The following is a 112,132-nucleotide window of genomic DNA, read 5'->3' as shown; positions in this document are numbered from 1 at the left end:
AAATATTGAAATTTACAAATCATAATCTTTAATAATCTCCACTTTCTATTTATTCCGCATCTTTGGCACCTACTTCCCCCGCGATGTAGTATTTCTGCGGAGGAATTTGCATTGAAATGAATAGTGGAATTTTTTCCTTGCTTGCAGATATTACAATCAAATTGTGGTGAATGGGTTGTGGTTGCGACGGGTTCTGAATGAGATTGTGCACTTCCCAAAACGGTGAAGATGGCAAAGAAAATGACGAAAACTGCGAAGAGTTTCTTTTTGATTTCTTCTGATTTTTCTTTTTCTAACTCACTTCGAAGACACGATTCGAGGAACTGATATCTATTCACTGGAATCAGTTGGCTTTTATACTCGTTTCATCTTATTTCTTAACCATTGATCAAACAATATGATCATTATGATATCATGTTAAATCACGTATTTATAAAAAATTATATACATTCTCACTGAAAATATTCTGCAATCCATCGAATATTTGCATGATCCAAATTTACAAGCAGAAACGGCTGCACATACTTCCTGATTTATTCTAAAACCATGTTCTGTTCATTCGTCGCATTTTTTCGCTTCTTTTTATCATCGTCATTTTATCTTCACGTTGCTTGAATTTTTTTTTCAAATTGCAGTCAACACAAAGCAAAAGTATCCATTTTGGTTTTATGCTTTAAATTAGTAGACAATTCAGGTGGAATTCAGTATAATTTCAACAGAACCCTCAACGCGTGAATGATTTCTAAAAAAGAAAGGATACTAAAAAACACGAGCTTATTTTTCAAGCATTTTCTCTTTAAATTTAGTGTCCAATAGTTCCTCCGTCAATGGAAATTGATCAATTAGGATAAACCATATTTTTGTGCAAAAAATTTATTTATTCTTTAAATAGTCAATAAATAATGACTTCATAATCCGAAACAATCGAATTGTGTGAATGTGATGAAATTAAAATAATTAACGCAGATTTTCAATAATTTGTTTCCTTGGTTCCCAGTGTGGGTTATGCGACAAAAACGTCGGCGTCATTCTGTATGTTTGAAGCTTTCGTCAGTTTACCCACTGACACTGAACAGGCAAAAAAATCCGTGCATTCCAAAATCGCTTTCATGACATTTTGTGCCTATCTGTTTTTCTACCTTTTCAACGCAATCTATTTCGTTATAATTTCTTTTTTCATCGTGTTCAACTTTTGATTAACGTCGAACATCGATTCAAATATTCGCGATTTGAATGAAACAAACACGATTATGCCAATGTTTTTTATTAGTCAATTACATCTAAAATTCAAATTGTAAGAATTTATCTGAAATTACTTTAACAATAGAGGTGAAAAATTGTGTTCATCTGAGTTGGGAAGATTTGTGGAGCAATATCGAATTCTCAAGCTATTGGATATGTGTTCATACTTTAAAAGAATATTTTCCACAGAAATCCGTGTTTTATTTATTGAATGCCGACAAATGGTGTACGAATCGTGTGTCAGATTTTAGTGGCGGTTTCTTAACCTGTTCCCGTCTGATTTTGTGCCTTGGTTCAGGTGCTGGTGTGATGTGCGCTTTTCCAGATTCCACACTTGATAGCCCGAACATCAATAAACAAACGACGAACAAAAATATCAATTTCATTTTTTCCTTTCACTCCACGATCGGTCGGAATCTGATATGAAACTGAATTGCTGTTTCAACATTTCAAGCCATTTTATAACGAAACCGGCCGTGATGTCGTGCCAATCATTTGAAATTCAACGCAAGAAATTTTTATAGATTTTAATAGACAATAAATTTTAGTTTTAAAAAATGCATGCCTCACGACTTCAATTTCTTTCGCTCATTCTTTTTTCATTTCAATGCCACTAAAAGTCTATTCGAATCGAACGGAAAACAGAAAAATAAATACAAATGCTTGAAAAAAAAATCGAGAAAAGAATAAAAAAATGTCCAGACTAATGAAAAATGCGATGGAAAAAACGGCATTCAATTGAATTCAATTTGGTCGTATAATTGTTGGCTTTCAAAAATCGCACGATGGGGAAAAAAGATATGTGAAATTGTTTGGGTACACCGCATTGGCCAATTCAAAATGTAAAAAGCCATAAAAGTACTAGAACCAATTACAATGTGAGTTTTTTTTTAAATTAAAATAAAATGTATTTGCAATGAAGTGGATGGACGAGAGAGTCGAGAGTCTGCGGTCAGCATGGAATGAAGCGTTTTAAGCTTATACCCGACACAATTTAAATAGCAACGACCAATGCCATTTATATTGGCCGTTGAGATTCATTTTTGCAAACGATTTAAATTTAATTTCGGTTCATTTGGCATCCGAATGCGAGAGAGATAGCCAGCCAAAAGGGAAATAAGAAAAATTGGATGCACACCAAAAAAAGGCATTAAATACAAATAGCTGTATGTAAATCGTATAGTTCCTGAATGAAATTTCACTAGTGCAATTTCTGTATTGGCTGTTCTTTTTATGTGTGCGTAAACGTAAACAAAAAAAATCTTAAACAAATTGCGGATTGGATGTGTGCGTGTGCAGTCGATTCCGTTTTATCGATTTTGGTGAGGGGGTCTGTGTTCACTTCAAAGAAAGTGAGCTGTCGTTAAATGGCCTTTTCGATTCACTTTTATGGCCGATTCAATGATTTAGCAAACGAAAAGGGTCACTTCGTACTTTGATTTAAATAGTGGCCAGGGGGCGACCCACTGTCGTTTTTTTCGGTCAATTTTAATCCAATTTGAATCAAATTGTAAATCTATTATTCTTGTTGCGATGACATGCGCTCGTTTTTTTTACAACAGAACCAACCAGCTGAATGGCAACAACGAATCAATTTCACTCGATGACATCATTGAATGTTCGCTCCCTTGCCTTTTGACTTTCGTTTTCATTGTTGTCGGTACTTTTATGTTCATTGCTTTGGATAAACACAAATTTCCAAGCTATAAAATCCACATCAAAAGCGTTGTATTTTTTGAGCAACTTAAGGACACGATTGTTGCTCGAGAAAAAAGAGACCAAACTGCCATAAAAATCAACATCGTAAAATGTTATGGTGTATTGCGTCGCATTACAAATGCATTTAGCTTGGCCACTGGCCATTTTAAAGAGTTTCCATTTAATCAAAGACGTTTTAGTGTCATGATAATGATGATTGATCATAGTTTATGACCATCGATACCATTTAACCGAACCATTGTTTGGCTAATCGCTATGATTAGATCAGAAAATTGGAATTCCTTTCTCTTGACCAACTTTTGATTCAATTTGGCTATTATCCGAAATTGAAAACTATTTCCAAATGACGTTATGGCTCTTCATGAATTGGCATCATGACTGATTTGGAATCTGTGTCAAGTTTATAGATTGACAGAGATTCAATTGGATAGTTTGCACGTAGAAAAAATCAGTTTGACATAGAATGAAACGCAAAAGACTAAACGATCTTATAACTCAAAAGTTGCAATGTTTTTTTCTCCTTTTAAAAAAAGCAAGAGATGAGGAGATTTAGTTATCAAGCATAAAGTCATTTTGAATTTAGCAGCAAACTGAACAAAAATCAGCGCTGATTCTTTACTGTAATTCATCCTTCAATTAAAGGATTAAACAGCATTTCGCATGGCGATGAATGTGTTTTAAATTAAATGAAGCCATCATTCATTAGAAAGCAGTGAAATTGTGGGGGAACAACAAAGCGATAGAAAAATCAAAACTCTTGTAAGAGTTTCAATTCAACAGAGCCATTGAATTCTTTACTACTATTGGACAATTGCTATATCTTTATTACCATACACATTAATCCACCAAATTGAACAATTTCATTAATTCTTAATGGAATAGACGATTTTAAAAGACGATCCATTATGTCAAACCATTGAATTTCCCTTGTTCGGCTACATTATCCACGTTGGTTGATGTTATTGTTTATTTTTTGACGCTTTCGAATAATTTCGTTGTTATTATATTTTATTTGCATGAAAACGATTGTATTCCTCTGAGCGGAATTCATGTTCGATGGCCAGAACATTGGCGTCTTTACACATTGTTGATTTTGATTTCGTTTTTAAGGGATAAGTTCATAATTCGTCCAGAGACAAATACATTTTGTTGTCAAGTTGAGAAACAGAATTGTGAATGGAAGTCAGCATCACATTATGGTGTTTAAGCAACATGTTTAAACTGAACGGCGTCTCAGCAGTGGTGCAATAATGAGTCGAAAAAACATGCACTTCCTTTTGTTGTGACCGCATGATGTCTCTTTTCAGCTCTGAATTTCATGTGTTTAACGTTGACTTCCAAGTCTCAGAGGAGAAGAGAAGGTTTTCTCCACATAAAAATCATAGAATTTGCAGTGCAAAATAAGGCAATCAACTTTAGAATAGTATTTTTAGAAATAATATTTCAAGATTTAGATAATCGATTGATAAAAACGTCATATTCGATTGATATTGAAGCGTTATCGAAGTTAGTAGTGAAACTGACAGTGAAAATTTTCATTGACTACCCTATTGAATACTCAAATTATCATTTCGATCAATATAATTTGAACTTTAAATTGTTATCAATGAAGAAGTTCGCTTCAGCTTCGTTAATTAAGCGGTGTAGATTGTTTGTCTTTTGCATCCTGCGCTTCCAATTTTTTGAGCACGTCACGAAATCCGAAAATGTTATGAATTGATGGATTTACTGCGAATGTGATTAATATTCCAATCAAGTTTATTATTGAAACCATCGTGATATCGTGCCAATCGAATGAATTTTTCCTTCGCTCATTCCATGTTAAAAGTCCTTGTGTCCAACTAAAAGTTTATTCGAATCGAACGGAAAACAAAACAATAAATAATGTTTGATGGAAAATCGAAAAAAGAATAAAAAATGGTCAGACTAATGAAAAATGCGATGAATACGGTTTTGATGATTAATCAGATTGAATTGAATCAGGTTGTGTATAATCGTTGGCTTTCAAAAATCGAAGGTAGCACGATGAAGAAAAAGGTGTGCGAAATGGTTTGGGTTGCGGCGGCATTGGCTAATTCAAAATAAATTCAATGATATTTTGACGAAAAACCACCAACATCAAATGAAAATAAATCGCTTGAGCTCAATTGCAAACGCAAAGGATATATGTTTTGTCATTTGTGAGAACTGTTTTAGCTTATTAAAGGTAATTATGAGTAAAATCTCAATCAACAAACAAAGCAAATCCAAAACAAAAACATGTGATGTTCGTTTTGAATGGACTGACTCTTTGAACTCAAAAAACAAAGAATGCCAAAATGTGCCGCTTCACAAAAGGAAGCGAAAAAAAAAACTGAAAGAAGATTTTCGGAACGGCAAGTGGTCTCACATGTTTTGCGAAACATGACTAAGTGACTGTGTCCAGTGGTTGCAGCGCTACATTCATGTAACAATGTTCATCTTGTTTCAAATGGCCGATGAAAAAGCAGACGAAGAGAAATAAATGCTCAAGAAAATTTATTGTCTAAAAGTGTGTCCTGTGGCGACATTTCGGTCATTTTCGTCGGAATTGAGACTCGTCTGAATGAATGGCAAAGAATGGTTCCCTTTTACAAAACCAAGCAGGATCCGCACTGGTGAACTCAAACCGAAAATATTGCAAGAGATTTCTTTTTTCTGCTCAGACTCGTCAAATGGAAACGTTTTCGAAGAATGTTAACCTATCTTTTTCATCTGTTAGCTCGATTGATGACGGAATCATATGTTTGAACACTCATTTTCTAGCGAAAAAAATATGTTTCTGTCGTCTAGAAAACCATAACGTTGAGTTATTGACCACGCAAGTGTTTCGTGATGACGAACACCACTTGATTCTTTTTCAAAAACCACATACTTTGGTAAGATTGCGTCGGCGCATGGACAACATCAAGTAAATGGATTTTCGTGGTAAACATTCAGGAAATTAGAAAAAAAAAAAACAATCTTTAGCTAATATGAATTCGAAATCATTCGAATATGTACTAACAAATTCAGGCAATCCTAATTAATGCATTTTTGTTGTCTAACTTCAATTGGTTTCGGCTATATTTCATAGCTATAAAGAAGAAATCGCACACCATTTTCAATTCAAATTTATTTCATTGCCAAACGGAACATCCAACATTTGAATATAGATTGTTTGTAGTCAGATCTGGATCATTCGTCAACAAACAAAACATCGTGCTGTACTGTCTTCGGGCTGCATATCGATGTTCGGCATTTGTTGCGGCGTTACTACGTTCAACAACCGCCATCACTTAGATACATCCAGGTATTCATCATAAAAATCACCTGCGGGATGTGATGCAGCGTGATAAATCTAAATAAACAACAACAATTTTATAAAATGTGTCTTGTTTTTCAGTATTGAAATTCACTTACTTGACAGATAACTAATTACAAGAAAACGAACAAAACCTTGGGATTCATTTTGCTGTTGTAGCGTCACTTGCAACTGATAAAATTACTCTGAAACCAAGCAGAACAGCGAATTCCTTTTATAGGCGACCGATCGAATTCTAGAAAGAGCAGTGCGAAATAATACAATCAACTTGAATCAACATTCGAAGAAATAATATTTCTAGTTGAAGCTAATAGATGGAAAGGTCACATTTGATTGATAATAATCAAGGGGTCAGTTCAGTTTTATTGATTTGCAATGCGGTATAGATTGTTTCTTCAAAACTACAGTTTACATTTTAGCGGAATGTTGTTTTCGAGGAATCGTCTTCAAATTCACGCCAATTTTTGTTCCTCTAAAAATAAGCAAAAGTGTTGAAATTAACAAATCGTCGCAAATGCAATTTACAAGCAAAATATAACGAATGTGATTTGGTGTCATGTCAAATGTGCCTTCTTTTGCGTCTTTTCCATATGTTGTAATTTTTTTCTCACTGTTTTTTTGGTGCACGCCTTATTTATGACTCACAAAATCTAACAATACTTTTTTTTGCCTGCGCCAACGAAAGGAATCGGTAGCGAATGGGTAAAAGGAGGAATCCCGAAAAAAAAAGATTTGATTCGTACAAAGGCACATGTTTCAAAAAGAAGGAAGCAAAGATAACAAACCATCATAAAAATAGCAACTCAATGGAAAAAGGTTTAAAAAACGAGAATTGCATCCAGCATCGAGCAGCACAGTTGCATTGTTTCAAAAAATGAACTTGCTTTTTGTTCCTCAATCCTTTCACCTAAAAAAGTGACAAAGCAATTGAGGAAAAAGTGTCGTTTTTTTGTTCGCATTTTACGATCGGGAAGTGAAAGAGTTGGAATGGCACTGCACTGCACTTTTTTTTTATTGTAGCGAAAAAGAAATCGTGTCATAAACTGCTCTAGAAAAAAAAACGAGGTGATATTTTTTCGGTCTTTTGTTCATTTTTTGGAGTTGCACAACGAAAGGGTTTTACTGGTTTATTATCTGTTCACTCCTTTGCGTTGCGACACTTTCCACTTTCGCTTCGCATGCAACGTTTTTTAAGGTTCTTCTTTGTGTGACCAACAACACCACAATATTATAACGACCGACTTTTTTTTACTGGAAAGGGAAAAAAGTTGTGGCTTATCTCTTGGCCATGGTAGATAGTAACAAACCCTTTTTTTCGCTTCAATTTTAACAATTGGTGTTTGTGGTGCAATTAAAAAAAATGTGACCGAGAAAAAAGTGTTTTCTCAAGATGGAATTTGTTTATTGGAGTTTTTTTTCTATGGAACTCTATCTTCGATGCACTTTTTTCGAATCCACAATATATTTTATGATTTTTTTCTCAAATTCATTCACTTTTTTATACGACCGATATCGTAAAAGAGAGTGAAAATTTAGGAGAAGAAAAAAAATGTCAAACAATTGCGATTTTTTTTCCTGAAAAAAAAAATGGAATGAGTGGCGTGAGCGAAGCCTTTATCCCATATTTTCTATTCTCTAAATTTCGGATTGCACATCCATGTGGCAAAGTAATTAAACTACTAAGCTCAGAAAAAAATCTCTATTATTTCGGCCTGTGAGCCATGTTTGTTTTATGTTTCATGCCCAAAGTTCGGTGACAATTAATCGAAGGCAGTAAAAATTCGAAGAAAAAAAAGGTTAAAAACTCAGTGTGTCGGTTGTGTTGAAACAGAGATAAAGGCAGCGATTTTCATTGCAAGAGATAAAAATGAATTGAGAATCGTGTCTACCGTAAATCGAATGGAAAAATGGCACCAAACGATGCGACTGTCGTTGGAAAAGATAGATGCGCTTTGTGGATGGAAACAAATGTTAACCAAAATCCAGTCGATTATGTGCTCGCGCGCTATTTGCGTTTGATCCTATTCAGCTTCGGTCATTTGGCGATAGAAAGTCAAGCCCATTTTGTCGATGCCGAATCTTCTATGTGATCCAAGTGTGTGCATTGCATGCACACAAAATGGACAAAACAATGTGATCATCATCGGCACCGTCGTCAAATCATTTGTTTTCGCTTATCACACCTGCATCGCACAGTGGTCGCAATTTTCGGTTTTACACCCATTAAACAATATCCATGTATGTGAACGTGTATTGTGTATTAAATTCGGTACTGGTTCCATGCTTGTGTGTACGTTGTGCATCAAAATGGACAAAGCCTCCGAATGTAGAAACAATGGTCGAACCGAATGAAAAATCAAAGGTAACAAACGCTTTGCTAATGCGCATTTATCTACACGGAGAAATAATTGCTGGAACTGCAGGCAGCAGGGGAAAAGCGTTATTTGTCTAAATTGAGACAATTGATGCTCCGTTCTCGACAACATGTAACACAGCCGCATCTCGCAGACACTGTTTGTCTTCGCAAAATGAACAACTTCGGCACTCATTTGTCGCATCGATGCAAAGACAACAGTAACCTATCGAAACAGCAAGCAATCGGTTGTGTTCACCATGTTCCTTTCATTCAAATCTATTCCATATACACACAAAAAGGGAGACGACGCTTTGTTCAACTTTGCAACACTTGTACGGTATCACCATCGAATAAGACGTCAAATGTGTAACAAATATAGACAATGTCTGAAGAAAAATAAGATGTTTCATTTTATCAGTTCAGTTGAATCTGGTTTCTCTTCCTTCTTTATTTCCATGATCCTTTTGCCATATGACGAATACAAGAGACGCTCACAAAAAAGAGAAACGACTTGAAAAAAAAACAACAACAACAAAAAAGACCATCATATCGGCCATTATCTTTTGATAAAGCGGCAATTTATTTGCTTTTATTTCTCAATTCCCCATTATTATGTTGTACTGTTTGACCATTTTTTGTTTGTTTCTGAATTCTTTTTCTCTTTGCAAATTCGTTTTGAATGGATAACCGAAGAGCGACAAAAATCTGTCTTTGTTTTTCGAAAAGTCAGAAAAAAAACGAGAACAATATCTAATGCCGTTTTTTTTGGTATTCTGTTAATTTGCTATGGTCAGTTTGACGCTTGCTTGGAACAACGAAACAGACTTGCATAACAGCAAGCATCGATCTCGTTGAGTTTGAGGGAGTGAGATGGCCAATGGAAGTATTTAATTACAATTGTTCTCTTTTTTTGTCATTGTTGGTTTTTCTGCATCGAATGGGATTGCATTTTGAATTTGATGCGTTTCCTTGGGATTGGTAAAATGTGTCATTTTGACATGTTGGTCTTGTTTTTTCAGTCTATAAACCATCATCGTGATGTAAGAACCTTTAAGTAGAATGATTTCAAATGAAAACGATTGTGAACATACCACAACACCCAAAATTTGGCCATGAATCGATTTGACACGGTACTTAGTGTCCGCAGTGTGCAGAATGAATCCATTTGCCAGCCATTTTTCGATATTCTCAACACTTTTCGATGTGGTATTTTTCGATCTTTGATACAATGTCGTGCAAATATGGGCCATTTCAGCTTTTATAGAGCTGTGCACCGGAAAGTTTAATTTTATCAGTTTTGTTGCCATTGTTACAAAAGTGTAGCGTAAGACAATCATTGGCCTGAAATGACATGTCATTTCAATTGTGCACAAAAGGCTCATTGAATGTAGCAAAACCAACATGAGCACAAGGTTTTGCGTTGAAATTATTACAACTGCAAATGGATAATCCAACATAAGCTGCGACTTAAATGCAATTTGCAACAGTTCCATTGGTGCCAGGAGCTGAATGAGCGCCTCGAAAAGGATACAAATTGATCCAAATTTCATTTTTTTTTGTTTTTCTTTCCATATTTTCTAATACTAATGTATCATATCATTTAATGAAAAACTAAAACATATTCATCAATGAAGAATATTTCGAACAGATAAAAAAATAAATAAATTGTGCAAATAGTTCGAAATTTGAGCGCAACAAAGCAAATCAAATGTTCTATTCAAAGAAAGAATTTTTCCCAATGGCAAAATGTGTGCGCCTGAAAAAAAGTGCCACCGATTTCCGAGCACCATTGTTTGTTAACTGAAGCTGCTGCATTCAGCATTTTATGTAATATTTCCTGATTGCAAAAAAAAAGGTTTCAAAAAAAAGTTGCCAATCCAATTTCGATGCATTTTCTGTGAATTTGTTTCATCGTCATCTTTTTCGTCTGTTGCATCATAAAATTGCAAGCAGAACAATGTTGTAGCTTGAGGTGATATTAATAACGATTGCCAGTATTTCTGGTTGCGAGGCCATTTCAGCAGCACAAATGATTAAATCAATCAGTTTTGTAATAGAATTTACGAGATGGGATAATCTATACGTTCAGCAGTTTGCAAACATTTGAAATCAAACAAAAAAAAAACAACGAGCGAAAAAAGTGGCGATCGCGCAATTCAGTTGTGCACAAGCTTATTGTTTGGAAAACAGAGGAAAAAAAGCAGAGAAGAATCAACGACAATCATATCGATCTGGATTGCACATCATCTTTTTTTTTTGGTTGGTGTGTGTGTGTGTGTGCGTATTGATGCATGAGGCATACATGCATGAAAATGACGAATATAAAAAAGGTCATGTTGTTACTTCCTGTGCACACTGTTATACAATGCAAATAATTCGAGTTTGTGTCCTCACAACGTGATTTCCCTTTCCCGATGCTATTTATAATAAAATGTAATATTCCGTTATGCCCTAGAGTGCTGCTGCTGCTGATGCTGCCGCCGCCGTCACTCACAAAGAGATTGAGTGAATAATATCGTTTATCGTTTTTATACTCTTGCTGTCGAATCAAAATCGATTGCCGCAGCACTGAAACCAAATGAGTGATTGTGTAGTGGGAAGCTCAATAAAACAGTCGAATGACAATCGACGAAAACTGGTGGAAATCGCTGGAAAAAAAAACGGCGGTAGCAGCAGTAGCAACAGCAATGATATCGAATGCGATCGGTGCATATAAAAGGCAGAAGTGCACACACACACACGACAACCAGCGAGCACACATAATATGATTTACAACATAAATAACCGGCCATCAATGTGGCCGAACAACGACCTAACCGTTTGCCTCACAGTATATTCGGTTGTTGTTGTTTGCCCGTTTCGATATTAACTATGTTTTTTTCTCTGTTTCATTTTCATCCCTCGAAAAAAAAATCACCGTAATCATTATTATCTTCAATCTATGCTGGACCACTGACAGTTTCCTCAGTCTCTCACATATTGCGGACGAGAACGCGACGACACCAGCAAAAACGAAGCACTCACTGAATAAAACAAGCGCTAACGTTGTACCATTGCAAATATTTTATTATTTTCAATTCGACTCTGTGTGGATTTCGAATTGAATGAGACGACAATGTTGCAAACTAGACAATTGCACAGTTTATGCACATGGAGATCGATTAGTTTGGGCACGACAACTTTGCTGTTTTACGTAGTTTCGTTGAAAATAGGGAGAAATTCACACATGTCATACAATACGAAATCATTTCGTCTATTTTTTATTTCGTGTCGACAGACACACAGCAAGCGCTCAACAACCGCCACGGATGCACACACATTTTCGGCCAAATAGTTATTCAATACCCACGATTAAATATCACACACTTCAAACTGTGAACGCAAAAATGGTATCTTTTTCTTTTGTTTGGGTGGAAAAATGCAATTTCTGTGTCGGTTTTTATTTACTTATAGTTGGTGAAATAGCATTTTTTCGAGGGGCATTTACATGACCAAAAAAACGGACTGTTTTGTTTTCATCTTTTTTTTTTGAACAATAGTAGGGAAAACTTTGAATCGGTGCATTTCAAAGGCGGAATTATTCAAATGACTTGAGAATTGAATCGATGGAAAGAATAAATAGGAATGGAATCGCAATTTCTATGGGCAAATTGTGTTTTTCTGCATTGAATGATTCATCAGAAAATACGCACGGAAGGCGGAATGCTCCCACAAAATCTCTAATTCACACTGTTGCTTGTGTTTTTGACCAAAGTGTACGTGATCACAACAAAAAGAACATGTCGGCCACAGCTTCAATAACTTTGTCACGTTTCAAATTGTTTGTCTCATTTTGAATGGATCTTTGGTTTTTTTCAGTTAATCTTTATATAACCGCTGTATCGAATTAGGTTGACGATTCAATCGAAATGCATAATCATCGCTTCTGTCGCTCTTTACTACATCAAATATCACGAAATAGCTTCGACTGTGTATCATATAGTGTTCATCCAATATATATTTACGGAAAATATAGGATTTTGAAATGGTTTCTCAACTCAATGATCGTCAACTTGAATTGAATTTTTGTGTTATATCATTAAAACTAAGGCATCCATACTTTTTTACCATTTCACTTTCACCGAAATTGAACTAGATCAGAATGTGTTTTTGGTTTGAGTTCGGTGCTGTTTCATAGCTATAAAGAAGAAATCGCACACCATTTTCAATTTAAATATTCACATTTATTTCATTGCCAAATAGAACATCCAATATTTGAATATACATAGATTGTTTGTAGTCAGATCTGGATCATTCGTCAACATATTTAGATCGTGCTGTACTGTCTTCAGGCTGCATATCGATGTTCGGCATTTGTTGCGGCGTTACTAGGTTAGTCAAGCATCATCAGTCTGTTTAATCCCAGCAATCTTCATGGGAATCAGCTGTGGGAAGTGATGCAGCGTGATAAACCTAAATAAACAGCAACAATGTTATAAAATGTGTCTTGTTTTTCACGATTGAAATTCACTTACTCGACAGATAACTAATATAACAAAAAAAACGAACAAAACCTTGGGATTCATCTTGCTGTTGTAGCGTCACTTGCATCTGATAAAATTACTCTGAAGCCAAGCAGAACAGCGAAAGCCTTTTATAGTCGACCGATCGGATTCTAGAAAGCGCAGTGCGAAATAATGCAATCAACTTGAATCAACATTCGGAGAAATAATATTTCTAGTTGAAGCTAATAGACGGAAAGGTCACATTTGATTGATAATAATCAAGGCGTCAGTTCAGTTTTATTGATTTGCAAAACTATGAATTTTTGAAATTTAACGCTTTAAAAGCATTTTTGTAGAACTTTCAACAATTGGTGATAATGTTATGATTGGCTTAGAAATATTCACCGACAACCGACCGCCTCTGTTCATGCAAATCTCCCAACATTGGCAGTTAAATACACACATACAAACATAAGATACATTTTTTCTTCAGAAAAGAAACCGGTTTCAGTCATTTTTTGCGTCGTTCAGTAAACGATATTGGCACTAATGCATCCACATTGTTACGATTGATACATGTCCAATATTTACACTTCTTCTGAATCAACGTTAGTTGTTGTGCTGTTCGAAATGCAATCCGATTGCGAACGAGTGTTCGTCAGACTATGAGCTATTGAGAATGTGCCTTTTGTGTTGTTGCGTTTAGTAGTCGTGTCTTTTGTGTTGTATTGGAAATTGTGACGAGTCAACACACAATGGACACGCAGATGTTGTGAAAATGTTTGAAAATCGAAAGCGATTAAGCGTATGTCTCGCTATTATCTAAATTGAAGACCTATTGAAAGGCGAGCATTCAATTATTTCAACAAAGTGACCGTATACAAAAAGTCACAAGTTGAAAATGCGCAAAAATGCAACAATTTCCCCAACAACAAAACCCAAATGCCGATTTGTTGTGAGTAAGTGTGAAAAACAGTAGGTGTTTTATTGCTATTTTGTTTCCGTTCCGCCGATTGTTTGAATTGGTTGAGAATGTGCGATGAACCATTGATTGGTTATAATCGTTGGGTTCGGTATCGTGTGCCCTTGCCCATTCCGTGCCTTTGCCTTTTTGTCTTATTGTTTTCGGTCGAAACAATTCGATTCGTGCTCAATAAATTGATGTATTTCATTTTAATGGGCCTGACTCTATGACTCTTTCTCGCTTTTTATCTCTACATCTCTGTCGGCTGCTCCTCATACGATGTGTGAACAAGATGGATTGGGCCTTGCACAAAATGAACGCACGGACAATTAATTTGTGTGCGGCTATTGTGTGTGCACGAATATGAGCCGCATTTGCGTTCAGCAAAATCACACTGGGTACAAAATAGCGCACGCCAATAAACGCCTGTTCGTCTTCTTATAAATCGCCATGTGGCATCAATAAAAGAAAAATCACCATTGAATACCCCTAATTATAATGATTCGGGAGCGTGTTTTATGATGAACGAATCAAAATGCGTTTGGTTTACGATTGGTCGAAACTGAATGTGTTTCAAGTGTTTTACACAGACGCCAAAAATCCTACTGACGCCAGCAATGTGCTACTTTTATTCACTTTTTTCCTTTCAAATTGAACTAGAACATTGCGCTTTTTCCTTCGACGAAGTAAACATGCCATAAAAAATGATCAACTCAAGAATTCTTGTGTTGAAATTCTTTTTGGCTGTTCAACAATACTGCACACACAGTGGAACATTTGCGTTTGATTCGTTTCCAAAGATTCGAAACATTTAGTGCCAGCCTATCCTTTCGCTTCCGTGAAGTAAAAAAACTCAATCGAATTTTTATTGTACCCCAATAAAAATCGAGGAATTGCAAGAAGAAGAGAGTCAACAGACAGCCACTTCACACGCTATTCAACTGAACAAGCGTCGTAAACTGGATTTTGGTCTCCGTAATGCATTTTCCGCTCTTGTTTAGCGAATAAATCAAGTTATTAATTCGCGGGCTGTCACCACGTCAATTATTTCGGGCGCATTTCGATGCTGTCGACCGCGAATCAGCGCGCGAGAGCGTTGAAAATGCGAAAGAAAACGACAGAGGGTTTCAGTTTGTTGCTGTTTTTTGTTTTCATCTCCTATTTTGTATGCCTCACGCTTTCTGCTCTTTGATCTTTTGTGTGTTTCGAAATGCATTCCATTGATAAATGTGTAGCGCATTCCCTTGGTGTTTAAACAAACCGTTATTTATAATTTTTTTTTTGTGTGTTTCTCTCGTTTTCTCAAACACAATTGTGTTTTAAATCTCAAATTGAAAGCGAAAACGTTCTGGATCGGTAAGTGTGTTATTGTTTCCATTGTGAAAAGTCGTCGTTCACACAACGGAAGACATTTCAATTTTCAAGAAGCCGTAGAAAGAGAGCGAAACAAATGGAATATTTAATCCGTTGCATTGGAACCAAAAGGAAGAAGAACAACGAAGAGGAAGAAAAAATTGTTCGCCTCAAGAGCACATAAAATGGAGATTGTGTGAACAATGGCATTTGCATACGGAGAAAATGGAAAAGGGAAACCGGTTCTTAATTCACAGTCGTGCTCGAATCGGAAAGTGTTTTTTTTTCTCGAGTCGAGTCGAAACGGTGTAACGCAGAAAAAATCTCGCTCTTTTTGTTTTTATTCATATTTTGTTCATTGGGTACTTTGAAAACGCAAATGTTTTGACCAAAGAAAACGATGTACAATCGTCACATTTGATTCAACTGGTTTACTTTTCAATTGAAACTACTTACGGCCGCTTCTCTCTCTCTCTCTCGCTCTCTCTCTTTCTCTCCGCTTCATTCAATCTCGGGTGAGACGATAAAAGGGGCTATTAGACGTGACTTTGGGCCATATTTTGATGAAAGAGATTGGTCTTGTCATGCAAAAGACGATGGTTGTTAAATACCAAGCAAAACGATACAGCAGACAAAGGCGACGACGATGCAGCAGCAACGGAAGTGCCGGTATTTTTGGTTTGACAAATTTGTATAGTCTTGTGGCCACATGGACTCTTCAGTGCAAACAGCCCAACGCTGCTATTCATTTGGCCGGTTTTCAAGTCAAACAAACATTGAATTCATATTTAAATTTAACACGGAACAATCATCAAGTTCGCATACTTTTAACAACTAAGTGAGATTTATGAGCGCGGTTTTTTTTTGCTTCTTTTCTCGCTCAGAATAATTTGCTTATGCGGATGGATTATTTGATATGGTTTTTGTGTGCTCTCCACACATATCCTGTGCGTTCTTTTTTCACTCTTCGGCCTCTAATTTGGTTGACAACTGTTGAGAAGAAAAGAAAAAAAAATAACTAAGACGGTTTACTTTAATCGTTTTCCGCCTTCTCCTCTTGACGCATCGATCTCATTTTTCTTGAGAATTCCAATTTTCCAAACATTTTAGCACAAACAATAGATTAAAAACGGATACTCGATCTTAGCATATGGCCAAAATGGTTGCGATTGCTTAATTTTTTCTTCTTCTCCCTCCGTTTGGCACAATTCAATAAATAGGAAGAAAGAAACGATTCATTGTTCTTATGTGTAATTTGTGTTTTTCTTCAAGAAAATCCGTGTGTATCAGATATCAATGAGGTTTGGAATTTAGATCCGTTCTGAATGATAAAGGTTAATCGATACTCAATCGGCTTTTAGTTAAACGGGCGTTCATGTTTTTTTTTTTGTTGCACAAACAAAGCATTCCTCCTTTCGCTTCATTTGCGCTCTTCCGATCGAATCAACTTCCATATCATGTTCATGTCGGTAGCTGTTAACAGCGTGTCAAAAACAAAACTAATCTCTGACCAGCGATCCGTATGTTGTGTTTTTTTTTCTGCAGGTTTTCCTTTTACATTTGCCATTTTTTACCCATTTTTTTCTCTCTAGATTTTAGTTTGGGTTATTTACTACATAAACTGTCGCTCACATTACAAGCCCGACAAAGAAATTGATTTCGCAAGAGACTCACGTGTGTTATTTGAAGCCAATTCACAACAATTCTCAACTGTCCATTGAATCAAAATCAATTGAAATAAAAAACGCAATGAAAAGAGACGAGACGTTTTTTGTTGTTGCTGCTGCACAGCTCAAGCACATTCGTTTTGCTAAAATGCGTAATACGGTGCAAAGAGGAATATTAGATGGACGCATACGGCATATGGATCCGATCACAATGATTGAATTTGATCCAGCATGTTAGTGAACACCTACAATAAAACTAACGATTGGCCGACCGTTGTTGTTGTTTTTGTTGCTTTTTTTGTGTCGAACAGATTTAATGACAAAAAATTGGATCAATTAGAAATGAATGAATGAATTAAATCGTTTTAAATAGAAAAGAAAAGCGTACAAGAACGGTGCGGAAACGAAAATTACAGAGAACGCAATGAAACACCGTAAATTAATACCAAATCGTATGACATCGAAAAATAATCCTATTTGACAAGTCGGCGCTCATAATCTAAAGCGAATCTAAAGCGCATTGCCAATGCGATGTTAATGCCGGTTGGGGCAATTGTGTGACCAGTTTGATAATCAGCTCGGATTTATCGAATCAATAAAATGAAATGTGTGTATTCAATGGACAAAAAAAATCGGTGCTTTATGGATCCGATTGAGAATGTGTGTGTGCGTTTCAATTCAGAGCGTTCGGTCGAATATCAAATGACCACTTGGGCCGAAATTTTGAATGAAATACCTTTTCACTCTTGAAATTCCGTTTTTGTTCGGGTACTTCAAAATGCGATAAACTGCAAAAGCAAAAAAGGCCATTCACAGTACTGATCCACAGTGATGGCAGCAAAAAAAGGACGACGTCAAGATTTCGCCTCTACATTTAATCAAATAAATTGAGGCATTTTCACGACAATTAAATTGATACCGTTGTCTAGCTACCGAGAGTCTCACGAACTTCACCTTACCCCCAAAGTGTACGATTAATTTCGATGGGTTCTTACCTCTATTTACTTGTTGTCATTTAATGAAATACTAAACTATCTGATGAAAACAGATTCAATGAAAGTTGAGATACAGTTGAAAAAAAAAACCATTTCTAAGGATGCATTTTATCCAGAAAAAAAACAACAACGATGGGATATTTGGTTAACGATTTGGCAAACCTATGGGAGTTTCTTTTTATGGTTATTTCTTTCGTTGTGCCACCGCGCTTTGGTCTGTCTTCAGAAAACACGTACACACACACACACACGAAAATGGTAAATCGGTGAATGAAAAAGGGTTACCCAAACAGATACGATTACCTTATTGGTATATCAAACCCTTTTTTTTTGTAAGTGCGTTACCGTCATATCTAATTTCATATAATAAAATTGAAGTAGTCTATGCTTGGTGGTTTGGGTGCAGAAAATTCCATACCGACTATGTGCTAATGTAGTGTTCTTCACGCTTTTCACATCCGCCTATGATCTCATTAGAGCGGGGAATATGTTTATTTGTTTATCATGTTGTTCCTTACCTGCTTCATACGGTAAGGACGACGATGACGACGAAATGCTATCGAAAAGTGGTATGTGTGTGTACTTTGTGAACCTTGAAATTGGCCATAATTTAGGGTTAAATATGAACAATATTAGGTTTCTCAACCGTAAATCACACGACATTTTTATGGATTTCCCGTGTTGTTGGCGGCGTGTTTTACACACAACATTGAGTGCGCACTGTGCAATATGCGACCGATACCGTTGCTCGGTTTTTTCCATCGGCATCAAGTGAACACAAAACAAATTAAATCCTACTTAAACCAATTTTCAGATTGTAATTTCGGTAATAAATGGCGACTTTGACATCGAATCAAAGAGTTGCGGATTCTTTGAAAGAGGTGAATCTAATTACATTCTTGTGTCATCTGTGTTGTTGTTTTTATCAATCGAATCCAACCATCTGACATTCAAGCGTGGGCTAGCAGTTGCGTGATGCGCGCGGATCGATTCAAAAACAGAAACCCAAGCGAGAGATTCCTTTTGCCATGCGGTGCAAAACCATTTTTATACAACTTAAATGGTGAACCGACGACAAGTCGCTCGGCATGACTTTTTCTCTTTGTTTCTCTTTCTCGTTCAGTAGTTTATCTCTGTACATCGTAGACAATTCTTACGTCATGCTGATCGACCATCCGACAGTTTTTTTTCTCTCTTTGCTGCGCTTTTGTTTACCGTTTTCAATCCATTATTGATATTTAGCCTACACTCAGACCATTGTCGCATGCATCAAACAATATGACAACAGTTTTCTTTGACGCTGTACACGATAATCCGTTGTGATAATTTCTATTCGCTTCTATTTTTGTCTTCATCTAGGATGCGCGCGTGTGTGTGTGTGTGTGTGTGTGTGTGCGATAAATTATGACGATCACAGCAGTCTGGGCTGGAATAAAATTGTGTCAGACCAAAGTAGGAAGAGAAAAAAAGAGAAGTAACTAAGTAATAAAGATAAAACGACAAAGAAAAGAAAATCGAAATGTTATCTTAATTTTGTCGGTCGAAGAATGAAAAGAAAGCCGATTTCTTCCTCCGTTATTGTATTCCGAGACGGTGAAAATCAGGCAAGAAATCTCTTGTTTAGTCAAATTGAGGGTGAAAGTCAATGAAAACACCTTTCGATAATTTTTATCGAATAACATTTAATTGTAAGCACAAGACAATTCCCGCATCGCGTGAACGAATGAAATAAGACCATTATTTAATTCATGGCCACGAATCAAACCGATCAATAGTTTGATTTTTAGCCATTGTTTGCGTGGAGTTGGAAACGTCCCTTTATTGCTGTTAAAAACACATTAAGACCTCCGAAGAAAACCTAAGAACCTTTGAAAAACGAGTTTAACAATGGAATTGTCGCCTTCATTCACGGTGAAAGGATTTTAACAACCTCATCAAATTCAAATCACACAATTTCTCAATGATATCCACTCTCGCTTGAGTTCCATAAATTTTTCGGTTTATTTTTAAGCCATTATCCTTTCTCATTTGAAACTTCATTCAGAAAAGGATTTTATTGCTTGTTTTCATTCAAGCATTTTGTTACTATTTAAAAGACGACAAGTTTTCTACTTTGTAATGCTTTAAGTCATCTGCATTGAGATGAATCAAATTATGCTGGGTTTTCCAGGAATTAAGAGTAATTCAGTTGTTTCGAAAATTGATCAATGTAATTGGTGAGACTCATGGCGTGAGCATTATATACGTTTATTCGAATGGAAATAAAAGAAAAGCAAAAAAATGTTTTGTTTTGTTTTGGCATCTGCTATCAAAACAATGAAATTCCATCCATCTTCATAAAATTCGTTGAACATTTCTCCTTTTCATAAAATATTCTCCGTATTTTCCAAAGCTCCTTTGTGCAATCAATTTCTCCTGCAGCTTTTCACAAAATTCAAATTCGATTTGTCCGTTTGAAGTTCAAAATTAATTTGCCGTCTCCATTGAAATGGAGTTACCTAGTAGTTTTGATTTCAAAACATATTGGGATGCCTGAAAAATGATGCAAAGTGAAAAAAATATTTAAAATTTCAAAAAAAGACTTCGATACTCTTCATTTAGATTTATTAGAAAAATTGCCGAATGCTTATAAGCTGATGGGAAAATAAACAGTTCGATTCCAGTCATATAGAATGCTGCGAATATTATATGCCGTGAAATCGAATTTCACAACGGAGGTAGAAACTCATGAGAAAAAGAAAATCGATAGAAACAATCAGCATTTTAAAAAGTTTTTTATTTTTATTTCAACAAAACTTCACATCAATCTTTGCATAAAACTTCAATTAATTTCCCAACAACCGCCACATTGATGCTATTACCTAATACTCGATATCGTTGTTTGTTTGTCGTTTCTTGTGGAAATGTGAATTTATCTGGAAAACTCATGAGTTTTGCAACCTCAGCTGGTGTAAAATACCTCAATTTCAGGGTTTTCAAATTTGCTAATTTTTCTTCTGGCGATAGAGAGTCACTTTGAATATCGGCAAACACGTCATCTAATTGTTTTCTGCTCACCGGACAGTGAATCGAACCAGTGCCTTCTGCATAATGAGTGTAGGCTTTGGTGAAACACTTTGTATTCGTTGAATTTGAGTATGTGATATCCAAGAGCCGGGCCCGTTTCGAAAGAAGATTGTCTGATAGTAAATACTCTTTGTTATCTTCATCAACACTAGGCAAAACCGATGATATGGTTGGGCATTCAAATTCATCAACTCTATTCGGTAATCGTTCCATAATCGATTCAGTTTTAAATGAAAATAGTTTTCGCCGCGCTAAACAGTAGTATCGGTAACGTGTATTAGGAACACCAATTTCGGTTGGACTCAATAAAAACTCTTGATATTCAAAGCCAGATTGCTTCAAAGCTTCTATGTACAGATCACGTGCCTGCGACGTTTCAAATCCTTTCACATTTTCCATGAGAATAAAGTCGATGGTGGTCAATTCGGGAAGAATACCGCAAATATGCACTAAAGCATTCGAACGTGCATCGTCCACATCTTTCTTATTTCCGACACGAGTAAAGGGTTGACACGGTGGCGACATCAAAATTGTATTCACATTCATTTTCAGAATTTCTTTTGGCGTAAACTTTTGGATATTGTTGTTTAAGACTTTTGTCTCAGGGTGATTATGCTGATAGACGCGATTTGCAGTTGTATTTATGTCAACCGCAGCATGAACTTCACCTGGAATACCGCTGGCTGAAATTTCGAGAGAAGGTGATTAGATTTTGATTGAAGACAGAAATTTTGAATGGAAATTGAAGATAATTATCATTTATGACTATATGCATATATATGGTCTACCAATTTTGATTCAATGAAGTACCTTCCAAAGCGTAGTGCATACCACCAATCCCACTGAACAGTTCCAAAACTCGTAATTTTACGTCCTTTGCCATTGAAGCTCTCTTTACCATCTACCGCAAGTTGAATGTAAACAAAACTCATGTCAAACGTGTACTCTCAAAAGAGTGAGGTTAGGTTTTGACAGTGCGATGTTTCTCTCTCTCTCTCTCTCTCTCTCTCTCTCTCTCTCTCTCTCATATGATTTCTGCGGAGATTGTGCGATGTTTTCAACAAGTTGTTTGAACAGACGAACGTCAACGATATATTATTATTAATACAAAAATAATCCAAAAAAAGGTTCAAACTGTTTGAACAGAAACAAGTGTTGAAAAGGTAATTGGTTCAACATTTGTTCAAATCAAGAGAAAATAAAACGCACCGTTGTTTTTTATTAAATAATTCATTCCAAATTTGTATTTTCTCTATTTTTGGGGTATAACGGGATTCGCTCATCAAAATATTGTATGCGTCTTATGATTAAACATTTATTTTTTTTTATATATAAAAACTTCTAGTTCATCTTTTCAATTTCGATATCCAATGAAAATAAAATTCTATTCCATGGAAAATAAGAAGCCAATTTGCAAAAAAAAAATTGTGATACTCTAATAGTTCGTCTAAATTTTGTTGTCATATGAATTGAAGTACGCGTGTAGTTTGTATAAGTTTTGCATTTGTAAGCCAAGAACAGAAAAATTAAATATGCAAGTTGAGATAAATTAACATAGAAATAAGTGCAATGATCTCTCGCGCGCATTCGTTTACTATTATTATACTGTCTCATTCACATTCTTCATTTATTCATTTTAAAATATACATATAATGATGATAAATTGCGCACCGAATACGCGCCATCCCGGTTTTTTCTCATCTCTTCGAATATATAAATACTTTTGAATGATTTGGGAGGGTTGTTGTAAATGACAACATTCGCGCTTATTCCGATTTTTTTTTCTTCTATATAAATCACTCTGTGTAACGACCGGTGATTAAATATCATTAAATAAATTAAGCATTTTACTACGATTGAGTAAACGTGTATGTGGGTGTGTGTGTGATTTTGCGAATCGTCGACACCGACAAACATCGAATCGTGTCGTAATTCGTGAATCGAACAATAACGACAAAAAAAAATAATAATAAGTTAGAAGTATAGCAGAGCGGTCAACGAGCGCTCGTTCGTTCGTTCGTACGCGAACATGTTCGTTCGTTCGTTCGTAGAATCTACGAACATGTTCGTTCGTTCGTTCGTTCGTTCGTAGGTAAAATTTCATTTTTTTTTTCAAACATAAAATTTTCTTATTTCTTAAAAAAATATAGGAATGATCCTATGTACTCAATAATACTGTAAGCACTATAATACTGTAATTTTCAAGTTGTGAACATTATTTTCGCACAAAAAATTGAACGAATATTTTTTTGAGTTTCCACTTGCACAATTGAATGCATAAAACTAATTAAAAACATCTTCACTCAACAAAAAACATCGCTGAAAATCTTACTTTCACTCATTGTGGTTTGTGTGTCCGCTGGCGAGAATAGAATGATATGATAATTAGCTGGACATGAACGTGGAAGTTGTAAAATGATGAAAGTAAGTACAGAGAGAGAGTGAGAGAGATAAAAATGACAAAGATAGCAAAGTTCATCTCTTTTTGTCATTTATGGTGTGCAATTCAGAGAGACTTGTTGCAGTGATGATTTAAATCACATGGACGTTCAAACAGTGTGTGTTTTACGCACTGTGTTAAATCGCCACGTGCAAAACAGTTATACGTTTAGACAATGTTTTGTTCTGTGATCGTACAACACACACAGTTCGAGCGACAACGTGCTTCATGATATCACAGCAACAAGACGAATCTGAAATGTGCACACCATACTTGGCAAAAAGAGATGAACACTGTCTTTGTCACTTTTTTCTATCTCTCTCTCTCCGTATGCATCACTTTCTTCGTTTCACAACATTTGAAACCAGCATTATTATTGCTTATTGCATTATTATGCATCCAATTGTGCAAGTGGAAACTCAAAAAAATATTCGTTCAATTTTTTGTGCGAAAATAATGTTCACAACTTGAAAATTACAGTATTATAGTGCTTACAGTATTATTGAGTACATAGGATCATTCCTATATTTTTTTAAGAAATAAGAAAATTTTATGTTTGAAAAAAAAATGAAATTTTACCTACGAACGAACGAACGAACAAACGAACATGTTCGCAGATTCTACGAACGAACGAACGAACGAACGAACGAACGAACATGTTCGCATACGAACGAACGAACGAGCGCTCGTTGACCGCTCTGAAGTATAGCTAATTTGTCTAAGTTGGTACAATTGAAAGTTATTCCATTTAACTAAAAAAAATGGTGAATGAAAGAAAAGGGAAAGAATACTAATTGTAAAATAGAATTTTGATTTTGTTTTGCCAAATCGTTTTTCACCCTTTTGATCTCAATCAACCCATTGAAATTTCTCCAAAAAAATAATAAGATTTTTGTTGTTTTGGCATTTGAAACAATAACGGAAAGTAAAAAAAAAAATCTTTTCCAAAATTTCCAATAGTTCTTTTGCTCTCTAATCTGGATTTAAAAAAAAATGAAATGCCTAAATATACAATTGACTAAATTACTACAAAATGTCTAAAGTTAACATGATTCATGAATAAAATTTGTAAGCCTTTCGTCGAATGATCTCGTGACTCATAAATAGTTTATAGGAACACTTTCGAGTTGTTTTTTTTCTTCAATAAGATATTTCTTTTTCCGCTTCAACTTCTTCTTTTTGTTGCATTGAGAATGTTTGTTGTACGTATGTGTGTGTGTGTGTATGTGTCGTTGACATCACCACGTTCGAGCGGCATTTACATATATTCTAATGCGTTGGTTTTTTGTTCCTCGCTTTACAGAGCGAGCCAAGGGTGATTAACGAGCGATTCACGTGTACGGTCACCGTAGTCATATGTCAGCTCCTCACCCTCTTTGATATTTTCCTTGGCAATCAATACCAAATGCGGCCGATTTTTATACGTTACAATCTTTGTCACAAGATTACCATTGCGCGAGTGGTTTACAAGACGACCCAATTTGCCCGTTTCGGCTGTTGCATCAATACTGAAAGATGACACAAAGGGTATTGATTAGATTTTTATTTTGAAAAAATTAAACTTTGTTTCTATTCCCGAAAAAATCAATAAAAAGAGCAAAAGGAAAACAAAAATTCGAAGGAAAAAATTCAATTCCAATCGAATTCGACACTCACCACCACTGTTGTTCTTTGTGTTTAAAATAATACATATAGCACCCAAAGGCCACGTCTTTAGCATAAATCTCCTCACGCCGATCGGCTTCAATTTGGTCAATCAGATCGCCAATATACTCAATGACGAATTCGCCACGTGCAAACGGGCGTCCAGCGCAAATTCCACGACCCTTTTCCTTGAAGTACTTCACAACTAGACCGTCTTCACATTGCTGTTCGATGGCCTTTTCAATATATCTCAAGTGCTCTAATTCAACGACCTTTTTCGTTTTGCGAATGCTACGTCGCACCGGAAAGAAATCAGTCATTTGTTTCGATTGCATTGGTTTTTGCAATGGGGTTGACGATCGTGATATCGGTTTTGGTGTTGCACATTTCACAATTTGCGATACAATTTGGTCAACATTCGACTCAATATTTAATGCAGACATTTCGCAATCAACGTCATTTTTCGATTTGTCAGCCTTTGTATTATCATCGGGTGCGGTAGCGTTGGTAGTTTTTGCTTGAGCATCGGCCACAGCGGTGAGTTTTGTGAAGTAGGATTTGGCGTTATTGACCGTTTGGCTGGAAAACACAACAAAAAATGTTATAAATATAACAAGATTTTCGAACGGGATAAAATCAAGATCAGTTTTTGTTGTTCAATTGAAAATGATTAAATTCAAGTAAAAATTTGTCAAGGAGATAGATTTTTTTCAGGACACTTACCCTTTCTGTTCTAGTTTTCCTCTGGCTCGTTTGACTGTTGGCCGTTTGATTGCATTGGTCCGGGCCAAATTTGGTTGTGGTAAAACTTTTGGGCTGTCTTCATGTGTTGGCGTCGATATAGACGGGCACACAATGCGATGCGGTGTCGTCGGTTTATTGCCATCCGTGGAGCTGAGTTCGAATGATCGGTCGCTAACCACGCCACTATCACAAGAATTGCTATCTGAATCGTGAATTACATCAATTGGCCCATTTTCGTTGGCCCATCGACTTGCACATTTGCGTGGTCGTCGCTTTCGAAGTCTTGGTTTTTCACATTTTGTCTTTTGATCATTGTTTGCCATCGCGTCGTTTGGTGCATGCATATCATTCTGTTCCGCACTGGATTCATCCTCCGACGATTTACTTTGAATATTATTATTATTGGCAGTGTTTAGCACAGAGGAGTTATTGAATACGGTAAATGATGTTGCAAAATTTGGGCATGCATCTAAATGCTTGTTGATGACAATCGATGATGCTTGAATTTGTGATTTGTCAATGTTCAAATGGAGCACGGGCTTTTGTAAAAAGATATTTGTCGGTTGAATACTGATACTGGTAATGTTGCCATTGCTATTTTCGTCGGTGCTGTTGCGATCACCGTTGATCAAGCACAAATTCAAAGCTTCGTCATTTTTCATATCATCCCCGTTCAAGATATTCGCATCGTTTGCGTTGGCATTTAGAGTTGCAAATTCCTGTTCGTCGTCATCACTTTTTGTCAATTCATTATTGTTACCAACGTCGTCGCCACCGTCGCCGCCGCTATCACTCAAATTGTTCAATTGATCTGCGGTGAATGCATCGCATGCATTCTCATCATCGCTACCAAATCGTGGGTACGAGTGTGCTTTGAGTGTGCGTTGAAAGAATTTTGTAATTGCTTGATTATCGAATTGTTTTTGTATTTTGTGCAGTGATTTCCGTAGATTTCGTGTTCGTTCCACAATGGCCAAGTCACTCGTACCATTCGTTGCCATCTTTCGCAATTGTTTGCACTCTTTCTTCCCAATAGCAGTGGTTACCTTAAGTTGACCTTTCGCCGCCGCAGCAGCAGCAGCAGCAGCACCAATTCGTGGTCGTCGCCCTGCAATACAGGAGAATAAGCAAACATTAACATCACACATAAATCAAAATAACTTTCAATTCCGATTTGGTGGTGGCATACGTCATTCAACACAACAGAGATAAATTAAAATGCTGCCAAAGCAGAAAGAGAAGAAAACAATCCAAACGTGCTACGTGAAATGTAATCAACAATAACGTTGTCGGATTGTACGTAATATATTATTGTACTCTACGTGTAGTACCTAACCTAATGTGAGCAAAACTGAAAAAAGTAGGCCATAGAAATGCAATGAGTGAATGAACTCTTTAGTCACCATGGTTAAATATCCGCTCATTCACTTCACTTCAAATTCGACCCGAAAAAAACAACACACGCCGCGCGCACATAGCGCGAAAGAAAGACGCAAACTAACTAACTCTCTTACACACACACATACGGAATCACATAAATTGCATATATCGCTCTGGTGCGCGCGTCCGACCTAGCGCGCACACACAAAACAATCAACAGTACAATTTATAGGCAAATAAATAAAATCGACAAAAAGCTACAAGTATTAGAGAAACGAAGAGGAAAAAAAAGAAGAAAAGTGCTTGGTTCGCCCGATGCTTTGTTTAGGTTGTGAATGCGCTCGCTTATTCGCGCGCATAAACAACACGTAGAGGAAAAGCGAAGGCACGCAGTGATTTTTCTGCGCTAGATGATTTTTACTACTCTCTCTCTCGCTCTCTCTCTCGCTCTCTCTCTTGCTCTCTCGCCCATTCGTGCAATAAAAAAATATGGTTGTTGTTGTGTTTTACTTTTTATATTTGTTATTTTTTTTATTTTTTTTTGTTTTATACAATGTGCGAATGTCGATTGGCTGCTGTTTTGTTTTGCTTTCGACACATTACGACGTTTGCACTAGCTACTCGGTGCGCATATGATATATCATGCTGGTGCTAAAGGTATCAAACTCGCCTATGAAGCTGTGCTGTGTAGTACAGTCATCTATTGATGTGTGCGCAATGGCACATCATAGAAGCATGTAATTATGGCTCTCTCTCTATCCCTCTCTATCTATCTTTTTTGTTTTTGTTTTTTATTTTTCAAAACCGTGTTGTGTATGCATGCATCGAAGCGAGCGCAGAAAAACATCAACAATCGATTTGATCGTACACACCCGTTCGCGCGAGCACAAAATGCTGAACAATGAGCGAAAAAAGGCAAATGGGCGAAAAATCCAAAGCCTAATAGATAAAATGTCGACAGCGTATACAAATCGCAAAGCATGTAAATTGATATGAATTATGAACGCGGATAGGAGAGTCTCGCTCGCGTACGCACACACAAACACATGCTGTGTGATCATATGAATTTTGTTGTTTACATGATCTTATCGTAGATCGTGAGCGCGAACATTTCCGAACCGATCGATTATTATCGCAACTGCACTGTACGCCGTTTATTCAAGACACTAGCCGCATTATAGATAATTGCAAAGCGAAATCAATATCGAATCTCTCTCTTGGATGCATTCACAGAAGACGAATGAAAATAAATGGCAAAAGCTTATTACTGTTGCACTTACAAACGGCCACAAATGCTTGCACATCGCCATTCGTAATGGATTTAATTGCTGGGACGTGATTTTGTTGCGCTCGCACAAAACCAAGTTGAAATGAAAAAGAGAAGACAGAAGAAAAAAAAACTTGAAAAACACTTTTTTTTAACTAGATTTTTCTCTCTTTTGCTGTTTATTTCGACGTCGACATTCAAGTTATAAGCAGTGCCATTAATCAAGCACGGTTCAAAATACACATAATATCATCAATTTCAATGCAAGTCTCCATAAATTTTTCTGAACGCGAAAGAGAGGAAAACACGATAAACGGCATTGAACGATAACTAGAATTTTGGGAGGGAGTTTTCGTAGTTTTAGCCATGCAAACAAATTGACAAAATAGAAAAACGTTTTTTTCTCTTCTTCTTTTCTCTCCCTCACTCTTAAATTACGCTCATTGCACGCACACAAAAAAGCAACAACATTTGTACTCAACAGTGGAATGCTTCTTATACTGATACATGTATTTGGTTGGAACTCGGTTGACCGAAGCGCCATCTAAAGAACCGATCGCGGGTTCGTGATGTCTGTATGTTATACTTCAGTATGACGTTTGATAGAACGGAGAGTTTACTTGATTGTATTGTCATTAGCCTTAGATTATCTAGGTGGTGTTTGCGCTCAATGTCAGTTGTCAAATTCAAAGTGAATAGGAGAGTTGTTTGTACCCGTCGAAAAGGCGGCGGTAGAATTAATAATAATGACGCAAACTGTACAAATAAATAATTGAAAAACAAAGAAAATGAAAACATTCGTATGCTCGATTAGCACGCATCGTATACTGTTTGATATTGATATTAAACTACAAATTGTTTGTACACACAATTTGTTTGCTCGACTGTTGTTATGCGTCGCTGAATTTCCTCAATCGTTTTGTTGTGTCTTTTGTTGTTGTATGTCACAATTTCATGCATAAATTATACACATTAAATTCATTGCATTTGTCTTTTCTCCGGGACAGTTATTTACCAGCACTGTCACATTCGCTGAGCAAATATTAATTCCGAAATTGAATTCAAACATGAAATGTATGATGGTTTTTCAAAAACGATGATTGCGAAAATGATGAATGAACAACTCGATGAAAATTACGGAAAGAGATCATGTGACGCTCAATGCCCATCTCGCTGAAAGATTGAACGATTCACATTTATGGATTTTAATTTTGTAATGCGTTTTTTTGTCATTGTTTCATTTATTACATTATTCAATTCAATTCAACGCCTTAAAAGCAACAACCGCTGCGAGAAAAACAAAAAATTGCCTGTTCACTTAACGAATTTCGATTTTTTTCTTCTCTCCATCGATGCTCTGCTTGCGAAAAAAATAATGAACGGCAACATTGTGATGGGTTTAAAATGCACGCTTTGTCGCCTCCCGAATCAATGGATGAGATTCATAAATCACGAGATAGCATGAATGACGTGACCATCAGATGAGTCATCGTGCACTTTGTTGCAATCACCAGAATGAACAACAGAGCTACCTCATACGTATCATATATCATGATATACGCTTATGTCACGGTACTGATTTTCAGTTTCTATCATTTTATGCGCTCTCTTTACGCCGCCTTATTATAGTGAATTTAGAATATGCATTTTTTGCTAACGTACCACATAAATTGAATTGGTGCGTCCATTATTATGTACACTTTGTGTTGAATGCATTTTGGTATTTGTGTTGTCATTTCTAGGCTAGATATTCCTAGCTTGGCCAAATGAAACTGAAATGCCGACGATTGAAATTTGCACGCATTCGAATCGCAAGATTGGCTAATTTCATGAAGAAAAAATGCCAAAATAATATCAAAGTTCAAACAATTTTTGAAGGGAATGACACATGACATTTGAACAGAACATGCGTACATAAGAGAGCGGTCACTCTCTTTTTTGGCTATAGTCAAAATATTACCAAAAAAAAAACAGAAAGATATATGACGTGGTGCCAAATTAAAATATTATTGTTGTGGTCTACATATAATGCACAAGTGAATACAATTGTGGTGGCAAACAGCGCTGTGTACTTATGTGTGGTTTTCCTGTTTGATATTGTCAATGGAATTGCCGCGCTATGCAAACACAAACTTTTAAATCCAAGGGCTTCAATGAATAAATAATACGTGTTTTAAAATTGCTCATGATAAGATGAACGAAAATAGAAATTAAGGACATACAAGGTCTTTCTGGCTATTTGCGGTATATAGCATGTGAAGTGACATAGAGATGAACAGAAAGAAGAAAAAACGTAGAAAGAATTGATTTTATGTTTGACGAGAGAGCGAGTCCTTAGCGCATCGAAAAGGTTTTAGTTTGTTGGTTTGAAAATTGCGTAACGATTGAGAATTTGGGTCAAAGTAAATAAATTGACAGATAAAATGACAAAAAGTACGCAACAAAGCGAACACAGCAAACGAATCGACCGACCGACCGACCAACCGAACGAACGCAGAATAACAAGAGAAAGACGGAATCACGCAAAAAAAATTTAACAACAACACAACAATCGACCGCGCGTACGAAAAAAAAACTACAACAACAACAACCAAATTCTCTTCGCTATTATTCTGCGTGATTATGAGTGTCTCACTTTGTTCCGAGCGCACATAAGTAGTGTATGTGGTGTTCGAAATCTGCTGGTGTCAATAATGCACTCTTTTTTCTTCTTCTCTTTGATGCAATTGCTACTGCAGTTCGTCGTCATCGTCATCGTCGTCGTCGTCGATTGACCGCTACTGTTGCGACACAACGATGAGACACAGAGCATGCGACGCATTCATTGCAAAAAAAAGTCTCACTTTTCTTCATTCGTCGGTTTTCTAGTCGAGTTATGTCCTTGGCTGTTTTGAGTGTCTTTTTTCAGATTCGCTCGCGCCGAATTTATGCCATTTGTATATATTGAAACTCGTTCTCTCGGTCGCACCATCGCAACCATACATATCTCTCGGTAGATATATACACTTGAATGCTATACGCCACATAACACAATCGATACACTACACACACCGCGCACACACTCCACTTTTCGACTCTCGTCTACAATGTATTCGTATTCACGGCGAGTGCGGTGGTTTTTGCAGTTTAGTAGTAATAATAACAACAAAACAATTGATAATTACTAGCGAACTCATTAGCTGCAACGCGCAGACCTCCAAACAAATTTCAAACTGACTCGATCAAATTCGCATTGGTCATGCATTTCAAACGCGACATGGTCCACCGAACAACTATTTACGGCTTATTATTGAGTGTACATTTTTTTTCCGCTGTTCTGCTGATCAATACAAAAATTGTGTTTGTGATTTGTATACGCACACATGCGATTGCAATCGAACCTAGTAAATCTTATGCGAATGAACGGGTTGGAAAGAAAATTCGCTCAACGAATGATAAAATATGGATTATTTTTTGAATTCGATTAACCATATCGTTATTACATATTGGAGTAAGTATCCAATAAATCGTATGTCTGTTTGACGTGCACACATTTTCGTGCTGATTAAGCAAGTAAATTGCAATGCAGTTGTTTGGTTTCAGTTTCGATGCGATGTTTTGACTAATCCGCTGAGCGTATCATTTCGGTCTAGCTAAAAAAAAGAATGCAAAAACAACGTACATACGCTCATGGCGCGCTTGGCCCGCCACGAAAACGCAACACACGAAATAGAATGACAAATTGGCACCAAGTGGCCGCCGCCGTCGTGCATGTCATCACCGGAATATTTTGTTCGTAGAACGAAAGTCGTAGAAAAAAAAATTGCTTTCATTATTCCCACCTACGATTCCATTAGCACTTTAATTGAATTTTCCGTTGCAATTATCGTGCCACGAGTCAAACCAACCGAGCAACGATGTCAATGAACAAATGAACGAAGATGAAAGAAAAACTTGAACCAATGACATTGGCAGATGCTATTGCCTCAGAAAAATAAATGAAGAAATAAAATCACATAAAATCGATTCCGTTCGATCATGAAATAATCAACGATACATTCATTTTGCGCGATATTCAAATGCAAATCTCTCATTGTGATTAACACTGAGCAGCTAAATAAAACGTGTATCCAAACGCTGTATCGATATACAATGCTCATGAGCAGCAACAAGAGAGTAGAAGAAATAAAAACACTATATCTCCATATTCAAACCCTCCAAATCGTTTGGTAAATTATATTGCGCGTTTTAAAATATGCAAAATAGAGGAGACGACACACTAACAATAAGCAAAATATGAATAAGTTGAAACAGAGAAAACTAACTCCAAAAATCATATAATACATTCTATGTGCACTCTCGCGATGACGAGAAAGGCTCGACAGAATAACTCATTGAACACCCATAAAAAAGCGATTGAAAAACTTGCGATTGATGGATAATAGGGATATTAAAACTGTATATTTTTCAATTGTCAATTGGTTTTTTTTCGTTATTATTGTTGAGAGGGACGGGCTTTTTGCAATATTTTCTGTACGTGAGAATCATTCTACTGACTATTACTGACTTAAACAATAGCACGTTTTTTTTCCTGTTCTTCTCGTTCTTCGACGAAAATTGCCAAACACACATTTTGTAAATTGCACAGAATAAAACTTATAATAATAAATTTGATTATAAATCTACATGAGAAATGAGATGTGTCGCGTATGCTTACCTCGAACCATTTTTTTCTCTCCTCCTTATCTGCTGTTCTTCAGTGTGTAAAACAAAAACTTGAAGCTGCGATTATTGCTAAAAATTTCGGTGTACTGCACTTAGTTACTTTGCTTGTTTTGTTATTTTCCGCCTTCCCACTTTGTTACTGTCGTTATGTGCTTCACCTTGGCACCTTCTGCATATGTTCATCTATCCGTCGTTGGAATCCGTTGTATGTGTTTGTTTATGTTTTCGCTTAGTGTCGACGAGATGTTTGATGTTTGCTTCATTCGATTAGATTTCGTTCATAAATCTTTTTCGTCTATGCGGAGGAAACGAAAACAAATAGGGAAAACTTTTAAAACTTTTTGATTGCAACTTGTAAAAAAATGTTGTTTTTTTTTACTTTCAGTTTTTCAATTGAAATTGAATCGATATTTTTATGACATAATTTCACTATTCAACGGCACCTATATTCACTCCAATGCAAATCTGTTTCAATTCATTAGCATTTCGGTGTTGTGGTAAAATGTCCGTAACGATCTGGGTATATGATTTCCTCTATATCTGCGTTCACTCTCGTCGAACACCAACTAATTAATTTTTATTGATTGACACAAGTGTGATGGAGAGCGCGCAAGAGGAAAAAACAAGACCGCAGAGCTTCGCTTTGCTCCGCTCTGCGTTCTTGAGTTTTTAGTTACTTAATCTATTTTGTTGTTTCACAACAAACTATTTTTTGGCGCACTACATGAAATGTATTTCATCGAAGTAACTTTGAAGTAATATATTTATTTGCAAAATGAATTACAAGATCTTGGTTTTATTCTTTTTTAAAATATACTGCCTTTGGTTATATAATAATATGAGCATAGAATCTAAAATCACTTCAATTCTGTCCAAGACTCAGAAAATATTATACGAAAAATTAATGTAATTTTTAAACAACATTTGATAATAAAAATTTGATTGGCGCTTTAGATATTATGCACTTATTTGTCGTTAGTGCACCTGTTTTAAATTAAATAAAAAATATGAGCATAAAGTTCAAATTCACCATAGTTAGTTTCATCACTCAAAAAGTATTAAGAAAAAAAAATAAGCAGATAAGTAGCTCTACATTTCATGTAGTGCTAAAAAGTGCGAAAAACTAATATTGAATAATAACATTGTTTCTCGTCGGATCGCTTGCGAATGGGTCTCGTTTATTGTGCGACAAATGCACACGGGGTATACGCGCGATGTGTGTACGATATAGATATTTATTTTCTCTTGTTATTTTTAAAAATTGTACCGATCCGATGTTCGGCTGTTGATACACTGCGTTGGCACGGTAAAGAGCGACTACAAAGCGACTTTATTCACTGACATCGGTCGGTCGGTCGATTGTCGTTGTGTGTCGTATCATTCCGATTCGTTTTGTCGATAGTGTACACACAGTGTCTCTCTCTCTCTCTAGCGCGCACACCGCGACATATTACAACCAAAGCGTATGAATTCACGGTTTTGTCGTTGTATTTATTGGCATTGTAACCTCATCGTTTGGCGTACACGCGCGAATATCAACGAATGAACGAAAAGTAAAGAAAAAATAAATCATCATATACAAATTTGAAGCCAGTCAATCGTTCGAACGGCTAAACAAAATATACATGTGCGCTTTGTCTTAGATCTTTGAGAATACGAGTTGATATTTCGCGGAGCAATAAAATATGATGAAGAATGAGCGGGAGTGGAAAAGAGAGAGAGAGAGAGAGAGAGAGAGAGAGAGAGAGAGCGAGAGAAAAGTGAAAAATGTGTGCAACGCATATATGCAACCGTTGTATGCAATGCTATTGAGTTGCAGTTGTTTTACGGTCTTTCTTTTCGCTCGACATTCGTTCGGCCGATTCTGTTTCGGTTTTATCATCGCATTTATTTATTTTCTTCGTTTCGAAAATAATGTTTAAGCACAACATACAGGTATTTTGTTGAGAGCTTGCACGCAACAACACACAGAAGCGCGTACGCAAATTGTTATAAAACAAACAACCAGATGATGGATTCATATTTCTGTTTTTTCTTCTCGGATCTCTTTCGGCTCTGAACATTTCATTGGGTTGTTGAGTGCGTGCACGGATGCAGCGCTCTCAGCGGTTCCACTGCTGGCGTCAATGTGTTTTATTGGAACTCGAATTAGAATCCAAAGCGCGCGATTGCAAATGTGTGTTGGCACAATTTATTATAACTCTCGGGCCCTCACGCTTTGCCAAATCGTAATCGTGCAGAGAGTGAGAGATAATGAGAGCGCGTGAACGAACGAGCGAGTGAACAAACAAGTCGACAAATCATTTGAATGTATTCACGCGTTGTCTTTTCACTCTATCTCTTTGCTCAATCCATTCGCTTTGGCTGAACAAGAATCGTAGCATATATTCTGAATTCAAATACGACACATTTCAAGTGAACAAACAACGAAAGAAGAAAAAAATCCCACACATGATTTTATGGCCGCGCGCGGAGTGTAGCGCACGCTCTTCGAAATACAACTTTTCTCTTTCACTTAATGAAATGTTTTCCAATTTCATGCACCCAATTTACAGCTGATATTCGTCGACTCGATGCGTACACAACGATTCACATGCAGTTCATTTTTGGTTTCCTTGACCTGCAATTTTTCTACACAATTTCCGATGCGATTTTCCTTGCGGAATATTATGAATTTTGGTTTCTGTTGTTGAAAGCAATGAACTCGGTGAAACAGTCCAGCTGAATGAACAACTGCTAACAAAGTAATTATATGTTGCTGTTGCTGTGGTATTCGTTTTAAAAATGGCTTTGTATTCTCACTCACAAAAATACATTAATAATCGTGCCTTACGAAACTGAATGGCGCACACAATACATATTAGATTCTTATTTCTCACTTTGAACAGAACATTCGTTGAAAAAAAAAACTAAAAAAACAAAAAAAAAACAAATGTAAAATATTAATTACCTGATTTTGGATTAAATTCGCTTTTCCCAGTTTTGTTGCAATCTTTTTCATTTCCGATTCAATGCCATTCAGTCACAATTAAAATATTGTTGTTCATCCAACATGCACGCAACTTTTTTTTCTTCTCTTCTCACACACGAGTTCACTTTTCGAACAACAGAAAATTTGGTTGTTTGAATGAGATTTAACTTTTTTCGTCGATGATTTGATTTTTTTTTCTCCTTAAAATTATTTTGATGTGTTGTTAAATGAACACAATCGTTTTTAATTTCTCAATAATTGTTTTGCAAATCGTTTTGTTTGGCGGCACAAAACGCTGCTTCTCAACGCACAATGGTTTTAAGCCACACACAAGCAATTCGATGTATACGACGAATGATAAAAATTGAAAGAAAAAAAAACCTTTACATTACGAATCTCACTCAGTCTCTCACTCTGGCCTGTGTGTATGTCGTGCTGAAGCGAATTCAATATGGCTGCGCATCGGTTTGAAACGCCAACGTCAACGATAGACAAATGCTACGAGGCGGAAGACAGACAAAGAAAGAACGAAAATATTGGCAGCAAGACAGGCGAAGTGGCAAAGCAACAAGCCATTCACAAAGCCGCTCTCTGTGTGACTCTCAATGGAACGAGACAAACGTATTCGCCGCACGGCGAACTGGAGGGAGGCGGGGAGGTACGTTATTAAGCGTCAAATTGCCGAACCATCGTTTTTCGCCATACTAGATTTCAAATCAATTCAATATGAATTTATTTCGTTTATTGCGGAAAAATGAATTTTTATTTATGATTTAAATAAAAAAATGTTTATTGAATGACAATTTTTCTTTTCCATACGATTTTTTTTTAAATGTTTGATTTTCATTCTAATCCAGAAAAATATTGAATATTGATTGATTCATGACCGTTTTTGATGTTCATTAAACTTAGCTAGTATTTGATTCAAATGTAGGTAAAAAGCAAAATGTTAGCACACGTTCCTGGTTTACCTACCTAATTGAAAAGAGATGAGAAATACGTAGAAGAGGATTCATTTGTTGTCAGATGCGGAATAGCCTGTCCATTCAGTGCAACACTCGATCAAAACAAAATCTGAAGGGGAACTCAATCGACTCAAAACTTTAAATAATGTTCAATCACAATCGCACTCAGTGTCTTGCTTTATTCCACAATTGGGAATGCTTTTTAGGGTTTTTTTTGACAAAATACTCGAAATTTGCAAACTTATTCTGAAAATATCTAAATATCCGATTTTTTTTATTTGCTCACCAAATATTTTCCATATGAAAATGTGGCATTTATGTATGAAACACCAAATGTGTGTTTTAACAGCAGCTGAATACATTTGGAATTCTTACTATTTTAGGTACCAAATGATTTAACAAAATGCGTTCGGAATCTGTCAAATTTTCCGAACGCATTTTTCAAAGTCATATTTCACTGATAAACAAGCAACGTTGACAAAGTGAATGAATGCATTGGCGCAAAATATTCCCTGTATTATTCCGGGTGATTACTTTTTCTCTTGTGCTCTGCTATGGTGATTATAATAATGGTATTGTTTGCATGATTTTCTATTGTTATGAGCTCCCTTTTTTTCATTCTTTTAAGCATTCGTTCGTCACGAGGTGGCGTTGGTTTATGACTCTGAATTATATTCAGGGCCAAAAATAGTTTCCAGACATGGAAATAAACTCGCGTTCAATATACTTACCATCGTTGACAAAAAACAGCTCCGTCTCATGATTTGGTGTTACCCAAGTAAAGAAGTTCAAACAACCAAACGAGGTTTTTTTTATTCTCTAAGCATCGAAATGAAAAATTTCATGATTTTATTTCAGAAAACGAAATACATAATAATTATTCTTAACATATTTATGTGTATGAGAGAAAAAATGAAAATTGTGTCATTTCGGTTATCTTTTTCTGATTGATTTAAAAAACTGAAAAAAATTTCACATCTATTTTGTAATAATCATATTCTATGATCGAATCATAATGGTTTTTTGTCCTGTTTTTTTGTTCATTTCTTTACTGTTTCATTTTTATTATGTGATTATGTTCTTATCTTGCTTTTTATTTCTGTCAAATTGTTGTTTGCTTTTGTGTTATGCTCTCGTTTCGAATTCACTGGAATGAATTGAATGAACAAACGAAAACGGACTGTTTATGTTGTTTGTGATGGGACGAAGAAAAAAAAAACGATATAATAATAAGCTGAACTATTCTTGAAAAATGTACTACACAGAATCAATACAGCTATCGTATTTAATATGATGTAATTGTAAGATTAATGAAAAATTGTTGAAATTTGTTGTTTTCGATTCGCTTAAGCACGTTCGCCTCGGATACGACGAGCGAGCTGGATGTCTTTCGGCATGATAGTGACACGTTTGGCGTGGATGGCGCACAAGTTGGTGTCTTCGAACAATCCAACCAAGTAAGCTTCGGAGGCTTCCTGTGATGCGAAAGAAAGGAAAAAAGAAAAAAACAAACGGAATTAGTGAGAATAATACAAAAAATGTCTTCTTTGCTTTGCATTTAGAGAAATTTGTTTCAAAATGAAAAAAAAAAATAACGAAAAATTCGTCCAAGTCTTTTGAATGGATGAGACAAAAAATCAAAATTGAATTGAAGAGAATGAAACGGTATACTCACTTGCAAAGCACCGATGGCGGCCGATTGGAAACGTAAATCGGTCTTGAAGTCCTGAGCGATTTCACGCACCAAACGTTGGAACGGCAATTTGCGGATCAACAATTCGGTGGACTTCTGGTAACGACGGATTTCACGAAGAGCGACGGTACCTGGACGATAACGATGTGGCTTCTTGACACCACCGGTCGATGGGGCGCTCTTACGGGCAGCTTTGGTGGCCAATTGTTTACGTGGAGCCTTTCCTCCAGTAGATTTACGAGCAGTCTGCTTGGTACGGGCCATTGTTTCTTCTTACCTAAATAATGCAAACGAAAGTGAAAATTTTCAGTTTTAGAAAGTGAACAATAATTTAAACAATCGATGCATTGATCTATTGCTAATAATCAAGTCTTTTGAAACAAGAAAGCCTTTTAACCTATTCATTATTATTCTTCTCAACCAAAATATTGTTACGGGTTTTAATTAAAACAATAAACGGCTTGTCCGGACAAGCGAACAGAAAAAAAACTGTTTAGATTTCTTTCGAAAATTCGCATTAAAAACAGCTGAGCTATAGTCAAGCGTCGCCGTTTGGAATGTGATGCCGATGAGTTGCAGGATTGGCGTGAACAACGCAATCTCCACGCATACACACAGCCTAAAGAGAGAACGAGCGAGCTTGGTGACTTACATAAAAAAGCAGCAATCGCTTGCACGCCGCTCTAATATTTGTAAACAAAACGTGAGGAAGTGTCGTTTTTCAATGACCCTGTTGTGTGTGCTACGGAGACGACGTCAACAATGGCGTAACATAAAAGTCTATATGATGCATTGCTGTACCTATATCGATTGCAAGAAAGTTCATCGCACAACGACAAAGAGAGAAAGTCTATCTGCTCATACACCGTTCAAAATATTTAAAATATATCAATTGTAAAACGGCCAAATCATTGGAAATTCCCATTTTTTAACAAAAAAACATTTTTTTTTTTTCTTAAAATTATGCATAAAAATGCAGTGAACACGCAAAAATAATTGAAATGGAAAAATCGGCGAAAATTGATGCAATTAATTTATGCACAAGTGAAAACAACTAAAAATAAAATGGCGTCGATGCGCGCGGAATAAAATGAGTATATGCACGTATATTGCGAGGGAGAGAGAGAAAGAGAGTGAAGAAAATTAAAGGAAAAAGTACAGCCAACACAAACACTGAACGCATTTGTGAAGAGCATCACACGAAAGTGTTGTTGTTGGCCACCGAAGGTAATGCAAACACACTCTCATATATCTATGAATTCAATAAAATGGCTTATCCGAAGACAAACGAAACAACGATGATCCATATCCCCCCTCTCCCCACTACATTCTATTTACTGTTGCTTTTTGCATTCGCGAAACAAACAAAAAAACAATCACGACAAACGTAAATCGTAATTTACAAACGGAATTGAGTGATTAAATTTAAGCTCAAGTACCTTTCACCAAATCACAATCGACGGTATTATCGATGAGTTTGTATTTTTGGAATTTCACAGATATCAAACAACAAAAATAGCTGTACGGTTCTCGCCGTAGTACACGAATGTGTGCTTTACGATTTGTATTCAATTGCAAACTGGAAATCCGATTTCAATGTGAAAATGAATGATTCGGTTTGAGTGGCGCAACATAGCCGATAGAAAGGGATATTGGTATATGGCAATGTGCTATTGAGGTATGCGAACATGAAAGAGACGGCCGATCAAACAGTTTTCGTATGTTTCTCAGTTTATGTGTGAGAAAAATATGTAAGCGGGAAAATGGCACAGCAACAACACTAAAGTGTTTGAAAATGCACAAGCTCTCTACGGACGACAAAATGATTGATAGATGGCGACGCACGATGGAAAAATTGTACAATTCGAATGAATTACAACCGAAAGAAAAAATTGTTTTAGTTCGTAATTACTTGTTGTATGTTAGTTAGACTAAAATATATCGTCAGCATAACAAATGTAAAATGTTGACCGTTTTGAACTAAATTCGCATAAATTGTTTAAAAATTTATCGATACAATTTCGTAATCAGTGGCAATCGATACGGGTGAATGATAAACCGTTTGTTTAATTGTTTTGCATCGAAACATCTGTCTAGATTGTATGGCTACAGCTTGATGACTCCAACACGGTGCGACAACGAATACACACAGAGAGACAATGCGATCTTTGTCGGTCGACTTTTCGGGCTTGTACGTTTGAACGATGACGACTAATCACGTACACACATCGAAGCGATTTGTTTTGTTTCGTTTAGCCCATCCGATTAGAATATGAATGTAGAGTATGTTCTGTGAATGCGACACAACACTGACCGTCCGATCAAATGTACACACATTGGAACGGCATCGCGAGCCTCTCACAATGCGAGCAGAGAGAGAAGAAACAAAACAAACATCCGAACACACAACGAACGTGATCTGTGTAAACGATGTGGAATGGAGGAAAGAAGCCCCAGTAAGATATTAAAAGCAAACCGCATTAACTGCGCATGTGTTGTTCCTCTCGTTTTTTTTCTTTCACGTCGCCTTCGTTACAATATGTATACACTCAATACACAATTATTCGTCGGAACTAATGTAATGGGTACTGTTTCTCCTTCTCATTTGGCGCGCGCGTCTATGCATGTGTGTGTGTGTGCGTACGTGCGTGTGACGTTATTATTTACAGTTTGAGTGTATTGTTTCTCTTATTTTTTCCCGCTGCAAACGAGTGAGCAGTGAGCGAGTAAGTAAGCGGCCACATGAGCGAAATACAACATACCGAGAAAAAAAAGAGATTGATGAACACTTTCTTATGACTGTTTGGGCTTCATACTTTTTTTTTGTGTGTGAGTTGAGAGTTTTTCGTCACCGAATTAAATTAATGACTGCCCGATCGGATTTCCCTATGAACTTTGATGGTTTTATTCCATTTTTAGCGAAATTAATTTCGATTTTGCCATATTTCGAAGGATAAATGGCACGAATTTAGTTTATACTAAAATTGAAATGCGAAAATTTATGATATCCACACGAAACTAAGCACACACAGAGGGAGAGCACAGACAATGTAGTGAATGCAATTGGTTGATATGATATTTCCAATAGCTAAAAATAAAATGGCGTCATTCGTCGTCGCGCGTACAACACAACACGATTGTGAGGAAATAGAAAATAATTTACGATTTTTCGATTTCGAAATTTTCTTATCGATTTTAATTGTTTGACCCAAACAAATTATGAAAATTTTATACAAAATGATGTGAATGAATTTTTGGCGATTTTTTTGGAGTTTTATGCCCGCGATTTATGCGAAATAATTTTCAGAAATTTCCAGAACTTTCTTTCACTTGAGCGAAAAATTAAAAGTAAGCGAAAAAAAATGATTTTTTGTTCAAAGAATCAAGACAAACTTACCTTTTGCTTTTGGTTTCACACACAAGTCACACGGATTAAACGTCTGAACGATTCAGAGAGCACAAATAAACTGACAGACACCGCTAAGAGCGCAATAATAAATATTATAGGATATCGTAGTATGCATAGCAAGTGAGAGTGTCGAATGAGAGTCAGAGTTGGAGAGAGAGAGAGAGGTGGTGAGTTTTGTGTGTGGGGTAAATGTCTCAGCGCCATCTGGTGTATTTGAAAAGCAACTGCCTTTTTCATGAAAAACTGATGAAAACTTTGGACGAATATGGAAAATATGAAAATAAATTCGTTCTTTTTTATCTTTGACTCGATTTTTGTGTGAAATCTATTAAAATCCAGAGATTTTGCTTGAATTTTGAACATTTAACGACTTTTCCATGATTCAAACGAACAGCTGAGACTGACAGTTGAGCCATAACAATTTTTGCCGCCTTATTTGCATTGACCTCATAACATTTTATATAAATAATCTTTCTTTCATATCATTTTATATCCAAATACAGATTTAATTCATCCCATTTCTTGTCTAAAAATGAAATTCATCTTCGTCTGGTGATTGACACAACCGAAAAAATTCATATTTAAAAAAAAAAGCCGTTGCAAATGTCAACAAGAGTGGAAAAAAGTTCATTCCGATACGCATATTAAAAATGAGATCGTCCCACTTCTTTCTTCCTCTTTCATATGCATTTCAATGCCAAAATGCTGAAAGAAAAACATCGAAAACAATCAAATAAAAACGCAAATGATATTCGTCTAAGAAATTTAAGTCGGACGTCGTTAGTTTTATTTATGGTTTATTTAATCAAATGTGTTTTTTTGCTTATCAAATGTAGACAATTATTTTTAGTAATGAAGAGAAAAAAAAGGTTTGCAAAATAATTGAAAACGAATACGTAAAATCCACTGTTATTAATATTGACAGTCCTTAAGCACGTTCGCCTCGGATACGACGAGCGAGCTGGATGTCTTTCGGCATGATGGTGACACGTTTGGCGTGGATGGCGCACAAGTTGGTGTCTTCGAACAATCCAACCAAGTAAGCTTCGGAGGCTTCCTATGATGCGAAAGAAGGGAAAAAAGAGAAAAAAGAAAAAAACAAACGGAATTAGTCAAATGAATACGTAAAATGTCTTCTTTGCTTAGCATTTAGAGAAATTTGTTTCAAAATGAAAAAAAAATAACGAAAAATTCCTTCAAGTCTTTTGAATTGGATGAGGAAAAAAATCAAAATTGAATTGCAGAAAATGAAACGGTATACTCACTTGCAAAGCACCGATGGCGGCCGATTGGAAACGCAAGTCGGTCTTGAAGTCCTGAGCGATTTCACGCACCAAACGTTGGAACGGCAACTTGCGGATCAACAATTCGGTGGACTTCTGGTAACGACGGATTTCACGAAGAGCGACGGTACCTGGACGATAACGATGTGGCTTCTTGACACCACCGGTCGATGGGGCGCTCTTACGGGCAGCTTTGGTGGCCAATTGTTTACGTGGAGCCTTTCCTCCAGTAGATTTACGAGCAGTCTGCTTGGTACGGGCCATTGTCAATTAATGTTTCGTCTAAAGAAAAAAAAACAACAAAAAAAAACGGAACAAATCAATAAATTTTTGATGAATTCATGTTTAATAATTCAAAAATAGATGAGGTAGTATAGTTAAAGAGGGCATTAAAATAATCATATATCACTCATCGTGAGCGTCATTGCATAAACCGGTCTGCTATGTCAATATAAATACACAGAATATCTTTGAAAGTGATAACAAAGTTACTAATGAAATATGGGCAAATATTTTCTTTGCAACCGAAAAAAAAACGTTAAATTACTACTCAAGCTGACAGTCTAATGCGCGCAAAACAAATAAACGAAAACCAAATAAATCGATTGAAGTAAACCGAAGCTATGCTCAATATCCAAGCCAAGCTCTTGAAAATATGTGTAACAATTGGGTGTACGTGTTGAAATAGCGATGCCAAGACGCCCAAGCGAAAGAGGATGGTAAAGAGGAGATCGAAAGTGGAAAATGAACCCTCCAACGGTCACACACGGAGCGATGCACGAACATTTTATTTTTCAATCAACGGTGCTTCTATCAGGCGACACAGCCGTCGCACACGCAGTGCAAATGTGTGCGTGCGTAGCAAAAACATGTACCGACAGGCTTGGGTTGAATGTTTTTTTTTCTCCATGTAAATTACGAAGAAAGAGCAAAAGAAGAACAAGGAATACTAGATGAGTCATTATGACGAAATCCAAACTGTGTGACTTTGAAACTTAAAAAAGGAAAAACAAGTACTTCATTTGGCCAAACACAGGCAAAATATGCAAATGAAAGATATAAACGGCTGATGAATTTCTCAGATTTTTTTCTCTATAGAATATAAATCATAGCTTTTCTTGAAATGTTCCCAAAAAACAGAGTTCAAACTCCACAAATCCGATAACGTACAAATGGCATAGTAATTCATTCTACTACAAGTCCCATATCAATAATTCGTCATTGAAATTCTTGTTAACAGAATATCATGTCGTGGCTTGAGACAGTAATAATAATTATCGAATCAAATCATCGAAAGTTCGTGACACGTACGCTCAGGCTATAAAGAAGCCCGAACCCGTGCACACGCGCATATTTATCTGGTAAATTCGTTGCCCCGACCGCACGCCGCACACAAATGGTGCACTCAAAAAATGTGTGATGTTGTGTCCGGATTAGCGTGACTGTACTTCGGCCAATTCAAGCTGTGTGTGATGAGGTAAAATGTGAAGAAATTTCAATTCGCATTACAAAAAGACTTTACCTCCACTCAACGCATTCAACAATATTCAGAGTGATTGTTATGATTGCCCAGAAGAAAAATATTTATGTACGTGCAGTTGGGTTATTCAATGATAATTTTCCAAAAAAAAAACATTCTTGGAAAGTCATATGAAGAATCGTTTTCATAATAATTGCATTGTGCGCTGGCCCAGATACAGAAAAGCATACAGCTCATATAGAACGAACATTAGAGCGATATCGAGGGAATCAAAATCGTTGGAACAGAATGTAATGTAAAGATGGCAAGAAAAAACAACAAAACGAATGAACGAAGGAAAAAAAACGGCACGAATGTAATTGTGCGAAATGCTCAAAAGTGGAGTGGGGAAGCCTCCAAAACTCATACTACGTAATTAACATTTTCAATTTTTTTTTCTCTTTGATATATCGCGTGCTCAATACAAAACACACGATTGAATACATCAAAGAGCTCATAGCACGTCACACATATATGGCTTGGTCCAACGACAGTATGCAATAAACAAGATGGCGACGGATGCCACAATAGCGTTCAGATGAGCGGAAAAATCTATTTTATTAAAATATGCATTTTTTTTTTCGAAATAATTTCTCACATTTCACTTTGATTCTTTTGGAAAATAATTTTTTCCCTCAATTTTACAACACTTTTGCAAAATGGAAAGAAAAATTCGATGAAAAAAAAAATTGACGAAATTTTCAACGACGCAAAGGGAACTCATTTATTTCACAACACGAAAAATACAAGTTTGCCTCAATTCACTTACCTTTTGGAAAAATGTATTACTGTTTCGCGGGAACCAACGCACACACACGCTTAGCTTGGTCTGTTGTCAACAATAGTGTTTATTTGTTATTTAGGCGGTCGAAGAGACTCACACGAGTTGCTGTGTTTACGCTACGAACTGAGAACACACAATGAGAGAAACTCAACAAAAATACTAGCTTTTTAATGGTATTTGAAAACACATGTTAGGAGAGTGTCGCGAAAGAGAGACAGAGTGAGAGAGAAAACCACACACATTACGCTCATTTGCAACTGTTTTGCTCTCTTGCTTACTGGTACTCCTCCGTCTTCGCATTGCGCGCACACGCACACACAAACTCTCTCCTTCTTTACTCTCGCCACACGGTTAGCATGTATGCTTCTTGCTCTCTCGCTCTCTCGCTCTCTCGCTCTCTCGCTCAATTCTCAACACACAAGTCAAATTGGAATCGGAGAGTCAGTAATTTGGTGAAAAGCAATCCTTTCACCGTACAAACTTTGAATGAAATAACGCCATCTGTTTTATTGAACGGAAAACACAATGCGGTTTCCATATACATGGCCACGTAACGATTTTATCACTTTGAATAACTCGAATTTTTAGTTCTATTCAATGAATAATTTCATATTTTGATTTAATTCAATTTTGAACATTTTTTTTAGCTAAAACGATGTCAAAATTTAAGCATTAAATGTTGATCGTTGGTTGATTTTATATTTTCAGTACTTTGAAGACCTACATTAAATTGAATGGTATTTCTCATTTCAAACGTCAACTGTTTGAAGTTTTCCATGTTGAAATTCCCACATTGACGCCTTTTCAAAGATAAAAGAGAATATTACCTTCATTCATTGGGTTACAGTCACACGAATGTGGGCAAAACTGGGAACAAACAGGGAAATGTCTTGTACTCTTGTATGTAATGTCTTGTCATATTGTTCGTCAATCGTTCAGTGAATTCTTAGTATGTGCTGCGCACTTTCGTACTCATTTTCACTCACCAATTGATCCAGAAATGTCTTCAGCTGCCTTTCCAGATTCACACCTTAAATTTATCAACTTATTCATTTCAACAATTTCAAATCAAATAACACAGAGATTGCTCTGTGAACTCGAGATATATGTAGCGAAAAATAACTTTATTATAATTTTGTTTGAAATTAAATACAATCCGTATTTCATAAGGAAGGGTTGAAAATTGATAAAGCCTTAATTCTAGTACAACATTTCTTTTCTTAAAACAAAAATAGTTTTTCATTTCTAATGTAAAAAAAAATCGTATTTACATAAAAAAAAAAACATCAAAATGAGGCAAATCATTCCAAATTTGGAAGTCACATTAATCGAAACAAAAGATTGGATATTTACAAAAGACTTCCATGAAAAAGAAAGAAAACATATTGAAAATTGCTCATTTTCTACATATTGTCATTAGCTTCTAATCGTCATTGAACTGAATTTATTGTTATTCATCGAATGGATTGTTCCACATTTAGCGTTATCTGTTTTCCTTGAATCAGCAATTTTCAGTCCGCATTTTGTTGGTTTTTTCAATTGCATAACAAAATTAAAATCTATAGTTGCTAATTATAGCGGCAAAGTGTAAACTAATCTCTAGTATTGCAAACAAATCTTTGATTCCGTTATTTAATGTCTATTGACAAAATCAACATAAAATTGTTATAAGGAATGTAAACCTCAAAACAGTAATATTTCGGTTAGGTTCAATGAAAAATGGTTCAAAATGTAAAAAAAGTTACTTTTTTTGTGATGAATGCGGTTAGAAAGTGTTTTTAGGAGAGGCAAAATTGGTTAATTCAATGCAAAAACACAGAAGCGATTTTAAGTTAATTCTAATCGAGAACATTCTCAAGTGACACAAATAACGTAGAGGCAAAAAATTTCAAAAACAGGAAGCATAAAATCACAGAGCTGAGGCCTTGCAAACAAACAAAGTATAAGAAACTTATTGGAAAAATCGGTTTTTAATCTATTGTCTAAAACAAACAAAATGTGTGTGCATTAGCTGATGTGTGCTGAATTATTTAGTAAGTCGAATGTTCGTTTTGAAATTGTTTTCCTTTATTCTTAAATTGAATATAAATCGTATAAATGGTCAATTGGATTAAAAAAATAGTTGTAATAATAAGCAAATGGAATATTTCTTTTTTTTATTATAATAAATTGTTTCATTCGATGTCATTCATCGATGCGAAAAAAGAGTAAATATTAGATGAATGTAGATGTAAATCGATATAAAGCGTGAGTTCTATAAGTTATAATCTAATTCAGTGTGTCAATGAAAATCGGCATAATAAATGTTCTTCTCTTTCTCTTCTTTTTTTCTCGTTTCGCTTAAGCTAAGTATAAATCATTTAATAGCATTATGACTCGCTGTGTTTTTCCATAGTTTTCCTTAAAATCTTAAAAAAAAATGTCTGTCGTTAGCTTCGACTTTTTTTTCCGTCTTATCCAATCAAACTCAATCGGCTATTTGTCTTCCGTAGTTGGGCTCGCCACGGTATAATATTGTCCGGTTCATCGTCACTAGCTTTATGTAAATTATCGGTTGATGCATTAATTGGATTGGTGTTATGGTTATTATTAGTTTGGTTATTTGTGTTATTATGGATGTTTCGAATGTCATCGTTGTTAGTTTTATGATTGCCGTTGCCGTTGCTGTTGATGCTGTTGCTGTTGTTGTTGTGGTTATTGTTATGATAATTTGAATTGTTATGGTTATTGTATGAATGATTCGAGTTGTTATTGCTTAATGTTGAGAAATTGCTATTATCCTTGGTGGCGGAGTGATGTCGGTCCTCCATTGCACTGGTTATAAAGCTAATATTGTCAATTGAAACGGCACGTTGCGCTTGACGCATATGCCATGATTCGGACAGACGAACGGATGGTTCTTCTACTTTCGGTGTGTAAAGCGCAGCTCTGTTTCGCAAACAGTTGTACAATTTGTTTTTTTTTTGTTTGAGTTAAATTTATGCAAGCGCAAAAGCATACCGGATATATAAAAAGAGAGAGAGAGAGAGAGAGAGAGAGACAAACAAGAGAGTTGTTTCCGTTAGTGTCAACATGCACGCCAGGGTCATATTCATATTCATATATTTACAAAAGCAAAGAGAGAGATAAATTTTTTGTTTTCATATATACAAGAAAATGGGCAATTACTTGAGTTTATTTTCGGCTTCTTCGCGACGTGCCAATAAGTCACGCTTCCATTGTGGAATTGCGGACAGGCGTCGATCTTCGGCCTCTTTGATCATTCGATCCTCGAAATCTTTCTTTGCACGTTCAGCCGCTTTCTTTGCTAACATTTGACGCTTCCAGTCGGGTATGATGTTGCCGGCATTGTCTTTGTCCGGAATCTAGAGTGGAACAAGTTTTATCGTGAGATTAGTCATCTGATCGATTTGAAATTAAATTCAATTGGAAGAAAGAGCATTGAAAAAAAGAAGAGATTAAGAGTTTACAAATCCACTCGTCTTGATTGTTCGTACTTTTACCTGTTCGACAAAATGAGTGGCTGTAAATTGTTTGGTAATATCTAAATAAGCCTCTTTGTCGTATGATCCTTCCATTTTTGCCTTTTCCACTTTCATTTTGCGTATGCCATTGATGTCTTTGGACATTTTCAATTCAGCGATCAAGTCCGTTTTTTGCGATAAAAATGCTTCATTGGTTGATGATAAACATTGCATGCTCATGCTCCTTGTTGGTGTGGAATACGTTTTTGCTAACGGCTTATTTTCGGTGCGTCGAAGCTGCGAAAATCACAAATAAACGGGTTATCGATCGATCATCGGCTGCGATCCGAAGAAAGCAAATACAAACCTGTACACTGTTAAGATCCTGTATGGAAATAGCGGAGAGTGGTTGCTGTTGTTTACGTGTGGCTGTATCTTGGGGCGGTGGAGGTGCTGGTATATTGCTAGCCGTGCTGTTGAGTGTGTTTGTTTTGGAGTTTGGCCCGTTTGCATCGCCATTGGTGGTGGTGATTGCGCCGATTGGAGGCGGCAATGGTGGCGGCGGTGGAACCGTTTGATTTGATGCTAGTTCAATTTTCATATAGTCTTCTGTATCTGTCGACCTGTTTATACATTCGAAATTTGATTTTCTATTAATACGTTATCATCACACAGACACACACATTCACTTTGCGAATCATCGTCTTCGAAGAAAGGTGTCGAAAATGCCTGAGTTTTCAATTAAAAGTTCAACGCTTCTTTCTTAACTCATCGTGAAGAGAGTGGAAATAAGAAAGAGAGGAATAAAAAAAGAAATAGTTTTCGCTTCGGCTATAAAATTTGTAACACAACCGTTTATTTCCGGTCTGATAATTTTTCGTTTGCACTGACCTCCTCTCTCATTCGCTCACTTCTTCGTCTCATATACAGCGCGTTGTACGAAGAAAAATGAACATCTCTCATCAACAAGCATTTACTGTTTCTATCAACACAAAAATACCACTCGTTACATCTCTGCTATGTGCGGCTGTGTTCATTTAGTTTCACTGCGCGCGCACTTTTCTTGCAATGTTCAATGGGCGCTTTTCGCACTTATTATCAAATGTAAATAAGTCGAAGTGTTGGAGCGAATGAAAGAATGATCGTAAATTACCAGACCTCAATAGCAAGTCTCTTTTTTTCATTTATTCAATCAAAACTCGAACTATTTTATTTTACGATTCGAGCAAAGCGGAATTTTCTGTTTCACTATTAACCGAAGAAGAATTCCAGATTTTAGTTTCATTCTTTCTCGCAGAAGAAACTTGAAATTTGTGTTGTTTTGAAAGTTCATTGAAAATTGGATCTAAAAACGAAACGAAAACTTATAGAAAGTAACGAGAAAAAAAAACAAAAGACCCCATGAAATCAAATCAAATCACAGCACTTGAATGAACTTGAAAGATTAATTTTCGTTTCAAAAAATCTCTTCAAACAAATATTGAATTTTTTTTTCAATTAAAATTGTGACTTATTTTAATCAAACTAGTAGGCACTCGACACCATTCTTATAAAAGAAAATTCACCAAAGTTTTCAATCATTTCGTTCACTTTTCTCAAAATTAAACCAAACATTAAACTGCTACACTTAAAACTCACCGTGCAGATGAAGCTGATGAGCGCTTATCACTAATGCTTTTAAGATATTCCGATGGTTTAATTAGGTGGTTTGATCCATCCGATGTTCCATTGGGGAAACTGGGCGGCACAAATGGTAAAACCAGTTGTTTGTTCACCAAATTTGGACCGTTGGAACGTGATTGAGCTGTTTGTCCTTGTGCAGTTGCTACTGATACAGACGACGATGCACAATACTGTGCTTGATATGTTTGATATTCGTCGGATGATGAAGCACTACCACCGCCGTTACTGTTCTGATGTTGTACTGACGACGTTGTACCATTGATAAGCCGTGCTTTCTTGTTTGCTGTCGAAATGGATGTGAACATTAAAAACCCACCAACGAAATACACAACGGTGTATCATTTAAAACCAAAAGGCGAGTGAAAAAAAAGCCACAGGAGAAAAAAAAAAGAAGTAGAATAAATCGTAAAACCACAAACGAATGCCAACAAATTAACGAAAATTAACGAATTTTTGCGCAGCAACAGTAGAGAAATCGCTCATTTAAGATCTGATAGACACGCACTTGGCTCAGCAAGAGATAACGACGAAAGCCAACTAATGTGATTGATTTACGGTAGCCGAATGGAAAAACTGAATTGAAAGGGCCGTGGAAAAAAAACGGTAGCTCAAAGGCAAACACGACGGAGCGACGCCGTGAAAAGAGCGAGAGAAACTATTCGCAATCTGAAATGGCTGAGTCGCACGATAGACAGACAGAGAGAAAATTCGCTTCGATGGTTTGTTGGCGAAAAACAAAACATCAATCGACTGAGTGATCGTTTCGTCTCTGTTTCGAATGTGGACTAGAAATGGACTTTCAGCTTTCTTCTTCAATCCAATCGGATGCAATAGCGTGGGTGGCTCGGTTTGCATGTGAGAGGTACACATGCGTGTTTGTATATGTTTATTTGTCTCTCTCGATCTCTCTCTCTCTCCCTATGTGTGTGTGTTCGCAGGTGTATCACGAGAGTTATGTTATGGCTCCTCGAATAAGAGCACACAAAGCGATAGATATGCAATAAGGCCCGTTGTCATGCGTTGCTGCACGCGTTCTGATATCGTTCTGATTCACGCTCATGATGATCGAATGAGATTGCCTTTAAATTTATGGAAATGTTAATACATTTGGCCAATTGATTTAATTAAAACTACCATTTGAATCCGTGTAAACAGCTCGAACGGTGTGAAAGAGGCAAACATCTATTGTGTTTGGTGCTCCGTTTGATGAGATCGATGGAACGAGCAAACAAACAAACAAACAAAAAAAACTCTATATATTCATAATTAAAACACATCTTTCATCCGACCATCACTGCGCTGGAGCGGACACACAATTGAAAAGGAAGGAAGAAACAGCACAGAAAACGCAACACACTAAACTGTCTAGTTATGACAAAAAAATCCACACACTCAACAGCAGCAACAAGAGATAAAGAAAAAAAATGAGAAAAAAAGAAGCTCAAAAGACGAATAATACATGTAATTAATGCAGTAGAGCACATCAAAATTATACTTTTGCAAACATTTTCTTCACTCTTTCTCTTTTCACGCTTGCCATTCCAAACAAAACGAAACGAAACGATAACGATAAAACGAAGTTGAAAGAAAAATAGACGATATTCAATGGCTTTCAACAAGCTTCGTTGCTGCTGTTGCTGCTGCTACTGTAAACAAACAATAAACAACAAATGCGCGCACGTATTTTGTTGATTGAATTACTAATTAATTGAATCACAAAAGCGATACAAATCATTCGATCCATATTTTCAAGAGGTTAAATGAAAACACTCATTATATGTATAAATATATCCGAGTCGAACGTTACTACCGTTCTACGCTGGTTATGCATGCTGCTTTATGACTTCGATTCGTCGCCGTGCATTTTATAAGCTAATAAAGTTGTTGGTATGCTTTTTCATCACTTCAGCATAGACATTACAAAAAATCATCCAGCGAATGAAGAAAAAAAACGGCAGCACAGACGTCGGCCATGCACAACTTATGCAAAATATGATCCTGAGGCAATAAAAATTACGGCTCTGCAGTGATGATAACAATCACAAAAATCAATGTTTTGTGTCGAAGATGAGCATCGCTACAATGGAAATGGAATGTTGATGAATCACCAAAGTTTTTTTTTACTTTGTTCGACGTGACTTGACTGGCTGAATGGATTGAGCTTGATGTAAGCATCTTCATTATTACCTCACTTACTTTTGTTAACGCCATCCCTTCGCTGTGCCAAAGCTAACCAAAGCTTTCTCCACACAGCAATAAATTTTATCAATGGATTTTTCTTGTTCGCACTTGCATTTTTGCATTTCGCGAGACGCAAAGAGCTTTCTCCAGGAATTTTCCATCGGTTGTTCTTTTCGTTTGCTTTATCAGATGCTTTTTCAATCATGAAGCATATAACACTGCTCTTACATTATTCCATTCTGATTGGCCGACGAATTAGTGAGCTGCACCAAATTAGTGGATAATTTTTTTTGTTGTGGATGTGTTTACTCATCTGTTTGAGATATTTTTTTTTCGCCGAAAATCCGACGTGCAATTTCGAAATTGAGTTTTATATAAGTTTATCATATCGCTTAATATTTATTGACACGGAAGCCCAATGTGAGCTGAATTTGTTTTTCCATTTAGTTTCGAGCGTGACTTAGAAGTAAAATGGTGACCATTCGAGCATGTTTGGTGGAAAAAGAAGACGAAACCTGTTTCGATCGCTGTTTTCCAGGTGACCACAAAATCATCCCATGCAACAAGTGTAAATTAGAGTGCATATCAAGTGACATTCGAAGCAATGACTCGAATGAGCCGAGCGATGTGTAATTAAAAGAAACGTCAACGTTCCGATTGCAACCAAACGTATAATTAGGAATTAATTACTATGTCGGTGTGAATTTTCGAGTTTTTTTCTTCTTCTTCTCGGAAATCACGTTATTGGAAGATTGGTAATTTGTAATCGTTTTATATAAAAAAGATTGCTAATGACAAATATTAATATTTATAGAGTCTGATCTTAATGTTTAAATGGCCAACTGATTTTAAATGATGGTTTGGTCTTTTTAATTCCTATTCATGTACTTAATCTAATAACTCACCGGAAATAGTTGACATGGTTCGATTATGATTTCCTCGAACTAATTCAGATGGTCGCAACGTTGGCTCTTCGACCACTTCTAAACCGAAGTCTGATTCAATTTCATCCGAATCATGATCATTGCCATTGACGGAGGAGACAGGAACAGCGCTTTCAGCGGAACCGGCTTGCGAATCAGCCGACATAATTGGAACGGGCATTGCATGATTTGGCTGGCTGGGCGCTCTCAATGGTGGCGGCAACGGTGGTGGTGGTGGACCCACAGCTACTTTTAGAGAATTGGAATTTTATTTATAAAATTTTGGTGCTTGAACACCTTTGATTTCTAATGAAATATACATTTTTTCTAAAGAGAATTGTCATTTCGCTTCAATTATTTTGATCGAAGCGAGAAATTTGTGCGAAGAATTTCGATTTTGACTTTTTTCATCTTAAAATGTGTTTGGTTTTTTAAAAAAAAGCGGTTCGGAAAAATTTTACCAAAAAGTCTATGTTTTTGAAGAGGTAGAGTAATTTAGTTCATTTTGAATAAATACAATTTCCAATAAATCAATGCCAAATGGAGAAAGAGAGGAAGGAAAATGCGAGAGAGACAGAGAGAGAAAAGAAATATCATTGACCTCGCGCTTGATTGATATTTAATGAGAATAGAAAGAAAATGTTGATTTGTTTGCAGTTGTCTTTCGTTGGATTGAGTGACAACTGGAGAAATTTATAGATTTTAGCGTGAAAATATGTACAAGTTTTGCGGGTAATGAAATTATAAACCGGTTCTAATCGGACGCTACTTTGTTTGTTTGTTTTTTTCTCAGTTGCAATGAGTGTTGTCGCTCCAATAGAAGAGGAATTGGCGTGTGGGTTGGAGGGAGAGAGAGAGAGAGAGGAAAATAATTACCTTTCGTCTCATTTGTTGCAACAGGAGCCGAAATGACTCGTTTCAACGGGCGATTATTGTTGTTGCCGTTGTTGCTGTTACTGCAATTAGCATTCGATGGCATTGAACTGTTTGAATTATTATGAGCGTTTGTCGCCGTGGAAATTGTGTTATTGACCGCGATCGAATGCCGCTGTGCCATTTTAATGCGTTCGGCCGTATCTTCAGGCGAACATACACTTTCGTATGTGTCATTCTTCAATTGATTATTGTTGATGATAACATTGTGATTGGGTTTTTGGCTGGCATTATTGTTGCTCACCACCATGTTGTTCAACTGTGTGTCAGTTGGTTTTTTCGAATTATCATACTTGCCTTTGTTTGTGTCGTTCAATTTATTTTTCTTGGTCATCAAGTCGCGATTGTTCTGCTGAAAATGAAGACGAAAAGCGAAAATTGATAATTGAAAAACTCGATTCTGTTGAAAAGCGTCAGAAAATCATTGGAAGAAAATGAAGAAATCAACGAAATGATAATTACATTGGCCGCATATTGGACGACAATATCTGCGCTGTGATTTGAACTAGCGCTGGCCGATCGGCTGTGCGATCCACTGTCACGTGATCGACTGCGTCCTGGTCCGTATTTGGTTTTCGTTGTGGTACGTGCCTCTTCGCGTACTAAATAAATATCTTCGTAATCATGTTGTTCGACCAAATTGTTGTTGACATTATTCGGGGTGATATTGCGTGGTGGCATTTTTTGTTGTAGTTCATCCGATCCCGACGAAACCGAAAGACTTTCATCGCTTCCGCTGCCAGCACCGCTACTACTTGAATGCACCTCCACTTGAACGGTCATTGCGTTCGGCGGATGAATCTTTGAACTGTTCGCCACGACATTTGGTGCACAAACATTGACACTACCACCGTTTGTGCTGTCATTTGAGCTATCTTTGTGACTGCCACCGCTGTCTGAGTCAAACAAATCTTTGACACGATTGTAAATAACCTCTTGCGGATCGTGCAAATAGAATGATTCGCCCGAAACACTTCCGTTTGGACTGGGCGATGTCAATGCACCATTTCGCATTGGATTGATATAAAGGCCATCATTTGGAACACCGTACGTCACTTCCGGCGGTGACGATGAATTTCGCATTGTTGCCGCACCGTAAATGTTTTCGTGCGATTGACGAATGCTGGGCGGATGCAAGTAAAACGGTTCCGTGTCGGAGCTTCCCGTTGACGATTTCGACATGAGCGTATTGTGGGATGATGTGGACATTTTCTTGTGATACGATCCTTTCGATGCCTTTGAGGCGGTTTTTGTGCGTGTGCCATTCACACTATTCATATTCGAATCCATATATTCAGCAGCTGTGCCATGTTGTACGAGAGCGTTCAAACACTATCGAAAGAGAAATGTCAACGAAATTGCATATGAATCATGTGAAAGTTTGAACAAGTTCTTGAAAATGAAAAAAATGTAGATTTATTACCTCAACTTGTTGGTTCTCGGCCGCATCATTAATCGGACTCTTGCCGTATTTGTCAAGCGACAATTTAGCACCGTGACTCAACAACCAACGTACACATGACAAATGACCTCTGGACGCAGCAAAATGTAACGGAGTCGCGCCATCGCCGTCACGTAAATTTAGATCGACACCTTGATCTTCGACCTAGAAAAAAGATGTGAAAAATGCCGTCGGTGAAATTAGAATTGGAATAATAGTCATAGCGACCTTGTGAAGGTTTTGGAATTCTTGAGAATGTTCTCATCACATTTAAATTGATGTTTTGTGAACAAACAGGCATTTCGAATGCAAATTAGCAATGGAATTTGAAAGAAAATGATCTTGAAAAACGTTTGTCGATCATTTGAATAGATTATTTATGACCGATTGAAAATCAAGCATATTTGAGTCTCTAGAGAGACAAACACGAATAAAGGAAGTATGCGGTATCAGATGAAAGTCAAGAACCAGTTCGGTTGGCTTTCGTCGCGTAAAACAGCCTAACAGTACTAACCGTTCGAAGTGAAAAAAACTCGTGATGACAGCATGTGCTGTGCTGTGCTGTGTGTGACACCATTACCGCTTTTCTTTTTATTTCCTTTGTTTTGACATTCTTTCTAATCGTCGAAGATGCTAAAGAATGGGCACACAACACTTTGCAATCGAACGACATAATTATTTGATTTTAACTAGACTATTCACGTATACAACCATTGCATACAAACGACTGCGCATGTACTCGCTCACTCGCACGTACGCTCACTCGCGCCCATTGAGCTCAATAAAAATTGCTTGTCTAAACATTCAACAAAAAAAAAATTGACGACTCTTACCATCCATTTCAAGCAATCCAAGCAGCCCATTTGAGCAGATGCATGAATCGGTGCCATTCCATCACGTGCACGAACATATAGCGAACCGCCAGCCTCAAGTACGAGAAATTTTAATACTTCTAAATGTCCCTCTTGTGCTGCTAGATATACTGGCGTTACATCATTGTCCATTTGGGTGTTTGCACTGCAGAAGAGACAAATAAATTCGGAAAAAGTTTAAAACGATTGGAATAGAAGTTAACATGCATAATTGAATGAATGTTTCTCAAAAATAACGTTGAAAAAACGACGTTTCACATTAAGCAGATGTTTCACTTTCGAATTGAACAGGCGATGAATTCAAGAATCAACATACAAAATCTAACTCGCTCCGCTCGTTCGGCTAATAGAGTTAATAAATTTGATAAATTTTTATCAGATGCTCTGAATCACAAAAAATTTCGAATTTAAAATATTTCTTTTATACAAACACATAGTTCAGCTGTAATGATCATTCACATTCACACTTCATATTCATTTTACACATTTCTTCGTTGGAAAAAAAAAATCATAAACTCGTCGATGGTTCACGGTTTGAATGGTACACTTTTAAACGTATTAAATGTAAATGAGATGAGGTAAAAATATCAAAAGAAGTAATGATGTTAAGCAATAGGTTAGTTATATGTCAAATCTTGACGAAATGTTTTTTAAATGAGCTACTGATGGGTTTGATGAAACGGAGATAATATTCAGAAAATCATCACTTTTCACTGTAATAGTATTTGCATCACACTTTAACCTATAATTAATCGCATTGAAACTATGCATTTAATTATTCAGTGCAAAAGCAATTACACACCGTGGTGATAATTTAACCCAATTTATTTCGGCAAGTATGCGTTCAATTTAAAGTTTAAAATTCCACTGCAAGCGTCGAGAAACTGTATTATGCAATGGATGAATATTCAAATCAGGTGATTCCTAGGGTGATTCTCTATTGCACAAACCTCACACTGACTTGCACATTTGAAGCACTTAAAATATTAATCCATGAAATGTATTTACTCTACCGGTGACCAACGTAGACGAAACTGAACTGGTTTTCGTTTTCCGTTTACAAAATAGAAGCTTTAAAATAAATCGTACGAAGTTGGCAACAAAAACTTAGGTAATAAACCAATTAGCTGATGGTTATCAAACATATCGATGGAGCAGCCAATGATGAATTCAATAATAATTCGTTTTGATATTTCAAAGAAATTGAAAATGAATCGAAACTCGAGAAGAAGCAACAGCTTTTGCCAAGGAAAGTAAACTCGAACAAGGTCTAATCATTATATTAGCCATGCAAATGGATTGAAACGCGTGAAAACAAATTTATGTCGATTCAATTTTATTGGATTTTTATTGACTATTGATATGTTGATATCATCCTGCGTCGTTTCAGTAGAGCATCAGTGATGGTTGTTAAGCCGAATGTTTATATTGTCAAAAGTGTTTATTAAATTTCAATTTTAATTACGAGCAGGTTTAATGCTATTAGCCAAAACGGGTCAAGATTCATAATTTTTCAATCGGAACCATGAAATTTAGATTTTTTTTTCAATGTTGCCGAAGAGGAACTTTTTAATTATTCATTTGATAGCCTCTTCATTTAAAACCCACTTCTAGCAATATTATCCAAAGAAATTGATATTCTGCGGTTTTCTTGTGGTCCCTAGATCTTACCATTTTGTAATTGATGTTCTTTGGAAAGTTCAAATGTTCCGGAATGGAATCAAAGGTAAAACAGACCAGAGCAAAGCGGAGAGTCGAATTGAAAAGTGAAAATTATAAATTCGACGAGTGTGAACGTACTGGCCAATGGAATGGAGGAAGAAAAGTAAAATGTATAGCAATCAGAAGCAAAGTGTTTTGTTTTTTTCCTTAGCCGCGGGTATCATTCAAAAATAAATATGGCCATACAGTAGCGAATCAAAGAAAAAACGCGAGAAAGTTTGGTTTTGTGCGTTGTACTCCAATAGTGTATCACTTGATTTACCAGACAGAATAAACATTATTCGGCCAAACTTGAGCACGCCACTTTTTTTTCTTTCATTTTATTCGAACGAAAGTGAATTTACGGTTAAATGGTTACTATTTATTTTCGGTTCGGTCGAAGTATTTGCTCTCTGCGTACAATTTGATCCAGATATGATGAAATGGTTATTTTTTTGTACATGTAGAGAAATTCAACCAGACGAAATTGTATTCGTTCGAATAACAAACACATTTTGTTGAATTGAAACCGCACAAAAGCGACGCGCGGCTATTTTTGTGACAGCATTGCGGATTTCATGTGACCTTTCGATTTGCATGATTGAAATCAACAATAAGAAATCGCAATTTTGCTTTGATACGAATTGAATTTGAATGGGCCATATGAAAATTAGCTTAAACTCTTATGGTTTTTTATGTGAAGAGCTTCACTTCGATTCGATTTCAAAATGTTTGAAGAAGGAAGTTTTCAATGGAATATCAACTCCTTTTCAATTTGGGGGGAATATTCAACAATGTTGAACATAGACACCAAACATGAGGTTACATTTTCATAATTTGATATTGGCCTTTAAGCTTAACTCGCAAATTCTTACGATCAATGCCCAATTGCCCATGCTTCTGAGCATATATGGATTATTCAGCAAAAAATAATGAATATTCAACACCACACCACTCGTCTTTGTTGCATTGTGCGTTAGATTAGGAGAAGAATAAAAAAAAATGATCTAAGCAATGGAAAATGATGTATGCAGTCAGATTTGTCTGCCTTGGAATTACAATGGCATTTCTTTTGAATGGCTGGCTTTTTCATAACGAGAAGGAAGAGCTTGGAGAAGAAATTTTTCTCATTGACGCAATTGTTTCCCATTATTCAGCATTTTGGTCGTATTTTTACCGTTGCTGATAAAGCGAATCTGGATTCTATACGCATTTATATAATCCCAAATACAGTTTTCTCTCATTTGCTACATTTTGTTATTCTTCTGCATCGGCTGAAGCCGACGATGTGGTTGATTACGTCGATTACGATGCCAACACTTCGGATGCATTCAAAGAACGGTGGAAAATGCGCTTTTTTCTTCGCATAATTTCTGTTTTTTGTATAACTTTTTCCATAATTTTGTGTTAGTTTTTTTTTGCTAAATTTCTGCATGTCGGGCGTCTTACCGACAGACACATAGAAAAACGGTGATACAATAGCGATTGATGGAAGAAAGTAAAACTGCAGCTTGTTTGCTGCCGTTAAAAATCAAATTTATGAGATATAACAAAATGACACAACACACTTGCCATTATTTATGGGTACATATTCTCACAGCGGAACAAAGGCAACGTGAACGGCATAAAGGCATCGTTGCGTTGATTTCCGCAAGTGTCATTCAGTTCGACACAACGGCTCATTTTCGGCGAGGAACAATGTACCCCGCTAGCGAAAATTTTCGACCAAACTCCAATCGAATTACCTTAATTTAATTAGAGTGTGTAATGGAGTGCAGACAATTCGTGATATCCGTTTCAGTGTTCAATTCAATTTATACGCGAATGAGCTGCACGAAAATCATTTCTTTCCGACGTCAAAATTGCCCCAAACGCCAAAATGCCTTTATCATAATTGTAAAAAAAAAAAACGAAAAAGAAAATCGTTTCTTTTTGACTTTTCACGATTCTTTTTGCATTTCTTTCGATGCAGCAGTGCACCACTACAACCACCGTCAATTATAGCGTATTTAATCAAAAACTAGGCAGTGTTCAAGTTTATACGAACACAAAAAAAAACCGGCATTAAAATTGGCATTCCAAAAGGCGAACATAAAAATCACTTCGGATTCCATGTGCATTCATTTTTGAATTTAATTAGATATGCAGAGCGAAAGACGGAAATGCAACGATTTTTTTTCTTCTTTTTGTTGTTAAGTTCAGTGGCTGAACATATGCATTTGTGTGGTCACTTGACCAAGTGAGCAAGTAGTATGTGGAAGGAAGAACGGTACAAACACCATTGTTTCGGTTGAAAAATAGCAATTTTGCCCCAATTAAATGGAAAATGGCATGAAAAAAAAATGCGGCGCTGAACAAATCCATTTTTATTAAAATGTAACAATAGTTTTTTCTCTCTCTCTCTCTCTTTTCATACCACAGCAGCAAGTGCAACAAGAAATAATTGCTATTAAAGCATAGTTTTACCTATTTAATTAATAGTTGATATTCATAATTTTTTGTTTTCTTATAAAGTATGGCAATTTTCTCCGCAGGAGGAAACTCGAGCAAAAAACAAGAAAAAATAACAAAATAACTATTGCTGCGCCTTTTTGCATATTTGTTAGCTGGAAGAATTGAGGCAGTGATTTGCACATACTTAAGCAGACGCTTCAAAATGATAATTAACTACTCGAAATTATGTCTTTGTTATTGGGCCTGTTCGGCGTGGTATTTCAATTTTTATTGGCATGTCAAGGCTTAATAAGTCATTTTGCTAACTCGCACGGAAGTGTCTCTCGCTCCCTCTTTTTCGGTTTGATTTATATATGTGCTGCAGACGATTCAAATTAAGTCACAGGGTGTCTCTAACGCTATCAATTATTTAACATCAAATCCAGTTCGCTACTTTCTTCGGCTCATCCATTTTCACATGCATCTTCAGTGGATTAGCACAATCACGAACATCAATTATCATTTAAATACCCTGTTGTTGCATTTCTCCAAAAACTTACACTCCCATTTGAGCATCGTGTGCATTTTCTACATTTCTCATTCACAATGCCATTTCGAATATAACGAGAAAAATTGAAGCGTTTGCGTCTAAAGCGCATATTTTTCGCGGGGCGTGCATACAGAGCAAAGTGAACTGCCGATCTGATTTTCTTTGTGTGGAATCTACACTGTGGATTAGTGGAAGATTTGTGGAGTACGTGTAATTCAATTCGTGGATTTTGATTCAACTCAAAGTGTTCGAGATTTTCTCTCTGCTTCAAATGCATAAGATTGATTATTACGGCGTTGGTGGTATTGTTTTCAAGAAAAATTCATTGTTATACACGCTGTTCTTCCATTATAGCTGAGAGAGTGTTCGTCGCTTCACGAGGCCTGCGCCCAGAAGACAATAACAACGAACGAACGAATTTATATCAGATGGGATCGACTTGAATATTATAAGACTCACACTTTCGATAAATAATTTAATGAGCAAATTAGATTGCATGAAAGTGCGGTGTGCGGTGCACACGGTGTGAAATGCATGCTCATACTCTCGTAGCATACTTAATTCAGAGACTTTTCCTTTCTTTGGTGCCGATTTTTCGGTGTAACACGAAAAACGTGAACAACAACAGCGCGAACGGAACGAAACGAAACGAAAAACAAAAATGAGCGACGACGGCAACTCGAACAATCTGGCATTTGTTACAGCCATGAAATCTTGTACATATGTGAATTTGATGCATCAATTCGAACAATTCAACGAAAATTTGTAATGGATTGGGTCGTTGATCGATACGAAAGTTGTGCTTTTTTTGTATTTTTGGCGAATGAACCAATGCTGAATATTTGGAACTTTAATTTGAATTTGTCGGCAAAAGCGAAAGAAATGCGAGAGAAGAAGGAAAAATGCGATCAATGCGCAATTGATTTTGGGTGTGTGTTGAAAAGTTTTCGATTTTTCTCTCCTGCTGCACATCGAATTTCATTACAGCGACACAGTTACATAAATGTACAAATTTGAATTTGAAAATCGCGTTGTGTTTGTTACGCTCTCTCTTTCTCTCTCTTATGTGTGTGTATGCGCGCACAAAATCTTGCAGATTTTGGTTGAGATTTTTTCTTATGTTCATCTGTTTCGTTACCTGACAATATTGTGACGTTTGTGCAGGATGCGAGTGCCAGTTGACGCAGCTGAAGCTGATTTATACCGTTGATGATGCTGCGATTGTGGATGCATTGACAATTCATCATTTTTGTGATAAAGCTTTTTGCTGCTACTTTTCCCATTGCAATGAATGATGGTGCTGTTGGCCGTATTATTTGCATTGTATCCACTTTTCGACGAATGACTTTTCTTTTTCTTATGAACTATCGATGACATATTTTCGATATGCTTCACGGATTTCTCGTTATAAACAACAAAACCAATTCGAATCACTTCATTCTAGCCGCAGAAAAAAAAATTGTGCCAAGTTTTTGTGTTTCACTTTTCGTCTACGTGCGATGCTTTACACTTGTATTTACACTTGGTTTTGATATGTCTTTGGTAATCTCTATCACAATTTGCATTTACTGTTGATATTCCGGCGTCATTTGCTCAATTCATTAGCACTAGTGCCTTTTTCCTCTTTCGGTTTCTTCGACAGCCGAATAAAATAATTGCACATTAACACCAGAAAATGACCAGACAATTTCGTTTTTCTTTCTACATATTATACGCTTTTAATTTCAATGTTTCGCGTGTTAATTACATCACGTGGAATGTGCGACCAACTGCAATGAATAATTTTTTTTATTAGAAGAGATTGAAAGAAATGACGATATTTACACATCTCAAGCACCGTATTGCGTTATTTTGGTTGGTTTTTTTTTGTTTCATCTATGGCATTTGGTTGGTCAATCGCTGTGCCGCTCAAAAACAAAAGATATTTCTAGATTTGGACCATGCAAAACAAAATGCAATTTAGTTTGTTGTGTATTTTTTTCTCAACTCAAATGTTGAAATACACACAAAAATATGCGGTTTTTTTCCTCATATGTTTCTCAAATAAACAGCATACGAAAATTTTCTATTTTCGCAAAAATATGCGCGACGCTCATTCATCCACACACTGGCCACGATGTGAATAGGCTGAGATACACACACTTTGCATAGCATAACAAAATGATGTTAGCGAAAGACCTAGTCGCATCGTTCCGTGCTAATCGGTTCATCACACCATCACATATTCGATATGTAAACACAAGGAAAGAGAGAGACGAAACGAGTTTCAAACGGATTTTGATACACGTTTCTAATGTATTCTTTTGTACGCAATCGCATTGAGGTTTTGTTTTCTCTGCCACTATCACAACAATGTAAAACGAAAAAAATGGATAAAAAGTGAGCGTTCATCTTCATAGTCATTCAAATTATATTGTTTGAGCTCTCTTCATTTTTTTTTGTTTTATTTCTCTCGAGACATAAAGCGTGCAAATTAACAGGCCACGATATAGGTTGCTTTTGTTGATTTTTCGGAAGAAAAAAAATGTGTTTGTCTCGGCAATATGGTAATATGGTATGTTTTTCTTGGTGTTTGAATTGAATAAAGCCATCAAATTTGACAATTGGTATCAGAAAAAATGTGAAAATGTGTAGTTTTGATAAGGCAACGACAACGCGATGCCATTGATGATGCATTAATCGAAAACAAAAGCATTTTTTTTATCTCGCTTGGAAATCACATGCTTCCATATTTGTTAACTCACAGGCTATAAATATGAAATCAATGTTCAAACCGATTCAATAGAATCGAATGTTTAAATCGATCGAAACAATATCTGAACAAAGTGCACACAACAGTTTCAATCAATCTCTCATTCATCTTTGTGAAATCAAGAGATTATCGGATTTGCACGCTTCCTTTTAGCAACATCTTTGCATCAAATCATTTCGCGGATCTTTATACTCCACATACTGTCCGCATGTTAACAACAATCTGAAGCTCGTCATTTATGCGCGTTAATTTGCATGTAACCAGTCAATTGGTTCATTATATTGCCTGAAGGCCCAATGTTGTTTCCCAGAGTGAGCTTCGTATTGAAAATGGATCACTGAATAAATCAATGTTACCAGCACATCAGTTGTAGCCTGTTACAGGTTCACCCATTTTTCTCGCTATTTCACCTAGATAATGGCCAGTTTATATCGTAAATCGCTTGAGTTTACGATCGTTTTGTTGAAAATCCATTGGTTGATATCATAAGCGTATTGAGTGAACGGCATCAAATTTAGAACGTGGACATGATGCATGAACAATGTTCAATTAAAAAGATTTTGTTAAAAAAAACCGTGATGGAAACGAAAAAAAACGACTCCTTGGCTTTCATCGCCTCAGGTTGATGACGAGTGCAGAGTTTTAGGTTGATTTGCTTCAGTGCAAAAAAATTATGTGCTGCAACCATAATATTTGCACTAGATGACTTTGTCTTTTTTCGAAGCCAACCGTAATTTTTTCGCTTCAGTCTGGCGGGCTTCAGTGAAGCGGTCACACAGAAGACAACAATTAGAAGAAAAAATTAAGCTTAAGCTTGAACATCCAAGCCCATGCAATTCGAGGCGAACTAAATGTGTTCAATGAGTTTATAGGGAAAAAGCGATGATTAGGAAATGTACTTTAAAAAGCGGCCACAGGGTGTCACGGTGCTTGCCTTATTCAATTAGTACGTCATTCGATAAAACAATTTGTCTAACATTTAGAATGTGCAAATGTTCCATTTTTTCCCTTCTCAAAAATCGATGCCACTGCAAAAGTTGATGATTTCTGATCATCAACGTTTGCAAACAATTTCTACATCTGGTTTTGCTTTTCTCTCACTCTCTCTCTCTCTCTCTATCGCTCGCTCTTTCTTCTCTCTCGCTTGCTCACTCGCTCGTTTTTCTTGTCATTACCAATGTAGTCCACGTGAAACGAGCCATGACAGAACCCAATTCTGATTCTGACTCGAGCGCACGATGATCACAACTGACGTAGGCAAAAGACTATTGCCAGTATATAATTGCAGATAACGGGCATACACACACAATGTGATTGCAGCTTCAGAATTACGGTCGCAAACTCATTTTATGAGTGTGAAAGTCTTGTGAGTCTTTAGCATTCAACTGGCATGGAAATGAAGAAAAAGAAAAACATGAAACATTGCAAAGTCGTTGATCTGATTTTAAATGGCGATTGCTGATTGAAATAACAAAGCCTATTAAATGCTATAAGAGATGTAAATCGAATTACGTTCAGTTTCTGATTGTTTTTCGGTGTTTTTTTTTCCGAAATGGCTTAATTTTGGTTTCGTGTTTAAAGTGTTGAAATTTTTTTTAAAACAAACCGCTTGACAACCGTTTTTTTACGATCGAAAAAGTGAATTCAGTTCGTAAATGTTAAAAGTTTCACCGACGCAAGTGCCGTGCAAATGATAGACATTATGGCAGCTGGAAAAAAGGGAAATTTCTTCAACACGGCACGGCAGAATGCAATATTAATAATTCGTTGTTTTTTTCTGCATCTCGTGAAAAAATGTAAAAGATACACGGTTAGTGTGCCGTGCATTTGCAAAATGGCAAATGTTATGATTTGAGAGCGAAGATGTGAAAACAATACATGTACGTCGTGGCGGCGTTGGCGCAGGCGGTAGATATGCATAATGCGACTCATAAGCCTTTGATTTTGTTACTGCATGCAGCATGAAGCGCGATAACCTCACCGCGAGAGCAGCTGAAAGTGAAATAGAATCGACAGAGAAACAATGCAATTTGGTGTGTGTGCGCGAATTGTGAGAAATGGCAATTAGCTGCTAATCATGGAGTCAATCCTTCATTCGTATGATGGATTGCATTATGGCTTGCTTCCACCAACGCCGTCATCGCCGCCACCGCTGCCTTGCTTCAACATAATCGCTTGAAAACGCAAGTTATTATCTTGTCGGCAACGAAAGCGATGCAACTCTCACGTCAAATTAGCCCGTCAGTGAACCGATGACTTGTCAAATTGTCAGAAACAAAATATATGAAGAACGCGCGCACGTAGAGTAAATCACCGCATCGAATGAAAGCATCAAAAAACTTAATGACCGTTTAATGCACAGCAAATGATTGCTATTATTGTCACAAATTAAAAACGAAAAAAACAAAAACAAAAACCAACAGCAACAGCAACAACCGAAACATGCAATTTCACATGTAGCCTCTCCCCGTCCCAATCACACCGTTTACGATCGCTTAATTGGCATTTGGGTGGCGGCGTGTGCTCTACCATACACTCTGTGTATCTCATGCCAATCACCGCCAAGATGCCAGAACGGTAATTCGTGCAACAACGATTGAGAGCGCTGTTACCAAGTGTGTAATTGTTCTGTTTCATGCGTTTTTGGAATGGAATGCCATTGGAAAAATACACTGCACTGCAGCAAGCAGCATGCAACCATGCACTGCCAGTCACACCAAATCAAACTCTAATTTCTTAATTCACCAACAGCAGCATCAACAACAACCAGCCAATCGACAGTTAATTTCATTTACTTTGGCGCCGTTAATTGAAAACCCTTTAAAACAAACAAAACAATATGATTGGGATTTTCCATGGGCTATGTGATCCAAATGCCGATGATTTCTAATCGAAAATAAAATACAAAGAGTAAATGAGCCACCAAATCACTTTTTTTCAACGCATTGACCACAAATGATGCTTTCGAGCAATTAAATTGAACGGTTTTTGAGGTGTAAAAATTCTTCATCTTCTTTCTTTTCTTTTCACTACAATGAGAAAAATCACACTTTTTTGTGTTGGTTTTTATTGGTATTTAATTTGTTGTTCTTATTTCTGTTGCCGTTGATGTCTCACTCATCAGATTGAAATTTACCAACAATTCAATTTATAACTTGATTACTCATTTTTTTGAGAAGAAGAAAAAAAAATTACCGAAAAAACTGCACAAAAATGCCACAATCTAATTTTGAAAATAATTCACATTTTTTTGCTTTCAAAACACGCTTAGAAATAATTTATTTTTCTGAAGAAAATTCGAAATTTACTTTAAATCTCTTCTGAAGTGCACAGCTTCAACTGTTCATTAATCACAGACTCAGAAAAAAAAACCGTTTAAAGAAGGAAAAAAACGTTGCACGTTCAACTTGATTCACCGGGAGCAAAGCACAAACTGCAGCTAGCCATCGAACTCAATACATCCGAAAGCCAATCTGTCCCCGGCAAAAGCAATAGAAGCAAAACAACGGATGTTTTCCATTCGAAATTCAAACAGTGAATAACGTGTTAAGTCAGCTAGTCAAGAGCGTATACGCGCTGCCTGTAGTTTGGCGGCATGGTGTTAGCTCGGTGGCTGCTATGCGTTACCATTGCCATATGTTTGATACACACTTGTTCATTGTTGCTTAGTGTGCCATTCGGTGTGTTGTATACTCTCTTTCCATGCCTGTTTTATTTTCATTTTTTTTGTTCGCTGTTTCGTTGCTTCCAATAGATGAGTGAACAACACAACGGAGAGCATCTAGATGTATTTACACTGTGCGCGAATGCGAATCGCTTGTTTTTCTACGTTGTATCGATGTCGACCGAAAATGGTACAAAACATTATCGACGACGACTTGTTCGCTGTCGATATGGGAAAACATGTGCTGTTGCTTTACTGTTATTCCGCTGAATCTTCTTACATTTCAATTTTTCTTCTTCATTGATCTCATTTCTCTCTCTCTCGCTCTCTCTCTCTCTCTCTCTCTCTCTCTCTCTCTCTCTCTCTCTCTTGATGCTGACAAAGATCTCAGTGATCATTGTCATTGGACGCGAAAATTCTGGTGTTATTTTTTCTCTCTCGCCTTCAAAATAGCTGATGGTGTGGTTTTGATGGTGACTGAGCGAGAGAGAGAGAGAGCAATTGAGATGTGATGTGCTTGAATCGTCATATTTACATATGTTGAGTGGTCGGATATGTGTTTGTATGAGTGGCGGGCGTGCAAACACTCGATTCAATGATTCCTGTATTGAGATTTCGTTATGATCTTCATGTTTCTTTTGATTGATTCGCACTCAACCAAAACAGATACAGTTACAGAGGCTAAAAATCGCATTATTTCATTTTCTGCGTTGCAATTGTTTATACCGTTTGCCGTGTGCAATACAGTGAATGAGTAGAAGAAAAAAGCACCGTCAAGTATTGACGCTATTTGATTGTAGGTTTGTTTTTTTCCCCTTCATTTATTTGTCGCTCGGGTGCTTGTTTGGAAGCGTTATAATTTATGATTTCAATTTTTCTTGCTGCTGCTGCTTGTTGCTCGATGCCATTGGATTTTGTTTGTAGTTATTTCAGCTTATTGTTTAGCCATTTCTCAATGATACTCACGAAGATATGTTTTGATTTCATCGCGACGATGGTGTGCATCTCGCAAAGAAACATAACGCCTAGACCAAACAAACGAACAATCAAAACAATCGGCGATGGAATGCGAATCCGTGATTTACTACAATTTTTATGATTGTTTGTTTCATTTGAGCAAGCATATATGCGATTGAAAACCGAAAAACCAAAATTAATCGCATTTTATGGATTCTCCAAAAATGATTCAAAGCATACACCGCACAATCATAAATTGCAAACAAAAAGTTCATTTATATTTACTATGTTTACTCATTCGTTGTTTTTTTCATCGTTTATTAAATTAATTTAATAACATTATTAGTTGAAGTGCGTGTGTGTTCTTTAATTAACGGATAAAGTTGATAGAAAAGAGCAAAAAGAGCACAAACCAAAAATAGCACGAAAAAAACCACAAATTTTCGTTAAGTCCAATAAAAGCAGCAGTATCAATAACTGACCGGATGCTAGTTGACGGCCTGTCAGTCGCGTTATACATTCTTTTCGGCCATTTGGCTATTCGGGAAATCTTCATTCCGCAGAAATCGGTTCGATTACTTCAGATTTTTTTTTCGGGTTTTCGCGTGTACACGATCGCACTTGTTGTGTGTATGTGACCAGTGATCGAACAAATGCAGTGGCATCAAATCAATTAAACACATTTCCGTAGTTTTTCATTCTTTCTTTCTTTCACCAATTACGTTATCGTTATTAATTTCGGCCATTTTCTATAGCCACGGCGGCCACCTTCTTTCGATAAATGAATTAGACGGCTTTGGCTTTGGCGGTTTGTTTTCATGTTTTGTTCATCGATCACATTTGTGTTCGAATAACAGCCCATAATTTTGATACGCTTTGTAAGTTTTGTAATTTCAACGAAACAAAAGTAAATAGAAAAAAAAAATCGGGTAAAAATAATTGCTCGAAAACGAAAACTTGTCCGTTGAATTGAGTCGATAAAAATGCCTTACTTAGTGAAGGTGATTTGTGATGGAATCTTTTTTTTGTGCAAAAATAAAATCGAAACTGATCGTTATATTTACTTTCGATTTTGGTCGGCGGCTAAAAGAGAAAAAAACCATCGACATGCCCCATTGTTTGGTGATAATCAATTTCTTTCTGATTTTAAACTGTGATTAAGAGTGACTGTCACTGCGCTGCGGTCGTGTCACTGAAACTGCTCACTTCGATCCGAAGAAATTAGGTCAAGATGTTTTAAAACTTTATAATTTGTTGCTTATTTAAATTCTGTAAGACAAAATCAAAACAGTGAAGAACAATGCAAACGGCTTGCCTTGAATCTGGTTTACATGGAGAAGAAAAAAGTATAAACGCGTATCTAACGGTAACAAGCGTAAAAATGACGATTTCGTTTTTTATTTACTCGCGTTCAAACATTAAGAAGAAGATGGCAGTAAATTTGGTCAAGACACAGAGAAGCGCAAAAAAATATTAGGGGAAAAATGGCAATTATCTATTAATAATAAATAATACCGAAAAAAAAGAAAAAGTGAAACAGACACAGGCTTTTCAATTTTATTATTCGCACTCGACTACTTCGCAGACGTACGATTATCTGAAGCACAATCTTTAATTTTGAATATATTAAAAATACTCGGCGTGAAACGAAAAAATAGCACGGCCCAAACGTGTGCAGCTGGTAACATCTGGTCAAACCGCAAAGAAATTGGCATGATTTGAATGTTTTCAAATCGAAAAATTCAAATGAGGTTGGACTGGTAGAAGAGCACCATATTTGATCATAATACAAATTGTGTCAGTACAATCATCGAAATTAAAGCCACTGCCATGCGCCTATCTGACCGATTTCCAACACACACAAATTAGTTCACCCATTTCTAAGATCTTTTCTCCTAAAGTATTCGCTTTTTTCAAATCAATTGCATCGGCCGTTTCAGTGCATCTTTTGTCGAATGCCGTTATTCGGCTCAGTTTTCACCTCGACGCTTGCTCCGGCAGCGTTTGAACAGCATAAGTCATTTAAACGAGATGAGTTGCAGAATTTAAATTCAATAAACCGGACCATTGCCTTTTAATGGTTGCACCAAACAATTAGCTCTAGCACACAACGAATACAGGCAAATGGCGCAGTATTCGGTATTATTCAAATGTTTGAACTTCACAATCCAGATCAGTCGATATTCACGAAAACAGCTGAATGAGGACATGACTTAAGCTAATTCTCTTTTGCTTCGATTGACTTCTTGAGAATTTGGATCACATGAAACTATACCGAATTCGATAGAGTAAACGAGATTTAAATGCACGAGATAGATACGAAGGAAACGCATACCGGTTTTTTCATCTGAATTGGTTCATAGTTAAACTCTTCTCGCAAATGCATAACGAAGATGTAATGCTGTAGCGTCGCTAGTAGATTGACTTTCCAACGAATGGTGTTTAGAAGAATGACCTCAATTTTACAAAAAAAAAAAAGATAACAGAACATTCTGAATCAGAACTTCTAATCCGAAAAAATGAAAATTATGTTTTTAAGTCAAATACTTTTGAGCGGTTGAACAAAAGAAAGCATTCTGACTTTGTATGCACAAATTAAATGCTCATTTAACTCTTTTCGGCTACTCTTTTGCTCATTTTTTTCCAAAACTTCTTCTTGTTCTTTTCTTTTTCTTCTTTCTTATTTCGTTCATTTGCTTCCTCTTGTCTTCTAAACTAAGTCATTTCGAATCAAATAAAAACTCCTCAACATTTGACCTGGGCATTTGCATCAAACTAATCAAATTTATTTGCCAATTTGTTGAGTTTTATCGTTCACAATTTATTTTTTATGTTTTCTTCTATCAACATTTCTGCTTATTTTCCTTCCAATAACATTTTCGTTTATATTTTCTCTATCATTTTGACATGTTTTTTTTTCTTTCGCTTAAAAAACTAAATCTCTCTCTCTCGCTCTTCGCATAATTAATTCCGCTCGTAATGATGGTCATGACAAATTGCTGATATAAATCCGGTATGGTTGTTCAGTAGGCGACATTTGTTTGTATGGTGTTCATGGTGGCGGTTGATTGATAAATGCCATATTTATTGTCGGTGTCTTGTAGATAAACGTCATTGCCGCAGCTGGCCACATGGAAGTCAAGCTTGCGATGTGCTCGAAAGATGGTTACGAATTTTGTGATAACAAATGCCAAGCACACACAACAGATAAACACGAGTAAATACTTCATGGTTAATAAATGCGCTTCGAGTGATCGTTCGCGATCCGAGTGTGAAATGTGCAATTCGGGAATGTCGTTGTTGGTGTAGCTGATTTTGTTGTTGTTGTTTTGATTGCTGCTGTGGCTTGGCTGTAGAATTGCGACAATCGCTTTGTGAACGTTGTATTGATGGTCGTAGTGATCGTTGTGAACGCGATTGTATGCAATAGAATCGTTGGTCGGATGGTCGCATGCAATGCCATTGATATGAGTTTCATTTGTGTGAACGAGTTCCGGGTCGATGCTCAAGCCAAGCTCATCCCATTTCAATGTGCGCAATAGTTTCGCCAAATAAGTGCAATTGAAATTATTGTTGGAGATGCTTAGAACCGATAACTGCGGGAACATTGAATTGGTCAAACCTTCCATTTCGGTTAAGTTATTTCCATCGAGAACAAGTTGTTCCAAATTTTTCAAATACGGTAGAAAGACGTCGAAATTCATCTTGTTGAGGTTATTATAAGAGATGTCCAACGATTTGAGCTCTTTTTGGTGGAAAAATGTGCCAAAGTTGATATTCGATAGATTTGTGTGGCCGAGATTCAAATGCTCCAAATTTGTCAGTTTGGCAAAGGTGCTGATATTCAATTTTCCCACGTAATTGTACGACAAGTCGAGTGTTTCCAGCGAATTGAGATGCTCAAAAATGCCCGTGATATTCGTTAAGTTATTACTGGCCAATTTTAAACTCTTCAAATTGCTGATTCCATTTTCGATGTAAACGTGCCTGATTTGATTGTGCGACGCATGCAACGAGGCCACATTCCGAAGAGTTAATTTCTGCAGTTGATTGTCATGAATGATCAAATCTAAATCGATGCCCGATATGCAGGTCGTGTTGAATTCTTCCAGTTTATTCACGGACAAATCGATTTTGTTCAAATACTTTAGCTCTTTTATCGAGTCGCACTCCAAACGAATTAACCGATTGTTATTCAACGACAAACGAGCGAGCAATGTGTTGTGGGCAAATAGGTCAACATCGATCATTTCCAATTGATTGAAATCCAAATGTAGCTCATCCAACATTATCATCGTTGCGAATGTATTTTTATCCAAAGTCCGAAGTAAATTGTGCGATAAATGCAATCTCGACATTAAAATTGCGCTCGCAAATGCACTTGCACTCACTTTCTCGATATTATTATACGAAAAGTCCACCACACTGATGTTCGGCGCACCCAAGAACAACGAAGATGTCAATTCGGACATTTTATTATGCGATGCCGATAAATACATCAAATTTTCCGCTTTTATAAAGTCGCCGCGACGAATAGACTCGAGATCGGTGAAGGAAATATCAAACTCGCGTATTCCATCGAAGTAATGGAAAATCATGTACGGAATGTTGATTGTTCGGCTTTCCGTGAATTTCACTACTTTCACCAAATGACGATAGTACGGATACACATTGCAATCGAAACTATCGAAATCGTCCAAACGAATACCGGCAACCGTACAATAAAGTCCTTCGTATAGTAATTGTTCATCTTTGAATTCATCACACGGCAACGGGATTTCTTTATTGAAAACTAACGTGGCTAAACCGACCACAGACAAAACACACCAAACTCCAACACTTTTCATTTTCAAAGTCTTTAGAGTTATTTTTTCGCATTAGTGACTGAACAGAGCGAACGTTAAGAAATGAACTGAAAGGATTTGTGATGAATATTTGCATTTTATAGCATTTTTGCATCGTTTTTTCTACAGATATCGAATGAGCATTGTTTTATATGCTGTTTTAGCATAATAAGTACTTGACTGCAAAAAAAACAATAGTGATATGCGATATCTTGTCGCAAGAACGGATGTTCCCGATGATATTCTTTATATCTTCTTATTATGGACTAGGAACAACGCGGAAAACGTTTAATTTGCTGATTAAGAGGAAAATGAACTTTGGATGATAGCAAATATATGCAATTCTTTGAATGAGCCATTTAAAAATGATATTTGAGTGGAATTTAAAGAGCTATGACTAGCAGTTTATTATATTTTTAGCGGAATTCTATGACGATTTGAAATTTAAAAAAAAGAAAAGATCTCAGTTCGTATACGACCACTCTTATTCATACATGAATGATAATTCTATCAGCTGTGAATGTCTCGAAACGCAAAATGTTTTGTTTTTATTTTACTAATCGCGTTGCGCGCACTTCGACTCGATTTTTCTTCGATGTGGATGTTTCAAGATGTAAAAAAATATTTTTCAGGAAAAGTAAAAAGTCTTGATTTCGCCTGTTCAATTTAAAAGAACGTCTACTCAATGAAAAAAAAGATCAACAGTGCACTAACCTGATTTCTGGGGCAGCTTCGACAAGTAGCCTAACGCAATCTAAACATCCCCGAGCTGCTGCATAATGTAAAGCCAAGGCACCACCGCCACTCGGTCGATCCATTGACGGCATCAACGGATGTGTTGGCGATGAATTAAGCGAACCCAAATGCGTATGCATGTTGAGTTCGTTCGCTGCGTTACAACCCAGTGTTGGTCTGTGAGAAAAAAAATTGAAAGAAAACTCATTTTAGTTGTGCTATAGTGAAAGCTGGCCAATTTATTTTATGGCATGAAATGAAGTGGAGATGGAGAAAGAAATTTAAAAAACGAAACGATGGTTAAAATGGAATGGATTGCCTAGCTTTTGGCGTTTTAAAACGCGACGTTCACGAATCGAAAGACTCGCAAATAGCGAAGCATGGACTATTGGCGTACAAAATACTGTGAAACGGTAGAAACACATTTATAGACCGGCAATTGATGTCATTTTGTACATTTTATCACTATTTTACATTTTATTACAGTATTGTTTTTGTTTTCTACTCATTCTCCCTAATCATCAGCACGGCTGGATCGGTAAGTGTAGTAGCGTAAGTCTATCTTTAAACCACATCTATGTTTTGAACTTCAACTGAGTGAGCATATATTTGAATATGAAGTAGCATTCAGTGTAGTTCATGGACATTTCAATAGAAATGCACTAATAAGAACTTATTCAACTTAAAATTTGATCGATAACGTGCAAAAAGCTGCACGCAAAATGGCATAAAATGTAAACAAAACGGCATGAAAATGGGGGAGAGCGAAAATAAGTTCATTTGACGGCGGGCAATGTATCTCATTAATCGTGTTACGTTGTTTTCTGCTTGTGTGAATGAATCGATGAAATGCAGAATATTTGCATTTTTCGAACGGAGGAATGAATTTCGAGCAGAAGATATGCCCTGTAGTCGAAACGAATGTACACCAAAACGACTAACGACTCGCGGTGCAATGAATTGTTTGCTGAAAGGTGCTTGTTTGGGAGTTGAATGAACGATACGAACCGATGTTGCTGGCTAATTGACGGTTTTGAGAGAGAAAAAAAGGTAAACAAAATAATTAAAGCAGCCCGTAGCTTATGGATTCTATTCTATCTCTGCAGCCCAGCAAAATGAACAGCGCGGTTATGGTGAGTGCGTTTGAATTCACATAAGAGCAGTTACACACAATAAACTGGCGTTAATTTTAATTACAATTGCTCGTACAATACGCGCACGGAACAATGATTCGGCACAAAGTCGGAAAGATAAATGAAATGCGAGCGAGTGAGTGCGATTCAATGAAAGATGAATTCCGATTTCAATCAATGCCTTTTTTCATTTCATTTCAATGCCAACCAAATGCGCTGGATCTGATAATGAATTGTCAACGGGAAAAACAATGCAAGTACTGCGAGTACCGTGACCTCGGTGCGTGGCGTGTGTGATTTTTTTTTCGAAGTGATTAATTTTTTTTTGGACCAGTTTAGCGGGTTCCATAATTTGCCTCACGCAAGTGTGACATCAGCTAGACATATCGGCTTTGGTTGTCAAATTACCGAAACAAGTCATTGAAACGTGAGGTTCCACCGGCACAACCCCCTTTTTGATGATTAATTAATATTTTGAACCACGAGCTCGACGCTTCCGAGAAATTCAAACACACGAAAATTGTTTTTTTTTCTTCTATTTTTATTCTATATTCCTTTTGTTTTTCCATTTCTGTCTCATCATTCATTTTGAAGTACATTTGTTTTTCAACTTTTCATTTCGTTAACTCATCATAGTTATATATCAATTTGACCTGAAGCGCATGTCTAAATCGTGTTCAAAATGTGGACCAACTCTTTTCTGATGAATTGTTCCAAAGCATCAAGATTCTTGACACAAACATCACGTTGTCAGCGTGACGAAAAAAAGGCAATGAGTTGCCCAACACAATTTTGGTTAGTCAAAGCGTGAAAATCTTGGTGTCAAAATACATATGAGCTGTCTTAAAAAAGCAACACAGCACACGAGAATGGAACATGTAACAAAACAACTGCATCTATTGTTTCTAAAATACGTCGTTTTTCTTTATCTAATCTGTTTGATCTCATCGTCTCGTCGACGATGACGATGGCGGCGGTGCAGGAATAAAAAAAGATTTTACTTTCTTCCAAAAAGCGAAAACTCACACTTTGAAAACGAAGGGCTAAGCAAACAAAAGATAATTACCGAGTGTTACTCTCTTAGAATATCATTCGGTTTGAAATAAAGAGAGAGAGAGAGAGAGAGAGAGAGAGAGAGAGAGAGAGAGACCTTGAGTGTGAGAAATGTTAAATAGTTTCGCGGTAATCGCACTTGAAATGTGCGCGCTTTAATTTACAAATTCCATGAATTCTCCACTGAAAACGGAATGTGAAAATCCGTATCCGATTTGTGTTCTTAACGAGATTATTTCACATAATGAATCTTCTTAATTTGACTTCAGATCCCCGCTCGCATCCAATTAATTACAACACTTTGATCAAGTTCTGAATTTAATTCAGCTCAAGTTATAATTGAATCCGAGAACGTATTTCGTTGTTTTTTTCTGCTTTGACTGTTGAAAATAAAAAATCGTTAATTAATAATTTGACACACATTTTTTGTTGCTCCCTTTGTGGTTGTACGTGGATTCAATGAGATATGGTTTGTTTGTAGGACGAACGCGCACACAAATGATTTGCAATAACAATTTATGAAAAATGCTCGTAATCGACGGTTGAGGCGCATGAACATTGTTGAAACGCAAATCAAGGCATGTATCTCTGTGATTATGCAATGACAACAAAAGAAACATGTTTGAAAACCAACTTCAAACTCATTGAATTTATGGTGCGACTTGGCTTTTTGCAGCCCGTGTACGCATCATCTTTGAACTTTAGTCACTTTTTGTTTGCTTGTACACCGTGTTGTTTTGATGTCTAAACGGGCTAAATGGTATCATCTTATTTGGTATATATATGGGAATGGACGGGCTACTCGTATACCAAATTGTAAGTGAAAACATTTGAATCAAGGCGATTCGTTGCGCTATTAAAATGAAGAAGAAGCAAGGCAGAAAAACAACATAACGACACAGCAACATCAAAATGATCATAATGTTTATTGTTAATGGCCGGGAATTCGTCATCAATACTTTGGGTTCATGAATAATTTTGGGAAAATTTCACACATAGAAAGGCACAAAATACCAATTGGTACACCAAACAGTACAAAAATCATGACAAACGAAGCTAAGCAACGTACTAAGTTTTTCTAATTATCGTCCAAAAAATGCAATGAAATGGTCGAAAAAGACCGCGAATATTGGTGTCAGTTTTTCGATTCTAGCGGATCGTTCCGATCGAACGACGTCTACGAAATCAATTGAATATGAGTAAAAAAAAACGTTCCAGTCGTCACTCTCATGTAAATACACCAGGCAAGAAAGAAAAAAAAGAGGTTTTTTACACACCGACTGTGGCATTTTTCACATGGCACAATGTCCACCACTTGAGTGATTGGCTGCTGTTGAATTTCCTTGGCAATAATTTCGGGTGTGCTTCGATGTGGCGACGATCCACTCGGATAGGTTATGCTCTTTTGCACTCGCGACATATTCAATTGTGATGCATTATTGACTAGCATCTCCTCCACGCCTTTGTTCCGTTGACTGAAATAGCCCCAATGCGCCGCCAAATCGTATACATTCTCATCGAACACAAATAAATGCTGATCACGTTGCAAGACGAGTTTCCGTTGATAGGTGGCTGCCGTTTGCATTGCACTACTCGAACGATTCGCTCGAAACAGTTTCATTTTCTTTTGACGCACTTCCAACGACAAAATGAATCGAATTTTGATTTGACGACGGAATTTTTCACGTTGTAATTTCAACCGTTGTTTTTGTAAGCGTTTCGAACGTGCTGATTCGAATTTTTGCAAGGTGCGCAATTGCTGTTGTGTGGCCGGCGTTTGATCAATGGGTTCCCAACCAATTGCATTGGCCAAATCAATTCGTTTATTTTGCTGACGCCACGGAACCAATTCAAAGTGTGAAAATTTTGCATCAAATTGCCACGGATTGAAATTGGTTTCATTTTGTGAGTATCGTAATAACCAATCGCCGGCACATGATTTTGGCACAATGTCCCAATCGCTCTTATGAAATTTTGCTGTTTTGGTTTCACTCAACGACGATGCGGCCGCAAAATGTGGACTCTTTGCAAATATATTCACCGTGGACGCACCAATGAAACTTTCGGCGATCGGTTTTTCGGAGTAATCGTAAAATTGGGGCTCCTCGAATTTTGAGCGCTGCTTTTCAGTCAATTTGGCCGGCGTTCGGAAGCAAATCTCATAAACACCGCACAAATAATCAAAATAATTCATTTTTTAACGACTTTACACATGTTTCATTTCACATGACAGAACAGTGTTTGCTGGTAACGAAGGGAACTAGTTGGAACAGTCAACACAATGAGAATGACACTTTGTTGTGAGAATAAAATGTTAAAACTAAATAATGTTGAAGGAACATTTCCGGTAGCAATTAGAAATGGTCGATGTAAAAACCCGAAAAAAAACTTGCACTTTTTGCACTTGACTTTGGCACTTCACATAACGGGCTGTGTCAAACGTGTGAATCATTCGCCTTCGGTGGTTATTCTGCCATCAGCAACAACATTTCAACCATTCTTGACTAATGACAAACTCTAATCGCCCGTAATGATTGCATAAATACCCGCATCCACATCGAAATATTCAAAGTCACTGTTCTGCACAGTAAAAGCACCAATTTATTATTTTCAACTTGAAAATGAACATTTATTCTCAAAGCAATTCGTTTTTCAATGAACTTTGTTCGGATTTTGTTTTTCTCACACCATAAAATCGACACTCGGCAAATAAACCAAAACGATTGTGACAAATGAACGCGCGGAACGAGTCATATCGCGCATATCATTGGAACCGAACTGAATGGTGGATCGGTCTCTCAGGTGATCGTCACACTCAACAAGCGACCAAAACAAAATAAAACCCATTGAAAAAACGTACACACGGCGAGCGAGAGAAAGAGACACGCGATGCGCGTAGCGTACAACAACGCGACAGATTGCCAACAGTACACAGTTCTGAAGGCACAACAAAATAAAACAGCGATACATTCAACTTTGCGGCAACAATGTGTATGACAGAAACGGCCGGTTAAAAAGGGAAAATGGTTGTAGCATGAACGCCAAAACGACACACGGCTCACACTTTCGTGTCGGAATTTGAATGCAATGGCAATAACGCGATTGAGCTCGATGCTCGCGCCCGTACTCGTTCGCTCGCCGACTGTGTGCGTTCACTATAAGCGCACACATTTACTCATTATGCTGCATTTATTACACACACAATAAATTGGATTTATTTGAATTGTTGGACTGACGATGCGTACGCATAACACCCGACCAATGAATTACTTTAAGCAAACGGCGCATAAGACATTTACGAAAAATGTGGCAAGAAATACATAATAATTATGCTAAAGAACTTCGATTGAATAATTCGCACGGCCATTAGAATTATTTCGATTGTGGAGGGATTTTTATGAAGAAAAATGAAACAACATTGTGTAAGAATCTTTGCTTTCTCCTTCAATTAAATGATTTGTTTTCGACACTACCCGAATGGAGAGTAAATTATTGCTTCAGCGTTTGGCTTCGGTTTCTTGGAACCATATTTGGATTGAAAAGTCACTACAAAGAAAGTACATTAATCGAAACAACATTGCGTAAGTTTGGTTAGTTGTACGTTAATCGCCATCAGCTATTAATCTATTGCATCGCAAAGAATCATGTAATGTACATGAGGCGTCGAAATAGTAAGAAACCTGAAAACTCATTTGATGAATGAGTTTTTTTTTAACATAAAATTGAATAGAATCGTCGACACCCATTTTGGCTTTGGTTGACATCATTATTTTCTCATTTCTGTAACAAATTACGAAATATCTCTGACCTTTGATGAAATCCAGCGCGAGCAGGATGATACTTGATGCGTGTCGCATATTTTTTTTTGGTATGTAAATTTTTCGGTTGTGGTATGAGTAAAAATGCGGTTGAAACGCCTTTGATATTGCAAATTGACATAAATTTATTAGATTTTAAGTAAATGAATATTTCATTATATTTCCAAATTGGCCAAAAAATCATAAAAACTTTGGCCAGTTTGTACAAGAATCTCAGTTCATCGATAGCAAAGACCAAAGGAGAGGAATAATCGAAAAAATAAACTTTTCGAATTAAAATGCTTCCAACAAAATGAAAAATCATTTTAATTCAAATGAAAGTGTGTAGACAATGAATTGGCTTTGAATTCTCCGAAATCACGAATGGGAAAAAACAATTTACGCATACCAAATGAGTATGGTATATGTTGTTTTTTTTTTCCATCGTCCGGAAATGAAAAGTGAACACGCAACACAGCAGCCGCTTTAAACTTCTCTGACTAGAAGCAGAACACGAATGTATGTGTTTTGAAAAAAAAGAGCGAATGTAGTAATAATTGCCGGTAATGACAATAAATTCTCTTGGTTCTATTATTCGCTCTTGATGGCAGTCAAATTCACGTCGATGTTGCTTTGAAGCTGAGTGCCTCAAAACTAGACTCGTTCGGTGGGTATTTTGAATGTGATGTCCGGTGGAGTTGTGCAAATATTTCGGCTGGTTCATGAAAACTCTATCGAATGAATCATCGACACAATACAAAAGCCCACTTGGTTTTATGAGGTAAAAATCAGTCACTGGAAACGGGCAGAAGATTTATTAAGTTCAGCCATGTGGTCATATTTTTCATACGCAGTTTTAATGAAATTATCCATTTCAATGGCAATGAGATCACATTTTCGCAAGAAAATTACGGGAAATTACAAGCAAAAGATTAAATTGCATAAAATTAGACAGAAAATAACCGGAGCACTTTGGGCTTTAAAATAAACGGTATGGATGTAATGCATAAGTGAGAAATGAAATCGAAATCGTATTAAACGCCGTAATCGGCCGCAAAGAACCATGCAAGTTCAATTCAATTTCGAACAATAATTGCTGTAATTTGGACATTTGCGAAAGAGTGGCGAACATATAAACTGAGATGGACAATTCAAAGACGAAATAAAATAGAAATCATCGGATCAGGTTACAAGAATCAGCTTTTTTTTTCTTTTCGTTTTTTTTTCTTTTTTCAATTTTTCATCATTCAATCGATCGACAATGAAACGACACCATACATTGTATTCGAATGGAATGAAATCAGCGAGCAGTAGTAGTGTAACTGGAGTGTGTGGTCATTGTCGTTGTCTTTACAATCTCGAACATACACATCTAGTGATTACAAGTGATTAGCTACTGCACAATCACGAATTGCACGCGGCGTGAACGACAGCAAGGAGCCGAGAAGAGCATGAGAAAAAGAGGGATAGAAAGAGAGATCTTGAAAATGATAGCGAAAAAAAAAATTGAAAAATTGCACGATCAGTCAATTGAAGATTATGTATTGCCATGCTCTCGGAATTGTCATACGTATAACGACGACATTTGGCGAGCGAACTAACGAAAGAAAGATTGTAACTGCTCTTGCCTTTCTCTATGTTAAAACAGCCAATCGATTCGCAGTATTGCACCATAAACGAGGCAGCAGCCCGTTACGCAGCCTCACTGTCTGTCTGTCGGTCGTTGCATTCATTTTATTACGAAGCGATTAAAGTCAAATTGATTGAGAAAGTGTCGCTGTAAAGTCGCAATTGCAACAAAACGAAACGAGCAAAAAAAAATTATAGACATTTTTTGCGACTTTCTGATCGAATAATTACCGGGGCAAGTCGATGTGATTTACGCTTAATTGATAACATCGCAAAACAATGCTCCTTTTTATTGACTCAATCAGCAAATGAACTCGATCCCCGGTTGTTTTTTTCCTTTCTTCACTCCAAACACCACAAAGAAAAAAACATGTGAGAAAGACGTATATCTCGTTAGAGTTTATTGTCTATTGTTAATAGCAGTCGTTTCAACAACTCGATAAAATCGATGCGATTTATAGTCTAATGACCGTTTATCATCTCGCACATTTTTGTGTTTTTCGTTGTTGTTTGTGTGTATGTTGTGAAAATGTGCTTATAATCATCGATGCTGCCGATAAATAGGGTTATTGGTTCCGTCGACCCAAAACACCTTGAATCATTTTCGCTTTATCGAGCTTGTAATTGGAGACTTAACGATCGACAATGACGTCGGCAACTTTTGAAGCGTTTTGATTGGAAAATTGCATCGTGGCAAATCAATCACTTGCGACGATCGTTGATATCGGGCTGAAAGATGACACGGCAATTAATAAACTTCATCAATTTCAATTCATTGTTGTGAATGCGGTGGAGAAAAAATTGGCTAAAATTAGCAGTGTTTGAGATAGTTAAAAATAGCTGCGGCTGAGAATAGATTGAAAATTGTCTTCTCATAACCTTGTTCATTGGGATCGGATTTGAAGTGATCACGATTGGCGATAAGAGAAATTAAGCCAAGGAATGTATGAAATATATGCGTGCAACGAAAGGGATTTCGTTTGACGAACAACAACGAAACGAGATGTAGCCGCTACAACGAACACAGACGCTACAATCAATTTCGACTTGTTCAATTCGGAGCCGATTAAATGAGGTTTGTCGCCTTCAATGGCATAGTCTTTCGTGCACCTTCAATAACATTTTGTCTTTTTTTTCGTAGTTTTTCACCATTTTCTTGCGTTTTATTTATTGCTTGTTTAATTGTCATCGACGCGGCATTTGTTCATCGAGCGGTAATTCTGCGTGACGATCATTTATTGCGATGAAATTTTTGCGTGCACTGGATCTTACGCTGGTGATGGTTTCATTTTTTCGGCGAGTTTTTGTGGCTTTCTATTGTGCTGCAAGGAGCAATTATTGCAGTAATTATAATTTAAAATTGTCGCGCGCTCGCGTACATGTGAAATGGTGTCAGTGCATTGGGATTTTTCCACAAGCTTTTTCTTTGGATGTGGTTCATGCATAAAAACAAATATACTATTTGAAATGATGTCTGTGTTTTGTGGCTTGGTGTTTATGTTTAATTTTTATTCGCTTACAGTGTAATTGTTCGTCTTCGAGGCTAAAATCAAGTTGTGTCACGTGGGTACGTGGATCTTTTTACTCTCTTCTGGCCGCCAACTAATCTAAATGCAACAATTAAATTTGTGTGATGGTTCTTTGAGCAATGTTTTACTTTTCCTCCAATTACAAAATAAGCGATTTCCATTGTGCTTATTTTGGCTAAACATGCAAAGAACCAAATGCAGAAAGCAGAAGAAAAACAACAACATTTTATGCCTAAATAAATAAAGAAAAAAAACTGTACATTTGTTCGTTTTTCTTCCGCATTTGAACGCACGCGGTCCAAACGGAACAAAAAATTGATCGGATCTATTTCTTTTGAAAAGTGCATTCAAAACGACCGCAATCATGCACCAATTAATTTTATATGCATATGATATTTTGTTTGGTTGCGCGCGCACAAAATCGGTTGCATGTTTAACTGTTCTACGTTCCAGTTCCGTTGGTCCCGAGATTTATTTTTTTGCTGGTACTGTTAGTTGCCGCCGCCGCCATCGTGGCTGTTTGCCAAACACAATCATTTTCCACGGTTTTTGAATCGCAACCAAATTGAAGATAGAAAAAATGAAGATGATGATGGATGCGGTGGTTGGCAGCAACAAGAATTGCTTTTTCATTAAGTACATTAATTTCCATCAAATATTCATCAAGTCCAGAGAGAAAACCGCTTCCCGATCCAGTGCGTTTCTTCGTTTGAGTCCAGTGAATCGTCGGGGAAGTACACAATTGTGCAACTGCGTGCTGTTGCGCTGCTGATGATCAATTCGACCGCTAATGAGCAAATTTTCTTATGAAATCACACACATGGAACACTCTTTGATAGCGAATTAGATGCTGGGTGAAATTGTCGATGTGTGCTCAAATGATAAATCGACAGCACATATTTTGCTTGCCATTTTCTAAATCGAAAATTATGAAATAATCGACTCGAACAGCAGTTGCACATGGAGCAAGATGAAATCAGGTGAAAGAAAATGAAATCGATCACGAGATTATATTTTGATGACATTGACTTTTATGAAGAGAAAAAAAGTGGTTCGTAGTCGAGTTTTTCTCACATAAATTCTTGCGATTCGATGCATCGTCATCGTCGTCGTCGCTCTGCTTTGCATTCAAACACACTTCAATTCATTATGTGAGGCGGCATAACAAATGCCTTGTATAATAAGCATTTGAGCACGCAATTAGCAATATCAACTGATTTATTTGCATTTTACCCATGAAACAAACAGGAGGCAAGCACAACAACCACAAAAAGAAACAAACAAACATAACAACAATTATTTAGAGAAAGTTTTGCACCTTAAGACATGTTGAGAGAATGCTACCGACACCGAGAGTTTCGTCCTATTCCATGTTAATTTAAACGTTGTGCCAGAGACCAACACTGAGCTCGTGCCACGTCAAAAACCGTCGTTACCATTTCGTCACAATATTGTTGTGTGTAAGCATGTTCAGTGTGCACTGCTTTTTTTTCTTGTTTCTCTTTTTTCGATTCAGTTTATTTTTTCTTGTGCATTGTTTGCTTTCGAATTGCAGGCACGAGGCCTATCCGTTGATGCTAGTTCGGTTTGCGCAATTGGCAAATGACTGAAGTGCACTGCCAAGCTAATTGAATCAACCATAACAATATTCAAAACTTGACTCATTCACTGAATCACTGCTCTTTTTTCCAGCATCTTCTTCTTTGGGTTTATCGAAGGCCTCACAATGAGTTAAATAGACAATGAAAATTCAATCGCAATTTGTTTCACACACTTAAAACAATTACAGTTTGTCGAGCGGTGCTCTTCGGTATACATGTATCAGCCGATTGTGACCATAATTGGTTTTCACATCATTTTCAAATGAACGACAGAATTGGCAATCGAGAGCAAGTTTCAATGGTACAGAAAACAGAAATGTGCCGTGCGGAATGTGCCACATGAGACTTATCCGACAATTTATTGGTGGAATACCAGCCGTTTAATCAATTAGCATTGCGTTTTGGGAGCGAAATTGTGGAGCATTCTAAGGTTTTTCATTTCTTTTTTTATTTTAGCATATTCTTTCATTCGATGGATTCGTTGCATTATTTCGATGGAAATAAGCGCTTAAATTACAGTTGGTGCGAAAATCGTTCCCTCTTCTGCATTTCTTCACTTTTTTGTCGAAATGAAAATCGTTTTTGGAAAGGGAAAGACGATTTTGGAGAAACAAAATAGAAAAACGAAAGTGCGATTGAAGAAAAAATCGAGAAATTCTGCATGGAAAATGCTTGAGACTTTCACAGCTCATGAAATCTAGCATTTCGCATGAATTGATTCTTGCACACAACATTGGCCATCAGAAATTGCCATAACAAATTGTTGCCGCTGATTAAAAATTCTGCTTAATTTATTATTTATTCTATTCTGCTTGTGAAACTTGTATGTTTCTTGAGCATCGACAAAGTCAAATTGGTCGATAAAAACAACAAGCTGCCTGCTTGAGATTGCTCGCTTGTGCGTGGCCGTTAAACATTATTCTGTTCATTTTGCGCAGCACATACAATAGACCGTTAGTTCAATTTCTAGCGATCGAACCAGTGAATACATCAATAAATTGTAATGTGATACGAGGCGCACGGAGGAATCTCAAGATTCATTGCACACAGCAACACATTTACACGCTTCTCTATTGACGATGTCTATCTTGGTTTTATCGCTTTATCGGTTTATTCACGGTCAATTATTGCAACAAGACATTTGAATTGGAGAGAGAGGGAGAGAAAGAGAATGAAAGGGAGAGAGAGAAAGAAAAAAATGTTTACATGTCCGCGATGCAGTTCCACTCAATTTAAAGGTAGACTTTGATTTGTGTGCACGTGTTTTGTTTCATGTCAATCGGTCGTTTGCACGATCGCGATTTTATGCTCGATTTTGGCTTTAATTAATTTACCATATTTTTTGCCTCGTTTGCAATAGTTATGATGAGTTATTACGATTCGATATGGTTTCGTTTGGTGGCGAAAACACCTATGCACCACAATGGATCCGGTGTTAATGAACACATTACAACCAGCGACAGGAGTCGAAGAAAGTGAATTATACTGACTTACCTGCTGCAAACCACTCAGTCGCCCCATTGAAATCGCACACACTCGGATCAATCACACAGACGCGAAGGCAATGAAATTGAAATAAATCAAACGCGATTTCAATCAATGAAAGTGGCTTTTTTATGGCGCCGTACAATATCCGGTGCTACTTTTTTCCCACACGAAAATCGTGTGATTCATTCTGGATTTTCCATTTGATTTCGCGTCGATGGCATTGATTACGTGGATTGCGCAATTCGCACACAATAGTCGATACTCAAATAGTATTTGAAGTTTTCTTTTCATGGGTACAAGTTGAAATTCAATTGTTTATAGCGCTAAGTTTCAAGTACCATTGCCATTGTATTGATTTCGGTGATGAGGAACTTGCTCAGATCCACTTCCGATTTTTTCCCAGAAGTGGCCACACAATTGATGCATTCAAAATTGATGTTTGAACAATGCCTCGATCTTTGTTTAAATAATGGTATTTTACATTCAAAGTAAATGTCTTCTGGTCAATTTCCACAAAAACACTCAATTCACTTGAATTACTACTCTGCGAATTGAATGAAACAGGAATTTGAGTTGAATTGTTAAGAGTCTTAGCTTAATATTCACACGTTAGATTAGATTAAAGCTCATTAATTGTGCAAACTGCTCATTAATTGCATAAACAAACGTCTCATTTACAAAATGTGTTACCAAATAAAATTGATCACAATGTTCGCAACTGCTAAATAGGGAAAATGAAACCAACCTCAAGTAAATGAAAGCAATTTCGATTTGATAAACAAACTGACGCTGAAACAAACTTTCGGTGGAAGAAAATAGACAACTTTCATCATTCATTCATGCATTTGAATGCTATTTGGATTCTCATTAAGGAATATTTGATATAAATGTGTATGTGTATAAGAACAATCAACGACTGAATGAACCTCACCCAGAAAAACGACCTTGATTATAACTCTGACTCTATTATTTAACCATAACAAAAATTTCATTTCTTCTTCTCTAATTCATCGTACAAATGCTTTGGAAACAAAAACATCTCAAGCAAAATGCTGAATCCAGAACCGTGGTAACCATAAATTTAGCGAGGCATTGCTGTCAATTGACAATGCATTTCTACGATTTTTTTTCTACTATACCTACACTACACTACACTTTTTTTTACTATACCACACTTTTCGCTACACAAAACTGGTTACAAACTCTGTGTGTGTGTCGTTTTCTTTCTTCTTCTATTTTCTTTTTGGCTGAATCACACTGATTCATCTAAAATGTCTCATGGCAATTATAATCAGCAAACAATGGAAAATTCATTATTTCTCTCTTTGTCTCTGTCAGTTTCTTTTTCCAAGCACAAAAGGCACCAATTTCAGTAGTTTCGGTGCGGACTGACATGAGCTACAACGAAACGATGAATAGGAACGAAAATCCATTATCAACTAAACACACTTTTCCCATATTTACGGCTGTCGGCTCAATTTCGCTTCGCATACCCAAATCGGTTTGGAAAGTGATTCGGAACTCGACAACTTCTTTTTTTTCCATCTTGTTTCTTCGAATCGTAAATGCAGAAGATTTGTTACTCGTTGAATTGCGTTTATTTGTCAAATTCAATGCAAATCGTTTGAAATAAAATCCATTTTATAAATAATTGAGTGTCCCGTTCGAAGATGCTAAGTAGAATGTATGCTGTGGCCCGAAAGTCGATCGCAATCTGCCATTTAACCGTTTGTTCTGCCATAAAAGGAACACTGAAAATGGCGAACATTTTCGTTCCGAGCTGATTTGCCGGTTGGAAGTAGTTCAAAATTACTTGTACGACAGTGTTGACTGCTGCTGCTGCCACTGCTGGCAATGCTGCCGCTGTGCCAGCCATAAATTGCGATATCGGATTTGCAGCAGCAACGCGTGATCCGCATTTTATACGTATAAATGCAAATGTTGAATGCATAAACGCAAACATATGATATACTCAACCTTAATTCGAATTGGATAACGGATTCTCAGCCACGATCAATTTACTACTGATCTCGTATAATTTAGATCATTTGCAGCAAACGCAATTGCAGCTTACGTCGTTTTTGGGAGCTATTCCATCGAACAGAACCAATTAAATTCATAGGAATTTTCTTCCTAGTTTTCTGGATGATTCTTTTTTATTTTGTCCCTTTGTTTCTTCTGGATTTTCTCATTTTAATTCATTTACTTGAATTTTTCGTTTCAGTTTTTCAGTTTATCACTTCAATTTTGTGAACAAAACGGCCCAAAAAATACAAAATAAGACATTAATCTAAACCAGTCGATTCGATATCGAAATATCAATTAATGAACTCCATATTTCCAAATATGTGCTCTTTTCATAATAATTGAGTCTCTTTCATACAAATCGATATTACATCAGCCCCATTATTAGCTGTTTACAATCGTTTATCCCTTTTCCGTGTGTGTGTGTGTTTTGTTTTCTCGAAATGATTGCCTGCCCGTAAATAGTTCAAAGTCAATTTCAATGCAGCAAGGGAATAAATCAGCGTAACTTCAATGAGTTGAGAAATTTATTACATTTCAAATCGGATTTGTTTCGAACCAAATCACACACAAGCACAACAAATACAATCGAATGCGATAATTCAATTCATTGAAAACGCACAACTGCAGCGGTTGGTTCGGTTCCGTTACTTTCAACATTCGATTTGTTGGTTGCGCGAGAGAGCATTTATATTGTTCTGCTTACGTGATACAATTGTTGAGATTTATGAATGTAAAAAGAATATCAATTCGACTGATTACATCCGATTGGCTGGGTGAACGGTGTGGCTGAGAAGCGGTGAGGAAGAGAGAAGGTGGCGTGGATGATGGCCAAGCTGCAAAAGTTATTATAAACATGTGTGTATATGTTCAAAGTTAGCATAATTTCATTGCTTACTGCTCGTTAATTTTTGCAATAGATCTTGCGAGAAGAGCGAATGAGCGCTAGCTTGCTTGATTGAGAGACAAGTGAAGTATGGACAGAGAGCATTGCAATAATTGAGCATTGTATAACACGTAATCTTCAATAAATTGAATAAATTGACTAGCAAATCGCTAATTACCAATTTAATCAGTTTTTCAGTTGCAAACTTCACGAGATCATACACACACAGACACACAAAATGGAAGAAGGAGAAAAATCCAAAACTGTACATTGAGCTGATTCAATGGGCAGACAGTGTGGAAATGCAATCGCCGTTAGATGAATGAAAACATTTTTTGAGGGAAGTTTCTTGCAGCGTGAAAATTATTCATAAGTTCATTACGCAGTTGGTGGATTTTGAGGCGTTTTTTTTCTTATGATTTCGACGCATCGCATGTACCAAAGACATTTGCGAATAACAAAAACATTTTGAAAAATATGTGAAGTGCCGATCGCATCCACTTAAAATTATCATCGCATCAATTCACAGTGCCGGCACATACACACACATTTTCAATCTTCCGGCGATCTTTTGAGTGAAAGAGGAAAAATATCATTTTCCCGTTCAACGTCCTGCAGTTACCTCACCGCTAATGTGTTCAAGTTCTTATCAACAAGTGAATCGCAATCGAAATCATAATTATTCCTCTATAAAAATTACGTCTTCTATTTCGATTCGACGTGAGCATCCCATAAATAACTTGTTTTTCGTTTCATTAGACGCATATTCTCTGAATTAAATATGTTTTACTACTAATTAACCGTTATCGATACACAGACAAATTACAATAAAATTATGTTGAACATTCAGTTTCAGTGGAGAAAAAAAAACGAATCATATCCGTAAATTCGACATGATGTTCGAATCAAAAAGTGGATGTATGCAAAGTATGGAATTAGCTATATATGGCCTATGGCCAGCAGTTTCAACCAATTTTTCTTGCTACCGGAATTGCTAACACCGAATGTTTGACACGCCTTTTGACTACGTTTGTACTTTTGTCTATGCAATTTTTCAAACAGACACAAAATATTCAAATTGCATTTCGAATATAATTTAATCATTTCTAATAATAAGCATATGCAATGCATAGCTAGCAATTATTTTGTTCTCTCGAAAATTTTCATTTTCATCAAATTACTGGACCAAATAACTCGAATAATCACCGACTGCAATGTCAACACATTTTCTATTATAAGCGAGAAGAGGCAGAGAGAGAGAGAGAGAGAGAGAGAAGAAAAATGGTCACAAATGTCACGGTCCACTTATTCTCTCTCTCTCTCTCTCTCTCTCTCTCTCTCCTCTCTCTCTCTCTCTCTCTCCTCTCTCTCTATCTCTCTTGATCGTGGTGCATTCAAACCGAATAAAGGAAACAATTTGATCGAAATGGTGATAGTGCAAAAACATTTTTCGCGCCTCAATGGGTCCAAGCGAGCGCACAATCGCGAAATTGATTATAATAATTATTATTTGTTGTTGTTGTTCGTGAGCAAGCAATAAGAATTGAAGCCGACAAAATTAGGCGAATCGGCTGCTAATTTTTTTCCCTTCTTTTGCTCGTGTCTGTTTTTGGTGTTAAATATAGTATGTTTTCGCAAAGTATATGTTAATTTATGTACGTTTTCCTGGCCGAGACATCTGTTATGTGTGCGTCTGGCTACACATATTTCAACGCACCTATGGCCCATTGTTCGTATTTCATATGGAGAAAAATGGCGTTAAAATACATTTGTTTTTCTGCGGTTAATTTGAATTTATCGCGGAAATATGCCGGAAAAAGAGTGTGTGTTTGTGAATTGAAAAAAAAACAAATCATAAACGGAACAAATAACCATTTTATTCAATTGATTTACTTATGTAATTTCTGTGTCGATATGTTGCCGGTGGTAATGCGGTGGCCTATTGGTATTTCATGGAAATTATCTGTTGGTACTTTTTCCCAACTTGATTGTTTAATCCAAACTTGATTTAGGTATTTTTTTTAGTATTTTTCCATATAACGATCGTTATAAGAAATTATCTAAAATAGAATGACCTATCGAGATGCAGCCTCTTTCGAAGCACAGATTAACATAAATCACGAAAATTCTATTATTGAGCTTAAATTTAAAGTGCATCTCAATCTATCATAAAATCCTTCATAATCACTTCGCAGAGGAAATCAACGCAATTTCCATTTACACACATTTCGACCGCATTCACTGAATTTCCGTTTGGTTCGTGGTTTTTAATTTCGAATGAGAAAAAAAAGGCGATCCATTCTTGAGCGTTGATCATAAATATCGAAATATCTCGAGATTGTAACAAGCGAAGCGTATCGTATTTTTCAATTGGAGCAATTAATGATGCCACATAAAATGGAATGTATATTTGATGGGCGACGTGTCTGTAGTCGGCTTTGTGTTAATATGGGCAGCGTTTATTTTATTATTATCAATAGCAAACTCACAAAAAATAGAGTTGATGAAACTTACCGTTAGTTTGATTACGACAAAAATGACAGACAAATATAACCAACGGGCTTTTTGAACGACAAGCTAGTATAATCACAGCGGGATATTGATGTGTTGAATCAACAACGAACCAAAAAAAATGGTATTTAATAATCGCGCGGAAAAAAGGCACTATTTGAAATGGGTCAAATTTATCTGTAAACGAATAATTGGTGGTAGCACGTGGTTAACCGAACTTTCCATACGGCCCAATAAACTCGAATAAAAATGCGCAAATCGTTCTATTCAATTCAATGCGAATGAAGAAAAAAATCCTTAGCTGTCAGATGTTCGTTCGCCTGTTTGTTTTGTTCATTTGACACAGAAACTCCACGAATAATGCCGCACGAGAGACATGAATAACAATTAATTTTATTTTGATGCACTGATATGCACAGTTCTCTAGTTGTTGTTTATCTGTTTCGTTGCACACCGATCGCGTGAATTGTCTTGAGTATGCCGTTCAGTCCTCCTAGTTAGACTGGTTCTGGTTGTTTTTGATCTGTCACAATTTTCATAATTGTTGTTGCGTCTGAAATGTACCGTTCTATCTATCTTACTACACACATTCCGATCGTGATCTTAAGGAAGAACAACTATTCTCAGCACACACACACACACGCGCGCCGCGTACAATTAGAAAAATCTGTACCAAGTGGAAAAGTACACTTGATACTCCGAATTCGAGTAAAATAGAAGAAACAAAAACACACCACGAGAGAGCTGACTGATAAGTGTTGACCGGTCGATAGCAAAAACTTCTTTGATTGCGAGATGAACAACGGCGGTACAGACTTGGCCGTGATCTTCTGCATTCGTCGTTGCACCTTCTCCGCAACTGCATCTATCTCTTGAGCATAAAAACCCATTTACACATACATTCGCACCGTTGCATGCGTGTGCTGTGTGTGTGTGTGTGAGCTGAGCGGAGTACTCGTCTTCAGCGCGCACAGCACAAGTGCAATTCCAATTGCCGACTTAATCCACTGCCAATTTGAATGCATTGCAATTTTATTGGTTGCCGCTGTGATTGTGCTCGCTGTTATGAGAGAATACATGCAAACCAACATAATTATGCGAAGCATATTGCAATGCAGCGCACAATCAAGACGTGAAAACTCTCTCTTTTCGACGATTCACACACAAATATATTTTTTTGATATTTTTATTCAGTGTTTACACTGATACCGAACTATTAACAACGCAGATTATATGCAACGGACGATAATTAAGTGGAAGAGTGTTGATTATTTTTGACCAACGGCTATATGTTTGCTTTTGATTTTATTTCAGTTTTAGTTTCAATTTGGTTTTGATACTATTCAACCACTAATCGGGATTGTTTTGGAAAATTTCATTTGAATCTAGATATAAATGTTTTGGTAATGTCAAGATGAATTTGATTTTTAATTCCGTTTTTGAATTAGAATAGATTTTGTACCCAACATTTTTCAGGTAGATTTTCTTCGTTGGAAATAAAAAAAATTTCTTCTAGCGATTTACGATGCATTTAACCTCCGTTTTTTCTTAAATAGACCAATTTCAATGAATAACTTAATAACATTGATTTGAAAAACCGTTTAAAAACGAGATATTATGCCAGAGATGGTTTTTATTGGTTTTTCATTAAATGTGAAATTCTCTTTATCAAATATAGAATTATTGATCATTGATCAATAAAATCATAATTCCAGTTTATTGATTCGTTTCCATTATTCAATGGAAAAAAAACTACCGTTTTTCGGTTTTTAGCTTAGCGGCACACTTAATATCCGCTCGCTGACCCAACTTATGCTAATTCTTGTAATCGTCACTTGAAACGCATGTAATTAGCTTAAAACGTCATAGAATTAAGTGCATGATATGTAATATTCCATACATGAAAAAAAATGAGAGATGGAGAGAAACGGCAAACTCTGAAGACTGCTTTTTCCGAATAAACTATTTATTCGTTTATTATTTACAGCGCCGCAAATATTTTGCACTACATTAGCAACAATGTTTGATTCAAATTTACGGATTCTCAAACAAAAAGTGATTTAAATTAAACTTACCGGAATTGTACGGATTCGCAATCGCTACTGATGGCTTCGCCGGAACTGGTGCATTCACCGCCTCCACTAGCATCGCCGTTGCCAATGATTAGCTTTTTATCGTCGCTTCTGTCGTTGCATTTGGAGCCGCATGATGAATCTTCGCATTGGTTGCATCGATTGAAGCTGAAGCTCGATGTGCACAGTGTGCAAAATGAATCAAGCCCATTCGCGCTGTGCGCATCGACCATCGTTTGACCGCAGTCGCTATAACTGCAAAGGCAATCATCGGTTTCCGTTTCTCGCACCGACGAATCGGACAGCGGAGAATCGGTGAACGATGACATTCCCTCAACAGTCGAAGCGACCCGTTCATCTAATGAACTGTTGTCGAAAAAGTCGGAATTTCGATGGTTTGAAATGCTTGGCAAATGACTCTCATTCACGGAAAATCGACTAAAAGATTTTCCGAGGGGAGATGGTGACAGTGATTGTTTCATTCCTCCCTTGGTCGTATCAATCCATTCGTACAACGGTTGCGATTGCTGTTGCGGTTGCTTGGTGGTTCGCGAAACATTGGCATTCGGATTGAAGTTGCCGGTTGGGCAACGCGAAAATTTTATCGTACTGCATCGACTTGTCATCGACACATTTTCATTTAGGTAAATTCTATTCATATCGCTATATCTATGGTGCATGTACTGGGGATAATTGCGACCTGACATCTCTTTCAGGTTTTTCTTCTGTCTTGTTCCGTTCGTCGTGATTCGCATAAGGTCCAAAAAACACATTTTCAAATCGAACATTTTGTTAGTGAAATTTTCTGTTTCCGATGCTATGGTTAAAGGTTGCACTGTGCTCATATTGCTAAGAACATTATCGTTGATGTCATCTTCCAATCGATTTTGCATTAAATTTTCGAAGGCTAAAAAGGGAGAATGAAAGAGAAGGATTTATTTGTTGATAATTTGCCTGGTTTCAGCATTGATGTAATATTTTTATTGTAAGAGAGTAAGAAATTAAAAACGATATTCGAACAGTATAAAATTTCAAACAAAAGAAAAGATCCAAAAGCAAATCTTTATTCAAAAATTAAATCAAAACAAAATTTGAGCCCAAACTTAAAGCAAACGTTGCTAAATCTATTCACCGCTAGGTGGCGTTTTTAACTGAAATCTAGTCGTTCACTGCAAACAGAGAATGAACTCAATACGAAATGTCGATGTCATTCACCGCTCCTCAACATGTTGCGAACCTCTCTTGTCAAACTACATGTGTTTTCAAAGTAAGCAAAACAATTCGGCATCCGATAGCGAGTGTAATAGTTTAGTATAAGAATCATTTGGATAAAAATAATGAGTTCACAACGTGGTTCGGGTCAAACGCGAAAGCGTGCCCAAAAGCACAAAAATTCGTTTGCATTCAAAAATGATTTGCACGACAAAACGCCGCAAATGAAGAAAATGAACTCGTTGAATGTTTGCGAGGTGTGCGAACGTTGTAAGGCGCAAATCGAATGGCGAATCAAGTATAAGAAGTATAAACCATTGTCACAAGCCAAAACATGCGTTAAGTGAGTACTTTTTTTGGAAATCATTTTCATTCAAAACTTTATTTCAATTTGTAAAACAATTTTTTATCTTTTTGTTGTTAAGATGTGGGAATCGAACGGTGACCAAAGCCTATCATGTTTGCTGCAAAGAATGTGCAAAACGGGAAAAAGTGTGTGCGAAATGCTTGAAATCGGGCGATCAAGTGAATATTGAACCACCAGAGAAAACGCCCGAAGAGCAGCAACAGCTCAAAGTGGAAATGGATCGCCTGATAAAATCACTGCCCGAACGCAAACGACGAACATTCTTACGGTATATGAACAAGGGTAAAGAGATTGATGGCGAAAATGGAGTTGAAGAACAAGCGGATGATAAAAAAGAAGGTGAGACAATATATTTTTTATCAGAAAATTTTCATTCTTCAATGAGTAGGATTGATTGAATCATCTCGTGTTAATTGAATATTTTTCGCAATTCTTCAGGGGCCACAGAGAATGGAGTTGAAACGGCAAAAAAGAAAACATTTGTTCCTCACAATCGAGCAGATTTATTAAGCAAAATTGAATCGTTAAAGCTGGCCGACGATGAGGGTGACGATGACTTTAGTTTTGGTGAATCAGACGATGGCAGTGATTTCGAAGGGAGTGAATTCGATGATGATGATGATGAAGAATAGCATTTAACTATTTTGTAAATAAATTCAAAAATAAAAAATGAATGTACAACACAATTGGTTCATTACATTGACAGCTGCAACTTCACAGCGTTTGAGTGTGTTTGGTTTATGGTACTAGAATATGTGCTCTCTCTCTTATGCTTTCGAATTGAATAAGAGAAATGGCCGTTGCATTCGATGGAGAAACCAGTTTTTCGCAGAGACAATTGAATGGTAACATTTTTTTATCAATGAAATTCGTCGTCTTTTCATAGTACTTTTTCATTGTTTTTCAGATTTAGAATGGTTTTTGTGAGAAAATCCAATTTGTTCATGAAAAAAAATCGCACTCACAGTAACGAATCCCATGAATTCAAATTCGATGTGGATGAACTCTCATCGCTTGTGTGGTACTAGATTGTGCGCCACATAAAAACAGCTGTTGTCAAAATTTTATGGCAATGTAAGGAAAAAAAAAACTTTTCGCATTTAATCTAGCACTTTGTAAACAAGCGAAAACATAGCAGCAAACTCCGATCGAGCAAATGAAAATGCTTTAATAAATTGTTCGGCGCCAATTCGTGAATCGTTTAATTGTGATCGTTTCATCGCTGGATTCGTATTTAAGTGTGAAAAAAAATGATGAGTGAGTGTGCCTGTGCCATGGCTGTGGATTGAAGCTTTTTTTCTTCATTGTCATCACCCTTTTGTCACACACACAGACAGTTTGTGTGTGCATCGCATAAGTGCATTCAGTTCCCGCGAATAAGAGTCCATTTTTGTATGGCGTCACTTGCGCCTCTGCATTCGCCTACTTAGACCGTATTTTTGCGTTGTGCTCAGCATAATTGAATTTTTCAAACAGTTTCCTCGTGAATATTCCGGTGAATTTGTGCATTTAAAGTAATTTTGTTTCAATTTTAGGTCGACGGACACGTGCTGCGTCAGCCAAATCAGCAATAATGACAATGCCAGTAGGTAATGCCACCAAAATCGATGCGGTTGATCAAAATTTTGCCAGTCCAAAACGAAAAGACTGTAAACTAGACTTGGACTTAATACCGTCAGCAACAAATGGACGCGCTACAAAACCATCACCCGTTCACACTGCCACTGCCACTGCCGTCATTACAAACGGTAAACGAAACCATAAAAATGCTGGTGGATCGAAGACAAAAAAGGCGCCGCAAGCAATAACCAAATATTTTCCTACAAACGGTCACAACAACAGCAATGGCTCATTGAATGGTTCCGTCACCGAAACCGATTCGTCTGATTCAAGTGTAAAAATTAGTGAAACTGCACTGCCAAATGGTGATGTTGATGTTGTAAATGAAAAGAACGCTGTCACCGATGTTGAAGAGAAAACAGCCACAGTGCCTAATCTAAATGGAAGTGTTTTGATGTCGCCCGAAGCAAAATCACTACTGAATGGCTCAGTGAAACAAACAACGCCACATCGAATTGTGGTACGGTCGTCACCAAAAAAACAACGACTCTATGGGAAGGATCCAGTTGAAGTATTTTCTAATCTGAATATTCGTGATGGTGCTGCGAAAATTGGTCGCAAAGGGCAACAAAAAACTCGCCGAAAATTAAATGTCACCGAACCAGAGCAGCATCTAGAAAATGGCAACGGTGTGAATGGGAAGGGTTTATCGGACGATGTGAACCCAGTTGTTAATGGCAATGCCGAGAGTGGAGCGGCAAAAGTTGACAAATCTAGTTCCAAATCGAGCGAAAATATCTCAAATAAGAATGATTTCCCTGTGCCTACCAATACAGCACCGCGTCGTGTTCATAGCACTCAATTGACCGATTTCTTCCCGATCCGTCGTAGCGCACGGAAGACCAAAAAAGCCGTCGAACAAGAAATATCACGTCATATCGAAATGGCAATCGAAAAACAGCTAGAGGATGGGCTTGTTGTAAAAATGTTCCCAGAAAAAGGACGAGGAATTGTAGCAGGCCGAGACTTTCAACGTGGTGATTTCGTTGTTGAGTATATTGGCGAATTGATTGATCAGACTGAAGCCGATTGTCGCGAGGAATTGTATTCACAGAAGGTGGACTTTGGGTGTTACATGTATTATTTCAAGCATAAAGAGACACAGTGGTGGTAAGTGTGCTGGAATAATAGTGACTCGATTTTCATTCTAAAACGGTCAAAGTCATAATTTTCAATCAATTTTTGCAAATTTGGTCAAATGTCTTTGTCATTTTTATCGAATTGATTGTCTCATACTTTTCTATCATTTGCAGCATTGACGCTACAGCGGAGACGGGCAAACTTGGTCGTTTAGTGAATCATTCACGCAACGGCAACCTAATGACAAAAATCGTGAGCTACAGAAACAAACCGCATTTAGTGCTGTTGGCCAAAGACGATATCAAAGAAGGCACCGAGCTAACCTATGACTATGGTGATCGTCGCAAAGAAGCGCTCATCCATCATCCTTGGTTGGCTTTTTAGTACATTGAAATCAAACACCCATCGGCGGCCGCTGACGCCGAACTATGCTAAAGGCCTTGAGTTAAAAAAAGAAATACATCTCAATTTCGACCATCGATCATAAATCGGATTCAAATCAAGTGCTTTTAAACACACACACACACATTTAATTGTAACATATTTTGTTAAATTTATACAAGATACTGGTTACTCCGCTTAGTTTGTAGTTGTATACCAGTGGAATTTCGCTGGAATTTGTAGGTAAAAATTTGTGGCAAGCGCATTCCCTCCCCCCAAGCATAAGAACAAATAGAAAACGATGGGCTTTATCACACTTTCAACCGAATAAAACATGATTTAGTCGCATTATCTATGTGCGACACACACTGCACTTTGTTATGTATATGTTCGAAATTTTGTCATTTTCATTCGGTTTTTGTTCGTTTCATTCTAAGTTTTATTTATCATGCGAATTATTTAGCTGCTATTTTGTTTTCTTATGTTAAGAAAGTTGTGCTCGCGTCGAGAGCTGTCATGCAATATTCAATTCATTCAAAGTCATTATGCGTTGAAGTGTTCAATATGCCCCTGTTTATAGACACATAAGCCAAACACATACACTCAAACCAACAAAAGTGATCGCTGTAGGAGATGATTAGTTGCAACGGCATTACTGATTTAAATCCAATCAAACTGCCACCTATTTTTTAACAATTTCAAATTCGATCACTCGTATTAAGTACAAAGAAGACTAGACCACACCAATATCATGCCTAAATGAACTTTATTCATTTCCATTCTTTTTTTTTGTTTTGTTTTGCAATATGATATTTTATTTTTAATCTCCCCGCACATCCCTCGTCTTGTCATATGCATGTTTAACTGTAATTGTTTCGGTTTCTGCAACAACAGCAAAAAATGTAAAATTGCTCGCCCAACATCGATATTGAAATTTGAATGACAAAATACAAATAAAAGTACAGCGTGACGCATTCACAACGATTGTTTTTATTTTCTTTTTTTTCCCGAAATCAAAACACATTCGGTTTTGTTTAAAAACATTTGTTGAAAACGTGCATTTCAGTTTAGTTTGGACTTAAAGCAACACCACTCATGTTACATTCAATTGATTCGTATAAACATGGTGAGTTTTGACATTCAAATGATGAACCAGTTTTTTTGCCGGATTTTTTTTTGTTCTAACAATACTCATTTCAATGATAATGTAATAAAATGTTCGAAACACCGGAGATGTTCCCGTCTTAATTGACAATTTATGCTGCTAACGACCATTGAGGTTACCATTTCACAATAGATGCGGTGGAAATGCCTATCGAAGGGCCCATTTGCTTAAATGATGACAAAATGATCAACAAAAAGTCTGAAAAATTGTTGAAACAATCGACGATGAAAGTGTTTCACACTTGTTATCGACTGAATTCATCTGGGAAATACCGTTTCTCCTCCAATTTAGACAGCAACGTCACTTTCAATCAAAAGTGTGAAGAACATTTTTGAAAAATGTGCTCTCTTGTTATCGGTCAATAAAATAGAAAATTACACAATTTTTAAGCTGAAATTGTATTTATGTTTCACATGATGAAAAAATATCGATTTATTCTCATTTTTTGTTGTTCAAAGCAAATTTGTAAGCAAATCCGATATTGATAGAAGAAATGTAAGCCCTTAATTTGTTTCCGTGTTTACGTAAAATAAATTTGTATTAAAAATTCATTCGTCTGATATGAATTCGGCGAGTGAACATTTTTTAATGTGTGAAGAACTTTCATCGGCGATTGAAACCTTCTCGAGACGATTGATAGAGACTTTAAATAAAATGAGCCAATCAATATGGTATTTTCCATAGAAATGAACGAGAGAAAAATGTGGAAATGAAGAGAGGTTCCATTCAAAGAAGACAAAAGTTGGTTCAATAACGTTAATGACTTATTTAGCTTCAATGTGCTCGCATCAAGTACCATTTTGGAAAATCGCAAACAAATGGTAATTTCGGTGGTCAATTACACTTAATGCAAGCTTTAACTTTTCCATGGAAACCAAATCGAACGTGTTTTTCGTTCTACTTTGCAAACATTAGGAAAATCGAGGAGAAAAAAATGTTACTAATCAAGTGTATTTAAGTCCAGAATATTTATTGATACTTTCCATTTTTTGTGCGAAGCAAAAATCAGCTCAATTTAAACGCAAATCAAAAAGGCAATCCAAATGGCCAAAAGTCCATTGGTAGTGAAATTATATACGCGCCACACATAAGTACATTTTCAGTGGATTTGTTTTTTTTTCTGCTGTTGTTGTTGATTTTTTCCTCCGATCTCTCGTTTAACGCTCGCTCAAATGGTAAATTATCGCATTTAGTTCGGATAATCAAAAACAACGAAGGAAAATAAAGCCGCGGAGAAAATACAAATTATTATTAGTTTTACGTTGTCACTTTTACCCATTGATGCGTGCAGTTGTGCGTGGCCGTTGAGCACATTGTCTTTGTGTGTGTATGTTAACGACTTTCTTGTTAATTTACGATTTGATGCAGAAAACAAAGTCAATGGCTGGACTCTATCGAACTTGTTGAATAGATTTAAATTGTCTTGCGTTATAAGTTCGATGTCGTCGACAGAAAAATTACGTTGTCGTCGTCGTCATCGTCATTGACATGAAGTTATTATCGAGGCTTATTTAAATCCAGATTAGCCCCAGTAGTGTAGGAAAAATTCCATCGGAAATCGTTTTTTTTTGCGACGAGTTATCTGATGTGAAAGTTTTGAATTCTTAGATCACAAAAGAACATCTGGAGATAAAATACACGCATTATGTAGATAAATGGCTACAATGTGTGTCGTCTATCAAAAGTATTGCACACTTCGGTAATCAAAGACCACACGATGAAATGAAAACACACCAAAAACACTGATTCGGTGTCGATAACACCGTCAATTAAATAGCATAACAAGCAGAACAACATATATCTCACATTTCATTTCTTGACTCGTTCAACACTCATTTCATTTCTTGACTCGATGTGTACGACTATGCGTGTGTGGATTTGAGTAATTTTGTGACTTTATACTTTTTCGCCGCACTTTTTCGGTGTCATTGTAATTTTGGCACCGCAATACACACACACACACACTGAAAACATACCATAAACTCAACTTCATTGCTCTTGTCTTGCTTTCATTCAAATAGAAGAATGGAATTAACATTAGTCGAATTTTGGTTTTGCTTCGAATTTTATAGGGAAATTTTAGAAAAATTAGAGCATAAAATATTTGATTGTAACGCTACCAAATGAAGTGAGAGAATTGAACGAGCGAAAAATATGAAGAAGTAACAGCTGCTTGATTCTTGGGTAATTTTCTTGTATTTTTGTATCGCGTCGCGACACCAGGTCAATTCGAACCGTAATTTATACCAATGATCAATACAAATCGAGTAACATTTGAATGAGCCCATTGACGCGAATGAAACATTCGAAAACGTCGGTATTTCATTCAATACATATATTGAAGCATATATATATGCTTTTGCATGAGAACAGCCATTCAACATTGCTCACATACACGTTCTTTTGCTCACATAGTCGTCTTTAAATGAGAATACGAAACAAATGGGAAACCGATTAAGATATTTAGATACTGATCAAAAAGAAAATCAAAGAAGAAGGAAAACGGAATGAAAACAAACCAAACCCGGACGTTTCTACTGTTTTGAACTAATCTTGTTGGAACCATGGGTGGAGCCGGAAAGAAAATATTTTATTTTCAATCAAAAAACAAAAACTTTTTTATGTAAAAAAAATCAATTTAAAAAAATTTCCAATTTTTATTGGGAAAAAGAATTGTTTATGTTATCAAAAGGTCCGATTTGTGGTGTGAATCTGCCCATGTGCAAAAACATTTACGTAAACCAAAAAAATGTTGTTTTCAATTAACGATTACATGATAAAACGCCATATCCACGTAAACAATTAGTGAAAATACGTTCAACTGTCGACCAACTTAAGCTTCGGCCACGTTTCAATTGTTTCGGCTCTTTAGTCCAATCACAACATTTTGTGTTGCACAAACGAAATGTTCGATGAAAGCAGCACGTCTGAAAAAAAATGTGGGTTACGCGAAACTGACGATCTTCTGTTGTGATTGCTATCGGAATTGTGGAACTGTCAACAGAGTTTCGCGGCATCAAACTGGTTTGTTTTGTGTGTGTATGTGTGATAAAGAGTTGATTTCATACAATAAAGCTTTTGTCATGATTACCATTTTATAACGGGGTCCAGTGAGTGAATCACAATACAATTTGGTGCATGCATAATGAGTGTCATTAATTAAATTGAAGCAAACAAACCGATTGCATTCCGAGTATATGGATTGAAAACAATGGAAATGTGTGTGTAGGTATTCATCTCATTGGATTGTAAAGTTAATTAGCTGTTGAAGCTTGGATTTCTTTCAATTCGATTGCATTTGATTTAAATCGGATTTTCACGAAAACGACCGCGACCATCAATTTACCTTGAGCAACAAGTGAATTTTGGTAACTGATCAGAAGAGAGAAAAACGTGCCGATCATGGCGTTTCGCAAGAGAAGCCATCGCGAATGCAATTTTATTGATCCAATTATTTTGACCATGCGCGACATTTTTGTGAAAATCGTGCGTTTCGAGTGCCATTTCATGCGCTCGAAAAAAGCTAGGTGTTATGACGAATTCTCTTGTCTTTCGTTCAGTGAATGGCAACTGGTTATACAAATGGAAAAAAACGCACTTTCAATATACTGCAGCCGAGTTCATAATACATACATAGAAAACCGAACCATTTTTATTTGGGTTGAATACGTCTCGATTGTTATCAATTTGGTGGTTCATTAAATCAGAATCCATTTTGTATGCAAATGCTGCTCGACGATTTAATTTTCACAGAGTTCATTTTTTATCTGTGAAGTCGAGTCATTTTGGGAATAACAATCAATTAGACGATTTCTTTTATTCAAAACATGGTGGTGTACATTCGTGAATACACCACAGCAAAACAGCAACTAATCGCTTAAATGATAATTTAATTGATTAGAAAAAGGAGGAAACAAACATTAAAGGTGAGGAAAGAAAAAGTAATGACAAATTTAAACTAATATTTTTTCGATAGCCCAATGACGAGCTAAAACAAAATAATTCTTGAGATTCAAAATGACAATGAGTCACTTGTGGTCGAATATGCCTAATTTATGTTAGTGTGTCGAAGGCTATCACGAATAATTAACTTTACGCGTTTCCTTATCAACTTTTTTTCGGAATTTTTTTATCGAGAGAGTGAAAAAAAGTGCCAAACTTCACTTTCTATACATTGAAATGGCTTTTGATAGAAGAACAAAACTCAATAAAACAAAAGCAGAAAAAAACTGCGCGAAAAAAAATTACGTCCAAATGTAAACTTTATTATATTTGAACATGGAAATGGAAATCGATGTGCATACAGTAGAAGGTAAAAGTAGCGTCGTAAAAACGACACTTTAATGCGGGAAGTATGCTTTATATGAAAGGTAAGTACGTGGTGTGTGTGTACTGGTGGTGAGAATTTTTTTTCCTCCATTTCACGACTGAGAAACTCCGTAGGCAAACAATAATTCATCGGGAAAATGTTTTCATTCTCTTTACACTGCTGAACAAATTGAACAAACCCAAATCCATTTGGCATAGCAACAAAAATTGAAAGTTCACAAGTCATCGCCGCAAGTGTTCGAACAAAAAAAAACGATATTCATAATAAAATTGTCCAAATGATGAGTCATTCTGTGAAATCAATTATTGAACCGGCGAAATTCCTGCCGGCATTGTCTCCGGCGTCAATGAATAATAGGTGGAACATATTGTCGTTGTTCGATTGAATGAACTTCGAAATGAAGAAATTATGCGGCATTTTTCGCTTCGCTTGAACATGAAGAGTGAAGACGTCGAATATTGACCTCCCTGAAACTCAATGGTGAAGGAAAATTTCGTTAAACATAGGCTAAATCAGTTGCCATAAAACAATCGGCAACAAAGAATCAGAAATCATTGGGAAAATTTTTCATTCATTCACCGCACATCGGTTTTGGAGTGTAATTTCCGTTTTCCAACCGAAAGTAAAATTGAAACCGCACCTAATGGCGCCGCAATATTGTGGAGAGTAGAAACAAATAAAAATTGATTTTGCCAATCGAGTGTGATTGGTACATATTGGTTCGCCGAAAATTGCACGCTTTTTCTTTTGTTGTCTGCGGCTATTTAATGTGGCGGAATGTGCCTGCATGGCTTTTGGGTGGTTTGTGTTCGTAATTAGGTGGAATTATTTAGTGAAACTGAATTTGTGTGTGTGTGGAATGGCCATTTCCTAGCCCATCAATTTTCCTGATGGACTAATAATGCGCGCGCTCAGCTAAAATAACATTAAGAAATCGTCCAAAACACGTGATTTAAATGGCCAATTGATTTTTTCTCTTCTCTTTTTGAACTCGGAACGATCGTTTGTGTGCTTTCATCAACACTTCAGACGTTGCACGTAATATTGGGCAAGCCGAGCACGCTAATCATGGCGTCGCATATTGTATTGGGTGTTCGAACGCGACGCTTAAAAAAGGTGAAAAACATGGTGTTTATTGAATCGATATGGCGCAAACAATCACACACACACACACACACACACACACATCAGACTCTTTTTACTGTCGAGATCGAAATTGATGAAATTGCTTTTACTCACGATTCTTTGAGAATGAAAAAATGTGAAATTTTCAAGTGCTTTGTACGCTTTGGCCATCTCAACCCCTCCGGATCATTAATCGAATGTATCCGCATCAGAGTGTATATATCAGGCAGTAATAAAAAGTAAAAGTCGAAATGGTTTCGCACGTTTGCTGGCAACCGAATGATTTACGATATGATCGAGTTTAACGGTTGATTTGATTATCGATTTTTGCTCGCCCACTATTTGTCTCCTCTTCTTCTTCTTTTTGCTGTCCTCACGCTCTCAACTGCGTTGACCCGAAAGTTAAAATAGTGACAGAAATAAAAATTATAATTGGTCCGATTGTTTTGGCATATAAATGAATGCAAATGACCGTGTGATGATTATCGGTGGTAAAAGGTGAATTTGCTTGCCAATGCGACAATATCGAAAAATATCCGCATTTATTAATTTAACGGTGCAGGTATGGTCAACCTGAGAGCAAACAGCCCGAAGTTCATGAGCTTATACCATTAGCTGGTGTTGATATTCAGATTAAATGGTACACGTATCTATTAATCTGAAAATATCGTGACTCGCGCCGTGTGGAAGCTGAATACATCTGTGTAATTATTGAGAAAACAGCAGCAACGAAAAAAAAACACATTGAAAGAGAAAACATCGGAATCGATTCCCAGTGCATTTCAAATGCTATAAAACTTTGCCACCAACACTCTGCAATCTACGGAGAGTGATTGCACTCGTTTCTTTCTCAGTTCGTCAATAGTTCAGATTGCACATGTTAATTTGATGAAAAATTTGTGCACGAGCACATTCATTGTTTTCCAGCCGAGTAATACAAAGTTGGTAAATTCATTCATTCAATGGGTAGTAAGCGGAATGAAAACAAAACAACAACGAGAGAAAAACACATCAGATGCGAATCGGTTTCATTTATTGGGGCAAAATGTTTTGCAGTCATTTCACGAATGTATGTTGCGCGCAGAAGATATCGAGAATGTTTGCATCTCGAAAAAAGAAAAAAACGGGCGTTAAACATGCGTGCGACTCTCAGCAAACACCTACACACAAAGCCAGCCAGAAACTCATTGCGGTGCGGGTTGCGTGTGAAAATCCCCAGCAACGTAAAGAAAATATGATAATCCGAATTTAATGCGTTCCGTCGGTAGATCGTTGTTTTCAGTCGTTTTCAACATCATTATCTTGCAAAACGGGGAACTATGAAATTATGTTTCAAAAACTAAAAACAAGAACGGCCGTACGCACACGTGTGTAGAAACTTAAGCATCTGCATGAATCGTAAAGAAAAGTGCGTTGGTCCGAATGAAATACAGAAAATGATCTGTACTCTGTAATTTGCAACGAATTGTACTAGTTTCAGCAATTTTACACCTGAAACCGTGCCCAGGTTACAATTCGAAACGAAATAGAAGGAGAAGAAGAAGTTTGGCGTAAGCATGCGGTAGCAATCAGAGTCTCTTAACTGCCATTAGGCAGTGCGGCTGCTGCTGCCGCTGCTGATGATGATGATGCTACTGCATTTGAATATATTAATTTAATCAAAATCCCGATTGAGCTTGCTGCACCTCAGTCAAATTCACACTCTAATTATTGATTAAAATTCTTTAGAAATCCATCAGCCGATGCGATGCGAATGCCGAGCCACAATCGCACAACAGTGGCAGCTGATGCATTGCATATTATACAGATTTCGTTGTCATATTTAATCAACAATTCAAAGAGAGTTTATATTGTGTTCAGTGCTTGTAATGGAAATAATATTTATTGTTTGTTTTCTTCTCTTTGTTTGGTCCAATGATGATGTTGCGGTTGTTGCTGCTGCTGCTGCTGTTTGAAATCAACGAACGAGCACAGAAAAACGAACAATAACAACACAACATCATCGCTGACGTTGCAATTTTCTTTTGATCATTTTTAACTCTTTGATCGTGTGTAATCGCTGCATACAAAGCACAAAATTCACGGACATAGTTTCATCTCGGCTGTGATGCACGTAGCTGCTACTGCATCAGCACCACCACAACTGAATAAATAGTGCGCAATATTGAGAGTAATAAAAGAGAAAAACAAACAAACGCACGCACGCCAACGTTAAAGCCAATTGAATAATGTAGCAAAATCGTGTATTTCGCGCCTGCGCCCGTGCATTTTCGACGTTTTACCGTGTGTGCGAATGTGGAAGAAGAGGAGCATTTTCCGTGGCAAGGTGAAAACGATAAGTGCTGGCATTTCATCCATAAATTGGTGGTCCATTTCTTGTGTGTGCGCTCGCAAGCCGCAAACACAGAATCAGGGTCACGATCAACAAAAATCACTTTTGTGCCTCATTTGCATTTAATGACTTGAAATGAGATTCCATCTCTCTCTCTCTCTCTCTCGGCATATCGTATCGCGCACTCGCACCGTGTCACAGATCAATAAATCGAAATCAAGCGTAACGGTTTTTAGCGATTTTCTTCGGTCATCTAGATCGTCTTCTATCAGCACATAATGACAAGTGAAACTGATCGCTCGTATGCTAATTTCTGTGCTTCAATTATACAAAACGTTCTCTTTCCACTCAAGTTGGGTTTTCTTGAACTATTTTCAAACCATTTCTTCTTCTTCTTTGAACTGTACCAATCAATGGCATCGATTAATCGAGCTTTGATACAATTTTGATCACATCCGACAATATGTATCTCATTCTGATCACAAGACATTTGGCAATGGAGAGTAAATTGGTAGGTTTCACGTGTATTGCGTTTCACACTTAAATGCGTACGAAATTCGGTGTACGAAGAATCAGAACAATCGTCGTTGTTGTTTTGTTGTTGTTGTTTGTTTCCAACGTATGCTTCAGACATTATGATGGTTCAGTTTATGGTCGAACAACAACACGCTACTTGACACAAACAGTTACAGATCACTCACTTTTTTTCGCATGCTTTACTTCAATTCTACGATTTTTCGAGAGGTTTTTTTTATTGTTTTATTTTTTTTTCTTTTATTTTTATAACGAAAATAATAATAATATCACAAAAAGCGGCGCGCATTTAATTACGGTAAATTTTCGGCGTTCATTTTCGCTCATGCTCGATGCGAAAAAGAAAGAGACTTTCAACATAGTTGTGTTGTATGTGCAACGTTCACTTGACAGTTCGGTTTATTATACAATTAAGATCAACTCGTGATTAGACTTCTAAAAGAAAAGAAGAAACTTACATGGCGTTTTCGGTTAATTTGTTGTTTGCAAAATCGAAACCCGGCGATTAAATGATTCGGGATTAATCCAATGGTTGCGGCAATTTCTGCAAAATGATTTTTATGCTTAATGATGCTTTAGCAATACACGAGAAAGAAGGAGAAGAAGGAAAAAAATTAAACTGTACAGTGTACAGCACACGAAAAACAAAAATGTATTGGGATTCTTCGGTGAGCTTTTGTTATTGCTCTTTCCAAACTGAAAATCGGCCAAATTTTTCATTGTCTACTGACACTGATTCATACTCTGGATTCCAAACTTTGATGCTTACAATTTAGAATGATGTATTTACGAGCTGGCTGTGTTTTGTTTACGATTTTCTAACAGTTCTTCGATATGCACACTTTTATACTTGTTTATTTTTTTCTATTGGTTTTATTGATTGATTTTTTTTTTCTTTTGGATCAATTCGTTGCGATTTGTCTTCTATTCAATGTCTTATGCAATTGAACTGAACGGAACAATGGAAACGAACAGAATTCCGGTTTAACACTCGCCAAAAATGAATATCGTCTGGCACCACTCGTTGACAAAATAAAAGAGATGAAAACACTTCACTATAATACGAAAGAAATAAAAATTGGTTCAAATGCAAATCTCTTGAGGAAACAAAGAGAAAGAGAAAAAAAAGAGAAATAATAAATTGATCGACGAAGAAAATGAAAAATAATGTAAACAAAAAAAAAATTCCGGCACACAATCACAATCCCTCACAATGACGATGTTGCTTGGTCCGCAGCCAAATTACAAATGAACGGTATCGAAATCACACACGATGAAGCTACCGCAGTTACCGCCGTTGCTGCTGCTTGTGTTGATCTATCTGAAACGCTGATTTGGAGCACGCCGAAGAAATTTACCGAGCTGCGAATTTCGGACCAAACATTCGCATATCTCTTTACTCGCTGGCTTTCTTTGCTTGGTTTTGTTTTTTTTGCTCAGCCACTCAATTTCGGGTTGGGAACATAAAGAAATGGCAAACTACGTATACATACATCAGTTTATTGTTTTCCAATAAAATCCACTGAGCGATAATTACTATACGCAGCCAAAACACAAAGCACCAAAATCATTTACAACTAAACGCTCTCCGCTCAATATATCCGACTCTAATCCGATGCGCTCGGTCTGATTCGGTTCTGCATAATCGCTTGCTTAAATGATTTTCACGACGAAAGTTGCGTTATCTCGTCTTTCTCTCACTCGCGTTATCACATTCCAAGATGAAATCGGCAAAACATTTTCCAAATACTCACAACATTTCATCGGATCCCATTTTTTTTCATTACGCTTACATACCTATGTAATCATAGAACGTTTCCTCTCGAGAAAAAAAATGTTCCAAAGAAGTGGTTCTCGCTCCATGTCAAAGTATAAAGCATTTACGTCGTTAAACGCCTAAATTGCGCAATTTTTCATAGAATTAGACAAATTTCCTGGGTGACTTCACGTATGTGGTCTTTGCGCGCGCGCTCAAACATAGACACCGCCAAAAACCAGCAAATTACAATGAACAAACGGTACTTCAAATGGTCATAACAATCATTCATCTTTTTGTGACCGAAATAGATTTTGATACATTTTTTTCTCTTTCGATGATGTTTTTTCTTGACGTCGATATTAGACATTTTATGGTGAATTTAAACCTTGGATATCGATTCGGGTAGGAAAAAAATGAGATGAAGCGTAAAATTTGAATTACGCTGATTCAATCGAATATGGGTAATATTTATCTTGGAGAAGATGTCCTAGGGGTTAGACACCAATTTCTAGTATAGCTAGTTTGTTCAAATCGGTTCAAATATGCGTTTAGTTTCTTTTAGTTTTTCTAGTATACAAGCAGAAACGCAAATATTCTGCTAGTATTTCTAGTATCGTACCATTGCTTTTTCCATAAGTATAGCATTGCCAATGCATTTCTTATGGAAGGATTAACGGAACTTTTTGTAAACAAAACATTTGAACTCCATAAGCAAAGCATTGGCAGTATATTTTAAATGGAAGCCTTTGTCCATATAAAAACCACTGGAAATTCTATTCTTATGGAAGAGGCATCACTCATTTTTTTCACAAATATTCTTCTAGTAACTTCTAGTATGCTCAATTTTTGCTAGTTTTCTTCTAGTGTTATTTCGTGTCTACCCCCTAGAAGATGTCTCATCTTATGATCTCTCAATTATAGATTCTATTTCTGTGGACATTTCTAACAAAGAAAAAAGCACATAATGAATCAACTCTTTATGTGTCCATTAAAAAAAATTCAAAAGAGGAATAAATTCAGTTCATTTGAATTTCTCTTCAAAGCGAAATATTTGATGAAAGACAAAGGAACTCTATAAATAAATTATGGCATTTATTTTTAGCATGGACCGCAATTTGATAGAGATCAAGAAGAATGATACGATTCGACCATGATTTGAGTTTACAATTCTTCCATTCGAAAAGTAAAAAAGTTCAAATTTAACTGTTTTATTTCAAAAACTTCATGGTTTTCACTGAAAACTTTTCAATGGAAAGAGAATGATTTAAAAGCCTGAACGTAGGCAAAAGTATTTTTTGATTTTTTTTTGTTTTCTTCACTTCAAGTCGAAATCACTAGGTAAGAGTCTAACTTAAGGGGGTCCGATTCAGATATTAGATGAGTTTTACTCTTTGTGACT

General features: G+C 36.6%; 8 protein-coding genes across 26 annotated transcripts; 2 read left to right on the top strand and 6 right to left on the bottom strand.

Annotated features, from left to right (window-relative positions):
- Nucleotides 1-20,863: 20,863 nt before the first annotated feature.
- On the bottom strand, nucleotides 20,864-22,113 carry LOC129566578 (tRNA (cytosine(38)-C(5))-methyltransferase). Its single transcript, XM_055442653.1, has 2 exons — nucleotides 21,979-22,113; nucleotides 20,864-21,851 (listed from the first exon to the last, which is right to left on the bottom strand). The coding sequence occupies exons 1-2, from the start codon at nucleotides 22,067-22,069 to the stop codon at nucleotides 20,905-20,907; spliced, it is 1,038 nt and encodes a 345-aa protein (XP_055298628.1). The 5' UTR covers nucleotides 22,070-22,113; the 3' UTR covers nucleotides 20,864-20,904.
- Nucleotides 22,114-24,402: 2,289 nt separating this feature from the next.
- Nucleotides 24,403-36,930, bottom strand: LOC129566576 (histone-lysine N-methyltransferase PR-Set7-like). Of its 5 annotated transcripts, XM_055442652.1 has the most exons (6): nucleotides 34,332-36,782; nucleotides 33,727-34,167; nucleotides 33,340-33,642; nucleotides 25,976-27,104; nucleotides 25,265-25,831; nucleotides 24,403-25,116 (listed from the first exon to the last, which is right to left on the bottom strand). In XM_055442652.1, exons 3-6 carry the CDS (start codon nucleotides 33,347-33,349, stop codon nucleotides 24,906-24,908), a joined length of 1,917 nt encoding a protein of 638 aa, XP_055298627.1. In that variant the 5' UTR covers nucleotides 33,350-33,642; nucleotides 33,727-34,167; nucleotides 34,332-36,782; the 3' UTR covers nucleotides 24,403-24,905. The 5 variants fall into 5 exon arrangements, with proteins under 5 accessions (XP_055298627.1, XP_055298625.1, XP_055298623.1 ...); XM_055442650.1 differs by lacking the exon at nucleotides 33,727-34,167 and having other exon boundaries at nucleotides 36,298-36,930; XM_055442648.1 differs by lacking the exon at nucleotides 33,727-34,167 and having other exon boundaries at nucleotides 34,378-34,717.
- Nucleotides 36,931-38,512: 1,582 nt separating this feature from the next.
- LOC129566586 (histone H3.3A) lies at nucleotides 38,513-42,519 on the bottom strand. 2 transcript variants are annotated; one of them, XM_055442665.1, is made up of 3 exons: nucleotides 42,374-42,519; nucleotides 38,959-39,253; nucleotides 38,513-38,758 (listed from the first exon to the last, which is right to left on the bottom strand). In XM_055442665.1, exons 2-3 carry the CDS (start codon nucleotides 39,238-39,240, stop codon nucleotides 38,630-38,632), a joined length of 411 nt encoding a protein of 136 aa, XP_055298640.1. In that variant the 5' UTR covers nucleotides 39,241-39,253; nucleotides 42,374-42,519; the 3' UTR covers nucleotides 38,513-38,629. The 2 variants fall into 2 exon arrangements, with proteins under 2 accessions (XP_055298640.1, XP_055298641.1); XM_055442666.1 differs by lacking the exon at nucleotides 42,374-42,519 and adding an exon at nucleotides 40,416-40,565.
- Nucleotides 42,520-43,136: 617 nt separating this feature from the next.
- Nucleotides 43,137-46,116, bottom strand: LOC129566585 (histone H3.3A). Its single transcript, XM_055442664.1, has 3 exons — nucleotides 45,957-46,116; nucleotides 43,651-43,950; nucleotides 43,137-43,442 (listed from the first exon to the last, which is right to left on the bottom strand). The coding sequence occupies exons 2-3, from the start codon at nucleotides 43,930-43,932 to the stop codon at nucleotides 43,314-43,316; spliced, it is 411 nt and encodes a 136-aa protein (XP_055298639.1). The 5' UTR covers nucleotides 43,933-43,950; nucleotides 45,957-46,116; the 3' UTR covers nucleotides 43,137-43,313.
- A 960-nt stretch (nucleotides 46,117-47,076) lies between these two features.
- On the bottom strand, nucleotides 47,077-109,504 carry LOC129566571 (putative uncharacterized protein DDB_G0289263). Of its 13 annotated transcripts, none has more exons than XM_055442638.1 (13): nucleotides 109,433-109,504; nucleotides 94,832-95,735; nucleotides 75,084-75,281; nucleotides 57,430-57,613; nucleotides 56,579-56,761; nucleotides 55,618-56,487; nucleotides 55,099-55,504; nucleotides 54,205-54,471; nucleotides 51,074-51,401; nucleotides 49,803-50,058; nucleotides 49,469-49,732; nucleotides 49,140-49,336; nucleotides 48,021-48,899 (listed from the first exon to the last, which is right to left on the bottom strand). In XM_055442638.1, exons 2-13 carry the CDS (start codon nucleotides 95,719-95,721, stop codon nucleotides 48,425-48,427), a joined length of 4,518 nt encoding a protein of 1,505 aa, XP_055298613.1. In that variant the 5' UTR covers nucleotides 95,722-95,735; nucleotides 109,433-109,504; the 3' UTR covers nucleotides 48,021-48,424. The 13 variants fall into 13 exon arrangements, with proteins under 13 accessions (XP_055298610.1, XP_055298605.1, XP_055298608.1 ...); XM_055442637.1 differs by having other exon boundaries at nucleotides 55,099-55,507; nucleotides 109,433-109,497; XM_055442635.1 differs by lacking the exons at nucleotides 94,832-95,735; nucleotides 109,433-109,504 and adding an exon at nucleotides 78,568-80,250 and having other exon boundaries at nucleotides 47,077-48,899; nucleotides 49,475-49,732; nucleotides 54,205-54,468; nucleotides 55,099-55,507.
- Nucleotides 72,290-74,433, bottom strand: LOC129566573 (toll-like receptor 3). Its single transcript, XM_055442644.1, has one exon. It carries the CDS (start codon nucleotides 74,370-74,372, stop codon nucleotides 72,549-72,551), a length of 1,824 nt encoding a protein of 607 aa, XP_055298619.1. The 5' UTR covers nucleotides 74,373-74,433; the 3' UTR covers nucleotides 72,290-72,548.
- LOC129566575 (uncharacterized protein C9orf85 homolog) lies at nucleotides 96,054-100,466 on the top strand. Its single transcript, XM_055442647.1, has 3 exons — nucleotides 96,054-96,383; nucleotides 96,466-96,746; nucleotides 96,846-100,466. Exons 1-3 carry the CDS (start codon nucleotides 96,166-96,168, stop codon nucleotides 97,037-97,039), a joined length of 693 nt encoding a protein of 230 aa, XP_055298622.1. The 5' UTR covers nucleotides 96,054-96,165; the 3' UTR covers nucleotides 97,040-100,466.
- Nucleotides 97,116-100,466, top strand: LOC129566574 (histone-lysine N-methyltransferase PR-Set7-like). Of its 2 annotated transcripts, none has more exons than XM_055442645.1 (3): nucleotides 97,116-97,252; nucleotides 97,943-99,137; nucleotides 99,281-100,466. In XM_055442645.1, the coding sequence occupies exons 1-3, from the start codon at nucleotides 97,201-97,203 to the stop codon at nucleotides 99,489-99,491; spliced, it is 1,458 nt and encodes a 485-aa protein (XP_055298620.1). In that variant the 5' UTR covers nucleotides 97,116-97,200; the 3' UTR covers nucleotides 99,492-100,466. The 2 variants fall into 2 exon arrangements, with proteins under 2 accessions (XP_055298620.1, XP_055298621.1); XM_055442646.1 differs by lacking the exon at nucleotides 97,116-97,252 and adding an exon at nucleotides 97,439-97,664.
- Nucleotides 109,505-112,132: the final 2,628 nt, after the last annotated feature.

This window comes from Sitodiplosis mosellana, unplaced genomic scaffold, assembly GCF_009176505.1.
Source record: "Sitodiplosis mosellana isolate CC-2019 unplaced genomic scaffold, AAFC_SMos_1.0 Smas_scaffold_3, whole genome shotgun sequence".
NCBI lineage: Eukaryota > Metazoa > Arthropoda > Insecta > Diptera > Cecidomyiidae > Sitodiplosis > Sitodiplosis mosellana.
This window is presented reverse-complemented; position numbering and strand designations above follow the sequence as displayed.

Excerpts from the sequence above, each read along its gene's own strand:
- LOC129566578 (XM_055442653.1), bottom strand. The coding sequence starts at position 22,069 with ATGGTAAAGAGAGCTTCAATGGCAAAGGACGTAAAATTACGAGTTTTG. Across the intron at positions 21,852-21,978 it reads TATGCACTACGCTTTGGAAG|CCAGCGGTATTCCAGGTGAA; the intron begins GTACTTCATTGA and ends TCGAAATTTCAG.
- LOC129566576 (XM_055442650.1), bottom strand. Across the intron at positions 25,832-25,975 it reads GGAAAACTAGAACAGAAAGG|CCAAACGGTCAATAACGCCA; the intron begins GTAAGTGTCCTG and ends TGTGTTTTCCAG. Across the intron at positions 25,117-25,264 it reads CACAAAGAACAACAGTGGTG|TATTGATGCAACAGCCGAAA; the intron begins GTGAGTGTCGAA and ends GTCATCTTTCAG.
- LOC129566586 (XM_055442665.1), bottom strand. The coding sequence starts at position 39,240 with ATGGCCCGTACCAAGCAGACTGCTCGTAAATCTACTGGAGGAAAGGCT. Across the intron at positions 38,759-38,958 it reads CCGCCATCGGTGCTTTGCAA|GAAGCCTCCGAAGCTTACTT; the intron begins GTGAGTATACCG and ends TTCGCATCACAG.
- LOC129566585 (XM_055442664.1), bottom strand. The coding sequence starts at position 43,932 with ATGGCCCGTACCAAGCAGACTGCTCGTAAATCTACTGGAGGAAAGGCT. Across the intron at positions 43,443-43,650 it reads CCGCCATCGGTGCTTTGCAA|GAAGCCTCCGAAGCTTACTT; the intron begins GTGAGTATACCG and ends TTCGCATCATAG.
- LOC129566573 (XM_055442644.1), bottom strand. The coding sequence starts at position 74,372 with ATGAAAAGTGTTGGAGTTTGGTGTGTTTTGTCTGTGGTCGGTTTAGCC.
- LOC129566571 (XM_055442630.1), bottom strand. The coding sequence starts at position 79,484 with ATGAATTATTTTGATTATTTGTGCGGTGTTTATGAGATTTGCTTCCGA. Across the intron at positions 57,614-75,083 it reads GAAGCTGCCCCAGAAATCAG|TGCAAACACCCAAATGGACA; the intron begins GTTAGTGCACTG and ends TCTCTTCTGCAG. Across the intron at positions 51,402-54,204 it reads AACCATGTCAACTATTTCCG|CAAACAAGAAAGCACGGCTT; the intron begins GTGAGTTATTAG and ends CCATTTCGACAG.
- LOC129566575 (XM_055442647.1), top strand. The coding sequence starts at position 96,166 with ATGAGTTCACAACGTGGTTCGGGTCAAACGCGAAAGCGTGCCCAAAAG. Across the intron at positions 96,384-96,465 it reads CAAGCCAAAACATGCGTTAA|ATGTGGGAATCGAACGGTGA; the intron begins GTGAGTACTTTT and ends TTTGTTGTTAAG. Across the intron at positions 96,747-96,845 it reads AGCGGATGATAAAAAAGAAG|GGGCCACAGAGAATGGAGTT; the intron begins GTGAGACAATAT and ends GCAATTCTTCAG.
- LOC129566574 (XM_055442645.1), top strand. The coding sequence starts at position 97,201 with ATGGCCGTTGCATTCGATGGAGAAACCAGTTTTTCGCAGAGACAATTG. Across the intron at positions 97,253-97,942 it reads TTCGCAGAGACAATTGAATG|GTCGACGGACACGTGCTGCG; the intron begins GTAACATTTTTT and ends TTTCAATTTTAG. Across the intron at positions 99,138-99,280 it reads CATAAAGAGACACAGTGGTG|CATTGACGCTACAGCGGAGA; the intron begins GTAAGTGTGCTG and ends TATCATTTGCAG.